The sequence below is a fragment of the Lactuca saligna genome, chromosome 2 (assembly GCF_052625555.1).
Source record: "Lactuca saligna cultivar CGN05327 chromosome 2, ASM5262555v1, whole genome shotgun sequence".
Taxonomy (NCBI): domain Eukaryota; kingdom Viridiplantae; phylum Streptophyta; class Magnoliopsida; order Asterales; family Asteraceae; genus Lactuca; species Lactuca saligna.
The window spans coordinates 50,255,675-50,399,853 of record NC_136418.1 but is presented as its reverse complement, the minus strand read 5'-3'; the positions used below and the strand labels follow the sequence as shown (position 1 = coordinate 50,399,853).

At 36.4% G+C, this 144,179-nt stretch overlaps 1 protein-coding gene and 1 long non-coding RNA gene across 4 annotated transcripts; one reads left to right on the top strand and one right to left on the bottom strand.

Annotated features, from left to right (window-relative positions):
- Positions 1–35,741: 35,741 nt before the first annotated feature.
- On the top strand, positions 35,742–38,151 carry LOC145028871 (LOB domain-containing protein 1-like). The gene is made up of 2 exons (XM_078977583.1): positions 35,742–36,019; positions 37,455–38,151. Exons 1-2 carry the CDS (start codon positions 35,792–35,794, stop codon positions 37,785–37,787), a joined length of 561 nt encoding a protein of 186 aa, XP_078833709.1. The 5' UTR covers positions 35,742–35,791; the 3' UTR covers positions 37,788–38,151.
- A 30,102-nt stretch (positions 38,152–68,253) lies between these two features.
- Positions 68,254–92,134, bottom strand: LOC145030935 (uncharacterized). 3 transcript variants are annotated; one of them, XR_013676752.1, is made up of 3 exons: positions 91,902–92,106; positions 91,689–91,777; positions 68,254–68,477 (listed from the first exon to the last, which is right to left on the bottom strand). It is a non-coding gene; the product is annotated as an uncharacterized LOC145030935 (long non-coding RNA). The 3 variants fall into 3 exon arrangements; XR_013676753.1 differs by lacking the exon at positions 68,254–68,477 and adding an exon at positions 86,715–91,599 and having other exon boundaries at positions 91,902–92,107; XR_013676751.1 differs by lacking the exon at positions 68,254–68,477 and having other exon boundaries at positions 86,715–91,777; positions 91,902–92,134.
- Positions 92,135–144,179: the final 52,045 nt, after the last annotated feature.

The following is a 144,179-nucleotide window of genomic DNA, read 5'->3' as shown; positions in this document are numbered from 1 at the left end:
GTTTTGTAGGAATCATGTTTAGAAGAGGACAATCTTCAAGGGGTAGCCAAGAGGAATTTCCATGGTTAAACTTCCCGCAAATCGAGTCCGCTTCAACAATGCGGAAGTGGAAAAAGAAGCTTGCCGATATTAAAAAGAAGGAGGTCTATGTCCCGAATAGAATAGATTGGGAATGGTTGCAAACGGTGCGATATGAAGAGGAATTAGCTCCATACCTTTTAAAGGAGTTTCAACATGACGGCGAGTCAATGATATGTGATGGATGGAGCCGGGTCTTCCGCATGCAAGAGCCGGTGTATTTGGAGCTTTGCTTGGAGTTCTTTTCCACGGTATCTTTTACCGGTGGAGTGGATTTGTATCATCCGGCAAGTTTCACATTTTGTCTTGGGGGTGAGTATCATCAATGCTCGGTGGTGGATCTTGCTTGCCGGCTAGGGATTTATGATCAACCGTTGGTTTCTACGAACCTCTTTCGGGCCTTTTTGGCAACCACTCACATGGTGTTTCCCAATGGGGTTACTAGCACGGGTTGGTGGCACACTATTGGGAATAAAGTTTATATCCCGAAGTCCGCGCAGGAAGGGAGCATCCGATCCCCGACCCACCGCCTCATTCACCGCCTTATTTCCTCCACCATCAACCAGAGGAAGGACGATGACAAGGTTTCCAACCTTGATGTTTTCTACCTTTGGAGCATTATCACACCAGGCGTCTTTTGTAACATCCCGTGGTGCATTGCTTCATACCTCTCAGCGGGTGCGGTCAAAGATCGCAAAACATCGCGCATCAATGGAGGCATGTTTGTCACCCGATTGGCTAATTCATTCGGGTTGATGAACCATGGTGCCTGGAACCTCATGACTTTGATCCCGACACCCCCCTTTAATCCCATTCTTTTCCGTAGGGCCCGAATTATTGAAGACTATGGTGGTGGCCATTATGCCATCCCAAATGATGACCCGGTTGTAGGTCCCGAAGCACCGGGAAGGAGGGTGCGATCGCGAAGGGAAAGGGATATGGAGGATGAGCCGCCAGTGATTCCGGTAGAGACTGAAGATGTACCAATGGATTGGTACAATATAGAGATGAGGCGGATGCAAGACCAAATGGCGCGGAGGCTAAATTTTAGCAATCAATCCCACATACGACTTTTTGACCACTTCAATATTCCACATATTTTATTTTGTTTTATTTTTGGTGTGTATGCTTTAAGCTATTATTTTGTTTAATAGTTGTTTGCTTTAGTTATTTTCAGGATTGCATTTTGATTGCTTAGGATGAGGTAAAGCATGGTTGTTTTTACGTGTGAGAGCGAGTCAAGGAAGCGAGTTTTTAACGTCGAAGTGTCAAGTCCGGTCTTAGGAGTGTGAGCGATTGAGTCTGCATGTGAGGAAGCGTTAATGAAGTTGTTAGGGACTCAAACAGTTGCCACATACTTAGATTTTACATTCAGGTGCCAACTCGTCGAGTGCACTAAGCTGACTCGACGAGTCGCTTTGTATTTCCAGATATTTTCAGAATGCGCGCTGCTACTCGGCGAGTCCATCAACAGACTCGACGAGTCGATCATTTTTTGAGTCGAATGACTGCTGCCTTGATGCTACTACTTATACCACTTGCATCCTTCCACTTCCATATCCATTCTTGAAGATCTTATGCCGATTTTCGCATGTTTAGAGCGACCCACACAATACATGGATGAGATTGTTCCCATGTATGAAGTTTATTGAAGATGGAGCTTAAATGAGAGTGATCAACCTATCCACTGCTATCCCAGGGGAGTTTGTTCCAATTCTCTCTTTATTTTCCTGTTTTTATGCATAATATGCAATGAGGGCATTGCATCACATAAGTGTGGGGTAGGGGGTTGGTTACATAATAGTCAATTTTTAAAAAAATTTGCATAACAAAAGGATTATTTAGGATCTAATTTAGAAAATTTTGGTAAGAAAATAGGATTTCATGTTAGAATTGTGTTAAGAATTGCATGAAGACTCAAATGTTTATTTGAGCCTATATACGTTCTAGTGCATTTGTGGCTTCCTTATTTCAGTGAAATCATGAGACAAAAACACGACCTTGCTCAGCCTGAGGGATGCAATATGTTTAGCAGCCTAAACCTGAAATGCATCCAGGAAGATTTTTATCATTAGCCAATAAAGGTTGAGATTGAGCGCCCCTGCTTAAGCATGTAGGGTTTTGAGTGGAAAAAGTGAGGTACATGTAAAAAAAGAAAAAGAGAGAGTTACAAGAAAAAGTTTGAAGAGTTTTTGGAGCAATTAAAGTAAAGATTTGAAGATTGAAAATTCTGAAGAAATTCAAAAAGTTGAAGATACCAAAGAAATCAAACAAAGGTGGTGAATTCAAAGTTATCCAAGATCAAATTATCAAGCAAGTGAAGAATTCCAAAGAGCTTCAAAGTGGTATCGAAAAGTTGTAATTCTAGATTATGTATGCTTGGGTTGCTCAATTAAAAATACCTTGAGGGTAAAGAGGTTTTCTGAGGATGGATTCGGAGGGTTGCATAAAATGAGCATAGTTCGGGGTGAGTGGGAGAATGTTTATGAGGATTGTGAGTATTTGAAGTATGGGGGGTTTTAGGAATTTTAGACACAAATGCATGCGTTGCGGTCTTGGCATAATGGCTGGGTTGGATTGGAGTTATTATATGTGATTCTAATGTGTTAAAATTCAGTTTTGCTTGAGGGCAAGCAAAAGACAAGTGTGGGGTATTTTGATATGTGCATATTTAGTGTGTATTAAGTGTAGTTTATTATTCATATATTAGCTAAGTTGTTGCATATTATGGACAAAAGGTGCTTAAAAGTGTTAAATTATGTTTTTCAGTCCAAAGATGAAGCTCGGAAGCGAAAGGAAGCAAGAAAAGCGGTTAAGAGCTCAAGAGTGGAAAGAAGAAGGAAAACAACCAAAAAAGGCTTCTACTCGTCGAGTTGTCTCTTGACTCGACGATTCCGGTCGCGGATTCAGAAAGATAAACATTCGGAAGTCAAGACAGTTATCAGGTTACGACTAATGTGAAAGGGACTCGACGAGTCGCCATATGACTCGACGAGTCGGTATGCATATATAAAGATAACTCTATAATGCGAAAAAGAGAGAATTCTGGGAAGTTTCAGAAGTGTTTAGCTGCGAATAAGAAGCCAGAAGAACCCTAGAAGTCGACCAAAGAAGCTAGAATCCAATTCCGGGAGTAATTGAGGCGTAATTTCATCATTCTACTTAATTCTTTTGTTTGTCAATATGATTAAGCAACTTGAACTTATTTGTTTGTTGTTATTCACCTTAGTTATGAACTAATTTCTTTATACTTCTGTTTGGGGATACAAAGTTGACAATATGGTTTGATTGATTGGTAGGATTAATTCTAAGTTGGTGATTAATTGTTATTTTAGCTTGCTAAAGAACCTTGTGTATGAATGATAATTTATTTTCTGTTAATAGGAAGATAATTGATTAGCATGAACATCTATTAATTATCAACCTCATATGTTAAGTGATCACTATATCATATGTCTAGGATTAATGAATACGAAACTAGGATTAATAAGTAAATTGAGTAAATTCATGTGCAAGCTTGTAAGATGACTATTGAACAAGAGGTTAATTAAGAATAACAATTTAATTAGCTATTGTAAGTCTAACTTAACCCGAATAATTAATCTAGTAAATATAATTAAGTTAAGCAATTGGCCACTGTTTGAATTAGTTTATTTGCTAAGGATTAGGGTAGTGAACACAACTTAATCACTTGAATCGGTAACCAACGAAAGAATTAATCCATTGCACTATTACCTTAAAAGCAACCATAAAGTTAACCGAGTTGAACTAAACAGAAGTTTCTTTCCCATTATTGAATCTAGTTAATTTGTTCTTTTCTAGCCTTGCATTAGTTTTGTTTAGTAAGTTTCTAGTCTTGTAAAACTAGAGAAAAACCCTTATTTGCTAAAGTAATTTAGATAGAATTAGTTTTTAATTTAATTTGCCGTTCCCTGTGTTCGATACCCTGCTTATTTAGCTATACCACAATTGATAGGTTCACTGCCTTTTGTGTGTTATTTGATAATTAAAGTAGGATTAAAACTAAGTGAGTTTTACACACATCAAAACCACATGCTTCAAATGTGGAAAACCAGGGCATTATGCCAACGACTGCACCTTCACCAAGAATGTTTGGTATGGTTGTGGTGAGGAGCAGCACATCTCAAGAGATTGTACGAAAAAGAAGGAAGCAGCAAGACCCAACATTCCGCCAAAGCCGAAGGCGAGAGCATTCCAGATGACACTAGAAGCTGCTAAACATGAAGCTGATGTCGCTTCAGGTACCTTTCTCGTTAACAAATTGTCTGCCCAAATTTTATTTGATTCTAGAGCCAACTACTCCTTTATATTGCATGAATTTGGTAGAAAACTAGCTTTGCCTGTTGTTAGACTAGATAATGCCTTATTAGTCGAAGTTGCTAGTGGCAAGTTTGTACCTGTTAGCCATCGTATGAAAAACATCGTAATTGGTCTAAATGGGAATAAGTTCCACGAGGAATTATTGCCTATCGAACTAAACCGTTTCGACATCGTTTTGGGAATGGATTGGCTTAGCGCCAATGATGCTGAAATCTTATGCAAGAAGAAGATAGTGAAAGTGAACCCGCCTGGGAAGGAATCGTTTATGGTGTACAGAGATAAACGCAGAGTAAATTCTGGAATCATTTCTCTAATAAAAGCCAGAAAATGTTTGACCAAGGGGTGTACATCATACCTAGAATTCGTGATCGATGCTAAGAAGGAAAAGAAGGTGATGCAAAATATTCATGTTGTGTGTGATTATCCGGAAGTATTTCCCAAAGATCTTCCTGGATTACCGCCTGATCGACAAGTGGAATTCCGTATTGACTTGTTGCCCGGAACAACGCCGATTACAAAAGCACCTTATCGATTAGCACCGACGGAGATGAAGTAGTTGATGATGCAACTTCGGGAGTTATTGGACAAGGCTTTCATTAGACCTAGTTCATCACCCTGGGGAGCTCTGGTGTTATTCGTGAAAAAGAAAGATGGAAGTATGAGAATGTGCATTGATTACCGAGAGCTGAATAAGGCAACAATAAAGAATAGATATCCGTTGTCGAGGATTGATGACCTATTCGATCAACTACAAGGTTCAAGTTATTTTTCAAAGATCGACCTAAGGTCAGGATATCATCAGCTAAAGGTAAAAGAGCAGGATATCGAGAAGACTGCATTCAGAACGCGATATGGACACTATGAGTTCTTGGTTATGTCGTTTGGACTAACCAATGCTCCAGCAACATTCATGGATCTAATGAACAGAGTTTGTAACCCGTTCCTTGATAAATTTGTGATAGTGTTCATAGATGACATTTTGATTTATTCGAAAAGCCAAGAGGAGCATGGCAGACACTTGCGAGAAGTGTTGGAAATCTTGAAGAAGGAGAAGTTGTATGCGAAGTTCTCCAAATGTGATTTTTGGATTCGTGAAGTCCAATTCTTGGGTCACGTGGTCAACCAAGAAGGGATAATGGTTGATCCAGCGAAGATCGAATCTGTGATGAAGTGGGTGTTGGGTTATGAGCATTCTAACACTCCTAAGTGTACATGCAACCCTAAATACCTTGGATCTATGTTTTCTCTATTATACATGCAAATATGAACATCCAAGGTATTATCCTAATCTAGCATACAAAATAATGAATATAACAAGATAGAATACATACCTCTTTGATAGTGCTTGTCTTCATGAAGCTTGAGTGCTTAGTGCCCCAAGTGTGACACCTCAAATGGTTCACACAACACCAAATACACTTGGAATAACTTGAGAGAAATTAGAACACTTCTAGAAATCGTGTAGCCCTCATACATACACATAGTGTTAGTCATAGTCACGATTTCTTGAGCCATGGGTTTCTTTTATATGGTGGCTATTAGGGTTACACCATGTAACTCATGACTTTACCCATTCCTTATGCTCCATGGATTTTAACCTCCATGGAGTATCCATGGGTCACCCCATGGACTTAGTCCAACATAAGGAATCTTGGATCACAAGCCCACATATATAAGAATGAATGATTTACACAATCAACCCATATATTTAATTAGTCTTCTTTTGATCACTTAATTAATTCTAGATTAATTCTTGATCAATACTAATTAAATAATCTCATTATTCTTATTATTAATATACTAGAACTTATAATATATTAATAACCGTAAGTGTCTTATTTCTCTCATTATAGTCTATCCAAGTGCATGATGCCATGCAACCCAAATGGACCATGCCGGGTCGGGTCAAGTCTTACCAATTATAGTTATGGACTTAGACATTAATCCAACAGTCTCCCACTTGGATAAGTCTAAAACTATTATTGCGTATGACTTCAGGAACCAACTAGCAATCGTAGCTCTCAAAAGCTTCTGTCGAACTCTGACCTTGTAGATGAACTCTGATCTTCGTCAACGACTTGTCCATTAGATAAGGGATCATATATTCCTCCATTCTAGATATCATATGGACTGAGACATGGATTATAATCATTCTCTCTGTCCATTAGTTGTTTCCCGATTTCCGATTTATGACGACTGACTAATTGAACAAATCAAATCAGTCCTGGCCCGGCCGAGCACTTCCATTTGTCATCATCAAATCATCGAGGGGCCCACAGATATCGCTTTCATCCCGAAGGTAAAAGGAATGGATAAACTTCGACTCATATGGCTTGTTCTACTACTTGTTGAATCATACACAAAGACACGTTTTATAGCACCGAGTTACCAAATGCAGTTTCGTGCAATCAATGTACAACCAACTCATAGTAACAACTCATATCTCTAGGTTTGAAGAATATAAGATATTATCATCTCATGATCACTCGTGATAAAATCCATGAAGTAATTCCAATGAGCGCGGGTTGAATCCAATACTCAGAACTTATGAGCACTCATGAGTGTTGTAGCCATTTGTCCAACAACTTAGACCTCTACAAGCCAACCCATGACAGTCTTAATTCATATCTACTTCCAACATATGACCGACTGTGGATGGTTTGAATAACTTAGTCATTCTGGAAGAATAACCTAGTTTATTCGGGAAGTCAAAACATGCAAAGTGAAACACAATAATAATTGAATCCAATATGGTCTCAAAACTTATGAATATAAATAAAACACTTTTTATTTATCACCATATGATTACACATTATACATTGTATATTGTTTCAGCTATCAACATTATTCTTGAATTTAAAACAATAGTTGTCCCATGCTCCAAGCATGCACACCATGTTTTCTAAACAATAGTCATGCCATACACCAAGTATGCATAATATGTTTGACTATGATCTTTATTTTGTGAACTATATCAAATGAACATAACTTCAATGATTCTCTTTTCACACTCCCAAATCCTTACTGCAAATGCAAGAATTCCAAATTCATGTCATTTACTGAAATCTGTTAGATTCTAAACTCATATGCATCGATCCTCTTGTAATGATTATGCACAAAGTCAGAAAGACTTAACAACAATCATTACAGAGCATTCCAAAGGAGATCAAGTCCTTGGAACCATCCTTCTTGCATTAAGTTTCCTAAATCTTACACAGATTGAAAATTCTAACTTTGAAACAATTTCCAGATTCCATTTCGACTATCACTTCTGAACAAGAGTTGCCTCCTTACAGATTATGTCAATATGGTCCTTCCAGAATTATTACTATACTTCCAACTGTCCTAGAGAAACCAGTCTTTGGTAAACCTTAGATTGTCCTCGACAATTGTTTAATCCTTTTAGTCATATCCAGTTCTAAACCTTTTCCCTTCTTAATGCCCCAGGCATTTGGAAAATTTTAGAAAGGATGAATATAGCACATGTAATCGATCCTCTATCCGAAGCATATGGGACATGATTCATGATGTCTCACATAAAGACTAAACCAGTCTTTTGCTATAACATTTCCATTTCTATTTGCCAAGTTTTCATAATTCAGATTATGAAAAGGGATGCCGTAATCATAATCGAATTTAAGAACGCAAATAATGGACCCATATACAGAATTTCCTTATGTTGAGCCATTCCAACATGAAATTCATATATATCCTTGACTAAATGATTAAAACCTCACGATGAGCTTATAGATTTGAGATGAAGTATAATTTCCTCTCCCTTAATTATAGCAAAACAACTTTTTCCCAATTGAAACCTTTTGTTTTCTATAATTAACATTGCTAGTTTGCAATACTTATCGTAATTATCATGCTCCCACTAACATGATGATCATTAGCATAACACTTATGCTCCCACTAGCTTTGACATATACTCAGAAAGCTTGACTTCTAGAAATCAATAATTTATTGACTTCCTTACCAAAGTTCAGATTTCTGATACTGGATTGTTTTGATAAGACTTTATCATACACCTTTCCGTAGATAGTTCAGCTGTGTGTCTAAGCAATTTCAAGAACTATGAAAAGGTATGCCGTAATCATAGTCTCAATTGCTTAGGCATTTTCCATTTCTCACAGGTCCATGTTAGTGTGCCGGTTAACCACACGCGCTCCACTAACGACTTTTGAAAATGCAAATAATACAATTGATATCTACGTAAAATCTACTTAGTGAAAGCGTTTCCTCACCATCATTTTCATGAATCGGAGAGAAACCTTATGACACTTAGATTTTATAGTGTATGAGTTCCTATCCATGTGAATTTGTCAAAACCATAGTCACAAGACAAGAATTATGACAAATCCAAACTCATATGGATTGAACTCAATCTTAACTTCTTGCCACTTGGTAGCTCAAGGGCCTACCATTGCTTCCAAGTTGTTGTGCAATACATTGAGAACTCTAAGAACTCATATGCAAAGCCAACTTTAACTGGAATGGGCACAGAATATGTCAACACGATAGGTTATAAACCTTAAGTCGTGTGCTAGTGAAGAACTTCAGGTTTCATTCTTGATTAGTTCTTGAGAATTTCAAGACCTTTAAGACTCCCACTGTCCTCTTGACCTATAAGACTCCCTTATCAAACATCCAAGAGATAGTGTGGATTCTAATCAAGACAAACACTTCACACAATTGGCCTTAGTTGGTCTTTGTTTTATCCAAAACATCACAACTTACCAATTTCAAATGTACAAGAGTAGAAAACTTTTACTCTTACATTTGTCAAGTGTTTTAAACCTTCTTTAAGACATGTCACTCAAATTACAATCTTGGAGTATGACTCTAAGACTTGTATTAGAACGAAGTATGACTCATCTTCTTGATTTAACCATTTCAACAATTTCAAGATCCCTTCTTCTTAGTCATAAGAATGCACTAAGACTTCCTTAGAGAACTAATTTTGATATGGTTTCATAATCATTAAGATGATCACAAAACTGATACTAAAGTACTCTCCCATCTTTCCAGATTTGAGAAACTTTTATCCTTCTGCCTAATTTGATTCTTCTTATTCGCTCTGCCTTACATTGGAACATTTTCCAATGTCTCAGAGTTACACTTAAGCTTGTAAGTATAATCATATTTACTGAACTCTAGTAAAATATGACGAATAGCCTTATATCTTTTATGGTGGACTTAATCAGTGCACATGACTATGTGCTCGATCCCTTAGTCCATTACTTGACTCACACATCCATGTGAACAAGTAATTAGTCTTAATTTTCCAAAACTTGAAAGTTCTCATTCATCATGCTATAGAATTTGCATGATTCCAAGTCCCGGTCCAATTGAGACTTTGGATGATGAGAATCTTTCCTTGTTTGGTAAATTTAGACATTACCACAAATGAAAGAATCAATTTCATATTTCCACTCTTGCTATTAATGGAATCGTATAAGCAACAATTTTTCCTCAAATGCCATTGTAAGGATATTTTTAAAATAAATAAAATCAAAAATTTCCTTTTATTTTAAAACTATGCGGAAAAACTTATCCTTACAACCCATATGAAAACTTGTTGTTATCTATTCCTAAGCAATATCTCATAACTCCTAAGAATTAGCTCAAGAATCCGATCTTCAAACTACGCGATAGAAATCCATCTACGCGATCAGATTCAGCATATTCTTTCTTTAAGTTCCTTTACTTTTCTTTGATTCTTAAAACATTACCATGTGACCCAGTCACATCATGTATCAGGAATCTCAGAATAGAAACTTAACAGAGTTAGAGTAGTGGACTTTTACCTGAAGTAGAGTCAATCTTATCGACTTTAACATCCTTAGGTAAATTAGGCAGCTTCGCAACTAATGACCCTTACTTTGGCAATATAAACATATGGACCCTTTGATAATGGTACACAGGACTATTACAGACTTAGCTTTTCTCTTTACCATTTGTTCAACCGAGTTGACTATGGTCGATCCCTTTCCATTGGGAAGAGAATGTTTTTTTTCTGTATTTCCAGTGTCACCATTGTCAATGTCCATAAAGTTTCAGGAAGTTGATCTTAACAATAGATGAGATCATTAAGGGTCTTGTCATAGTATATTTCATAGGTGTCCCAAAGGAACTCACTATGTAACTTAGAAAGTGATTGAACCACCAACTTTCTCAAGACATTGACACCCAACTCTCCCGGCTTGTCAATATGTGACTACATCTCCAAGATGTGATCACACCTAGACCTTGTCTTGCCAATAGGGTTCGAGTGACCTTAAATTTTTCAAGAACTTGTGGGTTAGGGAGAATAATTGGAAGAGGAGAGAGAAGTATGATATCCATGGGACATCATCTTCATTTAGGAAAGCTTGTTTCAAGAGATTTGGGAAGATCATAAATGTCTAATCCAGACATGTTATGGGAGATATTCAAGATAGTTGATCTTTGAGTCCTTAATATGACACCCAATATGAAAATATTAAGGCTAGGACCCAACAAACTATTTTATAACTTAGAAGAGGTATGCCGTAATCCAAGCTATAAAACAATTTGAAGGTAGGTGAATGACGATTCACCAATTTCCACCAAGATAAACGAAATGTATTATTAGGTTTTAATTGGATTTGAAACTCCTAGATCTTTTGAGATTCATTGAACTGTTCAATGGCATGTTTCAATCTCGAGTGTGCCCTTCAGGTTTTGTGACTGGGATGCCGAGGATCACAAAACAAGGTGTGAAGTAACCATGCAAATTACTTGATACCCTTAAGTGTTTACCCCTCAATCGATGTGCCGGTTAACCACACACGCTCCATCGATACTATGATAAACATTAAGTTACCCTTTTCCTACCTTGTTAAATACGAGTTAGTGTGCCGGTTAACCACACGCGCTCCACTAACCGACTAAAACAAAGTGCAAAGTGTAATTTCGTGGATTAGCACCTTATTCACATTTTTCTAAGTAACTAAGATTGGGTATTATTAAAAATTTAGTTACTTAGTATTTATCATTAATACTTTTAATGAAGGGGGAATTATAGTCATGTCAAACCCGTTCGGCTAACGACCCTCCACCAGTCAAGCGAGCGGTGGGTGAGAGTGAACACCCATTAAGTTGCCATTTTATAGGCAACAACCTTATACCCACCTTATAGACCGGCTTCGTGAATGAGGCGTACTAGCGGTAAGACCGACTTTACTCTTATACATATATATATTATTAACTTATAATATTATAAAGTATAAGGGTTGAATTTTAACTTTTAAAATTCTAAGGGCTAACTTGGAATTAAAGTATTCATAAGAGAAAACTTTACAAATTCCAAAACTTGAGGGCAAGTTTTGAAACTATTCAAAACTAATTAATTCCATAACTTATGTATTTAAAGTAGTTTTAATCCAAAAACTCTTCAAGTTCCATAACTTGTGGACAAATTATGGAAGACTTTAAACTAATAAAGAATTAATCTTTTCTTTATTTTATAACTTATGGAATTAATTAAGGTTACATATTCTATTTATTTATTTATTAATGAAGTGACTCTTGAACCTCCATAACTTAAGGACAAGACTCTTCATCTTTTTTGTAACCTTTGCCAACTTTATGAGTTTTATGAGTCTTTAATGTGACTCTTCATGTAACTTAAGGATAAGTTACACAAACACATTTTATACTCAACTCTTAGATTAATTTGGATTGAAAACAACTTTTTCACTCAACTTTTCTATTAATCTAAGCAACTCATAAGAACAAGATAATTCAAATCAAACTTTTTCATGTAATTAGTCTAACCTTTAAACTAATACAAAACATGAATCTATTGACAATTATCTTTGAAAATGGATTAGCATGAACATTACCACATTTAAAAAACAAGTTTATAAGTTCAAAACAACTTAGGGTAATGTTCCTAGTCCATTTCTAGCCAAAAACCTCGAAGATATGCTGCCTAGGGTCCAACTCGTCGAGTGCATGAACACAACTCGGCGAGTTGGATGCATTTTGCCTTGGACTCGTCGAGTCCCTTCATGGACTCGGCGAGTCAGCTGGGCTGACAGCATCAAAACTCGATTTTTCAGCTTCTATTGCAGGTATAACAAGGAAACAAGCCTAGGCTCTGATACCACTGTTGGGTTATGAGCATTCTAACACTCCTAAGTGTACATGCAACCCTAAATACCTTGGATCTATGTTTTCTCTATTATACATGCAAATATGAACATCCAAGGTATTATCCTAATCTAGCATACAAAATAATGAATATAACAAGATAGAATACATACCTCTTTGATAGTGCTTGTCTTCATGAAGCTTGAGTGCTTAGTGCCCCAAGTGTGACACCTCAAATGGTTCACACAACACCAAATACACTTGGAATAACTTGAGAGAAATTAGAACACTTCTAGAAATCGTGTAGCCCTCATACATACACATAGTGTTAGTCATAGTCACGATTTCTTGAGCCATGGGTTTCTTTTATATGGTGGCTATTAGGGTTACACCATGTAACTCATGACTTTACCCATTCCTTATGCTCCATGGATTTTAACCTCCATGGAGTATCCATGGGTCACCCCATGGACTTAGTCCAACATAAGGAATCTTGGATCACAAGCCCACATATATAAGAATGAATGATTTACACAATCAACCCATATATTTAATTAGTCTTCTTTTGATCACTTAATTAATTCTAGATTAATTCTTGATCAATACTAATTAAATAATCTCATTATTATTATTATTAATATACTAGAACTTATAATATATTAATAACCGTAAGTGTCTTATTTCTCTCATTATAGTCTATCCAAGTGCATGATGCCATGCAACCCAAATGGACCATGCCGGGTCGGGTCAAGTCTTACCAATTATAGTTATGGACTTAGACATTAATCCAACAGTGGGAACAACCGAAAAGTCCCACGGATATCCGAAGCTTTTTAGGATTAGCCGGATATTACCGAAGGTTTATCCAAGGCTTTTCTTCGATAGCTAGTCCATTAATAGTTTTGACCCACAAAGGAGCTACTTATGCTTGGAATCATAAGCATAAAGAAGCATTCGAGGAGCTAAAGAAGAAACTATGCGAGGCACCGATACTTTCTCTACCCGATGGAGTTGAAGACCTCGCTATTTATAGCGATGCATCTGGGGTTTGATTGAGTTGTGTTTTGACCCAAAGAGAAAAGGTGATAGCATATGCGTCTCGACAGCTGAAAGAGCATGAAAAGAACTACCCGACTCATGACTTGGAGTTGGCAACGGTAGATTTCGTTCTGAAGATATGGAGGCATTACCTCTATGGCACGAAGTGCAAACTTTTCACTGATCATAAGTGTCTCCAATATCTCTTTAATCAGAAGGAATTGAATATGAAGCAACTACGCTGGCTAGAATTACTTAAAGACTACGATTGTGAGATACTTTACCACCCCGGTAAGGCTAATGTTGTTGCTGATGCTCTCAGTCGGAAAGTCAATCTTGAAAGGAAAAGGCCAAGAGCATTGAGAATTGAAGTTTTCTCGACTATTTTGGAAAGTATAAAGAAAGCTCAAAGCGAAGCTTCCGAGAAGAATGACCGAAAGGAGGAACGTTTGGGCAAAACGTTGGTGTTCAGTGTAAACAGTCATGGACTGAAGCTGTTCCAGGATCGGATTTGGATACCTAAGTCAGGAGGAATAAGAGATCTTTTGATGGAAGAAGCTCACAAAACCATGTACTCCATTCATCCCTGTAGCACTAAAATGTATAGGGACCTGAAACCCTATTACTGGTGGCCGACGATGAAGCTCGACATTGCGAAGTATGTGGCGAAGTGTGTGACATGTGCAAGAGTCAAGGCACACATCAGAAACCATATGGGAGTTTAGAACCTTTACATGTGCCTATGGGTAAGTGGGAAGACATTGCTATGGATTTTGTCACTAAACTTCCCAGAAAAAAAAAAGTGGTCACGACATGATTTGGGTGGTTGTTGATCGATTCACTAAGAATGCGCATTTCATAGAAGCCAATGAGAAATTGTCTATGGAGAAGCTTACGAATTCTTACATGAAGGAAATTGTGAGGCTTCACGGTGTTCCGTTAACGATTGTGTCGGATCATGATAGCCGTTTCACCTCACGATTTTGGAAAAGTCTACAAGAGGAATTAGGTACCAAGTTGTGTTTAAGTACAGCTTACCATCCGCAGACTGATGGTCAGAGCGAACGAACGATACAAACACTTGAAGATATGATAAGAGCATGTACCTTGGAATTCCTACGTAATTGGGATGAAGATTTACCTTTGGTAGAATTTTCCTACAATAATAGTTTTCACTCGAGCATAAAGATGGCACCTTATCAAGCTTTGTACGGTCAATAGTGTCGTACGCCGTCTTGTTTGCTTGAGGCTGCGAAAAGCAGTTTATGGGACCAGAGATAGTACATCAAACTGCTGAAAAGTTGAAAATAATTAGGGAGAGAATGTTAGCAGCTCAGGATCGTCAAAAGAGCTATGTTGACAAAAAGCGAAGACCGATGAATTTTGAAGTTGGAGATTTGGTTTTGCTTAAAGTCTCGCCATGGAAGGGGCTTATAAGATTTGATAAAAGGGGAAAATTATGTCCAAGGTTTATTGGACCGTTTAAAGTTCTTCAGAGGATTGGGACCCAATCTTACAAGCTCGAACTACCAGAAGAACTGAATGGAATTCATAACAATTTTCATGTGTGTTACTTGAGGAAGTTCACGGGAGAAGTTCCCGACATGACACCACTTTCGGAGTTGAGGACCCAATCTGCATTTGTTTGTTGATGTCTGATTCCGGGGACAGAATCATCCTAAGGTGGGGAGAATTGTAACGCCCGTGTTTATGGGCTTGTCATTTTTAGCAATGTAATAGTCTAGGTTAACCTTGTAATCTAATTTGAAATAATAAAAATGTATTATTTGTGAATTATGTGGATTATGTGTGTTTTCTTAATTATTATAATTTAATTAAATTAAGAATAAAATGAGCGTCAAAATTTAACTATAAAATAAAACTCGATATCTTTGGATAATGTTGTAGTAGTTGAAATGAGGTTTCCGAATATATGTAGAACGCCCAAATCTGACTTCGTATGAGGAAGTTCTGATTTTCTGAAGTTTCGACATGGCAGTATGCAGCCCGAATACTCGATTTGAGATCGAGCGGTTTTTAGCCGAAACAATCTAAACGAGAATAAAAGATCTCGTTGTTAATAGCAAAACGATGAAAAGCTAGTCGAGAACGGATGTCGGACGAAGAGGTTATGAATTTATAAATAAGTTTTTATGTCCCGGCCTCCTAAAAATAAATAATAAAAATAAATTCAAAATTAGCCCACGGAGTCTAAACAAAAGTTGTAGAGCGTAGTCTCACCTACGAGTGGATATAAAGAACGTCGAAAACGGAGTTCGTATGAAGGAGATATGAGTTTTTGAAGTTTATTAAATATTTAAAAAAATAAATTTATTCCGAATCTTGGTATTATCCGAAGAGGAGTCAACCTACCTATCTGAAGTACGCCCCGCGTACTGTTGTACGCCCAACGTACAGTGAAGGGTGACGAAGCCAACACCCGAGTACCTCCGATGACGCAAGCGCTGACGATCTGAGGCGTACGCCCCGCGTAGCCTCGTACGCCTAGCGTACGTGCGAGGGTCCAGCTCCTATAAAAGGGGATCCGAAGGCAGCCGGTTTTCTTTTACAAATTCCATCCTTCTCTCTAGTCTTTTGCCTCGTTTAGCGTGCCATTTATACCCCGAAGCCCCGGTAATATTCCCGAGCCTCGAAGCAAGATCCGAAGCCCCGTGGATCCCGAAGAGCGTTATTCCCGAGCGGAAGCGCTGCCCGCGAGGAGCCGGTTTTTGTGAAGATCTTCCAGATCTACGAAGAAACACTACTTCTGCAAGTCGTAGTGCTGCTCGATCATCTTCTGATCAAGTGAGTGTGTAGTTATTTTCATTCCAACGCAATATTATGAAGTATTTTATATAAAATACGTGCTACGTGTATATATTTTGTTGTTATATGTGTGAATGTATATTCACTCTCTTCTATCTCATAGATCTGAATTATTCTCTATGAAATACGTGTTATGTGTGTATACCTCATCTGTTATGTGGAATATGTATTCATTAAAGCATGCTATATAGGTTTTTAAACAATGTATAAAAATGTATATTTTTATCTACTAATATGTTGGGTAGAACACGGGTAGATAATTGGTGTGTAATAAACAGATGAGAGGCCTCGGTGTTATTGGTATTATTCTAGTCATTCAGCAGAGTATGGATGACGACCACGGACTATTCTAGACTGTCTTGTGGAACACTAGCAGGCTCATTACCTGTAGGTGTTGTGAATGACGTGTTCACCGGTGTACTCTATCCCCTACATGGTTGCCTTTAGGACACTTATTGTTGAGGAAGCCCCTCTGCAGTGATGTCCGACCCGATGAAAATCCTAAAATAGGTTCCTTATAATAGACGTTATTTTTAGGAACGTAAAGTGAGGATAACGGGAATGGGTAATCGGGTTTATTGTTGATTGTTGAAATTAAATATAATTATTATGGGTTGAAAACCCTATATGCTCACCAGGCTCCCAAGCCTGACCCACTCAGTTGATTTGTATTACAGGAAGTGGCGCAAGAGCTTAAGATGGGCGAATCATCAAGTTGTTTTGTTTACAAGTCTGTATATGTATATATTTGTTGAATGACTTGTAGTGCTATCGTTTATGCTTTATGATCTGTATCGGAACATCACATCCCGACTTTTGATTATGAAATGAAATCATATTTCTTTATGAAATGTTTTGATAAAATTCTATTTTATCCTGTTTTGTTTTTGGGAACAAATTCCGCATCTCTTTTAAAATCACGAGGGTTTACTCTAAAAATGTTTAAAAAGCATAAATGAAAACGGTCTTTTCTGGCCGAGATTTTGGGGATGCCAGAGGTTGGGTGTAGGATCAATCAGAGCACTAAATATTGGTCGAATTGTTAAGTAGTGGTGGCGGTTGAAGACGGATGGTGACTCACTATGTGCCAAAGTCATAAAATGATGGGTTTTAGCCATATGAACATTCCTATGTGCACATACAAAACCCTAATGCTTGGATCTAGGTTTCTCTAATTGAACATACATTGAATCCAATACTTCTAATGGCTAATAGAGTATAATAACAATATGAAATCAGAGTTAGAAGTTTACCTTGAATCACTTGCTTGATCTTCTTGTCCTTGGAGCTTTAGAGTCACAATTGTCACTCCTCTAATGGCTTACAAACACCAACTAGCAAGAGGATGATTTAAGAGAGAGGAGAGGGGATCAAAATTGGCTAGGGTTTCTTTCTAAAGCACAAGTGTCGATTTCTCTTGACCCCTAGGGTCTATTTATACTAGTTAAGCTCCTAGGGTTTCACCCTTAAACCCTAATTGGATAACTTAGGCCCTAACAATCCAATACCCTAATTGATAAGCCTTTGTAAGATTTCAAGGCCTATCCAAAGTCCTTAAAACCGGCCCCCTTTATCCATAAGGGATTTATAGCCCAAAGTATAACTATCATATACTTGACAGTTTATGCCCTTCTATTTAATTAATCTCCTTAAGTCACCAAATTAATTCCTAATTAATTTATGACATACATTAATCAAATAACAATATTATTATTCCTCATATTATTCTTATAGTATATTAATAATATTCCTTCTCTCATTATAAATCATCCTGTCAAGTTGCTATGGTGAAGGCAATCCAAAAGGACCATGCACAACCGGGTCAAATACTTGCCTAATATAGTTGTAACCTTAGACACTATTCCAACAGTCTCCCACTTGGATAAGTCTAATAACTATATATACAAGTATATTCCGATTAGCAATCGTAGCTCTCAAAGACGCTGTCAAACTCTGATCTAATCAATCTTGTCCTTTAGATAAGGGATCGTACAGTCCTCTATTCAGATATCATGCAGACATTTCTATGGAACCAATTGTCTAGCATTTGGTTTCTCGATCTCAGATTTATTCGACATAGAACTTAATCGAACACATCAATTCAATTCTGACCGGGCTCGACACATAAGTCAAATCAAATCATCGAGCGGCCGAGATATCGCATTTAGCCTCTTAGGATAAAAGTAACAGATAAACTTTGACTTATATGCATTTACTTATTCATTAATCAATCATACACGACAATGCGTTTTATAACATCAATTTATTGATTCGGTTTCGCATTACCAATGTACAACCAATTAACAAATAACAAACCATATATCTAGGTTTTAAGACCTTATGATATTATCGTCTTGCGATCACCCTTTTATCATATTCCATAAGGTGATTCCAGCAAGCGCGGGTTTGTTCCAATGCTCAAAACTAGTTCATAAGCACTCATGAACGTTGCATCAATCTTTTGCTATGTCTAATACCATTTAGACAATCTACATACCAATTCATGGCAATCTTCATTCATACCTACTTCCAAAATATGAACGATTGTGGACTATTTGAATAATTTGATTATTCTTAATAAACTTAATTATTCTGGAAGTCAAAACATGCAAAGTGAAACAATAGTTAAATGATTAACATAAGACAGTAACATTACTCATAAATAATACTCTTTTATTTAATCATCAAATGTTAATTATATTTATCTATTACACGTTTCTAATACTATCTAATCTATACTAATATCATCCTTCAGCCCAATACTCCTAGCATGCTGCAAGTGCTTAACCCTACTCAGTCCCTTCGTAAGCAGATCTGCTGGGTTATCTTCTGATAATATCCTCTTCACCACGAGTTGTCCTTCTTCTACACGATGTCTAGTAAAGTGATATTTTCTGTCGATATGTTGAGATCTACCATGATCCCTCGGTTCCTTGGTCAAGGCAACCGCTCCTTCATTATCACAGAAAATCTCCATGGGCTCCTTTATGGTAGGTACAACTCCAAGATCACTAAAGAAGTTCTTCAACCATATTGCCTCCTTCGACGCTTCGCTCGCTGCAATGTACTCTTATTCGCACGTTGAATCAGCTACGGTTTCCTGCTTAGAACTCTTCCAAGTCACTGCTCCTCCATTAAGGGTAAAGACCCAACCCGACTGCGAACGATAGTTGTCCCTGTCGGTTTAAAAGCTGGCGTCACTATACCCTCGCACCTTCAAGTCATCACTCCCTCCGAGAACGAAGAACCATTCCTTCGTCCTCCGAAGGTACTTAAGGATATTCTTGACCGCAATCCAATGGGCTCTGCCAGGGTTCCCTTGATATCTACTAACCATGCTCAAGGAAAAGGCTACATCAGGGTGAGTACAAGTCATAGCATACATGATTGAGCTAACTGCGGAAGCGTATGGTACTTGGCTCATTTCTGCTATTTCAGCTTCGGTACTTGGACTTTGAGTCTTACTCAACTTGGCATTACTTTGTATCGATACTTCTCCCTTCTTCGAGTTTTCCATACTAAAACGTTTTAGTACTTTATCTAAGTAAGTGTTCTGACAAAGTCCTACTAGTCTCTTACTTCGCTCTCTCACTATCCTTATTCCCAAAATATAGGAAGCTTTTCCGAGGTCCTTCATAGCGAAGCACTTCTCGAGCCAGGACTTAACTTCCTGCAGAGTCGGGATGTCGTTTCCTATGAGCAGTATGTCATCGACATACAAAACGAGAAAGCTAATTATGCTCCCACTGGCTTTGACATATACACACGATTCATCTTCGCTTCGTACAAATCCAAACTCTTTGAGTTTCTCATCGAAGCAAAGATTTCATCTGCGAGATGCTTGCTTAAGTCCATAGATGGACTTCTCAAGCTTACACACTCTATTCGGATGCTTCAGATCAACAAAACCCTCTAGCTGAGCCATGTAAACATCCTCAGCCAACTTCCCATTAAGGAAAGCGGTTTTCACATCCATTTGCTAAATCTCATAATCATGAAATGCGGCAATTTCTAGCATCACTCTAATAGATTTTATCTTCGCAACTGGTGAGAAGGTCGCATCATAGTCAACTCCGAGAGTTTGAGTAAAGCCCTTCGCAACCAATCACGCATTATATGTGTGGACATGTCCATCCACGTCGGTCTTCTTCTTGAAGATCCATTTGCACCCAACGGTCTTACGTCCGGGCACATTATCAACCAAATTCCAAACTTGGTTGTCATACATGGATTGGATCTCACTGTCCATTGCCTCTTTCCATTTTGCATACTCTGGGCCTGCCATGGCTTCCTTAAAGCTATTAGGTTCATCTAGATTTATTAGTGTACCATCACTAATATACGTATCCCCTTCAGTAGTAATATGAAAACCATAAAACTGGGGTTGAACTTTAACTCCTTCGGAACATCTAAGAGGTAAGGACTGGTCAATAGGCTCAAGCGGAGTTTCCTCCTCAGGTTGAGTGCCAGCGGTAGAGGTTCCTTCATCTATCGACTCTTGAATCTCTTCAAGCTCAATTTGCCTCCCACTGTCTCCTTGGCTTATGAGTTCTCATTCTCGGAAAACTCCTCTCCTCACAACGAAGACTACATTGTCCTTCGGTCTATAGAAGAGATATCCAAAGGATTTCTGTGGGTAGCCGATGAAAATACATCGCTCACTACGAGGTTCGAGCTTGTCATGAGTATCTCGTCTTACGAAAGCCTCGCAACCCCAAACCTTGATATGTGCTAACGAGGGAGCTTTCCATGTCCACATCTCGTGAGGTGTTTTGGCAACCTTCTTAGTAGGGACTCGGTTAAGGATATGGGCGGCAGTCTCTAAGGAATACCCCTAAAATGAGATAGATAGTGAAGCACGACTCATCATAGAGGGAACCATGTCTAACAAGGTTCGATTATGCCTTTCTGCCACACCATTCAACTGTGGTGTCCTAGGTGGCGTCAATTGTGAAACTATTCCACACTCCTTGAGATAGTCGTGGAATTCAAGACTTAGGTACTCTCCTCCTCGATCGGATCGAAGCATCTTGATTTTCCTGCCCAATTGATTCTCCACTTCATTCTTGAATTCTTTGAACTTTTGAAACGTTTCTAAATTTTGTTTGATTAAGTAGATATACCCATATCTACTATAGTCATTGGTAAAAGTCACATAGAAGCGGTTCCCATCCTTTGTGGTTGATCTAAACGGTCCACATACATCGGTATGTATGAGGTCCAATAGACCCTCACCCCTCTCACATGTACTAGTGAAGGGTGACTTGGTCATCATTCCAAGTAAACAAGACTCGCATGTGTCATCTTCCCTAAGGTCGAATGCCTCCAACACTCCATCCTTTTGGAGTTGGGCTATGCGCTTCTTGTTGAAATGTCCAAGACAACAATGCCACAAGGATGCTCTATCCATACTATTGGAAGAATCCATGTATAAAACATCATTTCCTAAGTTATCTACAATCATAACAGTTTCATAAATTCCATTACATGGTATTGCTTCAAAATATAAGACACCATTTAGATAAGCATAAATAGAACCATTCTCATTATTAAAAGAAAATCTAAAACCTTGTCTAAACAAACCATGAAATGAAATGATGTTTCTTGCCATTTCTAGCGATTAGCAACATAAACCATTACTAAACACTAAAGAATACACTCCAATCTTGGTTACAGGCGACGATCTTTTGTTCCCCATGATTAGATTTATTCTTCCATGCTCTACATCCCTATTTCTTCTTAGTCCCTGCAATTCAGAACAAATATGGTAACCACAACTGGTATCAAGGACCCAAGAAATAGCATGAGATGAATCGTTAGATTTAATTGTATAAATACCTGCGAAAGATGGCTTGATCTTTCCTTCCATGATAGCTTGCAGGTACTCTGGGCAGCTTCTCTTCCAATGCCCTATTTTGTGGCAGTGGTGGCACTCTGCCTCCTTTGGGTTAGGGTTAGGCTTAGCGGGATCAACTTTGGTCCCACTAGAAGAGGAACCATCTCGGGACTTTCCCTTGCGGTGGCTCTTAGACGGAGCCTTCCTCTTCTTGCCCCTTCCTTGCCCAATGGCCAAAACAGGAGCAGTGGGTGGATTGGGAGTGGGTGCAACAGACTTGTCCTTAAGGTTGCTTTCAGCAACCCTAAGGAGACCTTGGAGCTTACTTAGGGTGACCTCTTCCTTTTTCATGTGGTAGGTCATCCTAAATTGGTTGTAGCACGGAGGCAAAGAGTGAAGCACCATGTCGATCGCCAAGTCTTCCCCAAAGTCAACATTCAACTTGCGAAGACGATCGACATACCTTTGCATCTTTTACAGGTGCATGGTAAGAGATTCTCCATGCCCCCATTTTGGTGGAAATCATGTTAGTGAAAATCTCATAACGCTCTTGCCTCGCGTTTTGGTGGTATCTCTCCAACCAGTCTTGGTGCATTTCGTACGAATACATGTCCTCATAGGACTTTTGGAATTCGGCATTCATGGTGGCTATCATGATGCAATGTACCTTCGTTGCATCACGCTCGTGAGTTTCAAAAGCAGCCATTTCAGCCAGAGTAGCGATTTCTGGGTTGATTTTCTCGCGCTTCTCATCGAGGACATACTCCTTGTCCTCATAGCGAGCAATTATGCGAATGTATCTTATCCATTCGCTAATGTTCGTCCCATCGAAAGTCACCTTTTGACAAAGGCTCATCAATAAAACGAGCTAGCAGCAACGTTGTTCGCGTTCGACATCTACAAATAGAAAGGACAAAGATAGATTAGAATTTTGAATTCCTAATTATTACCCAATAAGAAAAATTAGGGCTAGGATCCAACAACAATATTTACATATTAGAAAAGGGATACCGTAATCTAACATGCAAATATTTTGAAGGTAAGTGAATGACGATTCACTAATTCTCCACCATAAAACATAACTTTAAGTCTAAATGTATTGTGAATTCCTAGGTTTAGATGAGATTCATTGAAACTTTTCAATGACATGTTTAAATCTCGATATGCCCCTCTCGTTTGTGACTGGGATACCGAGGATCACAAAGTGGGTGTGAATTACCATGCAAATTCACACGGTGCCTTCATTGTAACAATCACCTATTCGACGTGCCGGTAAACCACACACGCTCCATCAAACTATGATAAACAATGAATCACCCTTTGCCACCTTTGCTTAGAACCAATTAGTGTACCGGTAAACCACACACGCTCCACTAACTTCTTAGCAAGGGTGCAAAGTGTAATTTCATGGGATTGCATCAATTCACTTTTCCTAAAGTAACTAGGATTGAGAATTTTTTGAAAAACATGTAGTTAATTTATAGGTTCAATATACTTATTAATGAGGAGAGAGAGTTGCCCTATCCTACCCATTCGGCTAACGACCCTCCACCGATCAAGCAAGCGGTGGGTGTGACTGTACACCCATTAAGCGCCATTTTATAGGCAGCAACCTTATAACCCACCTTATAAACCGGCTTCGTGAATGAGACCTACTAACGGTAAGACTAGCATTTTAATTATACATATATACATATTAATCTTGTAATATTATATTAGTATAGGGTGAAATTTTAAACTTGTAAAATTCTAGGGTTTGAAATTTAAATTGTCTAAATTAAACTTTTAATCACAAAACATAAATTTCAAAACTTGAGGGCAAGTTTTAAACTTTTTAAAACATAAGGGATCAAATAACAAATAATCTAAATTAACATTTAATCACATAATTATCCATATTTGATTTATTTAATGATTTCTTGCAAAACAATTTACCAATTTAATTAAAATAATTTAATCAATTATCACATAAGGAAATAAATATTTTATTAATTGATAAATATCTTCAATTAGGTCAAGAATATACTCATATATATCACAAAATCAGATTTATATTGATCTAATATGATAAAGGCAAGTATCTCAAAGATAAACAGCAAGAAATCCCGAAGTTATCTCTTTCTGACGCTCAAACTCGCCGAGTACCCTGATGGATTCGTCGAGTTGAGCCTACTTGCCGAGTACCACCATGGGACTCACCGAGTTCATCAGGCAGAGGACAAAAAAATGATTTTTGCAAGCAACAAACAAGTAATCAATGCATAAATTCAATAGAAACCAATCTAGGCTCTGATACCACTGATGGGTTTTAGCCATATGAACATTCCTATGTGCACATACAAAACCCTAATGCTTGGATCTAGGTTTCTCTAATTGAACTTACATTGAATCCAATACTTCTAATGGCTAATAGAGTATAATAACAATATGAAATCAGAGTTAGAAGTTTACCTTGAATCACTTGCTTGATCTTCTTGTCCTTGGAGCTTTAGAGTCACAATTGTCACTCCTCTAATGGCTTACAAACACCAACTAGCAAGAGGATGATTTAAAAGAGAGGAGAGGGGATCAAAATTGGCTAGGGTTTCTTTCTAAAGCACAAGTGTCGATTTCTCTTGACCCCTAGGGTCTATTTATACTAGTGAGGCTCCTAGGGTTTCACCCTTAAACCCTAATTGGATAACTTAGGCCCTAACAATCCAATACCCTAATTGATAAGCCTTTGTAAGATTTCAAGGCCTATCCAAAGTCCTTAAAACCGGCCCCCTTTATCCATAAGGGATTTATAGCCCAAAGTATAACTATCATATACTTGACAGTTTATGCCCTTCTATTTAATTAATCTCCTTAAGTCACAAAATTAATTCCTAATTAATTTATGACTTACATTAATCAAATAACAATATTATTATTCCTTATATTATTCTTATAACATATTAATAATATTCCTTCTCTCATTATAAATCATCCTGTCAAGTTACTATGGTGAAGGCAACCCAAAAGGACCATGCATAACCGGGTCAAATACTTGTCTAATATAGTTGTAGCCTTAGACACTATTCCAACATAAAAGGCATTCATAATCTAAGTGGCAAACCCAACAATTATATGGTTAATAGTAAAATTAGTAGGGTATGGAACAACATTGTGGAGACAAAAAAAAGGATCTAGACAAACATGGTGTTAAACTCGATGACATATTTAAACTACATGTGAAATCTGGTGCAAATACTCAATTCGGTTAGATAAATGGATTCGTTCGACAGAACTAAAAAACCCAAGATATCAGTTTCTTGTGATTTGATTAGCCAAACATATTTAAAAGCATATTTAAAGAAGATAATTTATTTCTCAGTTCCTCTTAATTCACTGGAACGTGGATATTCTTTGGAGACTTTAATGCAGTTCGTATCCCAGAAGATAGATTTAAATCAAAGTTTTGCAAGCATTCAGCTGATGATTTTAACATCTTCATTTAAGATGCAGGCTACCAAGAATTCCAAATGGGAGGTGGAAAGATTACTTTCTTTAGGGGTGATGGCTTCAAATTCAGCAAAATCGATAGATTTCTTGTTTGCTCAAACTTTATCGACCTTGAATCTCTCTCTACGGTCATTGCACTCCCCAGAGAACATTCGGATCATTCCCCTCTGGTTTTGAAGCCTTCCAACTCTGATTTTGGGCGACCCCCTTTTAGATTCTTTAACTCATGGATGAATTGTAGTGGTTTTAATGATGTTTATTCCAAAGCATGGAACTCATTCATTGGCTTTGGCACCATAGACAGATTTCTCTTGGCCAAACTCAAACATGTAAAAAAAATCCTTTGTAAATGGAGAGCAACAGAACATCTAAAGGAAGCAGGTACACTTAATCAACTTAAGCTCAAGGTAGATGAATTAGAAAAACAGGCTGAATCTAGATTGCTTACTGTCAATGAAAGATCTTCCTTGCAAGATGGAAAAGCAATGATCTTGGTTTTGGAAAAAACGGCCAAAATTGATATGCTACAAAAAACCTAGTCTAAATGGATCTGTGATGGTGATGAAAACTCTTGTTACTCTCTTGGTATACTCAAAAACAGAAATAGAATATGTAGAATTCACGGGATCTCTATCAATGGATATTGGGTTTCGGATCCTCAGGAAATCAAAACAGAAGTTCATAAATTCTATGCAGACAAGTTTCATGAACATTGGCCTGATAGGCCGACATTCATCAGCGATGACTTCAAAAAGCTCACCCCAGATCAAAAATATTTCTTGGAATCTCCCTTTCCTATTGAAGAAATCAAAAACGTGGTGTGGTGTTGTGGTGGTGAAAAAGCACCTGGTCGAGACGACTTCTCTTTCAAACTCATAAAATCCGAATGGGACTTAATGAATGATGGCATTATTCGATTCACCAAGCACTTTGTAAACACCGGTTCAATTGCAAAAGGCTGGAACTCATCCTTTATAACCTTAATCCCAAAAGTATCAGATCCGTTAAACCTTGGCAACTATATACCCATCAGCTTACTTGGATGCACTTATAAGATCATTGCCAAATTGCTAGCACTACGTTTAAAACAGGTGGTTGGCTCAGTGTTGAATGAAGTTCAATTAGCTTACATAGAACGGAGGAATATATTGGATGGTCCTTTGATCATGAACGAGATACACTCTTGGGCCATAAAATCAAACAAGAAAATTTACTTATTTAAAGCAGACTTCGAAAAGGCTTTTGATTCTGTCAACTGGCAATACCTAAACTGCATTATGGAAAAAATGGATTTTGGTCATAACTGGAGAACCTGGAGCATGGAATATCTATCCTCTTCCTGAGCATTGATCTTAGTCAATGGATCACCCGCGAAGGAATTCTCCATCTCTAAGGGCGTTAGACAGGGAGACCCGCTATCACCATACCTCTTCATCATTGCGATGGAAGGATTACACATCGCTATAAAGAGTGCCTATGCAAAGGCTCTGATCCAAGGAATTAAATTGCCTATGAATTGCCCCACCTCATCCCATTTATTTTTCGCGAATGATGCGATTTTTCGTAGGTGAATGGGATAGATCAAGCATCAAGAACCTTTCTGCAATACTCAAATGCTTTCATATTGCTTTCGGGTTGAAATTCAACTTCTTAAAATCCCGTTTATTTAGTGTGGGAATCTCAGATTCTGAACAAAAGGACATGGCCAGAATTCTGGGATGTTCAGTTGGCACTGTCTCGTTCACATGTCTCGGGGTGTCGGTGGGGGCAAATATGAATTTACTTAAACATTAGAAACCGATAATCATAAAATTCAAAGCCAAGCTATCTGATTGGAAGGCCGAGGCTCTTTCATTTGGAGGCCAGATCACATTAATCAAATCTGTCTTAAACAGCCTCCCAACATACTACATATCTCTCTTTAGAGCTCCACAAGGCATCATCGACGCATTGGAAAAGATTAGAAGGAAATTTCTCTAGGGTGGAAGTCAGTTAAAAAAACAAGATACATTGGGTTGATTGGTCCAAGATTATTGCCCCAATTGGGGATGGGGGGGTTGGGAGTGTCGACTTTTGTGACAACCCGTAATTTATTCTGTCACTGTAACCCGTTCCCGTTAATAAAACCGTTTGTATTCCAATTTTTCCGTTAACTTTTGGGTTAAATTAATTAAAATTGCGACTTTTTAGTATGACCTCATGAGTGTCCAAACCCATTAGAAAAGCGTAAAATACTCTCGTTATTTATTTGGAAAAATTTTAATTACGACTAAGTCGTAATTACGGCAAATTAATCGGGTAAAATTTTAAACCCCTTTTAACGTCGGTATCGGGTAGATTTCCACCGAGTCTTACACCCAACCCCCCTATATAAAGGATGATTGGACATCCTTTAAAGACTTTTACCCACCTCACAACTTTCTCTCTCTACTCTCTCTCTAAAACTCGAAATTTGGCCAAAAACACCCCTTTCAAGCTTCAATTTGGTAAGTAATCTATCCTAGCATGTTTCTAATCTTGTTTAACATGCAAATCCGTGTTTAAACTACCCAAAATCATCAAAAACTTGTGTTTACGTTTTGGGAACACCTCCCAAAACCGTAAACTCCCTTAAAGGGGTTTTGAAGCCCCAACACCCTTCCAAATCCCTTCTAGTGCTTAGATATGGCTCAAGGACTTGCATATACGAGATTTGAACACCAAAATCATGCTATTTGGGTAGTAAACATGATTTTACGGTCCAAGAACATGCTTCAACCATAAACACACCTTCATGGACCTTAAACACCTTTTAAGGTGTTAATTTGCCCCTTAAACACCTCTAAAGGCTTCCATGAGTGCCTAGAATCTTGTACTGCTTCTTTTGATGCACCAAAACATACACAAATGTGTCACACTTGAGTTTACAGTTTGGGAAGGTCTCCCAAAACCGTAAACACCTTCAATGGGGTGTTTAAGTGCCCTAAACACCTTGTATGACTTAGGTTTGGGTCTAGAACCTTGTATGATTAACCTACAACCACCAAAGCTCATGATTCATGGAAAAACATGAGTTTACGTCCGTAAACTCATGTGTTTATGGTAGTAAACTCCCCAAGTGCCATTCAAGAACCGTAAACTCCTTTTCCAAGGTCAATTCAAGTCCCGATCACTTCCTAAGCCATGGAATCAACCCTAGAACCTTCCTTTGTGCATTGTGAGACCTTTAAACATCCAAGAACACCCCACTCATGAGTTTATGTGTCACACCCCGCTAAAGCGAAAACGCAAGGTATGACAGCGATAACGGTTTCATTGCAAAAGATAATGACACATCACCATAGCAGAATTTAAAAGTTTACAACCCATAGCTTCAAAAGAAACAAATTACAAGTTTTTCCAAAATAACATTGTTCAAAGAAAACTCCACAAATAACTTCAACACGATGCAACATGCTCTATGATGATGAATCTTTATATTCACTTACTAATTATTTCCTAAAAAAGCATGTAAAACGAGCGTCAACTATGAAAATAGTTGGTGAGTTCACAAGTTTATAAAATCGAGCTTGAATAAGGCTTTTCGTAAATACAAGTACATTGCTTTAATGATAAACAAAGTTGATTGCTATTAATGAATACAAGTTTATTGCTATAACGAGAAACGAGTTTGTATGTGTATGAGCAAACAATGAGTCTCAACCAAACCTATGACTGAAGCCCTATCGAGATCTATGCTTATCGTTCCATAAATGAATATGGTATCATGCACTCCAACGATTCGGGCGAGTGAGGAGTTGTCAATTCCTAATAGTGCTATCCATAATGACCATTGGCTCAAAGAGTTAATGGTTAGAGATAAGGGAAGGGCCTTAGTACGATAAGTTCTCATGTTCCGTGTTGCATAGACATACATAAACAAACATAGCAATACAATAGCAATCGTGTTTGATACAAATCAATTTAAATACAACATACAAATAATAGTTTTTCTGGACATGCTTTTCCACCCCAAAACATAAAACTGAAAATAGGGGAGTGCGCGAATACTCACAACGTTTCGAGTAGGTACAAGGGGTACTTCGGAATGCACCAACGTCTTACTACCGGGATCCTACGACATCAAACACACACTAGTGAGTTTCCATGTCGAAATCTAATGCTAATATACTAAATTCTACATATAGTGAAATGCCAATTTATGTTTTAGTATTTGATTTTATATTAATTGGTTACACTTTTTCTGAATATAAAATTTTCAAATTTTTAAGTCCTTATTACAACATAAATTCACGAAAATAGCATTCAAAGGATAAAAATTCTCAAACTTTTTATTTAACTGTTATTACACAATACTAAGCTGGGAAAATTATAAAAATGGATTTCCAAGCTGTTTAATTATATTTTATGATTTTTTAGCATTTATTCCAATAAAAATTGAAATAAATAGAAAACAGTTTCCAAAATTACCCAAAATTTTTAATTAACTGTTATTGTACATAAATAGGCTGGGAAAAATATAAAAGATATTTTTCAGAGGGTATTTCTATTTTTCCTTGTTTTATCCTTTTAAATAATCATTAATTAAAGAAATAATATTAAACAGTTAAAATAATTTACCAAAAATTTTTGTAACATTATTTACAGTATAAATAACCTGAGAAAAATGCCAAAAGTGGTTTTTTTTATATTGTATAATCCGGTTTTGGATATTTATGTGTATTTAACTGTAATTAACTTTAGAAATTAAGAGAAAAATAGTTTACAGTGGAGAAAAATCCTCAAAATTTTTATGTAACCTCCTACTGTACAACATGATGTTCTGGTAAATTTTCATGAATTTTGGATAATCAGAACTATTTTTCCTATTTTTAAACCATTATAATTACCAAAAATTGGGAAAAATAGCAAGGCATGATGAAAAATGTTCAAGTTATTTGTCTGAGTCATCCATCACAAGTAAGGTATACGAAAATTGTTAGATAAAATTTTTACACTCTCTAAAGTAGTTTTGTGATTTATTATATCCTAACAAAAAGAAAATCGGAAATCATACCAAACAGCAACAAAAATTAGTGAAATTTAGTGAGGGGTCATTATCCATCATAAGGGTTATCCATGAATTTGTTCCGGATTTATTGACCTCTGGAAGTATTTTATGTGATTTATGCCCTTGGTTTCTAGCAATAATTTAAATAAATCAAAGAAATAATAAAAGCTTTTGGTATTTTACAGATTATCACATGCATGTGAGGGCTTTCAAAAGGAAAAATGTTCAAAATTTAATCAGAAGGGAAATAGGGGTATTGAACCCAAACAAGTTAAGAAATATTGCATGCAATGGTGCATGAGATATAAATGTGGCTGAAGTTCATGAATTTATGTAGCCCATTCAGTGGGGTTTTAAGCCACGAAATTTCAACCATAATTCACTGGATATCTTAAGTTTCTAAAGTATTTTTCCCCAGATTTATGGTTGGGTTTAAGGCCATTGATCATGCAAGGCAAAAATGGTGATCATAAAAAAAGAGCTGTTTGCGCAACCATTTTGTAAAAATTGCCAAAAATCGGATATTTAATATTTTACAGTGAGACCAGTTGGGTTTGAAAGTTAACTCATGGAATTATCCAATACAAAAAGAATATCATGATTTGGTTAAGTAATGACTGAGATATGGTCGTTCAAAGTCGAACAAAGTAATCTGGCAGATTGCATGTTTGTTTTGAGTGCATCCTTAGGACATTTTGACAAGAACATCATGCATGCCTTTGATAAGGTCCGATTTCTAGCACATGCATGGAGTGAATGAGCATCCAAGATGTACTAGAAATGGTTTAAATGCTTTTGATCATGCAAGAACACAAAAGAAATGGAGAAGAAGATGAAATACTTGTTTTTGAAGTCACATGAACATATGTGCATCATTTTCACTCCTTGCATGGGTTTGATCCCGGATTTTCACCATTTCAAACACATGCATTGTGTTATGGTGAGAATCTACAAACCACAAGGGAAAAATAAATATTTCTAGCCATGGAAAGACATAGAATCCGAAAAGAAGAGAAAACTAAGAAGAACAGGTAGTAGAATCATGAAATTATGGGAGAAAATGTTGTTGTTTACCTTGGTTTTGATCTTGAGGGAAGTAAGAACACTTCAAAGTCTTCAAAATCTCGAAATTTGGCAGAGGAATGAGAGAAATTTCGTGATTTAGAGAGAGAGAGGAAGAGAGTTTGTGGGTTAGGAGGGTGAAGTGTGAGAGAGTGAAGAGAGAAGAGATAGTGTGAAGGAATGAGCTTAATGATTGAGTTTTGGGAAGAGAGAGGGCATGGGGAGGGGAGAATGGCCAGATTTTTTAGTGGATTAGGGCCTTCTCTCTCCTCAATTCAAATTTTATAAAAATCTAATTTTTATAAAAGTGATTCTTTAAGCAAAATTTTGATTTATTTAAATATCTTGTTTTTAACTAATTAATTATGATTAATGCATGATAATTTATATTTCTATTTCATTGGTATAATCCATAATTTGATTAATAAAATTTGATATTTGGAAGTTTACAGTCAAATTTTATAAAGTTTTTAAGCTTTAAGATTTATAAATTTGGATTTTGGACTCTTTAGGTTTTGGAATATTGTTTGATGTTCATCATCATAATGAAGTATAATTAGAATATTTTAATTTATTTTTAGGGTTTTATACCCTTTTTCAATTATAACAAGGCTTGAAAGTTCCATTCAAATTATAGCATTGGCATTTCCTATTGTAGTTAAGCAACTTACTAGAATCGTAAGTGTCAAGTATATTAGTCCTAGGTCTTAGATGGATCCTAGTTTATGCAAGATTTTGACCTAATTTATACTACTAGGCCATGGCATGATGTGCATGAATGGTTATTATAAAGATGCATGAGTCCGAGAATGACCTGAATTGACAGTTGTCACATTACAGCCGTAAACTCATGGGGACATGGTCTTTGGACCGTAAACACCCCTAAGGGATTACTCTTGAAGAGTACTCTCCTTATCTAGGCCCTACACATCCTTATGTGCTACCCGGATCACTCCTAACACTTGAAATAAAGTGTTTTTGCGTTTCGTAGTGTATTGTATTACTATTTGGTAGTTTAAAGTCTATTTAGATACAATTGTGTATCTCTTCATATTACATAGGAACCTCGCATTTATTCAAGCCCCGAACTGACACTTAGCATCCAACCGACATAATTCTCGACTGGTGAGTTCATACCCCTACACCTTTTTCTGTGTTTTCAATGTTTTCAGGGGGAATACAAGCAAAAGTACAAGGAAATCTTGTACTCAAACTTATGATTTCATTGGAAATGTTTCATATTTCGTATGCTTTCAACATTGGAAATCGTATTAACCAACCGTTTAACTTGCAGAGCTAGTTTTCAAACTATTTGTGAAACTCATTATAAAATGCTATATTTTATATTTCACAAATGATTTTCTACATAATTACTGTTAAAAGCACCAACTTCAGAACTTTCGATACGTCCTCGGTAACACTCCCCTGGATACGAGAGTGGAGGACTAACCAACAGATTTCCTAACGTCCTCGGTAACACTCCCCTGAAGACGAGAGTGGAGGACTAAACAACCGGATTTACTAACGTCCTTGGTAACACTCCCACACGATACGAGAGTGAAGGACCAAATTTCATTAATCTTAAGATTGGAGACACGTCCTTGGTAAAACTCCCCCGGATACGAGAGTGTAGGACTACCCCTGTAACCAGAATCTCCTGGAGGGAGAACGTGACTTGAGTGTATAGATCTATACGGGATTGACTACCCAGCACCTGGCTGCTAGCTACAGTCGGACCGACGGGTCTACGGGTGAAAAAAGTCATATCAACGATATTGGCCTAGTACGAGCCTTATCCAATCTAATGTATGGTTATGGAACTCGCAACTTAGATTAAAAAAACTTTTCTACTCACTTATTAGTGTTATATACATGTTAACACTAATGCACTTTCAAGGATAACCAGGTTTTCAAAATACTTACCTTAACCCTGCAAGTATGGTAGATACTTGTACATTGCATTCCGAAATGACAACCAACTACAATTTTTAAGGAAAATAAGGGTTTTTCCTAGGATAACTAAACTGTTCTTAACCAGATTGTGTAGCAAACGGATAACTAAACTTTTCTTATAAGAAAATATGGGATTTTCTTGGATAACAACTTTTCGAAAAACTAAAGGAAACTTGTTCATTTTTAGAAAACAAACCGCTTATGAACTCACCAGCTTTATGCTGATTTTCAAAGTGCTTGTATTCTCAGGTCCACATTAGTCAGGTATCCCGCGATCTTTTGGAGAAGACGGAGCGTTTTATCAAACACGTCTTTACTTTCGTTTAAACTAATGTATAGATAAAACATGTATTACTTTACATTCAAACAAATGTAAATACTTCTATGTAATGTAATGGTCGTGTTTACTGTGCTTACTATGTACATTGGTTGTGATACTTTACATGACGTCCTCCGCCCCGGAACGTTTCCGTCATTGGTTTCGGGGTGTGACAACTTTAAAGGCACAAAACTTAGCCTTGTTGATTCAATGGTGGTGACGACTGATGAACGATCAGAGGAGTCTTTGGAAAGATGTAATTTCCAGCATTCCCAATCTGAGAAAGAAACCTGCTACTTATATAGCTAGAAAGACATCCACTGGAGTTTGGTGTAATATCTCTAAAGCTGTTATGGCTCTTGATGTCATGAATATTGACAGTCAACAACTCTTTAACCTTATTCCAAGTTCTGATGTCAAAATTCTCTTTTGGAAAGATGTATGGTGTGGCACAACTCCCTTTCAACAAAATTACCCTCATTTATATGCTCTTGAATCGATCAAATGTTGTCTCCTTGGTGATCGACTATGTGAATCTGGATTCTCCTGTGTTTGGAAACATGAGCCTTCTAAACCCATTGAACTTTAAGAACTGTTACATCTCTATAAGAACATTGTCGATTTAGAAATCAATACAACTACTAGTTCTTATGGTTTCAGGTTTGGAATGACAACAGGTGGGGAATACAAAGTCAACTGCATGAGGCGTCTTATAGACTCCAAACTGATCTCATATAAAGGCCCCACTATATGTTGGTCAAAACTCATACCACTAAAAGTCCAATGTTTTGTGTGGCGCACTGTATTGAATAGGATTCCGGTGGCAAAATCATTATTGATCAGGGGTTTGCACATTCCAAACCAAACATGTCTCTTATGTAATAAAAACACGGAGTCGGTGGAACATCTTTTCCTTCACTGGAAATTCGCTCAAACTGTTCAATCGTGGATCTTTAATTGGTGTGGGTTACAAGCTAGGAGATTCACAATTCTGGATCTCTTAGACTCGATCTCATGTTGGGATTATTGCATAAAAAGGTAATCCATTGGAAGTTCAATCTTATTCTGTCTAATTTGGTTCGCTAGGAATGACAAGGTATTTAAAAATATCAAAGCTAATCCAACTATTGTAGAAGACAACATCATTGCCACTTCCATTTCATAGTGCAATCATAGGAGTTCTCATGGGTGCAGGAATTGGATTGATTGGAGTTGCTCCCATTTGAACATCTAAAACTATAATTCATTGTTCTTTTTTTTTATGTTTATGTTTTTTTTCTCTTTTCTTTCCTTCATTTACATTTTCTTTTGTCATTGTATTTTGGTCACGGTTTAGCCACTTGCTATTTGTGTCCCTTTTTTAATGATACTTGCCATTTCGGAAAAAAAAAAAAAAAACAAACAAAAAAACAAACAAACCTTATTATTTTCTCAGCGGAAATTAATGATACTTTTCCAAAAATGATGTATGAACCAGATAATTATTAATCAACATTATTGATTGTAAAAGTACCTCCCTATCCTTTCCCTATCTGGTCAACCTATCTCCTGGGCCCTTTCACCAACTTTCTAGAATTAATTTCTTTGTTTCACTTTCATCCTCTCTCTCTATATATATTCACGTACTCACAACAATCCAATCTATCCCCACTCTTTTGACCTCTATACAATAGTTTACATTCTCTCATAAACACACAATAATAGAAATATGGCTAGCCACCATGCAAATGATACATTGCAACCAAAACTTTCCTCACCATCGACAAGCTCTCCTCCTATGTCAGTTGTAGTGACACCTTGTGCGGCTTGTAAGATTTTAAGAAGGAGATGTGCGGAAACATGCGTCCTGGCACCTCACTTTCCTCCTGATGAACCTCTCAAGTTCATTATGGCTCATCGTGTATTTGGTTCAAGCAACATAATCAAGTTTTTACAGGTAAGAAAATTATATAAATAAAATTTCAGTATATAGTAATGCTCTGTAAGGATTTTATGGACTCGCTCTTTTTGGAATCATCATTTGCGTTAACTTTGTTAAGGGCTGTACTTTGAATGTCTTACTGTATGATTAAAATTTTTAATAAAATCATCACGTATTTTAAAATATTATATTTAATTTGAAACAAAATAAACGTAGTTTTAAGTGGCGTATTGGTAAATCAATGTTAAGAAGATATTATGCAAATAATTATTGCTACCTAAATATACAACTACAAAGGATTAGAAAAGGAGACAAACCTACCACTTAGCTACGCCATGACACTTACTCACTTAGGACCAAAACAAACCATATATAGTTACATATGCCCTAGTAATTCTGTCACAATTTCATGATTCAAAAATAACAAAAATAAATTGATAACTATTACTTAAAATATCGAGTAGATAACACAAATAAATGATATCACATGATCTACTTATTAAATAGAACGTAAATTAAATATCCTCATATTTTTTTTTATTTATCCTAATGCCCATATAAAATGATGAAATGTTTCATATTTTAATAAAATTAATGAAATTTTAAAACAAACATAAATATTCAAAATCGAAAATGCTAAATTTAGAATAGGAGTTGAGTGTCAACTACCCTGCCAAACCTTATTTATCAAAAATCCTGTCGCGAAAAGACATTTCCACAGTCTGCTCGCATTTCAAATGTCTTTTCATACTTGTTCTCATTGACCAACATGGTTCCAAAAGTAATAAAATCAAGAAAAAAAACTACAATTAGTCTGCTTCACTTGTCTTTTCTTTTGTATCTGACCATGTCGATAGTATGTCTTATCGTATGACTTTTCAAAGAAAACACCAAGATATTAATTACATATACTTCTATAAATAGTTGTTTTATATGAAAATAATTCTCTACAGAATTCGACAATTCGTAAATAATAATCATATGCATAACATATATTTTTAGAAGTCAAATTTGTAAAACAAACCCGTATACTACACGGGTTTATTAAAAATAAAAATTTAATATTAATATTTAAACTTTAAATTTAAAAAAAATAATTAATATCAATATCAGTTTTAGAATTCTCATTAATTATGATATTTATTACATTATAAATATATCAATTGTTTTTCAAGGAAGCATTTATTTTTCTTAATATTGTAACCGAAATAAGTTGTGATATGTGAACAAATCAGAAAATTATATGTGGAAATAAGTAAATTTTAAAAATCAATTAAAATTCTATGTATCCAAATCAATGAGGACATGACATGTGGCAGAAAATTGGTTTTTATTTATTAGTATAAATTTTGTTAACCATAACCAACATTACAAATATTAGATGATCATTGTTTTAGAACAATTTGAATTTCTAAATTATCAGATTCTTGACATCATTTTAAACTCTTAGGAATTACCAGAATCTCAAAGAGGTGACGCAGTTAGTAGCATGGTGTACGAGGCAAACGCAAGAATCAGAGACCCTGTATATGGAAGTGCGGGTGCCATTTTTCAACTACAGAACCAAGTAAACGAACTACAAGCGCAACTAGCCAAAGCTCAAGCTGAGGTATTCAATATTCAATGCCAATATGCAGCTTTGTTTTGCATTGAAACAGGCCAATCTCCACAATCATCATCTCATCAATCTTTTGACGGATTTGGTTCTGATGAAAGCTTTCAAAGCAGTAACCCTAGTTTCTATCTTGACCAAGATTCATTATGGGACACTATTTGGGCTTAAACCCTACTAATTTCGGATGAAATCTCCTAACTCCACAGTTTTAACTATTGGGAAGGACAAATAAAGAAAGGAGGCTAAGCAAATATGATGTTTGTTTTCTCCCCAAGACAGATATTCATTCTCGTAGTTAGTAGTGAACTAAATCTTTTGTCATCAGTATATTAATGATGCAAAAGATGCCGGATTTGAACCAATGATCTTTATCTTTTTTTTTTGAATGGCTAATGATCTTTATGTTACTGTGTATGATATAGTCGTGTACGCTTTTAGTGATTTTGGTCGATAGAATTCGGTTATTATTTGTTTTATAGTTGAAAGAGCATATTTAAAGCATTTAATATTTATGAAGAGTATTTATGATTAAGATATGCAGCAATAAAATTGTAAAATAATACAAAGTGGTTATATGTTGGTCTACATCGTAGTTTTTTTTTGAACGGCGTCTGCATCGTATTGAATTGAATCGAATTGAATTCAACTTTCTGGCCACCTAATTAGATTTATTGATGAATGTTGATGTTTTTTTTGGATTCCCTTTAAAAAGGGTTATTTGACTATCTTGTTTACTTTTCATAAAGGCTACGACCATTGTTACCGACATTTCATATCATCATTATATCTCCTTGCAAAGTTTAATTAGTTTTTGATGATTCTCAAACTTAAGTGGTCAAATTAAAAATTAGAATAAATTTGGTATAAACTACTTCCTTTGCAATTAGCACCTGGCAATATGTTAGTTGATTGTTTACTACTTCCTATATATAAATAGTCAAACTTCATTGAACAATAGACAATGATATATACTAACTGAAGAAACAAAAAATTATAAAAATAAACCTCAATAAAGTTTAATTTTAGGATAATGAAAGAAGATACCTTTAGCGAGGTTATTTAACCGTAATCATCATGATCACCAAACCTAATAGCATATCAAATGGGCCAATGAAAAGGTAAGATTGGCAATCAAGTATCTACTCGAGTGAATGACTATTTTTATTGATGATCTTGTTACGATTAAGAAGGGATAAACACACACACACGACAATTAAAGTTGTGAAGAAAAAAAACGCATTAATTTAACGTGGCTCACACGATCTAAATGATTGACTAATTCACTGATAAACTAAAAAGAGATTTTATTATAAGGATAGCCTTTATACTCGCTTTTTGCATTAGGGTTATAAGATGTACATGGGATCTATTTAAACACAACCATTGACCCCATTTGAGTGTGTTTCTTTCTATTGTGAAACACTTGATTATCTGTCAAGTGAATTTCATTTTGGTAATTACAATACAGGACACAAAATCTTGTTTCATTTCAAACTCTGACAGGACGTTCTTTAAACAATAAGCTCCTTATTAGTTTATACAATAGTTATATACTCATATTATATAACCAATAAAGAAGGAGATAAGAGCGAACAAATCATCGAGTGATGAAAATCTACTTTCTTTGTGGTTGAAATCGATTGACGACCTCGCACAGTGTATAAAGAAGAATGAAGGTGGAGAATTGAGGGGCGTGATGGTTGCCGACAGTTAGGATCGAAAACCCCCGACGACGGTGACGGCAGCACCCCGTCAAAAGTCCTTTTTGGAAAAGAAAAAATAGCAAAAGATGTTTTGTAAACTAGTTTTAAAAAGCTACTTTTGGACTTTTTATACAAGGAAAACTAATTTTTTGGAAAAATTAGGAAATCCTGATTTTTTGTAACTTTTCCAAAAAGAACTTTTGGGGTTTAAGAAGCTAAGCGAAACACCCCCCTCGTGATATCTTTGGTACGATCGAGAACTATCAGAGCGATAATAGGGTTTTTGAATAGACTGTGGAAGAGGGGTATTCGAGGGGTGAATGAGTTATGGAAGGGAAAGAAAGTGAAAATGTACAAGGCCAGAAATCTATAGAGGAAATATAACACGTGTGAGCAACTCGTAAAAAAACGTGATGACAATGAAATATAACATTTATCAATTTTGAAAAAATAAAAAATGAAAACCCCTTTTCACTTATTAAAAAAAAATCTCCAGTATTGTTTTTTAGTATATGTATATAAATTTGTTGATCGTATTAACCTTTGATTTAGCCCAAAATTTGATCCGATTTACTCGAAAATCAAGTCCAAACTCTTTTGATCTTTTACTATTTATCGGATTTAATTCCTGGCCAAAATTTCAAATTCAATTTACTACTGTTTATCTGATCCAAATTTGAGCCCAATCACATTTTCTATTAGTTGATACCACTTTTAAGCCCAAATCATTGATTCATATTTTTGAGTCCAAAACAAAGTGATTCGTTACTGTTCATCAATTGCTTTGATCGAGCCCAAATCCAAAAATTGACGTCGTTTCGTGCTTCTTGTTTTTTGTCGTCTTGTGGTTTGTTGTTTAAGATCGAATTTGGTTGCAAATTCAAGTTGTTCTCATAATTGTTGAGATTATCATGATCAGATTTTTATTTGAAGCAGAAGCCATTCGATTTTATTCTCGAGTTGATTGATTCATAGATTTTTTTTTGTACATTCACAAATCATTTCTTCACTGACATTTTTATGATCGATTTTTTTTCTAAATCATAATCAGTCATGATCTTTCACCGATTTGGTTTAATTGATCATTGTTGAGTCTGATTTTGGCTTAAATGTAAAACACACACAAAAAAAAAAAATTCAATGACGATGGTGATGAACTCATTGACGAACACAGTGAACATTTGGGATGATTCTTGATGATAAATGGTCAAGAATAGATAAACGAACAGGATAATAATAGTTAAAATGGTGTATTAGATCTAAAAATTGAGTTGATGTTTGTCGATTATCAGTTTTATGGTCAATGTTGAAAGTCAAAATTGAAGTGCTGTGAATGTGAACTAAATGATGAAGAACAACAATCTTTCATCGTTTTCGTTTGCGAATAAGACTACAATGGCGGAAGTATGGATGGCTGATGCAGAGATGTTTGCTTTCCAGGCAGAAATCAACCAGTTCCTGTTTCTCCCAATCTGAGTTCCTGTTTCTCACAATCTAAAGTGATGGTCTCGTAATTGTTATGGTCTTACACCGTGTGAAGTTTATTTCTTAGTTGAATTTGACTCTTTATTGATTTGGATTGTGAAAAAGTCTCCTAGTGATGAACGATTCTTAAATTTGGTTGGGAATCAATGAAATTGATATCGAATGTGGAGGATGTTGCTTCGGCAGTGATCGGGGTACCGAATGAGAATACGAAGGCAGATAAAGAAGGGTTAGAGCTGAATTCGTTGTTAAATGGTCGAGAACTATCAGTGCTGAAGTCTCATAATTTCTGGTCAATGAAAAGTCAAAATTGATGTTTTCATCGTTCACATATGACTTGTATATGGACTGGAGTCAAAGTTTTGCAATCAATTGGTTCCCACTTTGAAATGGAAGTTTCTCAGTCTGAAATCTAGATCTTGATTGTGCGAAAATTGAGTGTCGATTAGGAAGGTTGGATGGGAATCGTTGATTCCCATATAGATTGGGAAGCTTTTTGTTCGTATGAGAAAGATATAACTATGGGAAATGAATGGTTGGATGGGAAGTCAAAGGTTTGATGAGAAGAGGCTTACACCCAGTTCGTGAGTTCAACTTAAGAAGATGAAAGAAAGGAAATTGATAGAAATGAGAGGAAAGTAAGAGAGATTGATACTCCCGAGTTTCATTTGGAAGGAAATGGAAGAATCATTTTCCCTCCTAACTTTCCTTTGGATTTGGGAGGATTTGAAAAGAAATAATAAAATGTTTAACTTTCTTTCTATTTCTCTCTAATTCGGAAGCACAAAAGACAAATTTGTTTTCTTTTCTTTTTGCTTCTTTTCTCTCTTTACTTTCTTCTCTTCTCTTCTTTTCTTAAAATTTGAACATGAAAAAGATTTTCGTATGGGAAGCCTGTGTTTCGCATTTGTTTGTTAGGTGTGGGAAGTATGCATTCGTTGTTTGCATCCGGAACCAATTTCGGGAAAGAAGATAACAAAATTTTCACATTTGGTCCCTAAAGTTTAAGAAGAATGACAATTCTTATCTAGTCATTAAAATCTTTACAACTTTTGGAGTTTTTTTTTGGGATTTCAAGATTGTTATTTTTGCAAAACGTTTTCATGAAACATGAACAAATTTTGTTCATTTTCGGGTGAAAAGTGTTCCGGGAAGTCAAGATTACGAAATGTGGTTTTCGGTTTTGATGCTTCGAGTTATTTGTTGTCCCAAGCGAGGGGGAGGATTGTATTGCCAAATCCACAATGAGCACTTTCTCATTCTCATCTGGAGTTTTATAATCATATTTCAATTATAAAAGGTGAAGAGATTATGATATGGGTATTCAAAATCGGAAGTTTTTGGATATTCAAATTTGGCGAATGATCATTTATGATTGAAGACCGATGTGACCTTGAGGGGGAGTTGATTATGAAGTGACTTGGATTTGATTTTATGAAATGGTTCGATTTTATGAATGGTTGGCTCTTAAAGAAGATTTTTGGGGTGTGTTTTTAAGCTCAAGGATGTGTAGTTTTCCTTGGGTTTGGATACTCATTGACCTTAAATTTACTCTTGGTTCTTGTTGCTTTGGATAGTAATGTCTTACATTCTAGAACCTAGGTTAGAAGATCATTGAAGACTTGAAGATTTTTTGATTGCTTCTATATTTGTCATGCTTTAGGTCTTGTTCGTAAAGTTGCTCTTTTTGGAAATTAAAGGAGGGTCATCCATTCCAAGATTTGAGGGGGGAGAATGTTTGGATGCAAAGCTCTTCAATGGATGGTGTCTTAGGCTTTCCATTATTTGATATGGGTTATGAGTTAAGGTTTATTATATATACTTGTATAGTGTACCATGTATAGGTTTGAGAGAGCGCCCATTTTATATATTTCTTGTGTAGTGAGAGAGAGAGAGAGAGAGAGAGAGAGAGTAGTAGTTTAGTAAGCAAGCACATGCTTCTACATTTTGTACTTCTCATTTATCTATACAAATTGTGCTTAAACTTTAGATCGAGTCTTATTGATTATGCATTGATTCTTAATTTCACATTTGTCATCTTCCATGGGATCCTACATGTAGTAGGTTGGTGATTTACGGTTGTTGAATGGAAAAAAGATGAGGAAGAGGGAAAAAAAGATAAGGGTGGGACCAATGACAATAATGACAGCCTAAAAATAAATCAAAAATAAATGGACAATGGCTAAATTAATTGGAAAAGAAATACACAAAGGCCATTATCGTCATTTCAGATCCGACATGGACAAAATTCTCAACAAAACCACGTATCAGGGGCGAAGTGTGCACCTTTTTACGAAATAAGGGATGCTCCAAGTTAATCTTTGAAAATAGGGACTAAATGTGTGTTTTGGCACCTGTATGAGGTGTACAAGGGATGATTAGTGTAGTTTACCCTATATATTAATTCATGTGCCACTTATGAATAATATAATTTTATAGTTTTAGGTTTTGACCACAAAAATTTCTTATATTAGACTTTGGCCACAAATTATACTTTTTTGGTTTTACACTTTCGCCATAAAAGTTTGTTATTTAACTTTGCACATAAAACTTTCTTATTTTAGACTTGGGATAATGACTTAAAAGCGTAATATATTTTTCGATTTGTACACATTTGGTCACTGAGTTTTTTTTTGTCCACATTTACCCCTTTAAGTTGTTAAACTGTACACATTTAGTTCTTATGACTTGCTACATCAAGTTAGCCGGTAAAAATGACTAAATAGGGTAATATATTTCTCATTTGGTACGCATTTAGTCCTTAATATTTTTGTACACATTTAATCCTTAATATTTTTTTTTTTGCAAAATAAGTCATTTTTGTTTTTGTACTCATTCAATACCTATGAATAATTTCTTTAAGTTTTTCATACGACATCTTACGTGAGATAACCATATGGTGGTGGCCTGGTGGGATAGGTTGACGCGGTCGTGCTTTATGTTATATGCCAAGATACCTGATGTGGGCCGGCTGTAAGCCATAGACACGGAGGCTCGAGAAGAGCAGTTAGGTTAAGGCGACAGACCAACAAACCCTAGGTATTCCAGTCTGATGACTGATTGGATCTGTTGCATGTTAGCATTCCAACTCGATGACTGATTGGGCCAATGTATTCCAATCTAATGAGTGTGGGCCCGTTATGCATGATAATATGTTTGTTGTATCGGGTATTTTGGGGGAAACTCGTTAAACTTTGTGCTTACCGAGTTGTTTATGTTTTCAGGTTCTATCGTTGAACATGAGAAGGCGAAGACAGGATTGTACACACTCATCAACAATATTGAGGATACCGCGTTTCCTATACTCTGATTTTCGATCAGTGTATTTTGGAATAAACTTTTTTTTCTTAATAATAGATTTATAATTAGAGAGTTTTGCCTTATCTAAAGATGAAGTTTTTTTTTGTTGTGAAAATGAGATGTTACACATAAACATCAATAGCCCCACACACTTTATGAAGGATTATCCCATGTAAGATGCCGTGAGAAAAACCTATAAAAATTATTTATAATTACTGAATGAGTACAAAACTTAAAATGACTTATTTTGAATCAAAAAAATATTAAGGACTAAATGTGTACAAAAATTTTAAGGACTAAATGTGTATAAAATGGAAATATATTACCCTATTAAATCATTTTTCTCAGCTAACCTCGAGTAACCGGTCATAAAGACTAAATGTGTACAGTTTAACAAGTTGAAGGGGTAAATGTGGACAAAAAAACTCAGTGACCAAATGTGTGTAAATCCAATAATATATTACCCTTTTAAATCATTATACCTTTAGACTTTGCCCATAAAACTTTTTATATAGGCAGATTTGCTCCTTATATTTCTGTACGTTCGTACTTCCCACACCATTACTTTGTTAAATGCCACTTTCTATCTCTATACTTTGTAAAATGTGAGTTTTACCCCTCAATTTGATTTGTTATTTTATACTTGGCCCATAAAATGTTTTTATTTTAGACTTCGTCCATAAAACTTTCCTACGTTGGTAGATTTGGTCCCTATATTTTTCTACGTTCACACTTTCCACTTCGTTACTTTGTTGAATGTCACTTTCCATTATCGTAGTTTGGAAAATGTTTGTTTAAACCCCTTAATTTGAACAACAACAAGTTCCACCCATTTATGTTTACTATATTGGCATGTTTACATGTTTGACATGTTTGGTCGCTACATAGAAAATAAATTACAAGAATTGTCCATGTAAACTTATGAAATATGTCTCTATGTAGAAATATATCTACATGAATGGTACACATGTTGATGTACTATATTGCTCTACTGTCCTCGAAACATTATACCCACACAAAATAAAATAACAAACGAGATAAAAACCAAAGAAATACTGAAATATGTAATCATGAAACAGTTTCCAACATCCACGAAGTGCGAATCACTTTTAAGTTGTTTCTTGTTCATATGTCAATGACATCGAATTCAAATGATTATATCAGATTATATTATCATTATAATTAAACGTTGTATATTATGACACTATCAATTTGTTATTGTTTTCAACTTTTATGATTTTCGGCTGAGCCTTTCTACTAAGAGTTCGTTTTGGATGTGTTTCATAAAATAGTTATTTTGTGAAACATTTTAAACAATGCAAAACAGCGTGACCTTCAAGTTGGTCAAAGTTTTTGGAATTGTGTTTTAGACCACTTCCATGCATTATTAGTAAGGAAAACGAACAGTACATACAATTCGGTCAATGCAAAACAGCGCGACCTTCAAGCGGCTTGCACCAAATTTCACGGCATATTTGACAATCTTAAAAGTATGCATATAAGTGGTAGCAACGATTTCAACATTTTATCTGTTGAAAAATGTTCTTATGTAACCTTGTATGTGACCATAACTAAAATAAGATGAACTATTTTTATACAATCTAACAAATATTATCAGTTATTTCAGGTTGCATGAATGCGTGATAAAACGGAAAATACGAAAACACGCGAATGACGAAAACACATATGTGTGACTAAACAGTTTCAACAATATATATATATATATATATATATATATATATATATATATATATATATATGTATGTATTATATATGTATATATGTATTATATATAAATATGTATATGTGTTGAATAGTCTACAAGAAATGGTCAACAAAGTCAAGGAAATGAGAAGCCAAATGAAGACCCACGTTTTTTTGCCTCCTACTCTACATCAACTTGCATGACCAGCCATACTCTTCAAAATACACTCAAGTGAAGAAGATATTTGTTTCTCATATATATGTATACGTGAGTTTGTGTGTGAGGGTGTGTGTTCATTTGTAATGTTGTAACACTTCTACAAACTACAAACTCTCCCAAGAACATCACAAATCTTCATCTTCCTCAAGAACAAAGACATATCCCTGGAGCTAAATGAAGAACACCAAGATCAAACAAGAAGCCAAGTGAAGAACACCAAGATCAAACAAGAAGCTAAATGAAGAACACCATCAACCATCTTCATCTTCTTCATTGAAACTAAAGGTTTTTCATCTTCAACACCTTTGATCATCACATCATACACCACCAAACACTTTCCTTACATCAAAACACCAAAACACAACCATGAAACAACCCAAAACCTTCTGCATCAAGATCAACCACAAAACCCATCACTATTCATCATCATCTTCATGAGAAATTTCACCACCTTTACCACCTTATATAAACCTCCTTCCAACCTCTAAACAACCTTGAAAACATCCTCAAAACACCTTAACACCATTACCCTAGCCAAAACATCACAAACAAAACTTACCTTCAAATCACAAAAATCCCGAAATTGACTCTGAGACGAACACGCCCCGTGTTAAAAACCAAGGCAAAATCAACATGCCCCGTGTTGCCCTCTAATTGCCTTCTTCATACTTCTGAACCTCAACACGCCCCGTGTTCAGCAAGGCTAAATCAACACGCCCCGTGTCAGCATCAGCATCATGAACACGCCCCGTGTTCAGCAAGGCTAAATCAACACGCCCCGTGTCAGCATCATTCTTCAAGAAAACCCTCCAAAACCCTCCTACACGACCCGTGTCACTTGTGCCTTATCCTACACGACCCGTGTGCATGTTTTTACCCAAAAATACTTCAACTACAAATACATAAACCCATGTATTTTGTACCCTTTGTAAACACTTGTTTTACATAAAATCGAGCTTTAAATGAACTTTTTGTTACTTATCCAATGCCGGATTGATCTTTGAACAAATATCGACCAGTCGCTCCAAGAGTCCCAATATCGACCAGTCCATTCAAAGAACAAATATTGAACAGTCGCTCCAAGAGTCCCAATATCGACCAGTCCATTCAAAGAACAAATATCGACCAGTCGCTCCATGAGTCCAGTTCAGTCAATTTATTGACGAACCTACTTGATATATATTTATATATTTATATACTTTATTATAGCTTTATGTCATTTAAATACAGTCATTTATATTATTTATAGCTTTACGTCATTTAAATACAGTCATTTATATTATTTATAGCTTTACGTCATTTAAATACAGTCATTTATATTATTATAGCTTTCAGTCATTTATAGCTTTCATATTTATACTTATTCCACAATAATTATTCTTTATATATATATATATATATATATATATATATATATATATATATATATCTTATATCTTAAACTGATATATCTATCACACAGTAACTGGTAACCGAGCCTTTTGCTGTGGTGATCAGATTGTTATATTTCCAACAAATCGGTATCTGAGCTGATATATAAAAGGAATAATATCCAACATTATCAACCGCATTGTATCAATACAAAATTATCAACAATGTTGAACCATTTGACAACCAAAAAGCGTGGGAAGTTTATTGTAATGGTCCAAAATGGGTCCTTTATCCGGAAACGACACATTCGGGATCTACCACCGACTCCAACAAAAGGGCAAGAACTTCCGAGTCGGATATTGGTGTTAGCCTCGACCTCAATGATGCTCATGATAGGTTCAATTTGATTATGGTTAAAATGAACAATTTGGGTATCAAAAAGACACAACACGAGATAAATCTCAAGTTTTTAAACAATCTTTTCGAAAGCTGGAAAATGGTTAAACTCATTATTCAGGGAAATCCAGCTATTCATACTGAAACTTTGTACAACTTGTATGGAGAACTTCAATCTATGAATCCTCGATTGACCCACCAACCATTGTAGCTTTTGGAGGACCACTTGCACTTGTGTCCACAACTTCTCAAAACCAAACACCCTTCAATGATCAAAACTTTGATCATTTTAATCAGACTACATCTTTTCAAAACCAAGCCTTCCAGTCTGATTCAAATGATGAAGTAGATTATCAACAACTGTGTGCGTTGGTTGCAAACACAAATCTCCAGAGATTTATCCCAAATCATGGTCAATCAAATTTTAGGCCAAATTTTCAACCAAGACCATCTTTTGGACAAAATAACTCAAGTTTTCAACCAAGGCCATCTTTTGGTCAAAACAACTCAGGTTTTCAACCTAGACCTTACTTTGGACAAAATTCTCAAAGACCTTCTTTCCAAAATAACTCAAACCAAGGTTTTCAAAACCAGGGATTTCAAAACGATCCCAACTCGGGTCATAATCACAATCCAAACAACAGTTTTCAAAATCAAAACAGAGGTTTCCAAAATCAAGGTTACAACAATCAAAACAATGATTTTCAAAACAACCAAAATTTTGGATTCCAACAAAACCATTCTCAACCTTCCCAACAAGCCCAAACTCAAACACCTGAAAGACTTCCGATTAAAAGTCAAAAGGATGATAGTGATGAAGAAGTGATCATTTGTCACAACTGCAAAGGAACAAATCACTATGCCAGAGAATGTCGAGCCAAAAACAAAACCAAAATCAAAGACTCAGCATACTATGCTCAAAGAGCCGATGAATTGAAGAAACTGGAAAACCAAGAAAAGCAAAGAGCATTGATGGCAATCCATGAACCAAGTGTGGAATACTGGCCAACTTCTGATGACGAAGTTGAACACAAACCAACACAATCAAACTTCTGCTTCGTAGCTGGTGTTGAAATACCTTCAAGAGCTCCAAACGTCATAGAACAGGTATGGTCTATGATCTCTGAACTTGGTTTTTCCAAACAATTTTTGAGTCTCACATAACCAAAATTGAGACTAGTCTGGAAGTTGATCTCAAAACATATCATGACACAATGGTCAATTATGATATTTGCAAATCTGGGTTACAAACCTTGCAACTCAAATTTGGAGAATCAACAAGAACGAAAAGCAAATTGGAAAGAGACGTTGAAAGAAAATCAGAAGATTATAATCACGTCTTGGAACAATTAAATCAGACCCTAATTCAGAAAAGGGATTTGGAACTAAAAAATCAGTCAGTCATTTCTTCTGAAATAAAAGATGTTTTAAAAATGGAAATCCTTCAGTTGAAACAAGACTTTCAAGAATCAACTGACAAATACAATGTTTTAAATGAAAAATTGACTGATTCTTTAAAACAAATCAATTCTCTTGAAACCGAGAATAAAAGACTGATATGGAATATGGATTCTATCAAAGTTGCCAGAAAACTAAGTGATGATATTTTCACCAAGGCAAACGCCTTAGGAACTGGCAAAATTGATATGAATTATAGACCAGGAATTGGAAGAGAATCCTTTGAAATTGAACAAGCAAAACAGGAAAACATGACGAATTGTGAAAACTCTGAATCTACTCTACCAAATCTTTTCACATCTGTTAATGAGGAAGATTCAGATGAAGAAACAGTTATCAACTGTAGTCCAGATGATACTGCTTTCAGTGTTTCCAAAAAGTCTTTCAAAAGAGTTGTAAATTCTGAAACAGACTCTACAAGTTCTTTAACTCACCAAATCAAAAATACCGATGGAACCACTAAACTCAAAAACTTTTTGAATGGAGAAAATTCCTCTTATGAGGATGGTAGTACTTCTAAACCAACTGCTTTTCCTACAATGACTTCATCAATTGTTGGAAAAACTAGTCTGGGACAAAAATACTCCAAGAAACAACAAACAAGCAAAAAATCCATTCAAGTCACCAAAACCCCACTAATCAAGCCAAACATTTTTGAAAACCAACCAAAGAAACCAGTTAAACCCTACATTATACCTTATAAACAGGTTTCAAAACAAAAACCAAAATCTTTTCAAAAACCTTTTGAAAACCACTTTCAAGATATTACTTTTAATCATTCAAGGAACTTTCAAAAACCATCACATCAGAAAGTTTCAAACCATCATCATCAAAAAGCTTTTCAAAATCGCCCATCACATCCCAGATATAAAGAAAACTTTTCAAACAAACCTTCACATCTAGGATATCTTTCACCAAATCACAGATCTTATCAACCCACGGGTTTTCAAAAACAAATTGCATTTTGGGTAAAATTGATAGATCAAATCAAACCTCAACCATTCCATCGTTATAAACCAAACCATTACAATAATGTGAAGTCAAATGATAAAAGAAATTCATTAAGAAAAGCACCCAAAATAACAACTGACAAACCAGGACCCATTCAGATTTGGGTACCTAAAGTTTCTGTCTGATTGTAGGTACTTAATGCTGGAGAACCCAATGATGATACATGGTATATTGATAGTGGCTGCTCCAAGCATATGACAGGAAACTGGAACTACTTACGTGACTTCAAACCTATACAAACCAATCAAGATGTTACCTTCGGCAACAACATGAAAGAAAAAATCAAAGGTTATGGAAACATAACAAATGGTAATTTTACCATAAAGAAAGTTGCCTTCGTCGATGACCTGAAACACAACCTCATCAGTGTTTCTCAACTGTGTGATAACAATCTTGAAGTTCTTTTCACCAAACAACGAAGCTTGATCATGGACGCCAAAACCAAAGATGTTATAGTTGATTCTGACCGTGCCGGAAATATGTATCCACTTGACATGGATCTTATCTATGGTAAACCCGATATCTATTTGTTATCTAAAGCCCCAACAAATATTAGTTAGTTATGGCACCACCGCCTTTCCCATCTAAACTTTGGGTACATCAACAAATTAATCGGCGATGATCTTGTTCGAGGGCTACCACTTCTGAAGCTTGATAACGAAACTCTTTGTGCTGCATGTGAAAAAGGAAAACTTTCCAAATCCACTCACAAAAGCATCTCAGAATCTAGTGTGTCCGAACCACTAGAGTTGTTGCACATAGACCTTTGTGGCCCTGCCAAAATCCAAACCATACAAGGGAAGAAGTACATTCTTGTTGTCGTTGATGGTTTCTCGCGCTTTACTTGGGTCTTTTTCTTAAGACTAAAATCAGAAGCACCTGAAGAGATGATCAACTTCATCAAACAAATCGAGCTGAAGTTGAAACGACCTGTTCGAAGAATCCGAAGTGATAATGGTTTAGAGTTCAAAAACAATACTCTAGATTCATTTCTCAAAGACAAAGGAATTGAACACAACTTCTCAGCCCCATACACTCCACAACAGAACGATGTTGTCGAAAGAAGGAACCGAAATCTATGTGAAGCTGCAAGATCAATGCTTATCTTCACTGATCTGCCACAATACTTCTGGGCAGAAGCAATAGCCACAGCTTGCTATACTCAAAATCGTTCCTTAATCCATAAACATCTTCATAAAACACCATATGAAGTCATTAACAACCGAAAACCAAACATCAAATTTTTTCATATTTTCGGTTGTCGATGCTTCGTAAAGAATAATAAAGATCACCTTTCAAAATTTGAATCAAGGTCGGACGAAGGAATTTTCCTTGGTTACTCTTTTTCTTCAGCTGCTTATCGAGTACTGAATAAACGTAATAGAGTAATTGAAGAAAGTACCGATGTTCATTTCGATGAATTTTATGTTAGGAAATTGGATCGTGAACATTTTGGTTCAAAAATGATTGAAAATATTTTTCAAAATCCAATTCAACAAACACCTTCTCCTGACATAGACATTGAAATCGATCTTGATTTGCTTTTTGAACAACCAAAAACCGCTTACAATTCTGAACTTCTAACTACTTTAATTGACCCTACAGGAACACCCAGTGAAGTAATTCCACAAACAAACCAAAATGATGCAAATCAATTCGAGGGGGAACCACCAACACATACTTCCTCTTTGGAACAAACACCAAATCCTCCTTTAAACACCCCATCCCCAAATAGCCAAAACAATCCCGATGCATCATTTATGGGGGAACCTTCAAACCTATTCCAAGATGAAACGCCCGGAGAAGAACAATGGGATACTGAAACTCCAATTATTATAGCGGAAGAGAATCGCTTAATAAAGTGGACCAGAAATCATCCAACAGACCAAATCATCGGAGATACCAACATAGGCATTCAAACTAGAGGCGCATCCACAAATGAATGTTTATTTGGAGCCTTCTTATCCACGACTGAACCCAAAACCATACATTCTTCTATAAAAGATCCAGATTGGGTAAAAGCTATGCAAGAAGAGCTAGCAGAATTTGAAAGAAACGACGTATGGAATATTGTTCCTACTCCACCCGATGTTACTGTTATAGGTTCAAGATGGGTATACAGAAACAAGACTAACGATCAAGGAATCATTTGTCGAAACAAGGCACGTCTTGTAGTCAAAGGATATTCAAAACAAGAGGGAATCGACTACGATGAAACATATGCTCCAGTTGCCCGAATTGAAGCAATTCGCATCTTTCTTGCTTATGCTGCACATAAAAATTTCAAAGTATTCCAAATGGATGTTAAATGTGCATTCCTACATGGAGAGATAGATCGCGAAGTATACATCCAACAACCACCAGGTTTCGAAGATCCCAAATTTCCAGATCACAGCTTTAAATTGCAGAAAGCCGTCTACGGCTTGAAACAAGCACCTCGAGCTTGGTATGCCACGTTGTCAACCTTTCTCGAAGAATCAGGTTTTAAAAGAGGTTCAATTGATCAAACCCTCTTTTTTAAAATCTTTAATAAACATCTGTTAATCGTACAAATATATGTTGATGACATTATTTTCGGTTCTACTGATGAATCTTTAAGTGTTAAGTTTGCAGATCTAATGAAGAGCAAATTTGAAATGAGCATGATTGGGGAGATGACTACTTTTCTCGGACTTCAAATCAAATAGTCAACTGATGGCATTTTCATCAACCAAGAGAATTATGTCAAAAACCTACTCACTCGTTTTTCAATGGAAAAATCCAATACCGCAAAAACCCCAATGGCTTTTGGATACAAAATTGATGCAGACTTAAATGGTAAACCCGTTGACTAGAAAAGATATCGTGGAATGATCGGATCACTCTTGTACCTCATTGCTAGCAGACCTGACATCATGTTTTCTACATGTGTTTGTGCGAGATACCAAGCAAATCCTATGGAATCCCATGTAGTTGCTGTGAAACGCATCTTCAAATACCTTAAAGGCACTCCCAAACATGGCCTTTGGTATCCAGCTAAATCCGATTTTCAGCTGAACGCTTTCACCGACTCAGACTACGGAGGATGCAAGCTAGATAGGAAGAGTACATCTGGTAGTTGTCAATTCCTAGGAGGTAGACTAGTGAGTTGGACTTCAAAGAAACAGACGTGTGTGTCCACATCAACAGCAGAAGCTGAATATGTCGCTGCCGCCAGCTGTTGTTTACAAGTCATATGGATGCAAACTCAACTGCGTGACTATGGCTTCAAAATCTCACAAATTCCCATATTTTGTGACTCAACCAGTGCAATTGCCATTTCTAACAATCCCGTTCACCATTCCATGACAAAGCACATCGACATTCGATATCAGTTTATCAAAGACAACATTCAAACGGGTCATATCGAACTACACTTCATCAACTCCGAAGATCAAATTTCCGATGTCTTCACTAAGGCTCTCGATGAAACAAAGTTTCAATACTTCCTAGGCCGTCTAGGAATGTTAAATCCAGATAACATCCATCCTTAAACTTTTACTTTTTGTTTGTACAAAAGTGTGTTTACTTTCACTCAAAAAGAAAATTCAAAAACATTTGAAAAATGCTTTCTTTTCAAAAAAAAAAAAAAAAACCAAAAACATTGAAATAACCAATATTTCCAAAAACATTCAGAAAAACAAATCTTCAAAAATATAATAAAAGACTTGCCGTAATAAGCTTTTATAGAACCTTGTGATTAATCGTCTTTTGACTTAATTTTCATATGCTTATGCTCGATGAAGATTTTAAGTCATATTGATTCTCAACTGGAGTGAAGGTTCAAATCTCCTACTTTTCATAATGTACATAACTTTATTTCCTTCAATTTTATTTCATTATTGATGATTTTAAAAAGAGACATAAGGTTAGGAGGTTCAGATGAAAACAAAAACCCATGTGAGAATTTGTGCCTCATCAATCTGAATCATTGTGGATTTCATTTCTTGTGAGCTTAGGTGTGTCACTATTGCTTATAAGGTATATCCGATTATACCTTGTCACGGTCTCATTTTTGCTTAGATATCAAAATGACCAGGGACGATACATTCATTTCTTACATACTAGACAAACTGTCTTTTATGCCACTAATCCCTACCTAGATATAAGCCAACCAAAAATGATGTCTTAAGATCCCGTGATCCATCAACAAGAAAAGATGAAACAAGATAAAGAAGAATCAACAAGAAAGCCAAATCATTCACCGAAGAAATACCAAACAAAACAAAAAAAAACTCTACATTTGGTATTTTCAAACAAAGTTCAACCAAATGGTTATTTCAAAGCAAACATCAAAAGATCTTGTGATCTGTTTTTAACCATTTTTCACAAAAAGGGATATCTTAATCCCACAAGATAGATACTCTCAAAAATCCCAATTTTCTCAAATGTAGCAAATTCTCGATGCTAAAACAAAATATCCTTTTACAACAAAAAGATATTGATCAACAAAAAGGATACCATCAAAGAAAAAGCTGCAACAACAATGGATTTCCCGGGATACTGTAGCCTTCATCACTGAAGATTCTTAGTTGCAAACTGCACTATGAAAATTGCTAAACCCCTCTACATGTATTTCCCGACGGAGAGAGAGTGAACTTAAATGGCATGAATGAAGAAACCCGCTGAGTAATGCCAAAACCAGTCTTATGTGATTGATTATCTAATAATGAGACTAAGTGACCTTTCAGGAAAAGCATAGTTGAACACCTCCAATATGAGTGTGAGTCGTCAGAGAGAGACATCACTCATTTTTAGTGATCATTAACTTGTTCTGCTGCAAGAACAACCAAACACCCAAGTGAAGTGTGAGCTATACCTATGAGCGTTCATCTGAATCGACCTTTTAAACCACTTGTCATCATTAATAATGCTATAAAATCTTAAGAAATTTCTTTAGATACATATATGGCTACCCTTTGATAACCGAACCCGAGACTTTGATTCGGAAACAAATTTCCGAAAATCTTTTACATAAGATATGTTAAACCAAAGTCACAAACTTTCAAATCAATTGCTATGGTTTTATATATATCTTATCTATTGACAAATCTTTTATCTCGAATCTTCAAACGTTAAACTATCAATATGATTATATCATACATGTCCTTATTTCAGCAATGATTACATAGGGGGAAATTGTTGAAAAATGTTCTTATGTAACCTTGTATGTGACCATAACTGAAATAAGATGAACTGTTTTTATACAATCTAACAAATATTATCAGTTATTTCAAGTTGCATGAATGCGTGATAAAACGGAAAATACGAAAACACGCGAATGAAGAAAACACATATGTGTGACTAAACAGTTTCAACAATATATATATATATATATATATATATATATATATATATATATGTATGTATTATATACATATGTATGTATTATATATGTATATATGTATTATATATAAATATGTATATGTGTTGAATAGTCTACAAGAAATGGTCAACAAAGTCAAGGAAATGAGAAGCCAAATGAAGACCCACGTTTTTTTGCCTCCTACTCTACATCAACTTGCATGACCAGCCATACTCTTCAAAATACACTCAAGTGAAGAAGATATTTGTTTCTCATATATATGTATACGTGAGTTTGTGTGTGAGGGTGTGTGTTCATTTGTAATGTTGTAACACTTCTACAAACTACAAACTCTCCCAAGAACATCACAAATCTTCATCTTCCTCAAGAACAAAGACATATCCCTGGAGCTAAATGAAGAACACCAAGATCAAACAAGAAGCCAAGTGAAGAACACCAAGATCAAACAAGAAGCTAAATGAAGAACACCATCAACCATCTTCATCTTCTTCATTAAAACTAAAGGTTTTTCATCTTCAAAACCTTTGATCATCACATCATACACCACCAAACACTTTCCTTACATCAAAACACCAAAACACAACCATGAAACAACCCAAAACCTTCTGCATCAAGATCAACCACAAAACCCATCACTATTCATCATCATCTTCATGAGAAATTTCACCACCTTTACCACCTTATATAAACCTCCTTCCAACCTCTAAACAACCTTGAAAACATCCTCAAAACACCTTAACACCATTACCCTAGCCAAAACATCACAAACAAAACTTACCTTCAAATCACAAAAATCCCGAAATTGACTCTGAGACGAACACGCCCCGTGTTAAAAACCAAGGCAAAATCAACACGCCCCGTGTTGCCCTCTGATTGCCTTCTTCATACTTCTGAACCTCAACACGCCCCGTGTTCAGCAAGGCTAAATCAACACGCCCCGTGTCAGCATCAGCATCATGAACACGCCCCGTGTTCAGCAAGGCTAAATCAACACGCCCTGTGTCAGCATCATTCTTCAAGAAAACCCTCCAAAACCCTCCTACACGACCCGTGTCACTTGTGCCTTATCCTACACGACCCGTGTGCATGTTTTTACCCAAAAATACTTCAACTACAAATACATAAACCCATGTATTTTGTACCCTTTGTAAACACTTGTTTTACATAAAATCGAGCTTTAAATGAACTTTTTGTTACTTATCCAATGCTGGATTGATCTTTGAACAAATATCGACCAGTCGCTCCAAGAGTCCCAATATCGACCAGTCCATTCAAAGAACACATATCGACCAGTCGCTCCAAGAGTCCCAATATCGACCAGTCCATTCAAAGAACAAATATCGACCAATCGCTCCATGAGTCCAGTTCAGTCAATTTATTGACGAACCTACTTGATATATATTTATATATTTATATACTTTATTATAGCTTTATGTCATTTAAATACAGTCATTTATATTATTTATAGCTTTACGTCATTTAAATACAGTCATTTATATTATTTATAGCTTTACGTCATTTAAATACAGTCATTTATATTATTATAGCTTTCAGTCATTTATAGCTTTCATATTTATACTTATTCCGCAATAATTATTCTTTATATATATATATATATATATATATATATATATATATATATATATATATATATATATATATATATATATATATATATATCTTATATCTTAAACTGATATATCTATCACACAGTAACTGGTAACCGAGCCTTTTGTTGTGGTGATCAGATTGTTATATTTCCAACAAATCGGTATCTGAGCTGATATATAAAAGGAATAATATCCAACATTATCAACCGCATTGTATCAATACAAAATTATCAACAATGTTGAACCATTTGACAACCAAAAAGCGTGGGAAGTTTATTGTAATGGTCCAAAATGGGTCCTTTATCCGGAAACGACACATTCGGGATCTACCACCGACTCCAACAAAAGGGCAAGAACTTCCGAGTCGGATATTGGTGTTAGCCTCGACCTCAATGATGAGTTCAACGCCATCGAGGGGGAGGGTCCACCGGACGTCCAATTTCGTCGACCACCAGGAAGGTACAAAACAAGAAAGGGGGGATCTTCAAGCGGAAAATCAACGAATGAAGATGTACCAACAGACAAAATAGACACAACTCTAAGTTATTTTTAGAAAAAAAATTTGAATCAACGGAGGAAGCTCATCGGCAAAAAATGGTACTCACCAATCTTCAAATTTTAAACACGGTGCCACAACTGAATCTCCACCCAAAAAATTTAAGCGCGTTTTTAAAAATTCAACAACAAGTTCTCGAAAAATATCGTAACTAGATTCTATGTTTTTTTTTATGTTTTCTTAGTAATGTAAGTTTAATTTTCTATATTTTTTTAATGTTTTTTTTAGTAAGTTAGGTTTAATTTTCTATGTTTTTTTTATGTTTTTTTTTAGTAATTTAGCATTAATTTTCTATTTTTTAGGTTTAATTTTCAATGTTTTTTAATTAATGTAATGTGGTTTAAATTAATGCAAAATATTTTATTATGTTTTAAATTATGTATTTATTTAATTTAAATTATGTATTTATTTAATTTAATGTAGCACCTGGTTCCTGGTATGTAAATCTTATTTGAGTGTTTTCCATTTTTAGCCTTGGACTCGGTGAGTCATAGGTCCGACTCGCCGAGTAGAGCCGCGACCCAGGACACGTTTTAAGTTGGCAACTCGGCGAGTCCATATCCTGGACTCGGCGAGTCACCGCTGTTGGATGAAACCCTTAGTTTCAAGGGTTTGCGCCCTATTTAAACTCTCATTCCGCCCCAATCTCTCCCCCATTCACCCTCAGATCTCTATACATTGTTCAAGAGTTGTTTCTTTGTGAGTTTGAAGCATTTGGTGTGCTCTCTTGAAGTTTTGGAGTGGGAAAAGAGTAGATCAAGAAGAAGAAGAGGAAATCAAGCATCTTTGAGCTTTCTCAGTGTGTTCCCTAAGGTATGACTCGATTTTCCCCTTGTCTTCATGCTTATAGTCCCTTATAGCTCCATAAAAGTCCTTCTTGAACCATTTCCAAGCTTGTGTATGTTTGGGGGTTCATAATAAGCTGAGTAACCTCTAGATCTAGGCATGGTTAAGCTCCAGGGGCTCAGATCTACTGCTTTTATGGACCCATGTTGCATGAAAACCTTAGATCTACTCTTTTGGTGCATTTTGAACCCTAAAACCCTCATGGATGGATATTTACACGTAAAGTTGGAAACTTTACGTGTTATTCATGCTCTAGGAGCCCAGATCTATGAATGACATGGACTGGATTCGAGCAAAATCGCGTTTATGGCTCTTGCATGAAGAAGACTCGGCGAGTCGCTCATCTGACTCGGCGAGTCTAGTCGCGAGTCTCTGAGATTGTCCCCTTTTTAGCTGTGTCGAGTTGTGTAGTGAGTCCAGGGTGGACTCGGTGAGTTGGAAGCCAAAACTCACCCATAATGGAAATCAGCGAGTCGATGCCCAGACTCAGCGAGTTCAAGGCAATCTCCTTAGGTCAAGAACAGACTCGTCGAGTTGTTCATACAACTCGGCGAGTCACAGTATAAATTGTTCATCGGATGAAGATGAACTCGGCGAGTTGTTCATACAACTTGGCGAGTAGGATGAAGGACTTGAACATCAGTTTGGAAGGAGAACTCGTCGAGTCAACGCCCAACTCGACGAGTAGAAGCAGAATCCAGGTCAGTCGTTTGGACAGGGACTCGGCGAGTTGGCGAGCCAACTCGGCGAGTCGGGTCAACTGAAAGTTGACTATGATTTTGACTTAGGGCGTGATCAGGGGTAAAATGGTCATTTTACCCAAAGGACAGTTAGCAGTTTTTGACTAAGTGTTTGGTGGGAATTACAGCCGGAGGATTTCCAGAGCAGCAGCACCAGACAGACTATTCCCACACAGATCAGCAGCTACAAGGTGAGTTACCTTCCAGTAGCGGTGGGTCTAAGGCCACAATGCCGACCCACCGGTAGGAGATGTGTGATTAGATGATTGTCTTTGTGATATTCATCTAGGGTTGCTACTACCTGTGTTATGTTTATGTGTTAGTGATAGTAGGGGGAGATAGTCCCCCAGAACATCGGTCGATAGGGCCGAAGGGGTGGTCATGCCCAGCCATGCTAGATAGACTATTGGATATATGTGTTATGTGGTAGTAGTAGGGGGTGAAATAGTCCCAAGTATCCGGTCGAGAGGACCGAAGGGGAGGCCAGCACCCAGATTTGCTAGGCAGTATCCGGTCGAGAGGACCGAAGGGGAGGCCAGCACCCAAATATGCTAGGCAGTATCCGATCGAGAGGACCAAAGGGGTAGGTCGGGCACCCAGATATGCCTGACAATTTATGTATGTTATGTGATTGTATGGTATGTGGTACAATGGGGGAACTCACTAAGCTTTGTGCTTACAGTTTACAGTTTTGGTTTCAGGTACCTCTTCTTCGAAGGGGAAGGAGCTGGCGCGGTAGCGGCACATCATGCACACACGCTGGTTTCCGCATCTATTGGATTTCTCTGGGATTTATACTCTGATATTCTGATTGGTTGTATGATTTAGCATTTAGACATGGTTTACGATGTGATGTGGTTGGATCAAACAATGTTTTTAATTATTAACGTTTTCTAAAGTAATGTTTTAAAAATGGAATTTTTGGACGTAAAAATTGGTTCGTTACATTTAATCTTAAAAAAACTAAAAAACAAATGTCGAGCTGTAACAATTTCCAATGTCTAGTAAGTTGGTGGTGGAGTTGGCGTGGCACTAAGTTGGTAGCGCTTTTTCGGTGGCTTGGCTGTGACCACTCCCCATAACCTAAGGGTTGATTAATCTTATGGCTAGAGCGTTAGGTGTAGCTGAGAATATGAAAAGGTTATCCGGGTATGTTCACAAGATCTAGATTGTATCCAATAAAAGGGATCATATCAATATAAATATCTTTCTAATTCAACTAACCCACATTTAAACAGGTAAATGGTGGTTTGAGTATGTATGTATTATGTATGTGTGCGTAGTTATCTAAAATGTATACCAGATCGATCGGATTAACTTACTTCTTAATAACTCCATCGATTTAAATGTGAGACCAGCTAACGAGGTGTCTTATCGTGTGTAGTTTCCATATGGGCTTTTAATAGTGTTACAAGTCGATTACTGATACAAAGTTTTGTATAAGTTTTGTTTAATGATTTGCACACATCCATTGGCACCAAAAGCATTCAAAATCAATGTCATATGAATGCAGGTATATACTCTTTTCGTCATATTTAATTAATTATAGAGTAGCTAGCTAGTATTGCTTTCTTTTTCTTTGGATATAATCTTTTGATAATTTCCTTTATTTTAATTGTTTTGGTATTTTTATTTTCTTTATATAACTATCTCATGGATGTTAAACTAGTCAACCTACTTTTTTATTTTATTCCTTTATAGAGCCCGATGGATCCACCATTACAAAATAAGAAGTAATCAATAATGTTGCAAGTTTTGGAATATCATTATTAACAATGTCTAATCCCCCATACGCAAACAATATAATCAAATAATCAATAATATTTATTCAACTTATATTTAGTCATGAAGCATATAAGAATTATTTTTTCCTTGGAGGGCCTAGAAAATCTCTAAAGAAATATATCTAGATCCTTTATAGGGTCTTGTAGCAAATCAAAAGGCAGTTTGTGGCACAACATGATAGCTTCTGTCTGAAATAGAATCCATTGGATATATGGCGTAGTTGATTCCAGGAAGTGCATGATTTTGGAAATTATCGAAGAAATATTGCAAGTTGGAGAGTTTCCTCTATCCTACATTGGCGGAGGAAGAAACATTTAGTTGGTTTATAAGGTTTTTCCTTGATAGGCCTTCAAAGACGTTAGTGGATCAAATGAATGGGAAAAGCCCACACAAGTGCGCCTAGCCTAGCACTAGCCGATGCCGCGAGTGCATGTAATGGTGCGATTTAAGCACACTTGACACTTCACACAATGTATCAGTCACTGGGAGCTGATGATAATGTGATACAATGTTCGAGAAGGCTCAGAAAACAGCTTTCTATGAGAGCAAGTTGTTGCCCTATGGTTTTTATGGGCCGGAGTATGAGAGCCCTTTTCTGACTTCTAGGGTTTTGATACCTATAAATACAGCTCCCTAAGAGCCATATTCCATACACAAAAATTCAAGGCTCTTTCAGTATTCTTGGCGATTTCTTCCTGGTTTCTCAGTATTCACTTTGAGTTTATTGTTTTTCATTGCAGTTGGAAACTCGGTAAATCTAGATTAGATCCTAGGGTTTTACTCTATTGCTTACAACTGATAGAAGCAAAGTAAAAACCTTTAAGGGCAAGAGTCTGATCCATGTGGTTCTCTAAGATCAAGATCAATCATCAACAGGTCGTTTTACAATACTGTTTTGCGTTTATTTTAATCCAATAGCAAGACACTCTTCTTCTACCTTTTTTATAATCAGATCTAATTGAGAAGTATTGATATGGTTTTCTAGATGAAACTTGGTAATCATATTAACAATAATTGGATATATTATTCGCAACTAATAGGCATATAATTATTAATATTATTTTCTGGTTTCCTTACATGCTATTGGCTCTAATTTTAATAATATTAAAGATTTTTATTATGTTTATTAATTATTTGAATAACGGACATCCAAATCCCAACTGCTAGTCTCTATTACATGAACCAAGAGTTTTCCAAGCTTGACCGATTCGATGGTCAGACTATACCCATTGGGTCGACAAGGTCAAGTTCATGCTTCATGTGTTGAAGCTTACCTATATTTTTGACCCAAAACTCACCCTAATTCTTGTTGATCCAATTCTCGAGTCATGGAAAGTTGTAGATCCAGTAGTCATCTCTGATCTTGAAAAGCAACGGGCTTTGCATAGAGAATCTGAGGAACTATGTGCGGGTCACATCAAGAACTCATTGGCTGATCGACTCTATGATCTTTATGTGACAGTTAAAGACCCGAGAGAGCTATGGAGTGCTTTGTAACTTAAGTACAAGGCAAATGAGGAAGGTACTAACAAGTACCTTGTGTCTAAGTACCTAGAGTTTCAAATCGTTGTTGACAAACCTATCATGGATCAAGTGCATGAACTTCAGGTCATGGTCAACAAGCTTAACACACTCTTTATCTCGATACCAGAACTCTTTTAGGTTGGTGCGATCATTGCAAAACTGGCACCCTCATGGAAACACATCTCTAATAGAATGATGCACAAATTTGAGGACTACTCCTTGGATGATCTGATGAAGCACCTTCGTATTGAGGAGGAAACTCACATCAGGGACAAGCATGGTAAAGTCGGATCGAGTGTGTATCATGTGTCAGCCGAGAGTTCTGGTCACAAGACCAAGTATGGGGGACAAAAACAAAAAGATCTTTGGAACCAAGAAACAAAGCTTCAAGAAATCAAGTCATTAGAATCCTACCTAGAAGTCAACGAGGGCCAAACCTTACCACATTTGTAGAGAGATTGGGAACTATGCGAGAGAATGCAAAGATCACAAATCCGGACTAGTTGCACATGTAGTCAAGTAAGTGATTGATATGGTGGAAAGTGTGAACATCGGAGAGATTTTCATGATATGTTCCCTTACTGGAGCAATCCGTGCTCCAGGATTATTCGTCGACATTGGAGCCACTGTGCATGTTTATGGGCAACGAGAGAGCTTCCGCACTTACCATCCAATGCCACCTGGAATGGCAGTCGTATTTATTGATGGTCAAAGAGATGAAGTTCAAGGAATAGGTGATGTTCATTTGAAGTTCACACATGGTGAATGGGTTACCCTTTGAGATGTTCTTTATGTTCCTATTATCTCGAAGGGGTTGGTTTCTACATATAATTTTAACAAATTTGGTTCAAAATGGAGTTTGAGAAAGGCATAATTATGATCAGTACAAGAAGAAGATATATTGGAAGGGCGAACAACTATTTAGGAATGTATAGTGTCTTTCCCTTAGTGATGAGGGTAGTGAAAGTAGGCCAAGTGTTGAGAGTGGTGGTTCTAATGTTGAAAATGTGTCTTGTGTGGGTATGAATGATGTAACTGATAGAATGATTGCTAATGTGAATGAAATGAACTTTTCTGGTTACTTTGTTTTTTCAATTTCTTTATGGCATAAACGTTTAGCACACACTGATATTAAAATCATTGAAAAAAAATGCAAACTAAAGGAATGTTAAAATATGACACAAAAGATTTTGAAAAATGTTAAACTTGTGATAAATCAAAGTTCGCAAAGAAACTTTCTCCATCGGTTAAGAGAAATACATCATTACTTGAGTTGATACATTTTGATATATGTGAATTAAATGGAATACTTACTTGAGGAGGAAAAAGGTATTTCATCAAATTATGTGATGACTCTAGTCAATATTTACATGTTTATCTACTGAAACCAAACAAGATTGAGCTTTTGATGCATTTAAACTATATAAGGATGAAGTCAAAAATCAACTTGAAATACACATCAAAATTCTTCGCTCGGATAGAGGCATAAAATATTTCAACCAAGATTTTGACACATTCTGCGAAGAGAATGAAACCAAATATGAGATAACTTCACCATATACCCCCAACAGAATGGTATGGCTGAGAGAAAGAATACGAACCTATGTGAGATGGTCAGCTGCATGTTGAACCAATATGGTATACCAAACAATTTTTAAGGGGAACCACTTTTGACTATTTGTTATGTCCATAATAGGATCACAAGTCATGTAATTCCTACAAGCCCTTATGAGTTATGGAAAGGTAGAAAGCCTAACCTAGACTATTTTAAAGTGTGGGGGTGTGTAGCTTATTATCGGATGCATGATCCTAAGAGATATAAATTAGGAGCATGAGTTATGAAGAGTGTTTTCATTGGATATGTTCAGAACAGAAAGGCTTAGTGATTATTGGATGATGAATCTAGTGTTGTCGTAGAATTTAGAGATGTGGAATTCTTTGAAGATAAGTTTTCTATAGATGATGAAAAGTCCAATAGCCCAACAACTACAAGAACTTCTCAAAAATACTCCCACCTCCTCTCATTATAGAGGAACCAATAAGAAGTACCGGGGCTAGAATAGAGAAAAGATTTGGAGACGATTTCTATTCTTATTTGGTCGAAGGAACACAAAAAAGTGACAAGATAGGTAATCTTTGTCATTAACTTGGATAATGATCCTAAGACCTTAACTGAATCCATGATGTCTAGAGATGCTTCTTTGTAGAAGGAAGTCATCAATGATGAAATGGACTCAATTATGGGTAATGGGACTTGGGAGTTAGCTGATTTACCCAAGGGGATGAGAGCCATAGGATCCAAATGGATATTCAAGAGAAAATATCATACAAATGGATCTATATTTTCTTATAAAGCAAGAATAGTTTCTAAAGGCTACATGCAACAAGAAGGGATTAATTATTTTAATACATATGCCCCAGTTAATAGGATTAGTTTTATTAGAACTCTCATAGAAATATCAATTTTGAAAGGATTGTACATTCATCAAATGGATGTGAAGACAACCTTTCTGAATGGTTATCTCTAAGGGATATTTACTTGGAGAAACCTGAAGGGTTCCTGACACCTAGACAAGAAAACAAAGTGTGTAGACTTATTAAATTCTTTTATGGGTTGAAGCAAGTTCCCAAACAGTGACATGAGGGATTTGACACCATTGTGACTGCTTTCAGATTTCAGCACAACAATGCTGACACGTGTTATTATTCCAAATACACATCTAAGTACATAGTTGTTATATGTCTTTTGGATTTCAGCACAACAATGTTTTCCTTGATGGGTTGTTGGGTTTGCCACCACCATGTCAGGTAGGGTTCCAGTTTGTCACTATTCCTGGTGTAACTCCTATATCTAAAACCTCTATTAGGTTGGCTTCTTTGGAATTGAATGAGATGTTGCTGTAACCTCAAGGTTGGTAGAACAAAAGTTCATTCAACTAAGTTCCTTTTCTTGGGGAGCGTGGATTCAATTCATTAAAAGAAAGATGATACATGTGGTTGGGTATGAACTATCAAAGATTGAACAGGATCTAGATGAAAACAAATAGGCATCTACATCCTTACCCGGTTTGGGGTGAGAATTGATGCATCGAAGGAAGGTGATTATGTATTCTTCGTAGTAAGCAATGAGTTCCAAGGTAGATCTCTTGGTGTGTGATAAGGAGTTGGCAGTAGTGGTTATTACTCTTAATCTATGTCATTATTATTAGCATGGTATGAGGAGTATGATATAAACTGATCATAAGAGCTTGCTGCGAGCTAGTAGCGTTGCACTGAGCTCTTTGTTGATTATATATGTGAGATAAGTTACCACCCTAGTAAGGAGAATGTGGTAACTGACACATTGAGTTGCAAGGAACCTAAATCCTCATACTGTCTCAAAATTATGAGCATGGTGGTTGTTCTTGGTATTTTTTTTAGTAAAGAGTAGCCGAGGACATGAGACCTTTCAGGGTCGTTAGTGTTCATGACACATTGTTATGAGACGTGTATAAGTCCAAATATTAGGTTCACCCAAGAACTATTATGATTTTTCGTGAATCAAAATTTGATTATTGGTGGCCAGAGATGAAATAGGACACAACACCATATGTGTGGGAGTAAGTGATGTGTTCACAAGACAAGTCATAACATCAGGCACGGTATTGTAGTTTCCATATATTGGAAATGGGTTAGAGGACATTACCTATCAGGAGAAGAGCGCATAGGATGAAGGGTCTACCAGAGGTGCTTTCTATTTGAAGTAAATAAAAGTATGAAAACCGTAATTGGTTAAAGCGATTAACTATAAAAGGATGGCATATGAAGTACGACTCATGATCAAGTGTGTAGCATTAGTTGAAGATGTGATCTTAAATAAGATTATGTAGTGAGTTAGAGATTTCGAGGACGAAATCATTTCAAGGAGTGAAGAATTGTAACAACCCAAAAAAATTTCTGTTAATGACATTAACTTTCTGTTACTTGAATATTAAGTGTTGTAAAAATTTCGATTCTAAGACTATAATATAAAATAATTATATAAAAGATGAAATTTATAATTCAAAAGAGTTAGTTAACAATAAAAAAACTTAGTAAAATTAATTAATTAAATGGTGAAAACAATAAGGATACATAAAATCCATTTAAGGTAAAATAAAGTCAAACGGGTGAAGTTGTTTTTTTTAAAAGGTGTTAAAATTAGTGGTTTAGAGTATTGGGGATTAAAGTGTTATTATAGTTGAAGTTTAGGGATTAAGGATGTAAATTTGATTATAACTCCTTCATTGAATTAAACGCACATAAAATTCTCGTTTCTTCCTTCCGTTTCAATGTCGATTCCCTACCCTAGAAATATACACGGCCAGACTCATCCATTAGTTGCTTCATCGTTGACAAAACACATAGAGAAAGGAAGCAATGGAGAGAAACAGTAAGACGGACAAATGAGGTTGTGGCAGTTTTCAGCGAGATGCAGCGACTCCGGTGAGGGGGTGTTCCGGCGAGGATAGGGTTCCGACAGGGGTCTTTTAAGGCAACGGGTTTGAAGGATTTATTTTTCCTGCCGCACATCAATGAGGGTAAGCTTCTAGCTTGTAATGTCTCTTGGTTAAACTCTGCCCTCACCATCACCGGCAACTATGGCTGCCGGATTTCTCCACCGCACCACTACTATATGAAGGGTTGCTTTGATTTGATTTAAACCTTTGTATAAAGATGGTGATTGCCCTTGCTTGCTTATAATAAAAACATAGGGAATAGGACTTGTTAAAGTAATTAACTTTTCGGGTTTTTCACATATAGGTAACTATTTTTTTTTGTACACATCTAGGTAACAAACTTTTTGGAACTGTTCACATATGACTATTGTGACCTGATGTAGTAGGTTACATCCAGCTACTGCAGATCATAATGGTTATATGTGAACAGTTTCATCAACTTCGTTACTTAGATGTGTACAAAAAAAATAGTTACCTAAATATGAACAAAACCAAAAGTAATAGTAAATTACATGAATGGTCCCTATGGTATAGGGGAATTTGTGCATTTGATCCCTAACTTATTCTTTTTAACTCGGATGGTCTCTACTGTTTATTTTTGTTGCGCGCTTAGTCCCTATCTTACCTAAAAAGACTATTATGCCCTTATTGATTTATTTTTTTAATTAATTTTCTTATTTATGTTTTTTTATATGTTTAAAAAAATTAATAGACCCCACATATCTGGATCTCTTCATCGTAAATCTGAAACCACATTTGAGAAATTTAATTTGGGTTCCACCGGTCACCATCCCATCTAGGGGTGAGCATTTGGACCGACCCGGACCGAACCGGACCGGACCGGCTCTTGGACCGGACCGGTTATGGAGAATTTTGTGGACCATGGACCGGACCGGATGAGTCGTGTCCGTGTCCGGGTCCAGGTTCGGGTTTTCCGGTTTTTGGACCCATTTGGACCGGTACAACTTTAATTGCTTAGAGTATAATAAGTAATCTACATTGATGTATAATATTATAACTTGCAAAATTAATATGTTTCCGTTTCACGCCTAACTAATCTACATTGATGTATAATATTATAATTTGCAATTTGCAAAAATTAATTTTCCAAATAAAAGCAACTAACATATAAATCAAGTTCACCAACAAAAGTTAAACAATTTTAAGACAAACATACAAAAGTATTACCATAACAACAAAAATCATAGTTTAAACTTTAAAATCAATCAAACTAACAAATTTCATAAACCCATAATCTAATCTTCCATTGGCCTCTTCCCCATATCATTGTCATCCATATGTAACATATTTAAAGCTTGTGCAATCTCTACATAAACACAAATGAAAATGTTGTTAGTATTTAATAAAAAGGAATAATTGTATATAAAAAGAATAAAGATTGTAATTTTTTTTACCCAAAGCTATATCATCATCGTTCAAGATGTCATCAACGTTGTCAACTATCGGATTTGTAAACATTATCACCCAATCTTGGGTACATAACAAAGATTCAACTATCAATGTCGATAAACTAGTTTGATACTCACTTACAACTCTACCACAAGTGCTAAACGCGGACTCGGAATTATAGTATAAAATAATACTAAAAAGCTGAAATATTTCAGCTTTGATAGCTCTACATTGAAGGATTGTAACTCAATGAATATATAATACCAACATAAACAAAATTATAGTCTAAATTCATCTACAAATTGTAAACTAAATGTTGGAAAAACCGTAGGTCAATCCGACTTAAAACGAATGAGTTATGTGTGTTTAAAAAACGTCACAGATAATAAAATCTTGCTAAAAAACTAAATTTTTTCAACTTTGATAGCTCTACTTTGAAGGATTGTAACTCAGTGAATATAATATCAAAATAAACAAAATTATAGTCTAAACTCGTCTACAAACTGTAAACTAAATGTTGGAAAAAATCGGAGGTCAATCCGACTAAAACGAATGAGTTATGGGTGTTTAAAAAACGTCACAACTTACAAAATGTTGCTGAAAAGCTAAATTTTTTCAGCTTTGATAGCTCTACTTTGAAGGATTGTAACGCGGTAAATATAATACCAAAATAAACAAAATTATAGTCTAAATTTATCTACAATCTGTAAACTAAATGTTGGAAAAAACCGCAGGTCAATCCGACTTAAAACGAATGAGTTATGTGTGTTTAAAAAACGTCACAAAAATCTTAATCATGTCCAACCGATTCTAAACCCGGTAAAAACCGGACCGGACCGGGAAAAAAACCGGACCGGACCGGCGAGAAATCTTAGAACCGAGAACCGGCCCGGGGGTCCAAAAAAACGGTCCGGTCCACCGGTCCCGTCCGGTCCACCGGTCCAAATGCTCACCCCTAATCCCATCTCACATCCTCTTCAACCTCTATTTTCTTTCAATCTTTAGTGATATAGAAGTCTTCACCATCATTTTTTTTTATATCCTTCAACTCTGGCCAACAAACACCATAACCCACAGTCTCTTCACTTTATTGGGTTGTGGTGTTGGTTCGCTGAAGTTGAAGGACCGAAAAAGAATAGATGGTGAAGACTTCATTGTCATTAAATATGGAAAAGAAATAAAAGTTTAGGATGATGAAAGATAGGATGGTGAGGAGATACAGATATGTGAGGTCTATTAGTTTTTTTAAACATATAAAAAATACATAAATAAGAAAATTAATTTAAAAAATTAATAAGGACATACTAGTTTTTTTTTGGTAAGACATGGACCAAACGAAACAAAACAAAACAGTAGGGACCATCCGAATTAAAAAAAAATAAGTTAGGGACCAAACGCATAAATTCCCCCAAACCACAACGACCATTCGTGTAATTTACTCTTACTTTTGGTTTGTTCATAGTTGGATAACTATTTTTCTTTTGTATACATCTAGGTAACGAACTTGTTGAAAGTGTTCACATGTAAGCATTATGACATACTATACCCAGAGGTAACCTGCTACAGCAGGTCATAATGGTCATATGTGAACAGTTTCAAAAAGTTTGTTACCTAGATGTATACAAAAAAAAAAGATAGTTACCTACATGAGAACAAACCGAAAAGTTAATTACCTTAATTAGTCATATTCCCTAAAAACATATTGCTGCTTTAGGTGGACAAACAGACAAGAGTTTCATTTAGAGACGAAATGCTATATATGAGGTAACAATCATTCGTATTACTTATTCTAATTGACGAAATGTTATATATATGGAGTATCGAACTATCCTTCATTACCGCTTCATGATTCCCATATTCCCAATTGACGAGATATGTTTAGTTTGTCGCAAGACATGTTTGGATACCTTTGGGGAACATGCGGTTCATTGTAGAGAGCTCCCTGGTTTCAAGTATAGACATGATGTGGTTCGAGATGTTCTCTTTGATGCTTGTCGGTGTGCTGGTATTTCTGTGAAGAAAGAAGCGCAAGTGAAATTTTTGACGGACCTGCAGGATGGCAGGTCCACACTTAGACCGGCTGACATTTTGGTCTTTGGATGGATAGGAGGAAAGCATGCGTGCATGGAACTTACTGGTGTCTCTCCTCTCGTTGGTTTGGGGAGCGGAGGTTTCGCAACTGGGCATGCCGCTTTGAAAGCCGTTGCATGCAAAGTGGTAAAGCACGAGAATGCATGTAGAGAAAATCAACATGTGTTTGTTCCTTTTGCATTCGATACATTTGGTTTTCTCGCACCAGAGGCGGTGGAACTCCTTAATAAAGTCCAACGGGTCATGCATTCTAATGTCATATCTCATAGATCCACAAATGTTGTTTTCAAAAGAATTGGTTTTGCCATCCAGAAAGAGCTAGCGGTGCAGCTTGTTGCCTGTTTGCCTTCAATCGATATGTATTGAACTTTCATGTTAATAAAAAATTTACATATGGTATACTTTCAGAAAAAAAAAATTCTAATTATAGAATACATATTATATTATATATGGAATCGTACATCAAGTTTAGATTTCCAGACTCCAACTAAAAAAAAATGAAACTTAGAAATGATTAGAGATTGGTGGAGTGGTAGTACAAAGTGATTATTCATACGCAAACTAAAATATGTATTATCTCATAATTTGATTACAAACATTCAAACTATCGTAGATTGTACTTATTTATTTATTTTTATTTTTATTAAAGAAGCATGATAACCTAATACCTTTAAAGCCGATGCACATATATTAATCAAGAATTTGGAGACTTATTTAATTTACATGATTTATGTATTAGCAACTATAAGTTGTGGCAAATCCACTTGGCTAACAAGGTGTCTAACTAGAGTTTCTAACTAGGAGGTTTTGGGTTCAATCCCAAACAAATAATAACATGGCGTTCAAAACAAAATGTATTAGCAACTATAAATTGGATTATACGTTAATATATATATATATATATATATATATATATATATATATATATATATATATATATATCATGGATGTGTTTTGACACCATGTATGTATGAAAAACAAGGTTCCATGTTCATGATCTTATTGCATAATCGATTTTTAAGGATTAAAACATCAAACTCAAGTTAAAAGGTTTGAGAAACAAAATTTTATTCATTAATGGATGTATGCATTTTGATGATTTTAAATCTTTTGATCTCTAACATGAATTTATCATGATATCTTTAAAATATTTCAAAGAATTTACTCAAAGAAATGATGAAAACTCACTTTTCTAACCTATCATCATGCATGCAATTTGCCGGATTTCTTTACCTGATTTTGAACTGTTATATCTCAATCATTTCTTAAAAAAATTAAGATTCATTTTCTGAAATATAATACTCTTAGTTAACTCCCGAATCCAAGTGGTCTCACTGCAAATCATTAAGATTTCAATTTTTAACAAGTTTTACAAAACTGTTGCTCGAACAACTCTTTTTTTGGGAGTATTAGTTTTATGCTGCATGTTAAACAGAATAAATTATCACTAAAAATCATTCAAAAAATATTTTTAACTCCCGATCTCATAAACCTAGAGGGTAAAAAAAGATCTTAACTTAAAAGTAGTGAGAAAATGTAATAAAAATTCTCAAACTGACATCAACAGTTCTTACCATAATCATAAGAACCAAGTTTTTCTCAATAATTTATTAAGCCTTTAGGCATGTTTTCAATATCCAAAATGAGAACACAATTTGCCACTATTAGTAAATTGTATGGAGATGCAATCTCGAAACTATCAGCTCCAAATACATTTTCTTTATTTTTATATAAAAATAATAAGAGAATAAAGTGTTAAAGCATATAAAATACTTACACAAGTCAATAAACTCTGGAAAAAATCATGAATGACTTAAACTGCAAATAAACGTCTTACATAAAGTTTGAGCAATTTTTATTAAAATTTACCATTATTTTTTATTTTATTGTTATTAAAAAAATAAATAACAAAATTGGATTATGAGTTTTAAAAATCACATTTATTATTTTTCAAAGCTTCTATATATTATCTAACCATCACAGAAAAATTTGGAGAATTTTCAACACCATTTTGCTATTTTTCCATGATTTAACGTATAGTTAAAGGAATAAATATGAGAAAATTAGTTTAACTTATAAAAAAATCATAAAAATATAAATGGACATTCTGTACAACAATTTAACAATAAATAAAAAGTTTAAACAATTTTCTAAGCGGTTTAATATTTAATTCCATTTTTGCAAGAAAATATACACAAACATCATAAAATCATGTTAAACTATTTAAAAACTAAATTCGATATTTTTCTTAGTTTGAATACATTAAATAACAATTGTACAAAAAGTTTGAGGATTTATTTCAACTATTTTCTATTTATTTCCAATTTCCTAAGATTAAACACCCATAAATCCAAAAATGATTTTCCACTGCTTAAAAATGACGTTTTACACAACAACTCATGATAGTAATACCAAAAATTATCACCCAAGTATTGCATGCTGAATAAGGATGAACAAAGGGCATGCTATGAATGCTGGAGTACAGACCACCTCAAAAATGTTTGTCCAAAATTGAACAATGAATGCTAGAGTTCAGACCACCTCAGAAATGTTTGTCCAAAATTAAACAGGAGGACTGGTAACAATGGTCAAAACTCGGGAAGGCAAGTCAACCAGAGGAATCAAGGTGGGCAAGCTAAGGGTGTAGCCTTTGTGAGTGGTGCTTAATAATTTCTTCAAAACCCTGAAGTGATAACGTGTACGTTTCTCCTGAATTTAGACCATTAATAGACTTGCAATTGAAAAAGATGAAAAATGTTTATGATATTGAACTTGCTTATGTGTATGAAATTAAGGAAAATGACATAATTCAGGGTTATACTTTGAACTTAACTGTTAAACTCTTTAGCATCGACCTTATTCCCATAGAGTTTAGTAACTTTGATGTAATAGTGGGAATGGATTGGTTATCCAATAATAGGATGGACATTGGTTGTTATGAGAAAGTCATGGTGAGAAGCCGGGAAGGAGTTTGAACATTTTGTCAAGCATGAAGCTTCACAAGTGTCACACCCCCGAACCAGATGGCGGAAACGTCCGAGGGCTATTGTGACTTAATTGAATACCATCACAATGATTATACATGAATCATAACATCATTCATCACCATGCATTGAAATATTACAACTGATATTGTTTACATTCGGTACGTTGTTCTAAACATTACAAATCCATAACATAAACTGTTCGATAATAAATTTAAGCAAAACACCATGACATCACTTGGTACTTATTCTTCGGTTTACCTGTTGCTTGAGAATACAAGTATTTTGGAAAAACTTCAACATATGAAATGTTGGTGAGTTCATAAGTAATGTTGTGAATAATGATTTATGTGAAGTTTTAAAAACCTAGAAAATCCAATATTTTCTGAAAAGAGTATTGTTTATAAAAAAAAGTGTGAAGATCCGTAAGTATGCTTGTCAATTTTTGTAAACATGTATAATTGTTGAACTTTGTATACATCACATAAGTAAAAGTGTTGAACTCCCCGGGAAAACCCGATGTTTTCCCAATACATAAAATTACGTGTTTTATTTATTGTTATACCGATACGACGATTGTTTTTGATTACCCAGGTGACATTGGATTAATTATGAGTTGTGAGTTGTTATAATCACGCATTAATGAAAATGACTAGTTTATAACTACCAATTACAAACGATCCTTTAGGCGTCGTCCGTACTACTCACTTAATCCAACCACCCTGACTTCTCATAGCCCCACAACTGAGGAGAAAGGAGGGTATGAAGCCCCCTTTATTTCCATAAGTTGTTCAAGGCTATCGTGAATGCGAAAGGATCTTGGCCTGACTCGCATTTGACTTCTCGACTTCATTAGTAGTACCAATGAACCCTTGGGGCCCAACAACACAATAAAGCTACTAAAAGTCCTTTTACATGGAATTAGGTCATAGAAGGCCCAATAACATGTAAGCGCGTTCCCTTTGGGCCTAAAGATCATGTTATTGGGCTAGCAAGGCCCAACAAACACGATTTGAAACTTTCGAGCCCAAAGATTGAATATTGACTCCTCGTAGATTTTGCGTGTTTATTGAAGTGCTATTGTTTATTGATTTTTTTGATTTGTTATTGATTTGAGACCGAATTAATTCATTTGGTAACGATATTGGTGTTGAAAGTGTATTTGTTATTACGTTTCGCCGGTAGTCGTGGATCTCGTATTTTGTCTTAAGGGGTTTATTTGTTTAAAAGTAAGATTTTACTTTTTCACGACACTTCTTTGATAAAATTTGCACTTTTAATTCTTTATATAAAAGACATTTTCAGCCCAAATTTACTTTGTAAACAGATTAAGTCCTTCAAAAATGAAGTTTTCTCGGTTGGAACTCCATTTTCGCAACTTTTACAGTTTTGGCCCAAAATGGAAAAGTTTTGCATTTTTGATTCCTTTTGAATTTGAAAAACATTTTTGACCTTTGAAATGGTTTTAATACACTTGAAATCCCCTGTTTTACAGAAAGTTACATTTCCAGCTCCTCAAATTTAAAATTTTCGCAAATTGGAGCTTATTGGGCCGAAAAGCCCATTTTAGCCCATTAGGTTCAAAATTTACATTTTAAGCCCCTCAAAAATGTTGATATTCAGAAAAATTGTATTAGAAACTTTTTGGACCCTTTTCAACCTCCAGAAATTATAAGTTATCGTTTTGGGCCCTTAGTTTTGTATTTTTGACAATTTAAGCCCAAAAATGGGTTTTATGTCCAAATATGTTCATCCTAACCAAATGAACTATTTTTCTTGACTTGATTAGTGTAAAATGGTGTAAGTTATGTTTATTTCATCCCTCATGTTATAGATCTCGGTTTTTAGGTACTTTTTTGGCTAACATATTCATCACAACACATGATATTACACACAAACATGCATCAAATCACACAAAGCATACATTTACTCATAGATATACACATTTGCTTGTATTCTCCCCCATAAAAACTGAAATAAAGGGTGTATGAAGCTCACCTTGAGTTGTAGTTTCAGTTTTGAAGAAGATTGGAAGGAGCTTGATGTTGTTTTCGGCCCTAACAAGCCTTCCTTTGATGATTTCGAACTTAGAGGGTTTCTAAGAGAGTGATCATGATTTTGCATGGATTAGAAAGAGATTTTTGATAAAATAAAGAACCTAGATCATAGACCCAAGCATGATCTTACCTTAGATAAAGAGTTTGTGGAAATATCTTCTTGAAAAACCTTCTAAATTTTGAGAACTTGATGAAGAGTGGAGGGAGTTTCCTTGAAAGATTTGTGAGAGAAATGTGTGTGTGTGTGTGTGTGCTTGGAATCGGTCGAGAGCAAGAGAGATAGGAGAGAAGAGTGATTTTTGAAGTGAGTTGCATGAAAACATGAGATAGCATGGATGTTTGAAGTGTAATAACCTAGATATCTTCCATGCAAAGATGAGGTGTCATGTAAAAGTCAACTTCTTCTTCTCCTTTTGGGCTTGGGCCGAGAATTAGAGAGGTTGAGAAAAGAATTTGGGCCTTGTATGCTTAAGCCTTTTTCATGGTTATGTTAAGTGATGTTTGGTCCAAATAATCATAAATGTGAGTCTTATGACCTATTAGGGCTAAATTAGGTTAATTATGGCCCAAAATGGTTCATATAATTAATTTATTTCATTCTAGGCCCAATATGGCGCAAAATATTGAAATAAATGGAAGTGGGTCCAATTAGATCCCATTTAAGAGTTCTACGCCTAAGGTGGTCAAATTGGAAGCTTATTGGTCCATTGGGCCCAATAAGGAAGTCCTAGTCCAAAATGAACTTAAACAAGAACTTCTAGGGTTTCCAATTGCTTATTGACTACTTGAAATGCTTGCATGGTGTGTTTGATTGAAATTTTGTTGTCATAGAGTATGAATCATACATGCTCTAATGTCTTTGATTCATAATTTGACTTAAGTGTTGTAGTTACAAGCACAAAAATTTCTAGTTGTGACAACAAGTACCTGAAGAAGCATTGCGATGCATTCATGGCCATGAGGTAGAAAGAGAATCCAAAGCAAAGCAAATCAAAGATATCTCGGTGTTGAGGTTCATACAACCAAGCTCATCACCTTGGCGAGCCATGATGTTGTTCGTCAAAAAGAAAGACGGGTTATTCCGAATGTGTATTGATTATAGAGAAATGAACAGGTTAACGATCAAGAATCGATATCCTCTTCCTCTAATTGATGACTTGTTCGATCAGTTGAAGGGCGCTTCATACTTCTCAAAGATAGATCTCCAGGCTCGATATCATCAACTAAGAGTTCACGAAGGAGACATTCATAGAACAACATTTAGAACTCATTATGGACACTATGATTTCTTAGTCATGCCTTTTGGTCTAACGAACGCATCGGCTGTTTTGATGGATTTCATGAAAAGAGTCTATAGGCTATACCTAGACCAGTTCGTGATAGTATTTTTGAAGCCAATTTTGGAGCTACTAAAGGAGCAGAAATTGTATTTCAAGCTTACTAAGTGTGAATTCCAGTTCCAAAAGGTACATTTACTTGGTCATGTGGTCAGTGAAAAAGGAATTATGTGGATCTAGCTAAGATTGAGGCAATCAAGAAATGTGAAGTACCCAGAACCCTGATAGAAATACGATAGTTTCTAGGGTTAGCTGGGTACTCCAGACGCTTCATTGAAAATTTCTCAAGGGTTGCTAACCATTAACATCTTTGACCCAAAAGGAAAGAAAATTTCTCTAGGAAGAGAAACATGAAGAAGATTTCCAAATCCTGAAAAACAAACTATGTAATGCACTGATTTTGGCTTTACCAGAGGGATCAAAGAATTTCATATTGTATTGTGATGCGTCTAATCAGGGTTTAGGCTATGTGTTAATGCAAAAAGATAAGGTCATTTTGTATGCTTCTAGACAACTCAGAACATATGAGAAGAATTATACAACCCACAATCTAGAACTATGAGCAATAGTTTTCGCTCTTAGGATTTGGAGACATTATTTCTACGATACCAAATACACAATTTATACTGATCACAAAAGTCTCCAACAAATTCTAGATCAGAAAATGTTAAACATGCGACAAAGTAGAAGGGTAGAGTTGTTTAGTGATTATGACTATGAGATACGATACCACCTAGGCAATGCTAATGTAGTAGCGGACACACTTAGAAGGAAAGAAAGAGTGAAACCTACTCAGGTGTGATCTTTGGGAATGGTAATACAGATAAGCTTGAAATATTAAATCATTAATGCTTAGGTGAAAACCTTGATCAAGGAAAATCTGCAAGGTGAAGATTTTGATGATTTAGAAGTGAGATTTGAATCTAAACCTGACAGAGTGCGTTATTTTAAGAATAGAGTTTGTATTCCAAGGGTTAACAATTTGAGAGACATAGTAATAGAAAAGTCTCATTGATCTAGATACTCAATCCATCTTGGAGCGGATAAGATGTACAAAGATCTTAAGAGTACTATTGGTGGCCTCGAATGAAAAAGGATATTGCCTTGTATGTTGGGAAGTGTATGACATGCTCATTTGTCAAATTTGAACAATAGAAACCATCCAATTTATTTTCAAATCCAGAAATTACACCATGGAAATAGGAGCAAATATCCATGGATTTTGTCACCAAACTTCTTAGAACTTCTAAAGGCCATCATTAGATTTGGGTCATAGTGGCTCGAATGATGAAATTTGCTTATTTTCTCCCTATTCAAGAAGACTTCCAGATGGAAAAACTGGACCAAATCTACATCGACAAAATTGTGGCTCGGTATGGTGTACGTCTATCTATCATCTCTGATAGAGATAGTCATTTCACATGATGCTTTTGGTGGATGTTACAAAAGGCTTTAGGAACCCAAATAAATTTAAGTATAACTTACCATCCTCAGAAAATTGGTCAGAAAACAATACAAACCTTGGAATACATGCTTCAGAAAGGTGCCATTGAATTCAAGGGAAATTGAGATACTCATTAGCAACTAGTCGAGTTCTCCTACAATAACAGTTACCACACAAGTATCTAGTGTGCTCCATACGAAGCATAGGGTGGTCGTAAGTGTCATTCTCCGTTGTGCTGGTTCGAAATAGGAGATATTATACAGGAAACAACTGATAAGATTTCTATTATCAAAGACAGGCTTAAAATCACTAGGGATAGTCAGAACAGTTACACAGATAACTGTCGGAAACCTTTAGAATTCCAATTTGAAGACAAGGTGCTTCTAAAGGTATCACCTTTGAAAGGGTTATATGCTTTGGAAAGAAAGGAAAACTAAGCCCAAGAAATATGGGACCATTTGACATCATTTAAAAGATCGGTCCGGTAGCATATAAGCTCAAATTCCCCCACGAGTTTAGGGCTATTCACAACACCTTCCACACCTCAAATATCAAGAAATTTTTAGCCGACAAATCATTGATAGTACCTTTAGGGAGAATCCAGATAGATGATAAGATAAATTTCATCAGGGAACCAATAGAAATGCTTGACAGAGAGGTGAAACACCTCAAGCGAAGCAAGATTCCAATTGTAAAAGTTCGATGGAACTTAAAACACAGGCCGAAGTACACCTGGGAACGTGATGACTTCATGAAGAACGAATATCCTCACCTATTTGCTATGTCTGAACTAGTGGTACCACCAGTTGAATTTTGGGAGAAAATTCCCACAAATGGGGGAGATTGTGACAATCGTCAAAATTTAGATTAGTACTCTTCTAGAAACTCATCATTTCCATGGGTGCATAAAACATGGCTTAAATGTCAGAAGTTTAACTAGGTCGCGATTTAATAGATCCCTCGGAGCAATTAATTCACCTTAGCTTGTATTGAACAGTCACATTGATATGTGAATATACCAACTAGATTGTAAAGTTGTAAAGTTAAATCTTAAGTCTAAACACAAAACTATGCTCGGTAGATCACAACTCAAGGGTAGGTTAAGAAACCAAAATTCCTACAGTGGAACAATTAAATTCTTAACAAGGTTACATATTCTAAGCTAATGTGAAAAAAATTAAATCATGATATTATCCAAATACAAAGTTGATGACAAGTCCATGCAATTCATAATTTGAATCCCGAACCACAAATATAATCTAAGGATTTCTTAATCCTACAATCATATGATTTGAACCATTTTCACATTATACTCTCTCATTCTCCAAGAAAACTCTCCCACTCCCAAAACTATCAAACCCATCCAAAAATCCTCTATCTTCTACCATATTTTCGAAATCTTGAAGACTTGGAAGTGTTCTTGCTTCATCCAAAAGTCGAAGTCATGGTATGAAACACAACCCCTTCTTATAGTTTTACAACTTTACTTCTTCTTCTTCTTGATTTTCCTTTACTCTTCGGATTCTATTCCCTTTTATGGATAGAAAGCCTTGCTTTACTCTTGGTGTTTGTATATTCTCACAATAACACATTACATGTGTTAGAAATAGTGAAAATATGGGATCAAACCTATGCTAAGAGTGAAAAGAAGCGTACATGTTCATATGATTTCAAAAACCGAGTTCTACATCTTCTTCATATATTTTTGTGTTATCACAAAAAAAAATTTCTAGTACATCTTGGATGCTTATAACTCCATTCATGTGATAGAAATTGGATTTGAGGTGCAAATCCTAGTGCAAGATTCGGTTACAAGGAGTTTTCTCAAGAATGAAACATCTATTTTGGGGCCTTGGGTAACCATAAATCTATGGCTTGGATGCATGCACCAAAAATTTTCTTGTTTCTATGTGAACTCTATCATTCACTTTTCGATCATAAAAGAAGTATAGATGTTGTCCTTGTGAAAAATGACCCTAAGGGGCACTCAAATCAAACCAAAGATAACATGCATTATGTCAGAATAATTTGTTCGGGTTTGAACAGGCGTAAATCAATCATTACTCAACCAAATCATGATAATATTTTATTGAGGGCTATTTCCTTGAGTTAACTTTCTAACCTAAGCAGCCTTACTTTAAAACATTATGAATTTGATTTTTGACTATTTTTACAAAATAGTTGTGCAAACAACATTTTTTTTGTGATCACTAGTTTTGCATTACATGATCAAAGGTCTTAAACCCTACAGTAAATCCGAGGAAAAATATTTTAGAAACTTAATACGTATATCACAGAAGACCTAAATTTTCATTACTTAAAACACTATAGAAGTTTCTACACATATTCGTCAACTTTCAGCTACATTTGAAACTCATGCACTATATAGTGCTACTTTAATAACTTGTTGAGGTTGAATACCCCATTTAGCTTCAAAATAATTTTGAGCCAAATTGTTTTAGAAAAGGTCATGTTTTTAAGATGTGTTTTATGAAACCCCAAGTGCTTAAACAAAATCCTTATTTTTCTACAAAAAATAATAATTTAATGGCCATAAATTCAAAATAATCATTTACAAAAGAGATAAAAATTTGAAAACTGTAGAACTCATGTAATCACAATATAAGAATGCCATTTAAATGTTCAGATAGTTTGGACACTGTTTGGTATTTTATTCATATTTTTCCTTGAATTGGAGCATAAATTACAAAATCAGGTAATTGGACACAAAGGCCTAAACTAATATTTTTCTTAACTTTGGGAACATTATGAAAACCGTTCAAAATTAATTTTGGAATTTTGGAAACTGTTTACCATTTATTTTGAATTTTTCCTATTATTTAGGCTTTAAGTTACAAATAAAAATTAAATGATCTTGAAAAATGTCTATAAAATTTCTACACACTAATGTCCTCTATTAGAACCAGAAAATAATGTTTTTATAACTTTTGGAGTTAATTTTCATGTCTTTATGAAAATTTTGACAAAAAGTACCATGAATTCAATATTACCAAAAATGACATGTTCACACTTTGAGCACTTTTACGACACCACTAGTTGAATAGGTAGTTATTAGAAAATAGCTTAGTGAATTATATCTCACTAGAAACTATTTGTCCCATAGGGCGCTAGTAGGAATCGTTAGGGAGATTTTTTTAAATGTTTTGGGGGGTGGAAAAGCATGTTGATAATTCAATTATGTTAGTTGTTTTTATTTTAAATTATATCATATGTTTTCTATGTATGTGTTGCAATTGATGATTCATGGGGCTTGTATCGCAGTAAAGTCCATGGAATCATTTCACACAACTCATTAACTCTTTTGCGCACATGGTCATTATGGATACCGCTATTAAGAGGTAGAAAAATCCTCACTCACCCCTTTCCCAGAGTCCATTTTACCATTTCTTTCTATGTGAGAGATACACATAGATCTCAATAGGGCACCTCTCGATAATTAGGCTTGAGTTGTGAATTCATGATTTGATAATTATGCACATACAAACCTTGTATCTCATTTTAGCATCGAACTTTATTTCCCATGAGAATATTAACTTTTCTTCTCATTTTGGAAATGTACTTTATTTCTCATGATGAGAACGAACTTATTTTCTAATTTTAGCAATGCACTTTCATTTATGGAAACTTTTATCAAAACTTTGATTATGATTTATGAAACCATTATTTTTATAAACCTGTGAACTCTCCAACGGTTTCTATAGTTGACGCTCATTTTACATGCTTTTTTAGGAAATAATTCGTAAGTGATCAAAAGATTCATCATCATAAGTATGATGCATCAAGTGGAAAATGTTTTTGTGTTTTTAGTTTTTGAACAATGATGTTTATTGTCTTTGATGTACTTTTAAACATGAATTGTAAACTATAAATGCTTTTATGATGGTGATGTATCTTTAACTTTTGCTATGAAACCATTATCATTGTCATGCTTTGTGTTTCCGCTTTAGCGAGGTGTGACAAAAATCGATCAAACGATAATGGTTTCATCGAAAAAGTTAAAGTTACATCACCATCATAAATACAGTTATAGTTTACAATACAAGTTTAAAAACACATCAAAGACAAGTCTCAAAATAAACATCATTATTCAAAAGCTAAAAACACAAAAACATTTTCCACTTGATGCAGTATACTTATGATAGTGAATCTTTCAGCCACTTACTAATTATTCCCTGAAAAAACATGTAAAACAAGCGTCAACTATAGAAATAGTTGATGAATTCACAAGTTTATAAAAATAATGGTTTCTTAAATCATAATCAGAGTTTTGATAAAAGTTTCCACAAATGAAAGTGCATTCCTATAATGAAATACATGGATTGTTTTTAAAATGGGAAACAAAGTTCGTTGCTAAAATGAGATGCAAGATTCATATGTGCATAATTATTCAAACCATGAGTTCACAACCCAAGCCTAATGACCGAGTAATGCCCTATTGATTATTATGTCTATTGCTAACATAGTGAGAAAAATGGTATAATGCACTCCGTGAATTGTGCTAGTGAGGAGTTGTCTACCTCCTAATAGCGCTATCCATAATGACCATGGGCTCAAAAGAGTTAATGATATGTGTGAAATGATTCCATGGACTTAACCGCGATATAGGCCTCTTGAATTAAAGTAACATACGCATACATGCAAAAGTATAGAAACAAAGTTTGATACAAGTCAAATTAAATACAACAAAATAAATAATTTAGGACATGTTTTTCCACGCCAAAGCATTTAAAAACCAAAAATAGGGGAGGCATGAATACTCACTAGGGAAAGTTCGCGGTTCGGGCTTTGCAGTTTGATGTTGACGAGAATGATTTCTACTAGCGCCCTATGGAACAAATAGTTTCTAGTGATATATAATTCACTAAGCTATTTTCTAAGAACTATTTATTCAACTAGTGGTTTCATAAAAGTGTCCACAGTGTGAACGGAACATTTTTGGTAATATTGAATTGATGATGCATTGTGTCAAAAATTTCACAAAGGCACGAAAATTAACTCCAAAAATTATAATATATATATATATATATATATATATATATATATATATATATATATATATATATATATATATATATATATTCTGGTTCTAACAGAGGGCTTTACTTTCCAAAAAAATCATAAACATTTTTGAAGTTCTTTTGATATTTATTTGTAAACTAAAGCCTAAATAAAAGGAAAAAGGAAAAATTCAAAATAAATGATAAACAGTTTCCAAAAATCACAAATTAATTTTTACAGGTTCTCATAATGTCCCCAAAGTTGAGAAAAATATTGGTTTGGGCCTTTGAGTCCAATGACCCAAGTTTGTAAATTCATGTTCCAATTCAACGAACAATATGAATAAAATACCAAACAGTGACCAAATCGTGTAAAAATTTAGACGACCTTCGTATTTTGTGAATACATTAACAATACAATTTTTTAGATTTTTATCTCTTCTGTAAATGATTTTTTTTAATTTATGGCCATTAAATTATTATTCTTGTTGAAAAATAAGGATTTTGTTTAAGCATTTGGGTTTCACGGAACACCTCCTAAAACATGACCTTTCCTGAAACAAATTAGCTTAGAATTATTTCGAAGTTAAAAGGGCTATATTCCACCTCAACAAGTTAAGAAATGTAGCACTATATAGTGCATGAATTCCCAATGTTGCTGAAAGTTCACGAATTTGTGTAGAAACTTCTATGCAGTTTTAATTAATGAAAATTTGGGTATTTTTTATGGCTGTGTTAAGTTTCTAACATATTTTCCCCCAGCTTTATTGTGGGGTTTAAGACCTTTGATCATGTAATGTAAAACTAGTGATCATAGAAAAAGTGTTGTTTGCACAACTACTTTGTAAAAACCGTCAGAAATCAAATAATTAATGTTTTACATGAACTCCTCAAAAACGATTGTCGTGATTTAGTTGAGTGATGAGTGATTTATGGCTTTTCAAACCTGAACAAATTATTCTGACAGAATGTATGTTATCTTTGGTTTGATTTGAGTGTCCCTTAGGGTCATTTTCACAAGGACAACATAAATACTTCTTTTATGGTCGAAAATGAATGAAAATACACTAGAGTTCACAGAGGCACAAGTAACTTTTAGGTGCACGCACCCAAGCCATAGATTTATGGTTATCCAAGGGCCCAAAATAGATGTTTCATTCTTGTGATAGAGAACTCCTTGGAACCAAATCTTTCACTAGGATTTGCACCACAAATCTAATTTCTATCACATGCATGGAGTGAATAAACATCCAAGATGTACCAGAAATGGTTTTTTCGTGTGATAACACAAAAAGAAATAAACAAGAAGATGTAGAACTCGTTTTTTTGAAATCATATGAACATTAATGCTTCTTTTCACTGCATAGGTTTGATCTCTGATTTTCACCATTTCTAACACATGTAATGTGTTATGTTGAGAATCTACAAAAACCCAGAGGAGAGCATGGATTTCTAGCCATAAATGGGCATAGAATCTGAAAAGTAAAGAAGAATCATGAAGAAAAAGAACTAAACTAGTGAAACCATAAGAAGGGGCTGTGCTTCATACCTTGTCTTGGACTTTTGGGTGAAGCAAGAACACTTACAAGCCTTAAATATTTCAAAGTGGATTTTCGGATGAGTTTGATAGATTTTGGGAGTGGGAGAGTTTTCTTGGAGAATGATAGAGAGGGAGAGAGAGAGAGAGAGATTAGAGTATGAAAATGGTTCAAATAAGTTGTAATGATAGTAGTTAAGGAATGAAAGAGAGAGAGAGAGAGAGAGAGAGAGAGAGAGAGAGAGAGAGAGAGCCTAGAGCTGAGACTTTGATGGTCGAGAGGTGAGAGAAGAAAGTTTCCTTGGTATTTGACAAATTAATTAAAGCCACTCTTGAATTTTCATAAAACTTGGCTTTAATTTTTATAAGAACTTTTAATATTATCATAACTTCCAAGAGTTTACTTATTTTTTTTTATGTAAGTATTTGTTTTTTAAAAAAAAAGTTCGTAATCTTAAATTTTCTTGAATTACATTATAAAAATGAAAAACTTTGATTTAATTTATTTTATAAAATCAATTTTTTAACTCAAATAGTTGCAACAAATGTTCATATCATATGATTGTAGGATTAGGAAATCCTTAGATTATAGTTTTTTTTGTTCATAATTCGAATTATGAGTTGTATGAAGTTGTCATCAACTTTTTAATTGGATCATATCGTGATTTAATTTTGTTCACATTAGCTTAGAATACTTAACCTTGTTAAGCATTTAATTGTTCTAATATGGGAATTTAGGGTTGTTAACCTACCCTTGAGTTGTGATCTACCGAACATAGTTTTATGTTTAGACTTAAGATTTAACTTTGGCACTTTACAACCTAGTTGGTATATTCACATATCAATGTAGTTGTTCAATACAATCTAAGGTACACTAATTGCTATGACGGATATAATAAGTCACGACCTAGTACAACTTGTGACATCTAGAAGAATACTAGCATGAATTTTGACGATTGTCACAGCTGGCTAGCTAAAAATTTCATTGGTTCTTTCTCATTGTTTTTTGGTACATCCTCATGCCCATCAATGAACACCACTAGTGCATTAGTCATGTATCCAATCAACTGAAGTGGGGATGGAAACAACATTAGCATAGATGAAGGTCATGTTATCCATTCAATCCCCTTGCAACAACCCGTGATTCTTAATTTTTAGATCAACAAACACGCTCTTGAACTCCTGGTTAGTCATGTTTATAAACTTGTTAAGTCTAAACTTATAAGGCTTGTCGAGCTTGTTAATCTCATGAACATGAAAAAACATTTGGTTAATGAAACAAATACATAAATTAGGAAAAACAAAGAGAAGAAACAACCACCATATATTCCCCATGATTAATAAAATGAATGATTTCTGATAGCAATAGCGCTAAATCAGATGTACGCTTAAAACAATTTAAAGAAAACCATAGAAAATGAGTAAAACGGGAAACATAGAGAATCGATAAAAACAAAATGTGTTTATTTTTAGTCAAAATCAATCAAACATAAAATCTGTTGGTATATAACACGGGTAATAAAGTCATTTATCACGAAAATGGGAAGTAAAACACAGCAAAAGCAAAACTGCACAAGGGACTGAACTGATAAAGAGCAGGGAAGGACAAATCTGGAAAAACAACTTTACAAGGCTGCATAGTGAAAGAATACACAGAAAAGACAAGTGAAAACACATGGAACAATATGAGGCAAAGTATTCTACCTTATTCATAGAACAAAAATAAAAACTGGAATACATTCAACGTACATTTGCTTCTCTACTTATACTAAAGCAAAGCTGAAAAACAGGAACTAACTTTACTAGCTGCCAAAGACCCGGAACCACTCACTGGACCTTTGATTTATTCAAACATCAAATAAAACGTGTATAAACCAATAATTCAGAATTATTCTTATCATTTTCCCCCTTAATTCTGAACCTTCTTCACTCCAATTAAGTCCCTCATCTCTTCATGCTTCACTCTTGCTAGGGACTTTGTGAGAATGTCTACTTTCTGGCTCTTCCCACACACATGAGTAACAATAATTTCTCCATTTTCAACACACTCTTTGATAAAATGATACCGAATGTCAATATGTTTGCTCCTACCATGAAATACAGGGGTTTTCATCAGATCAAGTGCTGATTGGTTGTCTACAAACAATGTCACAGGTGGCACTTTTTGTCCTGTGATTTGCGTGAGAAGTCTCCTTAGCCATATGCCCTGACAAGCTGCCATGGTGGTAGCAATGAATTCTACCTCACAAGATGAGAGAGCCACGACCTTTGCTTTTGAGATGCCCATGTGACCAAGTTTCCATTCACATAAAAGGCCATTCCCCCTGTGTTTCTCCTGTCATTAATATCCTTGGCCAAATCACTGTCTGTAAATCCTTAGATAGTGACCTTTTCACCTCCTTTAGAATAGACTAGACCATAGTTCAAAGTCCCTTTCACATATCTGAAGATTCCCTTTACAGCTTGGAGATGTTTTATAGAGGGCTTTTCCATAAATTAACTAACAACACCAACTACAAAAGTAATATCAGGTCTAGTGTGAGTAAGGTACCTTAGGCAGCCAACAATGCTTCTGTATTCTGTTGGGTTCACCAGCTCTTCATCACCATCTTTGGTCAAAGAAAGTTTATGTTCCATTGTGCTCTTGGTGGGATTGTAGTCTATCATCTGGGTTTTGACCAAAATATTCTTGGCATACGCTTCCTGCTTCAGAGTGATTCCATTACCTAGTTGGTTGACCTCAATTCCAAGATAATATGTTAACATGCCGAGATCACTCATCTCGAACCTGATCTTCATTTCCTTTTTAAAATTCTTCACATCTTCTGGGTTGCTTCCTGTCATAAGTAGATCATCTACATATACTCCAATGATTAACTTATTCCCATTATTTGACCTTGTGTACACTGAATATTCTTGACCACACCTTTTAAAACCCAAAATTTTGAAGTACTTGTCTAAGCACGAATTCCAAGCTCTGGGAACTTGTTTCAAGCCATACAGGGCTTTAGAGAGTTTGTACACTTTGCCAGATTCTTCCTTCTTCTCGAATCCTTGAGGTTGTGTGACATAGACTTCTTCAGTTAGGTGCCCGTTCAAGAACGCAAATTTCACGTCCAGGTGGTGCACATGCCAACCATTCGAGCCTGCAAGTGATAAAATGACCCAGACTATTTCAATTCTCGCCACTGGCGCAAAGACCTCCTCATAATTGATGCCCTGTTTTTGAACGTAGCCCTTTGCCACGATTCTTGCTTTGTGCTTCACAATCCTTCTTGTTGGGTCACGCTTCACCTTGAAGACCCACTTTAGCCCAATCGGCTTCTTCCCTTTTGGCAAATCAACTAGGCTCCAGGTGTTGTTTTTTTTCAATTGAGGCTATTTCATCGTTCATAGCTCGTATCCAGTCTTTCTTTCGACATGCTTCACTGTAGCTCGTTGGTCCATCATTGCTGGACAGTAACATCAATTCTTCTGGTGGCAATTGGATTTCTTCGGTGTTCTCATAAAGATCGGTTAGCAATCGGTATCTTTTTGGGGCACCTTCTACAGTCGAACTTGAAGCGGTGCTGGATGAATTGGAAGAATTAGGTGTTATCGAAGGGCTTATTGGAGTCGGGTTGTTTAACTGACTTCCTTGTGGGCTTATTTGAGGGTCCAAGTCAGTATTGGGTTGGGTTACACTTCTGGTCCAATCCATATTGATGGAGGATACGTGAGTATCGGGTGTAGATGGGGTAGACCCATGAATAGATTCGGTGTCTTCAAGATCATCGATACCCTCATGGTTGAAGTCGAATCCTTCAACGGTGAAGCTTAATCCAGGTGTACCATTGACTCTCGATTCCTTCTCCCACATCCATGCCTTATCTTCTTGGAACACAACGTTTCTACTAACGTGAATTTTCCCAGTGATAGGATCAAAAATTCTGTAAGCCTTCGTTCCCTTTTCATTCCCCAGATGTACTACTCGCTTACTTCTGTCGTCCAATTTTTTCAACTGATTCTTGGGAATCTTTACGTGTGCAAGGCAACCGAACACCCTCAAGTGGCCCACGTGAGGTTTGCGACCAGTCCACATCTCGTAGGGTGTGGAGTCATTCAAGGCCTTCGTACTTATTCTATTTAATACGTAAATGGCGTGACTCACAGCCTCTCCCTATAGCGTGTGTGGAAGCTTCATGGTTATTAGATTACTTCTTACCATTTCAACCACCGTGCGATTACGCCTCTCCACCACCCCGTTTTTCTGTGGGGAGTATGGGGAGGTGTATTGTCTATCGATTCCTGTTTCACTGCAATAATTGGTAAATTGGTTGGACAAGAATTCGCCTCCTCTATCTGTTATCAAAACTTTAATCTCTCACCGATCTCGTTTTCCACTTTTTCTCTAAAGTTTTTGAATGACTGAAAGGCTTCATCCTTCGTTCTTAGCAGGTATACCCACATTACCCTACTGTAGTCATCAACCAGGAGCATGAAGTACTTGTTACCTGCTGGTGTGGGGGGTGAAACCGGACCACACAAATCTCCGTGAATCAGCTCGAGTTTCTTCTTGGCCCTGAAACTTGTACACGGTGGATATGCATTTCATGTTTGTTTTCCACCTAGGCAGCCCTCACATGGTTGAGATGGTATAACCATCTTGGGTACTCCTTCTATCATTCTCTTATCTGACATCAACTTTAAAGCATTGAAATTCATGTGACCCAGTCTTGTGTGCCATAACCAGGTTGGGTTATTAATTTCAGCAACATAGCATTTTGGAGTAACCTCTTTGAGTTCTATCTTGTAGAGTCTATTTGGTCATTTCTGTACCTTCATGAGTAGTCTCATCCTGGAGTCAAAGATTCTCAAGAAATTATCCTTGATTCTAATCTCATCTCCCCCTTCTGAAAGTTGCCCAAGGCTTATAATATTGGTACACAACTCAGGTATATAGTATACTTCTCTTAATTTCCTTTGCTCACCGTTCTTGCATTGGAAAATAATCATACGTCTCCCTTCGATTCTAACTTTCGAGTTGTTTCCAAATTTCACCAAGCCTTGGATGGTTGTGTCTAACTCTTGGAACTTACTCCTTTCTCCAGTCATGTGGTTGCTAGCCCCTATGTCTAGGTACCACATGTTTGATTCACTCACAGTATCACCATTCGATCTTAGCTTTGGGTTGACCTTCTCCTCATTCAAGAAAACTTCCCCTATCTCTTCTTTAGCCTCGAAGGATGACAACAACAGGGCTGGTTCGTCATCTTCCTGGACTAGGTTTCTTACTTGACTTCTTTCTTTCCTTGGGTTCTTGCACTCAGCGGCGTAGTGCCCGAACTCTTGATAATTATAACATTGTATTTCATTTTTATCTTGATTACTGGATGAGACACGGTTCCCATCCTTTTTACTATGTGAACCACTTCTTCCACAACCACCTCGACCAACTTGATTATTGTCTCTACCCTGTCCTCTTCCTCTTCCACGTGAACCCCCTGAACCTCCTCTGTTTCCTTTAGATGTTGAGTTATCTCCACCCTTATTCTTATTTCTTTAAGTCCACTCTTGATGGGTTAACAAGAGTTTCTTTTCTTCTGTTTCACTATGGCTTTTCATCCTCTCTTCATGAGCCTTGAGTCTACCTATCACTTCTTCAGTAGACATTTCATTTAGATCCCCAAATTTCTCTAGAGTCGAAGCAATTTGCAGGAACTTGGGTGGTATGGCTCGCAATAACTTCTTTACAACATATGACTCTTCCACTATGTCCCCTAAAGCTCGTAAAGTGCTCACAACATTGCTCACCTTCACGACAAAATCATCCACACTTTCAGATTCTTTCATGTTCAGGGCTTCAAACTCTGCCTTCAAGGCCTGAATTTTCGCCACTGTCACTCGATCGGCTCCCATGAACATTATCTTGAGGGCATCCCATGCTTCTTTAGCAGTCTTCTTTTCAGCCAGTTGCAGTAGTAGATCTTCAGGTATTCCTTGGTAGATTTCTGCCAAGGCCATCTTGTCCTTCTTTGTTTCGACAAGAGTGTTGGAGGTTCTTGGCTCAACAACCTCCCACACACCATGAGCCTACATGAAGACCTTCATTTAAATAGCCCACGCTGCATAATTGCTCCGAGAAAGCATAGGGTAATGCAACGTAATCTGACCATCCTTTTCACCATTCCTTGACATTTCTTCTGGACGTGGTTGATACTTGGGCATGCACCAGATTCGCTCTGATACCAAGTGTTGGTATATAGCAGGGGTAATAAAGTCTTTTATCACCAAAATGGGAAGTGAAACATAGCAAAAGAAAAACTGCACAGGGGATAGAATTGATAAAGAGCAGGGAAGGGAAAATCTGGAAAAACAACTTTATAAGGCTGCACAGTGAAAGAATACACAGAAAAGACAAGTGAAAACACAGGGAACAATATGAGGCAAAGTATTCTACTTTATTCACTAAAGAAAAATAAAAACTGGAATACGTTCAACGTACATTTGCCTCTCTACATATACTAAAGCAAAGCTGAAAAACAGGAACTAACTTTACTAGCTGCGAAAGACCAGGAACCACTCACTGGACCTTTGATTTATTCAAACATCAAATAAAACGTGCATAAACCAATAATTCAGAATTATTCTTATTATAAATCAAATTAGCAAAGGGATTACCTGAAGCGAACATGTGCAATACCAATTGGAGTTGAAGGCATCTACTTCTTGTCGTTATTTGAGAAATTGAAGAGCTGCAGAACCGTGAACTGTGAACAAGATTAATGAAGAAAATGGATATCATGAATCTAATTAATTGAAGCCAACGAATGAAATCTGAGGTTATTGAGGGAAAGAACATGTGAATGAATAGTACAATAAGCAATGATTCACCCTTAAAGGAGGTGGCTTCCAGCGGACCACATGATCGTCGGTGAAGAATAATCCCAGAACATGGTTGCAATGAATGCAAATGGCTTTCTCTTAAAGTCGTCATTCCAAAAGCTTCAATGTTCAAAGATGATTCAATCATCTTGTATAAGATGAGAGAGAGAGAGAGAGAAAGAGAGAGAGAGGGAGAATTAGACAAATTTGAAATAATTAATATGTTACCTAAATTATTGGAATAAATTAAATTATAATTTATTGATTATTATGTTAATTACTATTATACCTTTATCCAGTTTTTTGAAATGGTTGGCTAACATTGTGTTACACATTTACACAATAATTGTCCCTTTACAAATAATCTCTCTCTCTCTCTCTCTCTCTCTCTCTCTATATATATATATATATATATATATATATATATATATATATATATATATATATATATATATAATGCACTTGATTTACATTTGATAGGAAAGTTAAAATCAAAAGTCTTTATCATATTTTATTAATTTTTGTAAGCCGTGCAGATGAAGGTGAAAGGAACAAAAGAAAGAGAAAGTTTGAAGGGATAGGATACAATGAGAGAGAGTTTGAGGGGGCTTTGGGTAGAGTGTCTTCATATGTTGGTAGTGAATCACTGTTAATAAATAGGAAAATAAATGATGCTTTTAAAGTTATCATGTGGATGTGTCTTATATTTATTGTAATTATAAATTATTAAAATAGTTACAGTAAATTATAAAATAGTTTTTGATGATATGATAGTAGTAATTATTTTTCAGAAGATATGTAATTGCAATGATGTAATTTGAAATTGTTTACAAGAAATATCTCTTCTTTCTTTATTTACTTGAGAAGTTAAGGCTGTGATCAAATTAACATGTACGTTGAAACATATAATCTTTTAAATATAGAAATAGAAAAGTAACTTTAACCCCCTAAACAAAGTATAGATACAAATTAGGATTACAATTGGAACTAAATGTCTAAAATATGTACTTGCACAATGAACAGTTTTTGAGCAACTAACATCCCAAAAATATAATCTTCGATATTCGAAAGGAGACCTAGAGCATTGATGACAATGCACTTTTTCGTCAATTATTTAGAATTGACCTCGAAATAGTTTTTTTAACCATTTAAGAGAATATATTTAGTCAATAACTCTCTCTCTCTCTCTCTCTCTCTCTCACACACACACAGAGGAAAGCACTTGGTGAATCCTACATTTTTATGAAATTGTATTTTTGAGAATTTTATAAACGTTTTCTTATTTATATACTAATTTATTTATTAAAATTTTTAATTAAATGTTTTTCTAACATCTTTAAACCAAGTTACTTTCTCTCTAAAAGTGAATTCATAAAATGAGAATTGTATAAACGTTTCCACTTGAAGTTGGAATCAAAGCTCTCATCATTCACCGTAGTTAAAGTCTTCATCACATGAAATGCATTGATGTAATTTGCATCACCTGAAAAATGAACAAAGTTTTTCAGTTTTATTGCTGGGGATGGTCTTATAATGTCTTTTCGATGAAACTTCATATAATTTTGAATTTGTTTAAAACTGAGATAGCTCATTTGTTTGTTTGCTTGAGGTTGTGATGCAATTGATATATGTGTTGAAATAATTAATCTTATAAAAACTTTTAGAAATAGAAACATAATTATATTTAGGCCCTAACAATGTATACATTTAAATCAAGGTTAGAACTAGAAGTACCATATGTGTAACTAAATGTCTAAAATCCAAACTTGTACATGAATTTTTCTTTTATCAACTAACATCCCATAAATCTAATCCTAAATATCTGAAAAAGGACTTAAACCTCAACCAAATAGTTGGGGTAAAACTTACGAAGAGCTGTTGATACCACTACCATAAACTGTTGATACCCCTAGGCCATAGACCCATTAGTTTGTACATCAGAAGTTAAACAAAAGATTTAACCACCTCATTATTTGTTTTGTTTATGGAAAGATTGTGTAAAATGCTATTATATTTGACAACCACCTCAATCTTGTAATTTAATAAAAAATAAACAATACGAACTTTTTTGTTATAACTTCATGTTACATTGTATTGATTGCAATGCACATTGAAAACTTATTACCCTAAAAGAATATAATTGGGATTACATTAGAATGCCATATTTTTTAGTGGGACCAAAATTTACAATTTATGTCTTATTCATAGCACTACTAACCCAATACAACCAAACACAGTACAAAAGGCAAAAAGATCCATCGATGATAGAAACATAATAGACTTAATATCATATATAGTAAAAAACTAGAAGACCTCAGTGCAACCCAACATCATATTTCCCAGTTGTCACCAATTTTTCCCGTTGTTAGTTGAAAAGCAAAAAAAAAACATTTAAAATTAGCAACAAACTTGTTGGAACCTGAAAGTGAAGCAATCTCTAACATTTTAAAAGTTCCAAAGTCAGTTTTAGTTCCGAAATAGAATTTGGTCCAGAATCATTATGTAGTTAGGAGTAAAGCTTGCGTCCAGAGAGAATGTTAAAGAGAAGATGTTCTGAACTAAAGAATAAGTCTGAATCAGTCCATCTGTCTATTCATTAATTGTACTTGTCATTTAGTTTGATGTAACAGTTCATATGACTTAGTTTATTGTGTCAAAATGGATAATCAGAGTGTCAGATGTAAGTCTATTGTCCGGTCCTATGTATGTACTTGGGTTTGTACGATGTAACTCTTTGTCCTTTATAAGGAGTGCTTAATGACAAGAATATGTGACATATTGGTTGCTCCAAAGATAGTATTACCTGAAGTTATTTCACTTGAACTTCTCTTTTAAATCAACTCTTTCAAACATTCTTCTTGTTCATTTATTGTCTTTACCTTGATCATTATCTTCATTCTTCATTTATAACTTAAATACTTTGTTGAATCACTTACTTTAGTCTCAACTAGTTTACTAGACCTGACTGGAACATTAACTTAGTAGAAGACATTAATCTTAAGCATTAACTCAAGGTTTGAGTTTTCAATCCTTGTCCCTTCACATTTAGATCCACTTGTTCTCACAATTGGTATCAGAGTTTGAGTGGTTTTCATTTGAATCCAAAATATCAAATTATAGTTGGTTTGAAATTACCTTGGTATTTCAATCATTTCTATGTTCAGGAGAAAAGTTCTTCTATTTACCACTTTTGCTTGAGATATCTTAACTTCAATGGATGCTTCTAATACTCAACAAATGTATTCAATGCAAATAGCAAATAGCGATGATCGCGTACTTGTGCCCCACTTCTAGTTGTTGAAGAATATGATCATTGGAAAGTCAGAACGGAAAGGTTTTTACTGGGGAAAGAGAAAGATGAAGCTATCTGGAGATCCATCAAAGAAAGTCCTCATGTTCCTGTAGAACAAAAGGGAGAGATGTTGCTGAACTACTTTGGGCCAAGATGAACAATGTCCAACAGCTCTCACTGCTGATGATATCGAGAAGCTACATGCTGATCAAGTGACCTTTTCTGAAATGGTGTTTGGTGTGCCACTATCTATTTTTGAACGCATTAAGTTATGTAAGCCAGCAAAAGAGATTAGGGATACTCTTCAAGATTTGTTCGAAGGTTCATAGAACATGAAAGACAAGCGTCTGACCTCAGTTGTCAACGAGTTCGACACTTTCACAACAACTCTTGGTGAATCAATTGCTTCAGCCTCCACCCGGTACATAATCGTTGTCAACTACATGATAGCTCACAGGATTTTACGAACTCCTTTGGAGTACAACCTCAAGTTCATATATAGTGTTGGTAAAGGATGGGGAAATGTGAAATCTTGTCTTCAAAGCAACGGATCCTTGAAAAAGCCGAAGCTTTACCAACTGTTTGATGAACTCCAAGGTCATGAATCAAACATTGCACAAACCTTAAAAGAACTCTTAGGAGGTCCTCTAGCTCTTTTTAGCTCCTTTAAACTTGCTATTCCGAACCAAGCTGCCTTGGCCCCTTTCAAACCTATTGTTCCACTTGTTCAACCCTCACCACCAGTTTTACCCATTTCTAGCTATCTTGTTGATGATCCGAAAACAATGAACTTCGTTTCTAACAGGAGTTTGCCCTACTTTTCATGAAATACAAATATCCATTTAATCCCTCTCACATACCATATCACAATCGTTTTCATGCTCCTCATCAAAATAATCCTCAACCTTATTCCACTTCGGAACCTCAACAGACTCTGGAAAATCCACCAACTTACAAACCCAACATCTATGCACCAAACCCTACTCCAGAATCTCAACAGATTCCGAAATATGACAAACCAAAGATTGTGTGCCATAAATGTGGTCATGAAAATCACTTTGCAAAAGATTGTCCAGCTGAAGTTCCTCAAAAACTCAAAATCAAGGATTTAGCTTACTATCCACGTCGAGGTCAAGAGATGGCAGAAGGTGAAAAGGCATTTGTCACAACTGTATCAAGAGATTTGGAAGGGTATTGGTCCTCCAGAGAAGATGACGATGTAGGTAATGGAAGAAACATATGTATAATGTCAAGACAAACAATTGAATGTCATGAAGGCTATTGGTTGTCTGGGTTAGAAGATAACGATGACGATGTTGAACCGAACTACTGCTACATGGCCACAAATGATCCACCTGTTCGAAGCATTATTCAGTAGGTAAAACCCATGATTACTGACAATAATTTTGATTAGTCTCTTTGTGAATCTTATCTAACCCAGATCCAAACAGATATGAACACTATCTATAGAGCCTATGAGTATGCCATAAAAGTTAGTGAGAAAAAAGAAAGTGAGTTGAGTTGTCTTAGGTTACGTTTCGAGGATAAGAAGTTAAAAATAGTCTTTAGAACGTGAGCTTGTAATGTCAAATGATGAATGTATCAATCTTAAAGACAAATGTGAAACCACTTATTCTGAAAGAAATGTTTTAATTTCTCATAACAAACATATTAATGCCAAAATAGATGCTTTGCATAATTCCATTGACATTCTTGAATCAAATCAACTGATGACACATAACTTTTGTCATCCTTGGTCAAAAGCTCCTAGTCTCGGAAGTGAGTTTATGAAGCTAATAGCTAGTCCCTTGAACGAGTTACAAAATCTAACATTTATGGGAGATGTTTCGAATCACCAACATTCGGATACCCCAATCTCTCCCTTGTCACCTCTTCTTGATACTTCTGATAAATTTGCATCTCTAATTCCTGAGTTTCAACCAATAGTTTTCAAGTTTCCTAATTCCACGCATCTTCCGCCTCTGAATAACGTCGACCTGAATCAGACCACATAATTCCACTATAGTGTCTCAAACCATATAGAACATGTTCCGAAACACAATCCTCCCAAAAATTATGTTGTTGAGGAAATAATTCCTGTGACAACTAAACCAGTTACTTCTAAGTTTTCATGAGCATGCTTAGATGATAACATCAAAACCTCAAGCAATGTCTCTTCTGATTCATGTGAATCAAATTCCCTAGTGGTTTCCAAAATAACCTTAGTCCCAATCAAGCCCAAGTTTAGCAATCCCTCCAACAGTCAAATTTCTAAGTCAACATCTGACTTCAATAAAACACCCCCATTGAATACGAAAGATGGTATTGATCCTAAGCAAGAAGCCAAAAATGCCCTTAAAAAGGAAGTTAGGTCAAGACAAAATTCTAGGTTTCTTGAAAACTCCGGAAGAAATGTATCTCAGAATACCAACTCATTTTCGTGTCAGAATCACAATACCTCGGGTCCTATTAAGATTCTCAAAATACCATCCAATCCTTATAGTAAGTCAAAACCTAAGAAAACTATCAATTACACTCCGAACATGCTTATTGAAAATTCTCAAATGATAAAAATTGACTCACCTCATACTGTTTCATCCGTTTTTACACCTAAAGTCGATGGTACAATTTGCAAACCTAATTCAATTTCAAAATAGAGTGTACCATCGAATAAAGAAAGAATTCCAAGAAAACAACTTCAGAAAAATCTTCAAAACAAATTTTTTTTTGGAAAATTAAGAATCCCATTAATAAAACTGCGACTTCGGAAAAGACAGTGATTCCCACTACTTTGGAAGCTGTCTGTCCGAGAAAAGTTATTTCAAAGCAACATGTCATTGAATATGACTATTGGGTTAATGAGAAAACCATCGCATTTTGTTTGTTCCCCAAAGAATCTCGGAACAAACCCAACTAAACAACAAATGTTCTAAAGTCACAACAAAAGTCCCAAATCGATGCCTTTGTCCCAAAATCTAACTTGGAGCCTAAAAACTCCATCACTCACTAATTTTGCAGACACTCTGTGATTCGAAGCAAGATACAATATGGTATATTGATAGTGCTTGCTCCATGCACATAATGGGGCAGAAGGACTTTTTGCAAGATCTCAAACTCTCTCTAAAAGCTGGTTACGTGACGTATAGAAACAACTCTAATTCTCAAATCGTGCTTATGGCATTCTAACAAATGGAAATTTCTCTATTTTGAACGTGGCTTTCGTAGCTGAGCTGAAGCATAAATTGATAAGTGTGGCTCAACTCACTGATACGAATTGACGAGTTGAATTCTGCAAGAAACACAACTATGTCATGGTTGAAGAACGTAAGGAATGTTTAATTAGTTCAAATCACAACATGAACATGTACCCGCTCGACATCAACATGATTATTGCCAAACATCAACTCTGCTTACTCTCCAAAGCCGTTCTCGACGTTATGTCATAGCAGGCCTGCTCATATGAATTTCAGGTATATGAATGATCTTGTTTCCAGTGAAATGGTGAGAGGACTACTAATCCTTAAGTTTGAAAATGATCATTTATGTGCTCCTTGTGAGTGTGGAAAGCAATCAAAGAAGGGTCATCCCATCATTATTGAAAAATCCATCTCGGAATCATTAGAACTTCTACAAATTAATCTGTGTGGACCCTCAACTCTAGAGAGTCTACATCACAAGAAATACATTCTTGTGATTATGGATGATTTTTCAAGGTTCACTTGGGTCTTCTTCAAAAGGCTCAAGTTAGAAACAGCCTCCGAACTCATCAACTTCATCAAAGGAATTGAAGTTCTCGTCAAACTTCCAGTTCGGTGAATCCGAAGTGATAATGGTTTGGAATTCACCAATTCTACCATTGATAAATTCCTCACCGAGAAAGGAATTGATCACAACTTCTCTTCTCCTTACACTCCGCAACAAAACGGTGTAGTCAAAAGACGCAATAGAACACTTGTTGAACCTTCTCGATCCATGCTAAACTTTGCAAATCTGCCACTCTACCTCTGGGCTGAAGCCGTGTCAACTGCTTGCTTCACTCAGAATCGGAGTATCATCAATCAACACCTCAATATGACACCGTACGAAGCCATGAACGGTCACAAGCGAAGTATCTCTTTTCTTCATGTTTCCGGATATCAATGGTTCATCAAAAATAATTGTGATCAATTTACCAAGTTTCAACTTAAAGCCGATGAATCAATTTTTCTTGGTTACTTAGCAAAATGAAAGGCTTATCGAGTGCTATATTTTCGTACTCGAGTTTTAGAAGAAATTTTTGATGTAACTTTTGATGACAACTTTGTTCGGAATTCTGGTCCCAATCACGTTACAACTCATATTCTGAAGTCCGATGCTTCTCCACCAGATTGTACGAACAATCAAATAATCCATGAAGTCAACTTTGAAACCCTTTTCGGATCTTCAGAAACAACTCTTGATTCGGAATCTCAATGAAGACAAACCTCATCCTCTACACTTCATGTTTCTCAAAATGTTTCTGGTCCTACTCCCACCTTTCCTCCATTTGATTCTAAACCGTTTCAAACTTCTCAGGTTGAGGGGGATAATGGTCAACCCTCAATTGAATCAAATATAGAAGGATTTCAAGAAGCAACTCCCAAATTCGATTCTAATCCAGTCAACAACGATGGTGCTGCAAATTTCTTTGACTTCCCACCGGACGATGATGTTAACCTATCTGGTTCAGAAGTTCAGGGGAGCATCATCCTCAAGTTCAAACCATTCATGGGGAGAAACACAACCCTATTGTCGATATTGGATCATCTACTACTCAAGAGCTTCCGAGACTTCATATCTGGACCCGGGATCATCCTCCAAATCAAGTTATTGGAAACCCTAGCGCCAGTGTTCAAACTCATTCTGCCACAAGTGTTCAGAATGAATGTCATTTCTTGTCATTTATCTCCATGGTTAAACCTAAATCGATCAAGGAAGCATTAGAACATGTCGATTGGATTACAACCATGTAGGAAGAATTGACAGAATTCGATAGGAATGAAGTATGGACACTCATCCGTCCTCCTCAGAATCACCCAACTGTTGGTACTAGATGGGTGTTTCGGAACAAGCTAGATGATGTAGGAGTTATCATTAGAAATAAAGCAAGACTAGTTGCCAAAGGATTCACACAAATTGAAAGGCTTGACTATAACGAGACCTTTGCCCTTGTTGCCCGTCATGAAGCTATCAGAATATTCCTTGCTTATATTGCTGAAAAGTCTTCAGAGTTTACGAGATGGATGTCATAAGTGAGTTTCTAAATGGTGAACTAGATATTGAAGTGTATCTTCCACCTCCCAATTTTGTTAATCTATCTTTTCCGAATTAGTTCTACAAACTCCGAAAAGCTGTATATGGCCTCAAGCAAGCTCCTCGCGCCTGGTACGAGAATCTCACCAACTTCCTCAAGCGTTCTGGTTTTCAAGGAGGTATTCTTGATAAGCGTTCTGGTTTTCAAGGAGGTATTCTTGATAAGGGCAAACGGAAAACATCTCATGCTTGTCCAAGTATACGTTGATGATATCATTTTTGGTTCTACAGATTCATCAATGGTTGCTGAATTTGCTAAGCTGATGATCAATCGATCCCAAATGAGCATGAATCGTTAATTATGTTTCTTCCTTGGTCTTCAAGTCAAACAAACAAATCGAGGAATTTTTATTCACCAAGAGAAGTACATCTTGGAACTTCTCAAAAAACTACTTGATGGACACCTATGCCTCTGCAAAGGTACCAATGGGTTTCAAGCACAAAATATTTTTGGACCCATCTGGTGTTTCAGTAGATGAAACAAAGTACATAGGAATGATTGGATCCCTACTCTATCTCACAACAAGTCGTCTGGACATCATGTTTACTACCAGTCTTTGTGCCAGATTTCAAGTTAATCCAAAGATGTCTCATCGTTTAGTCGTGAAACAAATTTTGTGATATCTCAAAGGAACAAAGTGTCTTAGAATCTGGGATCCATTAAACGGGAGTTATCTCCTTCAGGATTACTGAGATTCGAACTATGGTGGTCTTCAATTGCATCGAAAAAGCACATATGATGGTTGTCAATTCTTAGGTGGTCGATTGGTTAGCTGGTCAACCAAAAAGCAGAACTACATTGCACTCTCCATAACAAAAGCGGAATACATTGTTGCTGCCAGCTGTACCTCTCAATTTCCCTAGATGAAATCTCAGCTTTTGGACAATGGTTACCATTTTCAATGAATTCCAATCTATTATGACTCTCAAAGTGCAATTGCTATTTCTTACAACCCAATTCAACACTCAATGATGAAGCACATTGATATATGATATCACTTCATAATACATCATGTTTTAAATGGTAAAATTGAACTTATTTTTGTTCCATCTGATGATTGAATAGCTGATGTCTTTACTAAGGAATTAGACGAAACCAAGTTCAATGGATTTCTGAACAAAATGGGTATGATGATGCATGATCCTTAATTCTTTCAAGACGTTTGTACTCTCTGATGGTAACGTCAAAAAGTAAAAGTAGTTTTGGAATCAAAATCTATTAAGCTCGGAACTTTTACCTCTAAGAATAGTTAGGATCTTTTTTTTCTTGTAACCACCTATCTCAGTTTTAAGTTTTAAAGCTCACTAAGTCTTTTGATGTCCAAGACCAATACAGTCACATTGGTTACAATCTCATTTCGGAACTTACTTCATTAGATCATCCCAATATTCATGTACGGAACAATATTGAACTCTCTTCTATTCTTACTTCCAGAGACTTTCTCAAAGCTTGCTCCGGAATTTCTCAAAATTTGCTTCGAAATGTTTTTTACAAAATTTTCTCTGGAATGTTTTCAAATTTTTGCTTCGGAAAGATTCCCCTTTGGAATCCTTTCAAAATTTTGTTCCGGAATCTTCTCTAAGCTCTATCCTGGAATTTTATAAAGCCTTTTTACTCCTGACTATTTGCTCTGGAATTCATCAAAAATTTTCGAATCTATTGATTCTATTATTTCATTTTGGAAAATGCTCTATACAATCCGGAACCTTATGGTTCCTGAATCAAACAACATGTTGAAGTCCAAAAGGTTTTTAGGTGAAACGTTTCTTAACAGTTACTTTTTGAAGATGCTTATCTTTTCACCCTCGAAATCTGCTCCAAGTGTGCACATCTCCATAAAGTAAACATCCCATCACCATGTGACGGTTTCTATTTTGCACTCCAATCCATTGAAACCTTTCGTCATGACATGTCAACTCACTCCAAAAACAGCAAAACAATTAATGCGACCCATTTCAATATTCAAATTTTATCATTACCCCTCAACCCGACCCATTTCCATCACCTATAAAAACCCTTTTAAACCTCCGTTTACCCTTTACGTGCACTAAAAATCCCCAAATATCTCTTCTTCCTTCTCTAAAATGTGTTCTTCCGCTCTCACTCTCTTGCAACAATGGCGTCCTCATCTCCTTCCAAAATCACTCAAACTGCTCCCAAAATTCCCAAAACTACTGCAAAGAGGAAGTCTTCAAACGGATCCTCATCTTCTCAGTCTGTCAAACCCTTTCTTAGGGACACGATGCAGTTGTTCTTACTGAACCCCATGGATTTCGATGAACCCATTAGAGTTCTGATTGAGTTCATTTCTGATCTTTCAATTTCTATGCCATTTACCAAGATTCCAAATTCACCATTCCCTCTTTGTCTTCTACATACTGCATTTGAGCGTCTCGGAATCGAGAACGTTTTCTTGAGAAAAAGATCACTAGTGATCAAATTGTTGTTGTCCACAAGTCTATATTTCTCAAGGCTATTGGAGTCAAAGAAAACCCCTCAAACTTCAAGGTTCAAGAACCCTCTGCAGAAGAGTTCCAACAATTTCTCACCCACACTGGCTATGTCCAAGAATACAGAGCAAAGGAATTCGAAAAATCAGCTGTCTCTAGTCTTTGGATCGTTAGGATGCATTTCATTGCTAGGGGTTTATCAGCAAGCATAGAGGTACGAATACCTTTAGCAAAGATTGGTTGTATGTAGTCTACAACATCTTCTCCGGTAAGACCCATGCCGTCGATCTTCTTGAAGTATTGCCGCAAGATTTCCTGAAGTTTTCCTTCAAACGGAAGTCGAAGGAGATTTCAAGCCCCAGACTTTGGGCCTTGACGATTCAACAAATCTACCACAAAAAGGTCGAACCAATTCCGCTGGATATGATTTTGAAAGAGGTGTTGGTTTCTTTCAAAACTGTTATACACTATCGTATTCCGAACAAGACATCGATTGGACCAATTAGACGATTACCAGGAAACATGTTGGCCCTTATACCTTCCTGATCCATTCATTCGAAACATCACCTGGAGACCCCGATTGTGTCCAACCCTACACAATCTACCCCGATCCCCGTTGAGCCCACTCCAGAAGTGGCTAAGAATGTTCCTTCTGGTGGCAAGAAGAAGAAGTCTGCCAATAGAAAAACATCCCCCTCAAAGCCAAAAGCCAAAAAAAGAACCAAAGTCGGTTCCTCCTCTCAAAAGGAAGGAGCCAAACATATTCCGACTGACTTTGTTCACACGGTTACTCCACCTACACAGTCTTCTAAAGTACCCTATGGAGCTTCAATGTCACACACACACACACACATACGGGGAGTCACCACATAATCCACCCTCACCTTCCCAAAAAGGTGATGCCGGTGTTGAACAACGTTCCTTGCCCCTAGAATAAACCCACATGTCACATTCGAAATCCCAATTTCATCTACACAAGCACGATCTGAAACCCTTGTTTCGGAGCCGCAACATTCTGAGGATGGAGTTGTCCCTTCAACCTTAGATGCCACAACTGGTCTGATACCTGGTAAGGGTATAGGACGACCAGGTGCTAATGATCCACTCTGGGAAGATTATATTGACATGGCTCATTGAAGGCATCCGGAGCTTACCAGATCTCAAGTTGAAGCTACTCGTATATCAATTAGGAAACGAGCCATTCAAAGCCACCTGCCATTTGTTGCCCCTGCTGATGATATCACGGACTTGGAGTTCGCTTCTGGAGAAACTCCAATGACTCCACAATATGATAGTCTATATTCCAATCCAAATGAAGAAATCTCATACGAGGTTATGTTCGACAATGTCGGTGCCTCTATTGCCACTTCTCCTGTGCTACCTTCAGTTCGCTTTCAATCCAAGCCATCCTCATTAAGAATCAATTTTGATTTTGGATTTTCATCCTCATCATCTTCGGAACCAGTTGATGAATAAATTGACCTTGATGATCAAGTACAAGTCAATCCTCATGCTGAAACTTAATCCAATCCCAAACAACAAAATGATGAAGCAACAACAAAGCATGGTCCCTACAAAACACCGGTGATTCCAGAACCAAACAGATCCAAGTCCAGATATTCCACTTCGGACACTGGATCATCTGCAGGAAAATACATCGATCCGTTTTCCCTCTTGGACATTCAAGCCACTATCTCGGATACCATGAAAAAGGTTGATTCCCTTGACATCTGTGTGACCGACCTCAATAAGAAAATCGATGAAAAGGTTTCTGAACTAGATTCCAAGCTTGATGCAATTCTTCAATCTCTGTCTGAAACCAAAAAGTTTGGACCTAATGTCACTGAAAGAGAAACCTAGCTTGATCAACTCGTCTCTCTCCGACTCAAGCATGCTATGGAAGCGGTTGAATAGAAGTATGATGCATCGGTCGATCATTATCTCGACACCATCACCCAGATGCTCAAGGTTCACGATGACTTGGTTGCTTCCATGAATGAACTCATCAAGCAAACTCACTTTCTCCATGAGAAGCAAATCTAAAGAATGGAGAAGGATATTAAGAAGAAGGATGAGATGAATCTCATTGTGCAGCGAGTCTTACTCAAGCTCCTTCGGGCGTGCTGGAACATCGTTGATGTTCCGAATCACAATTTTGATCATATGCTTTCGATTCTTGGAAATTTATTCGATCATCTCAAAGCTCAGGCTCCCATAGCTAAAGCTTATGATGCCTTGGCTCTTCAACTTAACACTAGCTATCAGAAGGTGTTTGATAAGTTTTCAGACCTGAAGGAGTCCTATTTGCTTGCACCGGTTGCAAGGCCTTCCGTTGCAAGAGGTGGAGAAGAGCCTTGTTTAAGAGCTCAACCTTGGAAATCTGCCTTGAAGTTCACACTCGGAGATGAATAGATAATATGCAGGTTCTCACTAGCTCTCCTTATGATGCTGATGATGATGACAGTGATGAAGAAGAGGTGTATGTTAGAAGTGGAGTACTTGGACTTCTATCTCCAAGGAATTTCCCTACTAAAGTGAGGACAAAGGAAGAGCAAAGAATTTTGTCGGAAATTTCATGGCCATCTACCCTGACTAATGTTCTTCGGAAAAACATAGAATAAGGTAAGGCTAAAACCAAACAAATGGTTGATGCCTTCCGATCCAATACATCAATGATGCCTCCGAGTCCCGCACCTCGAATTGCTCCTATCGAGGAAGGATCTCCTCTCCTTAAGTCAGATGATATTATAGAAGAACCCTTACTCTCTTCCCCTCCAAAATTTGTAGTTATGAAAACATGCAACAAATCCATTATGTCCTCAACAAACAATAGGACAAGGGTAAGAAGCCCATGTTGGAATATTATTAAGCTCATCACTATGAACCTCCACCAAAGCCAAAATCAGGCTGGTCCCAAGAAGAAATTAATCAGGCATTAGAGGAAAGCATCCTAATTCAAGCACTCAAAGACAATCCCAATCCGATGCTAGGACTCTCTCATCTATTCTGTGAAGGAATAATTCATGATGTGGACATAATACCATTTATGTACTATGACATTCACAACAATGATTCAGATAAACTTGATCTACCACTCTTTCCTTACAACAAATACTACACTAAGTTTGCTCCTCTCCACCCTGATGATGATCCGTAATTGATCATTCGGACTTAACGTGAATGATTGAAGACCTTCTACTCCAAGAATGCACTTCCTCTAAAAGAAGTGTGGTCAAGAAAGAGGATAATAAAAATCTCAGGTTTTGGAAGGAAGATCCTGACCAAGTATGAACTCAACTGTGTGTTGTTCCGGTTTCACATCTTCAGGAATAAACCAACCCAGTACACCATCTTTGACGTTAATTTCCATGCTATCAACCCTAATGACATCGTGACCATTGCTGCACATTTCTGGAGTCACCAACTTAACAATCTCATCATGGGAGCTTACTACGCCGCCTTAAGCTTCCTTAAGGATTATGTAGCTGAATTTCTCCGATGCGACCATGAATTGGGACATCTATTTGGAACCGAAAATTACCTGGCCAAGATTGATTACGTTCTACTGGAAGATGAGTTACTAGCTTAAGGGCCCATCGATGAGCCGGTGCTAGGGTTTGTCTACAAGCAAAGGAATACAAATAAAAAGGACTTCTTTTAAGTCCTCGAAAAACACCTAGTTCCTACTAAAACTCTTCAAAAATTCATTAGTTGTGCATCCAAAAGCTCCTGAACATGTCAAGAAAAGGTTTGTGAGTTAGTTGTACTGGTACATTGAAGTCAGAGGTGTAGTTGTTTAGAGCATATGTTTTCATCAAGGAAGAAACAAACTGAACTGACTTGATTGCTAAGTTCACTTAGGGGGAGATTGTTGAAACTTAAAGTGAACCTCTAGCAATCTCTAACCTTTTGGAAGTTCTGAAGTCAGTTTTAGTTCCGAAGTAAAATTGGGTCCGAAATCAGTATGTGGTTAGGAGTAAAGCTTGCGTCTGAAGAGAATGTTAAAGAGAATATGTTCCGAAATGAAGAATAAGTCTGAATCAGTCCATCCGTCTATTCATTAATTATACATGTCGTTTAGTTTTATGCAACAGTTCATAAAACTTAGATTATTTTGTCAAAATGGATAATCAGAGTGTTATATGTAACTCTATTGTTCGGTCCGATGTATGTACTTCAGTTTGTACGATGTATCTCTTTCTCCTTCATAAGGAGTGTTTAATAAGAAGAATATGTGACAGATTGGTTGCTCCAAAGATAGTATTCTCTGAAGTTATTTAACTTGCACTTCTCTTTCAAACATTCTTCTTGTTCATTTATTGTCTTTACCTTGATCATTATCTTCATTCTTCATTTATGACTTGAACACTTTGTTGAATCACTTACTTCAATCTCGACTAGTTTACCAGACCTAACTGGAACATTAACTTAGTGGCGCACATTGATCTTAAGCATTAACTTAAGGTTTGATTTTTCAAACCTTGTCCTTGCGCATTCAGACCCACTTGTTCTCATAGAACTTTCATGCATTACCAACTCTTAACCATGCTATAGAAAGTAAACATGTTTTTATCAAAACTCAAAAATAAAATATTTTATAAAAAGACCATTTTCCCCTGTGTTAACCAGAACTACTTTTGTCCCTAATGGCACTTGCTTCTAATTAACTACAATTCACAACTAACTGACGACTCTTACAACATTTGCTGGCCTTTTTTTAACCGACAAATAAAAATATTGTAATCTACTCCTAAAGTAACATCTAATTCCACCTATGTCCACTACGAGTCTTTAACCCTCGACCTCAAAGAGGGAGGGTACTACTTGATACCATCACGCTAGAATCCCATTTTCTAGTTACTTACAAATCTGACAGCTCTTATTTCATTGACCCATGCATTGACTAAATCTATTGACCCTTTGTTGACTTAGTTATCATCTTCTTCCATTCATACCGACCAATAATTTGACTTTTTCTCCCTTCTATACACTTATCATTATGCTAATAAGGTAGTGTTCAAGTGTGCAGTTAAATTGATTGGTGCAATTTGAAGGTTGATAATCAAGATCTTAATCTCACAACCATCATTACTAACCTTTAATAAGGTCTAACTTAGATTTTGTCGCTGAAATCATTACTTACTACTTCCTCTGCCACTCCATTCGATCCTGACAGAACTTCATGATTTCGAAATAAGATTGAGAAGTCATCTCACAAAAACAATCACCTACCAACAATGCTATCAAAGCTCAATCTTTAGCAAAAATCACATATCCCGATGAAGAACAAACCTTAACATTCTTCTCTAAGCCCATAAAAGAAGATCCATTCGCACTGCCTTGAAAAAATAAAATTGTATATTGTGTATGACTTCAGATAGATATAACCATTCCATACCACATAACCCCAACCAAATTAACCCCTTTCTTCTTGAATTATCTTGCTAATAACTTTGAAAAATAGAACCCATGACCATCCGTCGATGCTAAGAACCTCGCACCAGAATTTGAAGGCAACTCCCATCACGAGTCCTAACCATTGGTGACGTACGAACATACAAATCACATCTTGAAACCCAAATATTCTCATTTTCGATCTATCCAAGATCTCTTTGGTTCCTTGCTATCTTTCCAACCAACTAGAGTACAGAATCTCGACCCGTTGCTGAAGCTGATAACCTTGCATAAGGTTGCACCAAGAGACTCTAACCAATAATCTAACTGATAAAAGGCCACGCTAGCCTAGTCATTCACACATCTCCAATATCCTTCTATTCCAGGCGAAGGTCAACATAACTAACCAATACAAACAATAGCTAGTTTGATTCATTCTAGATGAATGCTAATAACACTACAATACTCTTACATCACACCGGACCTAAGTCGGCCCACAACCTTCCTTAATCCTATGAATGTTATGTCCCTCCCATAGTCTCACAATCATTCCTGAAATGGTTAAACTTATCCTTGTGAAGTCTACTAGCCATCTCATAGAATTATAACACTCCCATAATAGCTTATCGACCTTGTGACTGCTATGGGTCACCCCGCAGTGCAGTTTTACAATACTTCCATAACTACCTGCCAACCTAGTGTAAGCTACAGGCCATCCTGTAGTCTTATAACACTTCTCTAACTGCCTATCAATATAGTGAATTCTTCTCCAAAAATCATAACGTGACAGAAATCTTCTAAACCTAACTAGGCGTTTGGGTTGTACTTCAAACCTCAAATCCCTCATTAGACAAGAATAGGCATAGAGGTCCTAACACAACCATCAAACCTAAACAAAACCCTGAATCCAAAATGCACCACTACCGATGCTTACATCCTCGCAAAACATAACCTGAATTCCCAATATTTGCTTCCCTGGTTACAACTTACCACCGAACATAAACCATTGCATAATCCTTGACTCAAACCATAACCAGAACTCGCTATCGACTTGACCCTGGATAGGAAACTTCAGTTTGACTTTCACCTTGATATATATTCCTATTCATCCTAATGATTTTCCCCCAATTTGATTCGACCACGGTCTGCTAACTTCATAACCAATCAAATTCCCAATTTATCCACGATTTCATTACTCAGTATCATCTCCATCCAGAGGTCACAAGAATAAAATTCTGTGACCAAGAAATTAGGGGTACACACATTTCAAAACCAAAACAAATACTTTCCTAAACTAAACAAAAGATTGACACTTTCAAAGTAACTACCATTGATACCAATCCAAAATCCTCGCACAACTCAACTGCTGACAAAGAAAGAATAATTTGGTTATCAAAATTGGACCGCCAATCAAACAAATACTCCACTTGTTACTAAGTAGAACCTCTTAAGAATGCATTGAAAAAATTCTAAAGGCATGAATCATACCGATCCCTCTTACCACTCAACCAAGTAGGGTCTTTACAAATTCCACATTCAAATCCAATATGTTCACAAAGCAACTTCCTCGAACTCAAAGTACTAAAACCATCAAATCAATCCATTTGTTGACCCTTCAAGTAGAACACTTAGTGCTCCTCCACTTAAGGCTTACTCCACCATTGGTCAATGTCTCCCATAACGAAGCCTAACCTCTTAGCATGACTCTTAGTATGCAAAATGGCCTATGAAATATCTTTAAAATATAACAACTGGAAAATCATAAAGAACTAAGATCCTTAGGTGGAGACTTAATTACACCAAACATATCGTTTCACACATAGTCACAAGATTAAAAGCATAAATAACTGAAGCCTGAAAGAACGAATATGATACATACATACGACAACATTTGATGGAACTCAGGTCTCATCGCCCTGCAACTAAAATGCTCGGCTCCTCACCATTGGAGCTACCACCATGCCATTATGGCCATCAATAATACTCAGAGTAAGTTCCCTCACCGCTCAAATTATCAACCTCGGATGGTCAGCCTCCCTATGGTCCACTTGATTACAGTGAATTCAAATCAGACTTGAACCTCGAGGATAATCCCAACTGAAATTACCAACATGGCTGTAACTGAATCAACCCCTTCCTTTCTCACGAAGGCTCCCTTCGTGAGTTCTCACGCACTTGGCACAACGGCCTCGAACCTGATGGCCTCTTGATCACGAATCCTGAATCTTGGGCCTCTTTGCATGGCCCACTGCAGTATGAATCTGAACCGACTTCTACTTCTTAAGAAGCTTCAAATCAATCTCCCGTTCACGGGCTCTAGCAATCATATCATCTAGGGTCTTGCAGCTCGACATGCTTACAAAATCAAGAATATCATCCCGCAACATATCATGGTAACTTGTCTTCTTTATCTCCTCATCCACAACGTACTGCGAAACCAACAACACCGTCTCTCAAAAATTGGCGGTGATCACCACCACTGTCTCTGTCATCTGGAGACGGTCCTGAAACTCCCTCACAAACTACTACACCATAATAGCTAATGCAAATTCTACTCTGAACCTAGACCCAAAATCATCCCAAGCCATGGCCGCCACGACCGCGACTCCCAGAGAGTGACCAACCTCTTCCCACCAATAACAGGCTCTGTCTCTCAAAAGGAAAGATGTGAATCCCACTTTTAATCTCTCCAGGTAGAAACAAGTATGTTGAGTATTCTCCATATAAGCAATACACCGCTTACTAGCAATAGGGTCCTTCATCCCGAAGAACCTCGGGGATCCGCATGGGTTGATCTCCCGAAAAGAGAGAGTATGAACCACAATATAACAAGCCACAATATCTTCACGAAAAGCCCCAAGCTGCTCATCAAACAACTTTATGATCCCCTCCTTGATGGTACTAAACATCATATGAGTCACCTCTAAAATATCGCAAGTCATCTCAGACGAAATGAACTCCCGAATCCTTTCATTAATTGGCTCAACACTAGATCCTAAGCCTGAACTAGAAGCAAAACCTAATCCGCGAGTTCTCATCAGCATGCTAAACAACAACCACACAAATGATACAAACATACATAAGAATCCTCATTCCCCATGCTTCTTAAAACCCTTGCGACTTTACTTGATTTGAGTACGAATCATGTGCTTTCAGTAGTACGATCCCAATACTACTTTCCATACCTATCCGTACTTTCCTCAATAATCATCCTGAATCCTCTAAGTCACCTCCTCATAGTGATACTCCCAAACCCCGCTAAATATTACACCAATCAAACTACCGCACTTCTTAGGCTCTTTTAGGATCCCACCTCACCCTACCATCAGCTGCTAGGAGATTCCTATCAATTTCAACTAACTACTTCATGAATACAATTACATGAAACAAAAATTAAATAATCTTAGACTAAAAGACTCAACCCTTCAATGGTTGGACTCAGAAAAGAGTTGTGCAATAGGACCAAATCTATCACTCTAAGATTATTTAACCTTTACAACATGTAACTTAACATATTCATTTAATAGTTAACTCATGTTAGTATAAACCTACCAAGCACAAATCAAGTAGCATTTGAGAAATATAACTTTATAGGAAATAAGCCATCATAAAGATCAAGAAATCGTTACACACACTTCCTGAAAATCTTCAACCTACTCACTACCGGCCATATCTACCGGTTCACAAATCAGGCATAAAAGGCATCTCTCCTAAGCAAGCCTTCTAGCATGCAACCATGAGCAGATCATTAATCTAACTTTTAGCATGCATATCATACTATAACATGTATAACATATCAACATGTATAGGTATTTTAGGAATCACTTACTTGAGCTCGGCTGATTTCACGCATCATACCCCTTTGTTATAAAAACAATTTTAGAAATCTTATTTTCTTTCAAAAGGTTTAGGAATTCCTCAATTTGAGTTTAGACACACCCGAGAGTGTACCCGAATCCCTCAATCCCATACTCTAATACTAACTTTTAATGTCCCAAAAATACCGAGTAAAAAATTGATTTTAAATAAGTCAAAAGCATTCATTCATTATCCTAAAAGATGGTCAGAATAGAAGTATTCTCAAAACATCCGAGTGAAAACATAAATAGTCAATACATAAACAATATCCAGGGGATACGGTGTAATCATGTTGAGCCCATCCTTTTGAAAACAAAAGTACTTGAAAACATTTCAAACATAAATCGTAATAAAAAATCTTAGTGAGTTACCGACAATACCACATATCATACATACATATCAGCTCGACGCTTTAACAGGTCTATTTCACTGCAGGTTTATTTCACCCCCAAGTCTATTTCAACTAAATCGACATTTTTCAACTGCATAGGTCTATTTCACCCCCGAGTGTACTTCACCCTGGAGTCTATTTCAACTAAATCAGTGTTTTTCAACAATACATGTCTATTTCACCCCCTAGTCTATTTCTAACCACATACATAAAACATAGAGTCGTAGCAGCAAGAGCCACAAAGACAACAAGAACATACAACCATATCAGCAAGTGTCACAAACACAACTATCATCCTACAAACATAATCTAGTGGGCCGGCATTGGTGTCTTCAACCCATGAATACAGTGAAGAGACTCACCTCAATATTGAAGACAAGATAAACTACCCACTCGAGCCGATGATATGAAGCCCATTCTTACTGAACATATTAATTATAAAACCCTAATTAGCAAATAAGTAAAATACTAACCCACTAAAGGTATAGGCTCACAATTAAACCTCCTTTTGGGAAAAAGATAAATTTGCACTTCCAATACTAAGTCCAAAAAAATGGTCAAAAAGTCAACGATCAACACTCAGTTGACTTATACCCTATATAACCAATCTACACCTTGTGTAGAATTATGCCATGCGTAATTAGATTATGCCATGCGTAGTGCCCCTGATCCCAAAAACTTTTATTAAGATTTTAACATAGCAAGCCAAACACTCAAACTTTCAAATCTAATCAAAATGAATATATTAATGGATAAAATCTCTGACTTTATCCATTTTCATGGTCACAAAGAGCACAATACCTAAACCTAGTTCTATAAAGTTATCCATTGCTCAAGAACTCGTGCATTGATGAATGAGAGTGCCCAAGCTCTCATTGTTATAACTCAATAACCTCAAAAACATCATAAGCATGCACTCAAATGGTTTGGAGTAACCAATGCTCACACGACCCAAGATTACGGGACAAAAAGCATAAAACCCATGAACTAGTTAGATCTAACAAATGGAACATTAAATGAAAACTTTATACCTCCTAGAGATTGTCGATGAAGTGCAAGGTCTAGATGTACAAAGCTTGATGCTCACTAAAGCTTATCCAATAGAATTCTTTCTTAAAAAATGCACCCAAAAAGACACTAAAAGCTCCAAGAATCACAAATGGCGGCTAGGATTTCAAAGGAACGATATGAGGTGATAGAGATTGCCTATGGGAGCGATCCCAAGAAGTTAGAGTCCTTAAATATGGCTCAAAACCTTTTGATTAGGGCTTTGTTCAATAGCAACTACGCCATATGTAACTTAATTTATGCTATGCATAACTCTTTAAAATATAGCTCCTCATTCATCTATTACACCTATTGGGTTTAAAATGTGTTGCATCTTGGGCTCGTTTCTTAGTCCAGTTTTGTATCCGGATCGGGTTTGTCAATCCGTGATTTAATATTTAGGGTTTTAGTATTTATAGATGCTTGCATGCATCTTGGTACGTAGCTGTTAAGTCGATCATTCATAACGTTTTTGTTGTTATCAATCGTAATCCTAAAAAGCCTCTACAGCGGAAGTTCTTCGTCGAGCTCTGCTGAGGCGTGACTATATTGAATCATTCAGCTCATTGTTGGTTCATTCTTTTGTGTGTTATTTTGTTTGCTTGATTCTAATAAACCTGCATAAGATCTAATAGATCAAAGAGAATTTTCATCTCATCAATTGGTATCAGAGCAGGAGGCTGTGTAATTCATACACATCTTTTCTGTCAAAGAAGTGATTAGGGTTCATTCCGCATTCATTTATATTTATTGAGCCGTCACTCCTTAATTGACTATCTCATTAATTATTAATCTTTCCATAATATTACGTATTACAAAGTCTGATCTTATAACAGGTTAAACGTTCAAGCATGGACGATTCTCAATCCAATCCCATCAACATCTCTAACAGCATCGGATCAACAACAAAGATCCCAATACTCTACGTTGAAGACTACGAAGTGTGGACACACCACTTTAAAGATTATGTTATTGGATCGGAAGATAATGGATATCTTACATGTGAAGCAATCACAGTTGGCCTATTCGCTCATTCGAGCACTTCAAGAATCATTAAAACTCAGAAGGAGTACAATGATCTCCTAAAAGATGTGAAGGATGTCCCTCAGGACGAAAAGTAAAAGTTTCAATGTAATATTAAAGCATTGAGACTGATTCGATTCGCCCTTCAATCTGACACGTTTAGATTGATAAGTTCATGCAGTACAACAAAGGAAATCTGGGATCAGCTGCGTGAATTGTATTCCACAGATGAAGATCTGGAGCACTCGATTCAGACCCTACTTCTCTCAGAATTTTGAAAGTTCAAGCAGAAACCGGAGGAAGCCGTTACACAAACGTTCGATCGGTTCAATCATCTTCTTAGTAAGATGATCAAACATGATATTGAAAGAAAGCTCATCGAACAAAAGGTTACTTTCTTAAATGGCTTAAGACCTAAATGGAGGGCGGTTGTGTTGACAATTAAAGCACATGAGCAGTTTAAGTCGTATTCTTTGGCGAAACTGGTAGGGATTCTGAAATCCCTGGAAAAGACTGTGTTGCAAGAGAAAAGCGTGGTCTCAAAATTTGGGTCCTTGGCCCTTCTGTCAATGGGTAAGAGCACAACAAAAGAAGAAGATGATCTGAATTTGGGAGACTACGATCTGACATCTGAAGACTATTCCATGATGGTGTCAAATCCCAGGAGGTTCATCAAGAAGAAGTTTCCTACCAACTAAAACCGAAATTGGCAAGGAAGCTACAACTCTGAGAAAGCAAAAGAGGAGTCGAAGGTTTAAGAACCAAAGAAAGAGGCGAAGGGTGAAGCTGATTCTGGTGTCAGTTGTTTTTACTGCGGAGGGAAAAATCACTACGCAAAAGATTGCATGTTAAAGAAAATTGGGGAAGAGGATGATGAGAAGGATGCAGAAGCGAGTCTCCTGAAAAGACTGGAGGAGATTAAAAGGAAGAAAGCTGCTACTAATGCCACTATGAATGCTTTAATTGTGCAGGGTTCGGTAGATGATGATGAGTTTGGTGAAGTATAGGTATGGTCAACCGACTCAGAAGATGATGAAGTGAGAAAGCCTTCACATGGAAACACTTATGTGGAAAAGAGTGATGATGCTAGTGGAAGATGCTTGATGGTGACAGATGTATCCCAGATGAGGGGATATAATACTGATTATGGAAAGGAAGCGACTAAGGAGCGAGAGGACGTGTGCTTTACAGCGAAGCCTCTCAGTGTGTAGATTAATGAACTTGATGATCTGATCGAGAAGGTACAATCCATTTTTGTTTCATTTAAAATTCCACAAGCATCATATGAAAAAGATTAAATAACTTGAATTCAAGAATTTCAAATCTAGATAGTTGTTTAACTCAAACACCTATCACGAATTCTAATCTAACTGACCAAATGAGCAGGGTGTCATCCAAGAGTGAGGAACAAAGAGTGTGGATTGAGCAGAAGGAGTTGGAGCTGGTTAGGTCTAGGGATGAAAATATCTATTTGCAAAGAGACAATCTTAAATTGTTAAAAAAAATGTTTTTTGTTTGATTGCAAAAAGACTTTATACTAACATTACACAACTGCATTTGAATTGTGAAATTAGCCAGAAAATACATCGCATGATTTTGCCCTTTATTGAGTTAAAGGAGGATGAAATTGATGCTGAAGCATACAACTGTGAAAGTGTTGTATCTTCAGATGATGTAAGTCCCACTTATATGTTTGGTCTGGATAAAATTGAATCATTTATTAAGTTCAAAGACCATAAGAGCATGCTCAAAGACCTTTTGGATGAAAATGATAGGTTGAAATTCAGAACCAAAACCATATAGAATTTTGACTCATTAAGTACCAAATTAAATTTAGAATATAAAATTGATATTGAAAATGCATATGAACTTAATGAGGATGATGACATGAGTGAATTCTCTGTAGAGGATGAGGTTGACTGTTCAGAATTTACTAAGACCGAACCTGAAAACCACAAAATTTTGATTTCTAAAAATTCTGTGGAATTCACTCGCTTATCCAAAAGTAAGTCCCCAGTTCTTAAAGAAAAAGCTGTTGTTTACCAAAAGGTTAGAACAACTCCCAATCAAGTTTATAAGGTCACAGGAGTAACCGAACATCAGACAGCCGAACTCACTGCACTAGTGAATGAAGATAATGCAGATGGTTGTGAGGAATATTTCTGGTCAGCACCGATAGACAATGCAGATGAAACAGTTGGTTTGTCGAAGCGAACATCATGGAAAGCAAAAGGTAGATACGTGGCAGAACCACTAAATAAACCTACCAACTGTGACATACCAAGTACCAGAGGAACTAAAGAGGTTCCAGTAGAATACGTCTCCTCAGCAAGCGAAACCTCACTCATGAAAAGTGAACCTGTTGTTCAGAAGCCGAAACAGAAGGCAAACATTCACAAACAACCTAAACAGGTGAAAAATCAGAAGCACCAGAGGAATCTGAGATACAAGAAAAATCTCTCAGAGCGAAAGCAATTTTGTCGCTCCCAAAATCCTAACTACACTCACTTTAATAGAAACTCCAAGCCAAAAGGAGAAGAAAATAAAGATAAAAGGAGCTTTGGTCGGTTTGATCAAAAGAACCAAAAGAAGACTTTTGGGCAACAGAAAGGACATGACCGAATGAATAGGTTCGGTCCTGATAGCAACAACAACCGAAAATCCAGTTTCGGTCCAGGGACTCACAATAGCCGAAAAGGTAGTTTCGGTCCAGGGACTCACAACAGCCGAAAAGGTAGTTTCGGTCCAGGGACTCACACCAGCCGAACAGGTAGTTTCGGTCCATCAGCAAATAGCAACCGAAGGTACATCTTCGGTCCCTCAAATGATCAAATCCAAAAGCATCATTTCAAACCAAAAGTCAGGAAAGATTCTCATTCTAAACTCTATTCCTCTAATTCTTCTCTCTCTCATTCCTCTTCTAATCCTAAATCGTGTCCTACACAAAGCTCTCAATCGACGAAGGATTCAAAAGGAAAAAGCAAGATTTCTTCAGCTAATGAAGACAGAAAGCAAGCGAAAGTGCACTCTCCTGAACCTCAATCCAAAACACTTGAAACTAACCCTAATAAAATCAAAGTGCTTACTATTAAGAGGAAAGATAAAACAACCTTAATAAAACGAACTTATCTTATTGATGCTTCTCTTGCTATTCCTGATTCTGTGAAAGGCTCACAAGGACCCAAGAAACTTTGGGTTCCTTAATCTGCTTAATTCTTGCAGGTTATAAGTGACGAGCAGTTCGACGAAGAATGGTACATAGATAGTGGCTGCTCACATCACATGACAGGAAGAAAGGAAGAACTAAGGGAGTTTCGATACCTTCAAAACAGTGGCAATGTCAAGTTTGGTAACAACTCCTATGGAACGATCAAGGGTTATGGGATGATAACAAATGGGGATTTTACAATCAGGAAGGTGGCTTATGTAAAGGGATTGCAACATAACCTCATCAGTGTGTCTCAACTGGTGGGAGGTACCGGTCTCAAAGTTTCGTTCGATGACGAAGGTTCAGAAATAATAGAGAAGAGAACTAACAAAGTGATTCTAAAGTCAGAATGAAAAGGTGAAATATTCCCTCTAAATCTCAATCTAATCAAAGGCAAACCAGCCATATGTCTTTTGTCTAAAGCTCATTCAGACGAAAGCTGGTTGTGGCACCGAAAGCTCTCGCACCTCAACTTCAAAGACATCAACAAGCTTGTCATCGGTGATCATGTTCGGGGTCTTCCACTGCTCAAGTTCGATCGAGAACATTTATGTGCTGCTTGTGAAATGGGGAAACAAAATCACCAAAGTCACCCAACAATCATAAATACAAAAGTTGTTGAACCACTGGAGTTGCTTTACATCGACTTATGTAGTCCATCATCTATTAAGAGAATTGGCGGTAACAAATACATCCTTGTTATTGTTGATGACTTCTCAAGGTTTACTTGGGTGTTCTTTCTAAAACTCAAATCCGAGGCAACTCCCAAGCTGAAGATCTTTATCTAGCAGGTTGAAGTGCAACTGAGAAAAGTTGTTCGAAACATTAGGAGTGACAATGGACTAGAATTCAAGAACAAAGAATTAGAAGATTTCTTAGCAGACAAAGGCACGATTCACAATTTATCATCCCGCTATACTCCTCAACGGAACGGAATTGTCGAAAGGCGAAATTGGTCCATGTCTGAGGCAACCCGAACCATGATAAGTTTTGCCTCTCTTCCTCTATATTTTTGGGCAAACGCCATTGCTGCAGCTTGCTACACTCAAAAAAGGTCTTATCTCAATAAGTGTTTTTCTCTTACTCCCTATGAGATTCTTAATAGCAGGAAACCAAATGTCAAGTTCTTCCATGTTTTCGGCTCGAGGTGCTTCATCTTCAATTCTAAAGAGCATCGCAACAAATTCGATGTCACAGCTGATGAAGGCATCTTTCTGGGATACTCTCTTACTTCAAAGGCATACAGGGTTCTGAATAATCGCTCTAAACGCATTGAAGAAACCTATTATGTGACGTTTGATGACAATTATCTCAAGAAGCTGAAGTCTACCGAAGGGACATTTGGAGAGATTTTCTCTCAAACCGGTCAGGTCACAGCGTCAATCGCCAACCTTTTTGACAAGTTCATGGATTTATTTGATGAACCTGAGAACGCAATTCATTCTGAAGCTGGAGCTGCAGACAACAAAGTAGACCACCTTAAGAAGATTGTTGAAGATGCAGCGAAACGAATGTCAGAAGAAGAACCGGTTGGAAACGAACCTCCTCAAAGCAACACTTCAGTCGAGGGGGAGAATCAAGTTCCTTCAGATCGAGATGACTCACAAATGTAGGAGGAGAATCCATTCTTTGAAATACCCGAAAGTACGGCACGACCCGATAGCCCAGTTATACGCAAAAGTTTGGGTACAGCCCGCAAGCCAACGGGAGCATTCCGATAAGATTTATGATGATGATCTACAATCAGAGTTGGAAGAAGAAGTAAATGCCAAGTTAAATCCCTCTTATGATCCAAATTATCCTCCTCTCATCAAATGGACCAGAGATCACCCAGTTTCTCAAATAGTGGGTGATGCATTAGAAAAGGTTCTAACGCGATCACAACTAAAAGCGAAGCAAATAGCTCTATTCTCCAAAGTAGAATTCTGCATGTTTAACTCATTCATATCCAAAATAGAGAGGAAGACCGTCAATACTGCTCTCGATCATTCTGATTGGGTTCAGGCAATGCAAGACGAACTCAATGAGTTCAAAAGAAATAAGGTCTGGAGACTTATTCCAACTCCGGAAGATGCCTCAATTGTCGGTCTTAAATGGGTATTCAGAAACAAACTGGATAAGGAGGGCAATGTGATCCAGAATAAAGCTCGGCTAGTGGTGAAAGGATATTGTCAGGAAGAAGGAATCGATTACGAAGAGACATTCGCTCCAGTTGCAAGATTGGAATCAGTTTGAATTTTTGTCGCCTATGCTGCACACAAAAACTTTGATGTCTACCAAATGGATGTGAAGTGTGCCTTTCTGAATGACGAACTTGAAGAAACCGTGTATATGGAACAACCTCCTGGCTATATAAATGAAAAGCATCCAAATCACTACTACATCTTGGATAAGGCTGTTTATGGTCTGAAACAAGCTCCTAGGGCATTGTATGAAACTTTAACTAAGTTTTTAAAGATGTCTAAATTTAAACAAGGTTCGGTTGAACCAACCTTCTTTCGTAAAAAGGAAGGTAACCACCTCATAATTTTTCAAATCTATGTCGACGATATCATCTTCGGCTCCACGAATCCCAGCCTAACAGGTGAATTCAGGATGTTGATGGAGACTAAATTTGAAATGAGCTCAATGGGTTCGATTAACTTTTTCCTTGTCTTAAATATTAAACAGGGACCGGAAGGCATCTTTATCAACTAGGAAGCATACACAAAGACTCTCCTTGCCAAATTCGACATGATGGGAGATTCAAAGGTCAAAGTCCCTATGGCGTTCGGCACCAAACTCACACCATCTTTGGAAAAACCGGCAGTCGACATCACGCTATATCTCCAAATGATTGGTTCCCTAATGTATCTCACAGCTAGTAGGCCCGATATAATGTTATCAGTATGCTATTGTTCCAGGTTTCAAGCAAATCCTCGCGAACCACACATGCTGGCAGTGAAGAATATTTTCCGATATTTGAAGTGAACCACCTCTCTCGGTCTCTGGTATCCGTCAAACTCAGGCTTCTTTGTCCAAGCCTACTTAGATGCCGACTTAGGCGGATGCGGTCTAGACGTAAAAAGTACCACAGGAGGCTGTCAATTTCTAGATGGAAAGATAGTTAGCTGGCAATCGAAGAAAAAAACTTGTGTTTCTCTATCTACAGCCGAAGCAGAGTATATTGCAGCCGCCTCCTGCACATCACAAGTGATTTGGATCCAAAGCCAACTTCGGGACTATGGACTCAATATGAAAAAGATCCCACTATACTGTGACTCAGAAAGTGCAATTAGGATCTGTCATAACCCAGTGCAACACTCCAAGACCAAGCATATAGCACTAAGGTATCAATTTATTAAGGATCATGTGGAACATGGAAACGTCGAAATACACTTTGTCCGAACCACTGATCAACTGGCCGACATCTTCACCAAAGCCCTTCCTGAAGCAAGTTTCAATAAGATACTGCAAGGCCTAGGTATGATAGAATCGGAGTCAGTACCAAAAGCACCTTTTTAAAACTAAAAGTTGAAAGTGAAATGAATCGAACGCTCGGTCTATTTCGGGCGTGGTTCACACAGGAACCGAAATGAACCGAACGCTCGGTTTATTTCGGGTTCGGTCCCACTAAAATTGTTTTCACTTATCTCAAAAAGGTGTTGTTTAAAGATTGTACACTTTTGTTTAGTTCCTTTCTTTTCAGAAAATTTCAAAAATCCAATAATATTTTATCTTTTTGTTATTATTTTTTTTAGGAAATTTCAAAAATCCAAAAACATTTTAATTTTCTGTTTTTAGTATTATTTTTCCCGAAAAAGTTCAAAATTTCTCTACGTTTTATCTATCTCGAATGTGTGTTTGGTTTGTTTGGTGTTTCTCTTAATTTTTCTTAGGTGATACGAATACAAGTATAGCCGACTGTGGATCTAAGGCAGGTATGATTCAATTTCCCAATAAACTAGTTAAGGGTCCCTAGAAGCATGCTACTACATGTTGTCTTAAGCCTCTACGATCTTGAGTAGGCCTTAATGATTCGATTTATACCTATCGTTTCTTCCAAATCAGGCTAATTTATACTACTTGGTCTAGAGCTACCTTACTCTTCTCATATGAGTTAAGAGTTTCTCTGCTCTGTCAGGATTATCTAGCAGAAGGTACATTCTATCCTTAAGCCACCTCCTTATATTCTCCATCTACTTTCGGTTCACCAAAGTAACCCGCGAGACTCTCGGTCTTTACCACTGAGGTTTATGGTTACACAATCTCTACGTTTATGATCTTAGCTTTGTGTAACTACATGCTAAGTGAAACCCACAATTCAATACCCACAATGCATTGACGGTGAACAATTAAAATTGTTCTAGCTTTCACCCATGAATTAATGAATCCATCCAAGTGGTCGTACCATGAAATTCTCAACTTTTCTTTTTGTGTGATTTTTATGAAATTGTTAGATACCATAACATTTCTTCCTCTAGAATCCAGTTTTAATTTTTTTTTTTTGGGATTTCATACCCAACAACTTTCCAACAAGTAACTAAATATATTCCAAACCTACTTGTTCAACAGATCACATCGGTCTCACAAGTACTTCGTTCAGTTTCGGTATTATGTCAAGATCCGGAATTCTGAATCCAAGCAAAAGCCAACATTCTAAAGCCTCATTAAAAGATTCCTTTCAACACTTCTTAACAGGTGCTTGATCGTAATTCAACGGGAAACCACACAAACACTTTGAAGTTTCTCTTAACTTTGAAGGAAGAGATTAGTGCCCGGGATCTATGGTTTTATGTCTATATTGACATCACAAATTCCCACGTAGATATAGCTTTATTTCTTTATCTTTGACACTTTATGCACAAAAATCTTTGATTTTCCAAAAGTCTGGTTCAGTTCACTACCAGCTGCTTTCCCTTATGAAGCTTTGGTTATTAATAATGTACTCAACAAGGACACACTGTGATTTTTATCAATCCTTACCTCTCTTTATTGATGACAACTATTTAAAAGAAAAGGTGCTGACTCAGCCGGAAGAGTAACGGCTTCAACAATGATTTGATGGGCACGCGTACAAAAAGGAAACAATATTCTCTCTCATGCGTAATCATCGGGGATGCTAACTGTTAATTTTCAGTCACATTAAGCGTCATTCCGAGTTCCGAGAAGATTTGGGGGCGAGATTTTCTCTCTCATCCATAACCGATATAAAGGGTTCAACCCCAGCTATTTCTCCTCTTCATCGCAACCCACAAAGCACACAAAGGTTTTTCTCCTACTATTCCTCTTATTCTTTGAAACATTCAACAATGGCAGATTCCTCTTCAGTCCATGAAACCTCTTCCCAATCAAACATTCTTCCGATCCAACCATAGCAAAGACATGTCATCGATCTCAATCCAATATCCTATGATGCATTTATGTATCCGATTGTGGAGTGTCTCAAATACTCTCCACTAATTCTCGCACTCTCTAAGGTTGAAATCGTACCGATGGAATGTGTTTCACAAGTTTTCTCCACCGCCCACTATGACAAATCTGTTGATCGTATCTACTTCGACATTCTTGAAAACAAATCCTCTATCTCCAAACAGCGATTTTGCTGGCTTCTAGGGTTTGAACCTGACGAATCGAGGGTTAACCCTGATTCAATCACCGTGGGTTAACTCTTCTCCATGTTTTATAACATGGGATACACAGAAATCCTTACGACGGTGACAAAATTCAAGAAGTCATGCCTTCCTCCTCAATGGAACTACTTTCTCACGATTCTCTTCAAGGGTTTATCTGAGCGGAGTGCAGGTTCTGATGGGGCCAGCCGATTATTCATGACCATCCTTTATGGTCTGTATAATGGGATCAACCTTGATTACGGTTCGGTCCTGTGGCAACAGTTGATTCAAAGACTTGGCTCTACCTCTCGGCACACTGAAATATCTTATGCCAGGTTTTGGACGATCGTCACCAAATGGGCCATGGACAAATATCATGTACCTACAGTGGCCAACTCTCCTCTCTCCTCAATTGGTGTGTTTCATACCACCAAGATTATTGTGACTGATCCCTCCAAATTTATTTTTGTTGGATCAATTCCAGAGTCCATGTACGCTGGTGTATCCAAGGAGAGCAGGATCTTCAAAACCTAGAAGGAGTTTCCTCCTTCGGGTCCGAGAGAGTTGACACCTGAGATGCTTCAGTCTATTAATGACGCAGACAAACCTGCCACCAGGGGAAAGAAACCAGAGAAGTGGAAAATCAAGAAAGCTGCAAAAGGCGCGAAAGGCCCTACTCCTAAGAAGCGAAAGTTGACAAAAGCATCCCAATCTCCTCCACCGAAGAAGAAGAAAACACAACCGAAGCGCAAACTAGTTCTTGCTTCTTCCTCGAGTGATTCAAATGATGAAAGTTCAGACTCTGAAGAGTCGATTCGAGGTGACTCTCCTCCCCGTTCTCCTATTCATGAGGTACCTATTGTCACTGAACCTATATCTTCTCCACTTATTAATATATCTATTTCCATTCCCACCATAACCTCCTCTATTTCTATTTCCCCTATAACTACCTTTACTCACATTCCACCCACTTCTATTCCTATACCACCACCCATTTTCTTTGAAGCCACTACAACAACCACTGGATCTCGAACCAACGTATCTGCTACGGGGGATCGTACTTCAGCACCCGAACATACACCTACACCCGAACCAACTTCATCACCTGAAACTAATCTCACTACTGGGCCATCCACTACACCCTTATCTCCCACTGACTCAGCTGAAACCGAGACATTTCTAGGAGGGGAAGATATAACCTTCGATTCCATTTACTACAGCCCCTACCAGGTTCAAAGTGATGATGATGATGATGCTCTTGTCACCAAAAAGCACATCAAGGAACTCCACGATAAGATTGATAATCTCGTTTCTTCCTCCTCTTCCTCAAAGTCTCATATCTCGGAAGCCGCCATTAAGTGGATGGCGGACACTTTCACCAAAGCACACGAAGCCTCAATCAATTCCGCTACTGCTGCTATTGACAAATCTACAAAGGCTTGTGTTGCGGCGATCGAAAAAGTCGAAAAACTATTTCAAGAAGATAACATCTTTCTGGAGTCTTTTCAGGGAGCAACCGAAACTAATGCCAAAAAGGTTCGCTCGGTTGTGGAGAAGCTGGCGACTTCCCTAGAAATAGAAAAACAGTACTTTGCCAGCCTTTGTCAAACCCTCAAAGAAGACAATAAATCTTTTCAGTCTTCTGTTGCAGATCGTCTGGTCAACTTCCAGCAAACCCTTGCCACATAATCTAATTCAAAGGATGAACTTGCTCGCAAAACATCTGAGCTCTAACTTGCAAGTAATCAACTCTCCCAAGCAGAGAAGGAGGTCGATTCTCATCGGTCTGAGAAAGCTGTGATTCAAAGTTGTGTTTCGGATGTCCACAGAGCTCTCTCCATTATTTCTGAAGCCCATGATCCGATTCTCAACTACTCGGTGAGGCGAACTCTTGCTGAGAAGCTTGCCCCTGCCCTTGTCTTGCATAGCCGAATTGAGGGGCTTCCTGAGTAGGTGGACCATCCGAAACAAGGGGGAGAAAAGACTTCAAATAGCACAACTCAATCTCAACCTCCTCCTATTCCCAAAGCTCAATCTCAACCACTTCCAGTCTCTTCATTAGTTCCTCCTAGAGCAACCAAACTAACAACTGTTCTTGCATCAGGTTTGAGTGTTCAAGATAAAGGCAAACAGGTTCTCAATGACAGTGATGAAAGTGAGGATAAAGAAATTATTGCTAACATTCTGAAGAAACAGGCTAGGGAGAAGGAGCTTGATGCAAAAGCTCGGATTGCTAGGGAGGCTGAAGCTAATGAGAGGAAGATAAAGGAGGCTCATGATCTCCTTGAAAGCCGAAAAACTCTATTTCCTCCTTGGACTCTTGAAGAGCTTGTTAAAGAAGCTATCGAGTCCCCCAATACCCTTTGGCTTGAACCCATGATCTCCTTGGACCGGGTCAATTCGGTTGATTCTCAATTTGACATGCCCTTGACTAGAAAGGCTTTTATCTTTCATGCATTCGCTCACTTAGTTGAAGTCCCTCATCCTCACCCGAAGGTTGATAGGGAACTTATCAATTTCTATCTGAGGACTGCTTAACCTCAGTATCAAACGTGTAGTGCACAGAAGATTATCAATGTTCGGGTCCTCAAACCTGTTCGGGAGGGTAACTTCACAAATGTCAGATTCAAGATCTTGAGGGGGTCTGACAAAACCGAACATGCCATCTCTCTAGCTGATCTTCCCAATTTAAATCCTCATGACTGGATAATCCTGCACAACATTCTCCTCATCAATGAAATGGAATATGGGCCGATCATAGATCATTTCAAAAGGATGTTGGTGTGCTACATTTTGGAGGTTGCCAAGTTGGATCAAGAAGTTGCAAGTGTCCTCAGAAAGAAGCCTACTATCACTCCAGTTGGTTCTGCAAGCGATTTGAATAGAATGCAGATGGGGAATATTGACCCAAAGCGAAACTCAGTCATGTTTACCATGGAAGAAGGTCAGAAATGCTTATTCGATTTAGCTGACAAACATCTTTACACCACTTCCTGCTTGGAGGGTGTTTTGGGAATCATCAATCGATGCAAGCAGAATTCTGAAAGTGATAAGAAATACTTCAACGACATGATCAACTGGTATATTCATTTCTGACAAAGACTTATGGCCATTATTCTATGCTTGTTCAAGACTATGAAGAAATCTAGTGCCGCGGGTGCATATAAGCCGAAGTGAGGTCTCGCCCCAATTAACGCAAATGGGAGATTGTTGGGTTTAAAATGTGTTGCGTCTTGGGCTCGTTTCTTAGTCCAGTTTTGTATCCGGATTGGGCTTGTCAATCTGTGATTTAATATTTAGGGTTTTAGTATTTATAGATGCTTGCATGCATCTTTGTACGTAGCTGTTAAGTTGATCATTCATAACGTTTTTGTTTTTATCAATTGTAATCCTAAAAAGCCTCTACTGCGGAAGTTCTTCGTCGAGCTCTGCTGAGGCGTGAATACATTGAATCATTCAGCTCATTGTTGGTTCATTCTTTTGTGTGTTATTTTGTTTGCTTGATTCTAATAAACCTGCATAAGATCTAATCGATCAAAGAGAATTTTCATCTCATCAACACCATGCATAGTTACATCGCGCCTTGCATACAACAAAACCTCCACTTTCCAACTGAACTTCAAACAACGATAACTTCTTCAATTCAAATATGTTTTTGGCATTCTATGTATGCACGAAAGGTATTGATAAGCCCCACAACTAATTCTAGTTACTTTTGGTTTAACACATGTCGAAATAAAACCCTAATCCATGAAAGAATCTCGACATATAACTCTTCCCTTTCTACCCTTTGGTTCCCGCACACAAATCAAGGGCTTAGATGTCACAACTATCATTATCAACCTTCAATAAGGTCTAAACTTTACTTCCTCAAATCCTAAAGACTTTACACGATCGAACTTCGGTTCACAACCTTGAATTTAGAAATGACCCGAAAGAGGGTGTTACAATAGAAAAAATTGACATGATATTGATACTTAATTAAAAAAAAGGTAATAATTGCATCGATGTAACTTGATATGACGACAAATGAACATAAGTTTACAATTTTATTATTGGGGATGGTCTTTTAATGTATTTTCAATAAAACATTATGTAATGTTGAATTTGTTTAAAATCAAGATCGATTATTACTTTGGTTACTCGAGGTTGTGATGTAATTGATATATGTGTTGAAATAATTAATCTCGTTAAAACTTATAGAAAAAAGAAATATAACTTTATACCCAAAACAACATATACATTTGAATCAAGGTTACAACTAGTAGAAATACCATATGTGCAACTAAATGTCCAAAATCTAAACTTGTACATGAAAATTTTTGTTTTAACAAATAACATTCCATAAATCTAATCCTAATGGGTTGTTTTCTTTTTTAGGAAAACACACTTGTGTTTGTGCCGCACAGCACACATGAAACACATGGCATTTCACAGTTGTTTGTATTTTAGAAGACTTCTAACTTAAAATCTATTGTGTGTGTGCAATGTGACGCAATAGTGAACAACATAGATTTGTTTTGCTTCAAACCATTTCCCACGTTACTTTAAGTTATATTATTCAATATAGATTTGTTTTAATTTTTTAACAGCATGTTTATGATGGGTTTTGAGCATATCTACATTCCTATGTGATCATGCAACCCTAATTGCTTTGGATCTAAATTTTTCACTAGTTGAACAGGCAAATTGAAATTCCAAAGAAATAACCCTAATAGAAACATATAGTTCGAAATTCATATAAAAACTTGGGTTAGAAGCTTTCCATACTTGTTAGGTAGTAATAACAAGAACATCTTTGTAGATCTTAACTCTTCTAAGCTTAGTGCCTCAAATGTTGCACCTCTAATGAAGTCACAGACACCACTAGTAAAGGATGAGAGGAGAGAGGAGGCAATTCTTCATAATTCTGGCGAAGGTTTCAATGCTTTAAGCATTGTACGAAAACCCTTGGTGAAGGGGTCTTTAAATAGAAGAGGTTGCTAGGGTTTTTAGGTGGAAACCCTAAATTGTTGCTTAGGCCTTAAGCAATCCACGAACCTCCTATTCTAGAAGCCTTGGAAAAATTATGTAGGGCCACCTTATAGAGTTCGTCCACTCCATCCAAAAGGAGTCTAGCAGCCCAGTTTTGCAACTATCAATGATTTGCAAAACAATCCTTGTTCTTTTAATCAGTTCCTTTAATCCCAAAGTGAATTCCAAATTAATTTATGATTAAATACGAATTAAATAATATGATTTCTAGTTGATATATATTATTCTTATAATATATTAATAAATCATTCAAAAACCTCTATCTCAAAAAAGTCATCTTGTCAAGTTCATATGGTGAAGGAAACCCAAAAGGACCATGCTACCATCAAATGGAGTACAAACCAATTATAGTTATGGACTTAGACACCTAATCCAATACTCTCCCACTTAGATAAGTCTAATAACTATAATTACAAGTACAACTTCAGAAACTGATTAGCAATCATAGCTTTCAAAGCCAATGTCGAACTCTGACCTAGTCAATGACGCATCCTTTAGATAAGGGATAACATAATCCTCCGTTCTGCAAGATATCATGTGGAAAAAGACATGGAATATAATGATTCTCAATGTCGAAAAGTTTGTTTCCCGATTTCTAATTTGTTTGAAAACAAACTTAATTGAACACATCAATTCAGTCCTGATCGGTCCCGACACATAAGTCAACACAAAATCATCGAGGGGACCAAAATATCGATATTACCACTTGGGATAAAAGAAACAGATAAACTTGGCTTTATATGCTTGTACTATTTACTCGTCAAATTGTACACAACAACACGTTTTATAACATCAAGTTACTGATGCGTTTAAGCATTATCAATGCACAACCAACTCGTAAACAGAAACTCATATATCTCGGTTTAAACATTATACGATATTATCGTCTCATAATTACTCGTGATAAATCCATGAATAATTCAATGAGTGTGGATTTAATCCAATACTTAAATCCTATTTCAGGAGTACTCATGGACGTTGCAACAAGCATTTGTTATGTCTAAACACTTAGATAACCTACAAGCCAATTAATGACAGTCTTACTTCATTACTTACTTCCAAAGTATGATTGACTATGGATTATTTGAGCAATCTAATTATTCAAAAAGTAAAACATGCAAAATAGAAACAATAATAAACAATTGACACAAGATAGTAAATAATACTCATAAATAAATCTCCATTACTTAATCATCAAATGTCAATTACATTTATGTATTACAAGTTTCTAAATGTCTATCTAATCACTAAAACTAATATCATCCTCCAGACCGATGTTCCTCTCATGCTAAATGTGCTTAATCCTTCTCAGATCCATTGTAAGGGGATCTACATGATTCTCTTATGATGATACCCTCTTGACGACGACGAGTCCTTCTTCTACCTGATATCAGATGAAGTGGTATTTTTTGTCGATATGTTTGGATCTTCCATGATGTCTTAGTTCTTTGGTCAAGCCAAACGCTCGTTCATTATCACAGAAAATCTGAATGGGCTCCTTTATGGTTGGTACAACTCCAAGGTATCCAATGAAGTTCTCTAATCATATAGGCTCCTTTGACGCTTCACTTGTAGCTATGTACTCTGATTCACACGTTGAATCAGCCATGGTCTCCTTCTTGGGACTTTTCCAAGTTACAACTCCTCCATTAAGGTTAAATACCTAGCTTGAATGGCAATGAAAATTGTCACTATCTGTCTAAAAGTTGGCGTCACTATACCCTATCACTCTTAAGTCATCACTGCCAGCAAGCACAAGGATCCAGTCCTGTGTCCTTCACAGATACTTAAGAATGTTCTTGGCCGCTATCCAGTGAGCTTTACCTGGGTTCCTTTGATATCGACTGACCATGCTCAAAGCAAAAGCCACATTAGGGAGAGTACATGTCATAGCATACATGATCGAGCGAACAACGGAAGCATATGGTACTCGACACATTTCTTCTATCTCTGCATTAGAACTCAGACTCTAAGTCTTACATAGTTTTGTATTGCCCTGGATAGACAACTCTCCTTTCTTGGAATTCTCCATGCTAAAACGTTTTAGCACCTTATCCAAGTAAGTACTTTGAGTAAGTCCAATTAGTCCACTATTCCTATTTCTTAAGATCCTTATCCTCAGAATATAAGCAACTTCTCCTAGATTCTTCATAGCAAAACACTTTCGAAGCTAGGACTTAACCTTGTGGAAGGTTGGAACATCATTTCCTATGAGTAGTATGTCATAGACATACAATAGTTGAAAGATAACTATACTCCCATTAGCTATGACATACGCACAGGACTCAGCCTCACTCTTATAGAAACCAAACTCTTTGACTTTCTCGTCGAAGCAAGGATTCTATCTGCGAGAAGCTTGTTTCAATCCATATACTGATTTCTCAAGCTTACACACTCTATTAGGGTATTTAACATCTACAAAACCCTGTAGTAGACACATTTAAACATCTTTAGCCAACTTCCCATTAAGGAGAGCAGTTTTGGCATCCATCTGCCATATTTCATAATCATGATACGCAACTATGGCTAGCATAACCCTAATGGACTTGATCCTGGCCACTAGTAAGAAGGTCTCCTCATAGTAAACCCTCGGGGTTTGAATAAAGCCCTTCGCAACCAGTCGTTCCTTGAACATGTGCACCTTTCCATCCATGTCGATCTTCTTCTTGAAGATCCATTTGCACCCAAATGCCTCTTTCCACTTGGCAGCCTTAGGGCCCACCATTACTTCTTTGTAGTTAGCAGGTTCATCCTGATTTATCAATGTACTATCACTGATAAATGTATCACCTTTAGCAGTTATATGGAAACCATATAATTCAGGTGGAATGCTAACTCTACTGGAACGTCAGGACTAGGGCAACAGCAGAAGTGGATTTAACACCTTTTCGTTTCAATCCACTTTCAGCAGTTCTTAACAAACCTTGAAGTTTGCTCAAGGTGACTTCCTCTTTGCTCAAATGATAAGTCATCTTGAATTGATCATAGCATGGAGGCAAAGACTGTAAGACTATGTCTATAGCCAACTCTTTATCAAAGTTCACAGTAAGCTTGAGCAACCGATCCACATATATCTGCATCCTTTGCAGGTGGGTCGTGATGGACTCTCCATCCCTCATCTTGGTTGTTATAAGTGATATGACTATCTCGTACCTTTCTTGATGTGCTTTTTGATGGTACTTCTCCATCAAGTCCTGGCACGTCTGGTAAGGCCAATAGTCCTTATAGAACCATTGTAGCTCATGAGTCATAGTTGCCTGCATAATGTAGGACACCTTAGTAACATCCTTACATTGAGCCCTATACTTAGCTATTTCTTCAGGAGTATCAATTGATTCATCTATCTCTTTTAGATATTTGCTGAGGATATATTCCTTGTCCTCGTATTGCAAGTCCATTCAAATGTTACGAATCTAATCATTGAAATTGGATCCATCGAAAGTGACCCTCGTACAAATGTTCAAGAGCAAGAAGGAGTTCGAGGAGTTGTTGGAGTTTGAGCTAGAAGCGTTGTTTGAGCCGTACATCTAAAAAAATAAGAACATGTTTTGATTAGAAAGGAAATCCTTAATATAACAACAAAATGAACTATTAAGGCTAGGACCCAACACAATAACTCACAATTCAGACAAGGGATGATGTAATCCAGTTGTAAATTATTTGAAGGTATGTAAATAACGATTTACCAATTTCACCACGAAAACGAAATTTGAATGAATTATGTTTTTAAATTGAAATTCCTAGATCTTTTGAGATTCATTGAACTATTCAATGGAATGTTTAATCTCGATTATGACTTTCAAATTTATGATTGGGATACCAAGGATCACAAATAAGGTGTAAATAACCATGCAAATTAGCATGGTACTCTCAATGTCATTTACCACCTAATCAATGTTCCGGTAAACCACACACGCTCCCACTACAAGAAAATTGTGATCTTTCTAGGGAAGGTTGCTATGGAACGTATGTTTGTTATTAATTTGCAATAGATCGTGCAATGGAATGTCGTTCAATAGCAATGTTGCTACCACATTGTCTACGGATTTTATTTATGGTAGCAAGAATGCGACTTGCTAGGGAAAATGCTACTGACTCCATATCCGTTGGTATTATGCTACCGATATTCTATGGAACACAAATTCGTAGCTATGGATATCACTTTCCATTATATTTTTGCTATGGAATTAATTATCTTGGTTACTATGCAACGGATTTTGTGACGAAAACCAATTCGATAGTCGATTTGCTATGGAAGTACAATACATATTTATTTGTTAGGGAATTCTGCTAAGGAATATGATTTCGTTTGCTTGTTTTTCTATGGAACAAAAAGCGTAGCTAATTTGTGATGGCATTTGTTATGAAATTGTATTTCATAGCAATGTTGATAAGTAGTAGTTCAATTTCATAGATATTTAGCTACAAAAACTGTCACACCCCAAAACCAGAACGGCGGAAACGTTCTGGGGTGGAGGACGTCATGTCAAGTATCACAACATATGCAGTATAGTAATCAAAGTACAACAACCATTGAATTAATAGTAATAATCTTACATATGTTACATTTTACAATAACATCAAAGTAAATACAGAACATAACATAGATGCAGTTTGGTTCTAGGCTGACTTCGCAAACGCTCCCAAGATGTACCTGTCTATCGATGACCTCAGAATACAAGTTATTTTGAAAGCAAGTATCAGCATTTTTATAATGCTGGTGAATTCATACGTATTTAATGACATTAGTTTAAATACACATTTTTATTTATAATAACCTCATGAAGGATGGTGGTTTAGAATCTACAGAGTATTAGAATTCTTTATAGAAAATACTATATTTTCTAAATAAAAGCAGTCTTCTACCAAGACCCAATTGTTTATGTTTAAGGAGTAACTTCCCCCAAAGTACTATCATTATCAAAATATAGTTTTTACTTTAAAGGAGTTATGAGAAAAGCCTCAAGTAAAAATCATAAGGAAAATCATATTTTTCCTCAGCAAGAACACTGCTGGTTTAAATGTAAATAAAACTTAGACTCCAGGCGGGATGCCTCGCAAAGTTTAAAGGTAAATGAATCATAGACTTCAGGCGGGACACCTGGCAAAGTCTAAAAATAATTAAAACATAGACTCCAGGAGGGTATTGAATGGAAAATATGCCTGGATCAGTCTAAAACAAGGAAACACAAACTCCAGACAATATCTAATGAACGATATAGCTAGCAAAGTCTAAAACAAAGAAACACAGAATCCAAACAGTATCAAATGAACGATACAGCTAGCAAAGTCTAAAACAAAGAAACACAGACTCCAGACAGTATCAAATGAACGATACAGATAGAAAAGTCTAAACAAGGGAAAACAAAGACTCCAGGAGGGTATACCTGGCTCAGTCTAAACAAAGAAGGGATAAAAGGCTGAATGTGAACTCGTATGTAACCATGATGATTGATGATCGAATCCTTAATGACCCTCCAGGTCATGCGATGTATAGTGACATATGTCACCCATTGGGCCTTACCGGCTCAGACTGTAGCTAGCAGTCAAGGTGTGGGAGTGTCTGTCGCACATAGATCTATACACATGATGCCCGCTCTCCCTCCAGGACACTCTGGTTACACGGTGATGGCACTTGGAAATGGCGTATTGGGAAATAGTACGTCAGGTTCTATTTAAACTAGTATAGTAATGGTATAGACTCACGAACGAACTGACTCTAGTGGAATTCTTCATACTAGGAAGAGTAAATAGAATCTCCTAACTATTCCCATAATAGTTACTAATGCTTCAGGTATATGAATGATGAATGAAGGGATCCCTTTACTACTCAAATGAAATGAACTGATTAATGGAAGCCTTTATGACTATATATGTATACATGATATATAACTAATAGTTGAACGACCTTCGGACGGATAACCGATACCCTAGAATCACATCTAAACAAGGAAAAGGAGGTAGGGCGAGCTAGCCTTCCTAAGTCCTTTAAACATTACTTATATAACTATACATATACGAGCATGCATTTAATAATATAAAAGCATGAAAGAAAATTTGGTAAAACCTTTGGAAAACTTTACAATTAATAATTTATGACTTTATGTCAATTTATAAAACAATCTTTGAAAATCTTTGGAAAGTCTTTGGAAAATCTTTGATAATCTAAAAGAGAAACTCAAACTTTAAAAACGAGATTTGAAAACCTTCGGCTGGATAAAGCAGTTTGACAAGTAAAATCTATTTTGCTATATAATTATTAATCACATGTGATTGATCTAATAATTGTATAGTTCAACTTATATCCCCCCCCCCCCCCATAAAAGTAGTTAAAATCATTTAAAAGGTTAATTCAGGGGTATGAACTCACCTGACGTGGGTGACTCGGATGGTCGGACGATATAGGATGGTATGTGTCAATTGAGGTCTTGAACACACACTTGGATCCTATTTAGCAAGTAATGATACATTTAAGTATCCAATTAGTCATTAAATAACTAATTAAGCAAGTAAAGATGTCTTTCTACATGAAACCACTTTGCTATAAGTGCTAGGAGTACCAAGGGTTGCATATAAGGAGAGTATGGACTCACATTGGAGTTTACGCCTCAAATGGTGGCCCTTAAGGATGTTTATGGTTTTCATACTACATCCCCCATGAGTTTACGGCCGTAAACTCATGGAAGTGATGTCATTGGATGCTCAAAGGTCTTAACTCACTCAAGGAATTATGCTAGACTCTAATCAAGGGCTTAGGAAGTGATTGGGGCTCAAAATGGACACTCTTTGGAGTTTACGGTCCTTAGATCACTCCCTTAGGAGTTTACGGCCGTAAACACATGATTTTACAGTCATAAACTCATGTTAGTCCACTTCTTTTGTGCTTTGGTGGTTCTAGGCTATGTAAGCAAGGTTCTAGTCACTTATACAAGCATTGGAAGGTGTTAAGGGCACTTAAACCCCCTTAGAAGGTGTTTACGGTTTTGGGAGACCTTCCCAAACTGTAAACTCATATTTTTCTCTTCATTTCATGTTCTTGGGATCCCTAGTTCATGCAAGTAAGGTTCTACTCCATTACACAACATTTGAAGGCTTTAGGGCATCTAAACACCTTTTGGAATTGTTTACGGTTTTAGGATGGCCTCCCCAAACCGTAAAACCATAAGAACATGGGGAAGATGATGATTTTCGGGTGTATGCAAGTTCCTACTAAGAACACGTGAAGCTAGGAAGGTTTACTTACCGTTGTGAAGCTCGAAAGGGGCGATTCTTGATCAAAACCTAATTTATGGAGAGAGAAAGTAGAGAGAGAAGGTTCCTAAAGTGTGAAAAGGTTGGGATGAAACCCACTCAACCCTTATATAGGGTCGAGTTTATGAACTGGGTGGGGGTCCACCCAAAACCAACCGCAAACGGGGTTTTTTGCTACTTCCGTTAAACACGACAAAATTTTAAATTATACCTCCTTATTTTTGTTTCGCTTAACGAATATTATTTAAAATATTCTAACGGGCTTAAATCTGGCCAAAAATATTTTGGGATAAATTTGGCTAATTTTTAAAGTGCTTAAATATGGAGATAAAACAAATGGAAATTTCGGGTTGTCACATCATCCCCCGGTTAGAGGGAATTTTGTCCCGAAATTAGAGTTTAGGCAAAGAAGCAGGCGTGAACATTTGAGAAAAGCGTTGAGGCTACTTACTAATCGATTTTTCTTTGCACTCCCAAGTGATCTCCGACCTTTGCTTGGCGTTCCAGCAAACCTTCACTAACGGTATGCGGCATCTTCTCTACCACCACTGAACACTCTTTACCGTAAAGTTCTAGGAGGAGTAAAAGTGAAACGCACTGCACGTAAATCTATATCGATATGGCAAAAGCTTAAGAAGAGTCAGAAGGCAACATCTTCAGGAAGTCATAGAGTTCAAGATGAACCTGAACGAATCACACAAACAGTTGATAGATGGGTGGCGGAAGAAAAAGCTACCAAGATGTATGAGACTGGTCAATCATCTCGACCACATCTCCCACATGCTTCTGAAGATAACACTTTATCTCAATTGTTTGAGAAAAGTGTGAAAATTGAAGATAAGATGGAAATTGTCTAAGGGAGGGCTACTCATCTATCTGGAAGAGTGTGAAGGCTAGAAGGACAAAGGACACGAGATCAGGAATCAGTGATGGATGTCCATCATTGTATAAATTTTTCTTATAATTACATGATTACTCACGATGCCAGGATTGTAGAGTTAGAGCTCTACAATCAAACCTCAAGAAATGAAGAACACACGGGAAGTCTTGAGCAGAGAACTCAATCACTTGAAGAGCAAGTGGTTAATGTCAGTGATGTGCTGGGTCATCACTTAGGCTTCTGGTAGATATGCTACAACTAGTGGTTATGTAAATACAGAAAATCAGACTAGTTAAGATGAAAAGAGGAAAGTTTATAGCAAGGATGTGGAAAACCTTGCAAATTTTGCAATGTTTATAGAAGCTTTTCTCTTATAAACCTAAATAAAGTGATGTAACCACTATAATAATATGAAGCATACGTTACAGTAATCATTATGTTGTCTATTATGTTTTATGCTGTGAATAATAACAAGAGTATTTAGTACTCGTGTATTAAATGGTTAACAAAACTCATAAAAATTCTTATTATTTATAATAGGAACTAAAACAAAATGCCTACAAGGAGTAATCGGCTAAACCCTAACCGACTATCAACACCACAACAACAACCACAACCACCACCAGAAATAAAGCCCTCAATAAGTACAATACAACTTGAAGAAATCATAGCTCAAAGAATTGTTGCGGCTCTGTCTAATGTCACAAGAGATTGAGTTAGAAATGAAGGCCATATAGGGACCGCTAGAACATGTACCTACAAAGATTTTATGAATTGCAAGACAAAAATCTTTCATGGAAATGAAGGGGTAGTGAATTTGACAAGGTGGATAGAAAAGACAGAATCCGTCTTTCAAATAAGCTTTTGTCCAGATGATTGTAAAGTACAATTTGCAGCATGTACTTTCGCTGACGCAGCACTTACATGGTGGAATAGCCATGTGAATACAATGGGAATTGATACTGCAAATTCCATGAAATGGGAGGAGCTAAAAATGATGCTAGTAGAGGAGTATTGTCCTAAGGAGGAGATACATAAACTGGAACAAGAACTGTGGACCCTAACCATGAAGGGTTCAGAGATAAAAGCTTATACCGCTAGATTTAATGATCTTGCTGTAATGTGTCCAACACTTGTAACCCCTGAATATAAAAAGATCGAGCGATATATCTGGGGTTTAGCAACAAAAATCAAAGGCATGGTGATCGCATCAAAGCCTACAACTTATGACAGCACCAAGAGGATAGCTCATCAACTAACCCTCACATAGATCCAAGGAACAGAAGTGGTCTCAAAGCCTGAGTCTCCCAAATCTAGAACAAAAAAGCGCAAGTTTAATAGGAAGAATCCCAAACAATCATCTGAGAAAAGACAAGAAGTGGAAACCAACTACGCAGCCACAACAGCAGTACCTACTCAACCAAAATCTTCATGGTGCAATCAGTGCAACCGTCATCATCCAGGTGACTGTTTTGTCTGCATGAAGTGCAAGAAAAAGGGGCGTACTGCTAGTTACTGCATGAGTACAACACCTGCAACAGTTGATCAACAAACTAATAATGGGACAGGCCGTGGTGAAGAAAGAAGATGCTATGATTGTGGGGAGGTTGGACATATCAAGAAAGAGTGTCCAAAGTTAAGGAGTCAAGGAAGCATAGGACGTGGCAGGGTGTTTGTGATTGGAAGCAGAGAGGCTATCCAGGACCCTTCGGTCGTATCTAGTACATTTCTTATAGATAATTTGTATGCTTATATACTCTTTGACTCTAGAGCAGATCGAAGTTTTATAACTCCAACATTTAGAAAATTGTTAAGTTATACGTCTAGCATATTAAAAGAAATCTAGGAAGTAGAAATCGCTAACGGTCAAACTAAGAAAACACATGAAATCCTAGAAAACTATCTGTTAACTCTTAATAACTACTATTTTTCACGTCAACCTCATGCCAATGCCTATCGGTAGTTTTGATGTTATAATTGGCATGGATTGGTTATCTTCACACCGCGCCAAAATTCTATGTCATGAGAAAGCCATACGACTACCGTTACCAAACGACGAAGCTCTGATTATCTATGGCGATAAATCTAGGAAGAACCTCAAAGTCATCTCTTGTACTAAGACCCATAAATATCTACATAAGAAATTTAGTGCATTCAATTCTTAGCTCACATTGTAGATAGGAAGAGAAAGACAAAAGAAATCAAGGACATACCTCAAGTATGTGATTACCCTGACGTGTTTCCTGAAGATCTACCTGGAATACCTCCCATCCGACAAGTTGAGTTTCGAATCAACTTAATTCTAGGAGCAACACCAGTACCAAAATCTCCTTATCGATTGGATCCATCTAAAATGCAAGAATTGTCTAACCAACTACAAGAACTTCTTGACAAAGGCTTTATCCGACCAAGTTTTTCACCTTGGGGAACACCAATCTTGTTTGTCAAGAAGAAGGATGGATCCTTTCGAATGTGTATTAATTATCGGGAGCTGACCAAGCTAACGATCGAGAATTGTTATCCACTTCCGAGAATTGATGATTTATTCGATCAACTGCAAGGATCTAGCTACTACTCAAAGATAGATCTTAGATCAGGATACCATCAACTCAGAGTACAAGAAGATTACATTCCAAAAACAACATTTAGAATTAGTTATGGTCATTATGACTTCTTAGTTATATCTTTTGGATTAATTAATGCCCCAACGGTGTTTATGAATCTCATGAATCGTGTTTGCAAAACATACTTGGATAAATTCATGATCGTATTTATCGATGATATATTGATACATTCACGAACCAAGGAAGAACATGGTCAACACCTGCAAATAATCTTGGAACTACTAAGAAAAGAAAAGTTGTACGCTAAATTCTCCAAATGTGAGTTTTGGATTAGAGAAGTATAATTTTTAGGTCATGTAGTTAACAACGAAGGGATTCATGTTGACCCATCCAAAGTTGAAGGAATCAGAAATTAGGAAGCACCAAAGATGCCAACAGAGGTGCGTCAATTCCTAGGACTTGTTGGCTATTACCGAAGATTCATAGAGAATTTCTCCAAAATAGCCAAGTGTCACACCCCAAACCAGAACGACGGAAACGTTTGGGGGCGGATGACTTCATGTGGTAACGTAACAAATGAATACATAGTAAATAAAGCAATACAACCATCATATATATAATTGAAAGTTTACATTGTTAAAAGGTACATGTTCAAAACCAATTACAATATGAAATATGAATTTAAACTGGCGCTGCAACGTCCTTTCTTCAAAAGTTGTTTGTAACCTGTAATTACTGAATCCCAAGGACATACAAGTAGTTTTGAAAGAGTAGATCAACATTTAAGCTGGTGAGTTTCATAAGTATTAAATGACAACGGTTGTATGAAATGAAATGTTTCGTTTTTGTTTGTTTGTTCCTAGAAAATCCCATATTTTCTACTAGCATAAATGTAGCCTTCTATCAAGACCAATGTTTGTTTCTAGAAAATGTATGTACGTATAAAATTTAAAATACGTCTACAAAACCCTGTATATCAATGTGCTTTTAATACTCCATGTGAGTTTTATAACCATGCTATTGACTAGAATGCCTACACACAACGTTCTTCAGGCATTGGAATGTTCTGACGTTTGTCAACCAAATGGTGTACTGTAGCTAACAGTCAGGGCACAGGGTTGTCAAGCCTGTATAGATCTATACACAAACAACATGCTCCCCCTCCAAGGGATTCTGGTATATAATACAGGACTTGAAATATGTACTTGAACGTACGTGAAGTTAATGTCTCACAAAACTTAGCATAAAAACATATTTACGTGTGAAAATTTTTGTATAAATGATCAGCCCCTAAGACTGGGATAGCTGTGAAAAACGACGTGAAATCTTTAGATATGCATTTGACAATATTTTACCCTTTGCTCAACAGGATACAAATGGAGTATAGTTTCGTAAATTATATATGTATATTTTTGATGTAGAAGACAAGTTTGTATACAAAACATATATATGCAAATGGTTATATATATGTATAAATTTTAAAAGATGATTTGGTATGTTTCGTAATTGTTGTTCATATTCTTACGTTTTTATTAGAAACTCTGTAGGAAATAATCCTTAAGTTTGATACTAAGACCTTTTTGTACTTAACACTTTTGTAAAAAATGTAATTAAACATATTTAAATGATTGTATTTTTAACTTCCTTGATGTATAAACATTGCTCAAAAATGTTAAAAGGTGTTAATAAATCTATAAACCACTTTTGACAGTTTTACCCTTTACTGTCCCTGTTTTTAGAAAACTCATAGAAAAATAATCATAAGTCAAAAACCGAATCAGTCACCTCTGAGAGTTTATAATATGAGTCTACTTTGTTCCTAATTTTTATTATGATTTTTAGTGGTCTCAAACTAGTGTGAAAATGAGCATATTCGCAGACTAGTCCGAAATCACTTCTGAAATGACAGACAGTTTTATAAAAATCGCCATAAATTGTAGAAAAATCGTATGAACACGTGCGAGTAGTCCTTAGAAAGGTATAAACTTGAAGTATATTAAGTTTAAGATGGTCAAAACAGTCCGTGAACACGACTCACCTTTTCTGTAGAAAGTTGTCATTTAGATTTAAGTTATGTTTAGTGTTCTAACTTGTATTCCCCCCATTAAAATTTGAAGAAAACATGCAAATGTAGGGGTATGAACTCACCTTATGTGAATACTTGAAGAATGGAAGGTTGAAGATGAACTTTTGGTTGTTGGTTTGATGCTCCAAAACAGCCACTCTTTTGGCTATGTTGCTGTCACGAAAATTTCACAGCAAAAGAGCAAGAAAAAGGGTAGTTTACTCACTGTTTTGAATCAATAATTTTGAGTATCATAACAAGTAACATCAAAAGGTATTTGGTGGTAAAAATATCAAGCAAAAGGAAAATGTAGATGGGTGAAATGGTGGCTGAAACACAAAAGGGACAGCAGCCCTTTAGTTCATGGTTTTGATCGCTTTGGAAGGAAGTTCTTGTGCTTGAAAATGAGATGAAGGTTGAGAGTAATTCCCTGGAGTATTGGATGGTCAAATGAGGGTAAAATGAACAAGAAATTTGTGGATATGAAGGAGGAAAGGGTGGAAGAGGATAAGGGGACAAAACCTAGACTAGCTTGTGATGGGATGTGAGTTTAAGTGATGTGATCTTGTCTAGCCACTTGCTTGGGTGGTTGCTTATAGATAGAGTTAGTTAACTAACTAACTAATAGTTATTTAGTTAGTTAGGAGTTCTATTTAAGGAGAGGGAAGGTCTTAATCTCCGAAATTAGAAGAGGGATTAATAAGCATTCTTAGTAAAATGTCTTAAGTGATTAAACACTTATTAGTTAAGTTGGCACATATCTCCACCAATTCTCTTATCTTAATTGTTTAGAAATCATATTCCTTACATGAAATCATTTAAATCATGACCCATAACTAGTCATTCACTAGATATTAATACATATGTACAAATACATACATTTATACTTATTATAAAATAACAATGTAGTTTTTGTTTATTTGAACTTTAATGTTTATGTTTTATTCTTTTTATTCAAAAACACTTAAATACATTCTAATTATACCTTATAATAATTCATTTTATATTTTTTTTATTTAAATATAAAATTTATTAACCAATGGATAATTTCGTGACATTTAACCGGTTAACCATATCGTTAAACACGTTTTGTCACTTTGGTTCGTATATTTGTCAAATTTAGATCCTCCACATCTATTAAGCATCCCTTTTACATAGAACCTAATTTACTTATCAACTAGAGACATGTTAATACAAAATTTAAGTTTGTTGCGTTTAAATGATGTTATATGCTAATTTCACAAACCGGTGATGGTTCGTAGTCATACATCATAACGAAATTTATCAAAAGTTACTTGTTTTATATTTCACAATAACTTATTTAAATAAAAGAGGTTAAATTCCTTCAACCATTCTTGATAAAATACTCATATTGCTTAATAATCAAAACATAGCATCGTACGATCGTTCCTGTTTTACCAATTGTTACATTCTCCCCCCGTTAAAAGAATTTTGCCCCGAAATTCAACTTGTAGACGGGATATCACTAAACAATTGGGGGTGTTTTTTTTTATTTGATCCTCGCATCCCTTAGTGAATTTCGCGAAAAAGACTCTCATTCCTAGTTTCCTATTTATTTTATTGAATATTGTTATTGTATTGAGTATTGAAGTGAAGTAAAAAATTGGAAACTCTCTCTTTTCTAACAGAGAAAAAGAAATAGAAAAAGATTAGTAATTTACTATACATAACATAAAAATTAGAAGAATTTAGAAAGATAGATCTTTTTCTTAATCTCATGAACAAGATCTAAGAATCCATTTAGTTGGTGGAAGAAGAGGGGGGTCAGGCCTGAGGATCAACCGGTAGTGGGCGAGGGGGTTGCTTTTTCCTTGAACAGTTCTTTCAAAAAAAGAATATATCTGATTGATGAGTCATAAGAAGACAATTCATGATTCAGATGCTTAATAATAAGAAGGAATAATCAAATTGAATTCATCGATTTACCTGTGTGGTCAATTTATGGGCCAATAAAGGATTTTTATCTTCGAAACCCATTGGAAGGGGTAGTGCACGAGAAAAAAATCATGCAGAAATGATCGACTCTTTGGACGCCCCGAAAATACAATGAGGTGTTCGGAAATGGTCGAAGTATTTGAATACGAGGATTACGATGACTATAGCCCTTGGTAAAGTTACCAAAGACGAAAATGATTTGTTTGATATTATGGATGACTCGTTACGGAGGGACCGTTTCGTTTTTGTAGGCTGGTCCGGCCTATTGCTCTTTCCTTGTACCTATTTCGCTGTAGGGGGTTGGTTCACGGGTACAACCTTTGTAACTTCATGGTATACCCATGGATTGGCCAGTTCCTATTTGGAAGGCTGCAATTTCTTAACTGGCGCAGTTTCTACTCCTGCGAATAGTTTAGCACATTCTTTGTTATTACTATGGGGTCCTGAAGTACAAGGAGATTTTACTCATTGGTGTCAATTAGGCGGTCTGTGGACTTTTGTTGCTCTCCAAGGCGCTTTCGGACTAATAGGTTTCATGTTGCGTCAATTCGAACTTGCGCGATCTGTTCAATTGCGACCTTATAATGCAATCGCATTCTCTGGTCCAATTGCCGTTTTTGTTTCTGTATTCTTGATTTATCCACTAGGTCAGTCTGGTTGGTTCTTTGCGCCTAGTTTTGGTGTAGCAGCTATATTTCGATTTATCCTCTTTTTTCAAGGATTTCATAACTGGACATTGAACCCATTTCATATGATGGGAGTTGCAGGTAAATTGGGTCCTCGCTTGGCGTTCCAACGAGCCTTCACTATGGGCATGCGACTTTGTTTTGTCCTTCTGACCTCCTGATCCATGATTTCCACCAGTTCTTTGATGAAGTTTAGACTCCCGTTGATTTCAATTTCGTCCAGTGGAATAACAAGAGTCTCATCAGACAAGCTCTTCTTCTG

What these genes read in the sequence shown, in the direction of transcription:
- LOC145028871 (XM_078977583.1), top strand. Translation starts at nt 35,792, where the DNA reads ATGGCTAGCCACCATGCAAATGATACATTGCAACCAAAACTTTCCTCA. An exon ending in ACATAATCAAGTTTTTACAG is followed by an intron (nt 36,020 to 37,454) that starts GTAAGAAAATTA and finishes TTAAACTCTTAG; the next exon opens with GAATTACCAGAATCTCAAAG.